At 37.2% G+C, this 144,179-nt stretch overlaps 8 protein-coding genes, 2 long non-coding RNA genes and 1 pseudogene across 23 annotated transcripts; 4 read left to right on the plus strand and 7 right to left on the minus strand.

Annotated features, from left to right (window-relative positions):
- Positions 1–502: 502 nt before the first annotated feature.
- LOC128026434 (creatine kinase B-type) lies at positions 503–6,033 on the plus strand. Of its 2 annotated transcripts, XM_052613588.1 has the most exons (8): positions 503–664; positions 1,979–2,183; positions 2,912–3,066; positions 3,297–3,429; positions 3,970–4,141; positions 4,608–4,731; positions 5,376–5,565; positions 5,670–6,033. In XM_052613588.1, exons 2-8 carry the CDS (start codon positions 1,991–1,993, stop codon positions 5,846–5,848), a joined length of 1,146 nt encoding a protein of 381 aa, XP_052469548.1. In that variant the 5' UTR covers positions 503–664; positions 1,979–1,990; the 3' UTR covers positions 5,849–6,033. The 2 variants fall into 2 exon arrangements, with proteins under 2 accessions (XP_052469548.1, XP_052469549.1); XM_052613589.1 differs by lacking the exons at positions 503–664; positions 1,979–2,183 and adding an exon at positions 2,281–2,768.
- A 112-nt stretch (positions 6,034–6,145) lies between these two features.
- On the minus strand, positions 6,146–31,485 carry LOC128026430 (MAP/microtubule affinity-regulating kinase 3). Of its 10 annotated transcripts, none has more exons than XM_052613577.1 (19): positions 30,740–31,485; positions 28,639–28,830; positions 27,753–27,806; positions 22,237–22,285; positions 20,238–20,303; positions 20,079–20,149; positions 18,981–19,037; positions 18,599–18,835; positions 18,403–18,522; positions 17,526–17,625; positions 13,514–13,626; positions 13,284–13,434; positions 12,906–13,108; positions 12,712–12,815; positions 12,212–12,451; positions 11,991–12,017; positions 10,014–10,123; positions 8,828–8,872; positions 7,069–7,297 (listed from the first exon to the last, which is right to left on the minus strand). In XM_052613577.1, the coding sequence occupies exons 1-19, from the start codon at positions 30,791–30,793 to the stop codon at positions 7,209–7,211; spliced, it is 2,082 nt and encodes a 693-aa protein (XP_052469537.1). In that variant the 5' UTR covers positions 30,794–31,485; the 3' UTR covers positions 7,069–7,208. The 10 variants fall into 10 exon arrangements, 8 of the variants coding, with proteins under 8 accessions (XP_052469543.1, XP_052469534.1, XP_052469535.1 ...); XR_008186421.1 differs by having other exon boundaries at positions 7,194–7,297; positions 8,828–9,482; positions 30,740–31,484; XM_052613583.1 differs by lacking the exon at positions 10,014–10,123 and having other exon boundaries at positions 6,146–7,297; positions 30,740–31,482.
- Positions 31,486–33,111: 1,626 nt separating this feature from the next.
- On the minus strand, positions 33,112–40,086 carry LOC128026433 (eukaryotic translation initiation factor 5-like). 2 transcript variants are annotated; one of them, XM_052613586.1, is made up of 12 exons: positions 40,002–40,086; positions 39,619–39,786; positions 37,659–37,938; positions 37,444–37,525; positions 37,169–37,341; positions 36,228–36,339; positions 35,916–36,043; positions 35,675–35,836; positions 34,972–35,133; positions 34,230–34,394; positions 34,004–34,147; positions 33,112–33,637 (listed from the first exon to the last, which is right to left on the minus strand). In XM_052613586.1, the coding sequence occupies exons 3-12, from the start codon at positions 37,728–37,730 to the stop codon at positions 33,542–33,544; spliced, it is 1,296 nt and encodes a 431-aa protein (XP_052469546.1). In that variant the 5' UTR covers positions 37,731–37,938; positions 39,619–39,786; positions 40,002–40,086; the 3' UTR covers positions 33,112–33,541. The 2 variants fall into 2 exon arrangements, with proteins under 2 accessions (XP_052469546.1, XP_052469547.1); XM_052613587.1 differs by having other exon boundaries at positions 39,911–40,040.
- A 6,208-nt stretch (positions 40,087–46,294) lies between these two features.
- On the plus strand, positions 46,295–52,506 carry LOC128026432 (uncharacterized). Its single transcript, XM_052613585.1, has 11 exons — positions 46,295–46,708; positions 47,266–47,767; positions 48,422–48,515; positions 48,619–48,732; positions 49,212–49,312; positions 49,428–49,526; positions 49,700–49,832; positions 50,235–50,351; positions 50,456–50,608; positions 51,103–51,224; positions 51,350–52,506. Exons 1-11 carry the CDS (start codon positions 46,630–46,632, stop codon positions 51,480–51,482), a joined length of 1,647 nt encoding a protein of 548 aa, XP_052469545.1. The 5' UTR covers positions 46,295–46,629; the 3' UTR covers positions 51,483–52,506.
- An 85-nt stretch (positions 52,507–52,591) lies between these two features.
- Positions 52,592–58,403, minus strand: LOC128026431 (tumor necrosis factor alpha-induced protein 2). Its single transcript, XM_052613584.1, has 11 exons — positions 58,230–58,403; positions 56,959–57,610; positions 56,397–56,508; positions 55,711–55,833; positions 55,519–55,613; positions 55,289–55,381; positions 55,073–55,199; positions 53,589–53,714; positions 53,349–53,504; positions 53,063–53,184; positions 52,592–52,973 (listed from the first exon to the last, which is right to left on the minus strand). Exons 1-11 carry the CDS (start codon positions 58,285–58,287, stop codon positions 52,811–52,813), a joined length of 1,827 nt encoding a protein of 608 aa, XP_052469544.1. The 5' UTR covers positions 58,288–58,403; the 3' UTR covers positions 52,592–52,810.
- LOC128026437 (uncharacterized) lies at positions 57,573–63,682 on the plus strand. The gene is made up of 3 exons (XR_008186423.1): positions 57,573–57,717; positions 60,840–60,974; positions 61,487–63,682. It is a non-coding gene; the product is annotated as an uncharacterized LOC128026437 (long non-coding RNA).
- Positions 63,683–73,662: 9,980 nt separating this feature from the next.
- Positions 73,663–76,479, minus strand: LOC128026792 (uncharacterized). 2 transcript variants are annotated; one of them, XR_008186524.1, is made up of 6 exons: positions 76,372–76,479; positions 76,046–76,206; positions 75,257–75,372; positions 75,054–75,138; positions 74,418–74,544; positions 73,663–74,297 (listed from the first exon to the last, which is right to left on the minus strand). It is a non-coding gene; the product is annotated as an uncharacterized LOC128026792 (long non-coding RNA). The 2 variants fall into 2 exon arrangements; XR_008186523.1 differs by lacking the exons at positions 76,046–76,206; positions 76,372–76,479 and having other exon boundaries at positions 75,257–76,037.
- Positions 76,480–83,141: 6,662 nt separating this feature from the next.
- On the minus strand, positions 83,142–98,829 carry LOC128026438 (exocyst complex component 3-like protein 4). 2 transcript variants are annotated; one of them, XM_052613596.1, is made up of 14 exons: positions 98,524–98,777; positions 96,827–97,120; positions 96,522–96,602; positions 95,733–95,945; positions 94,136–94,754; positions 92,796–92,913; positions 92,552–92,677; positions 88,230–88,330; positions 87,779–87,877; positions 86,238–86,361; positions 84,861–84,983; positions 84,576–84,728; positions 84,371–84,489; positions 83,142–84,280 (listed from the first exon to the last, which is right to left on the minus strand). In XM_052613596.1, the coding sequence occupies exons 2-14, from the start codon at positions 97,104–97,106 to the stop codon at positions 84,064–84,066; spliced, it is 2,373 nt and encodes a 790-aa protein (XP_052469556.1). In that variant the 5' UTR covers positions 97,107–97,120; positions 98,524–98,777; the 3' UTR covers positions 83,142–84,063. The 2 variants fall into 2 exon arrangements, with proteins under 2 accessions (XP_052469556.1, XP_052469555.1); XM_052613595.1 differs by having other exon boundaries at positions 83,143–84,280; positions 98,709–98,829.
- A 17,898-nt stretch (positions 98,830–116,727) lies between these two features.
- Positions 116,728–123,106, minus strand: LOC128026439 (protein LBH). Its single transcript, XM_052613597.1, has 4 exons — positions 122,938–123,106; positions 119,389–119,473; positions 118,630–118,825; positions 116,728–118,440 (listed from the first exon to the last, which is right to left on the minus strand). The coding sequence occupies exons 2-4, from the start codon at positions 119,470–119,472 to the stop codon at positions 118,388–118,390; spliced, it is 333 nt and encodes a 110-aa protein (XP_052469557.1). The 5' UTR covers position 119,473; positions 122,938–123,106; the 3' UTR covers positions 116,728–118,387.
- Positions 123,107–123,886: 780 nt separating this feature from the next.
- On the plus strand, positions 123,887–126,783 carry LOC128026613 (uncharacterized; annotated as a pseudogene).
- A 1,238-nt stretch (positions 126,784–128,021) lies between these two features.
- On the minus strand, positions 128,022–139,130 carry LOC128026472 (protein AHNAK2-like). The gene is made up of 3 exons (XM_052613649.1): positions 139,064–139,130; positions 138,341–138,946; positions 128,022–138,221 (listed from the first exon to the last, which is right to left on the minus strand). Exons 2-3 carry the CDS (start codon positions 138,525–138,527, stop codon positions 128,707–128,709), a joined length of 9,702 nt encoding a protein of 3,233 aa, XP_052469609.1. The 5' UTR covers positions 138,528–138,946; positions 139,064–139,130; the 3' UTR covers positions 128,022–128,706.
- Between the last annotated feature and the right edge of the window lie 5,049 nt (positions 139,131–144,179).

The raw sequence follows: 144,179 nt of genomic DNA on the forward strand, positions 1-144,179 counted from the left end.
GGTGCATACTGGATGTTTTTCCCTTTTCACACCATTCTTTGTAAACCCTAGAAATGGTTGTGCGTGAAAATCCCAGTAACTGGGCAGATTGTGAAATACTCAGACCGGCCCGTCTGACATTCAGTTTATATAATAATTATTATTAAAGATACCTTTAGGCAAAAACAATCAATAGTGTGGGTGACAAGCAGCAACACATGGACATCCACATGTATGTAACGTATAAAAATGTTGTTTGTTTTCTTTGTTTTTTATAAAAGGTAAATTATTACATCTTAATCTATTGAAAGTCCAATATAAGTCGTCATTTATTTATTTATTTTATTTTATTTTTTTACAGGTCAAAAACTTTTCCAAGTCAAGTGCACGAGAATTACTTGACTAGGATATAAACTTGATTCAATTAAATTTATATTTCATCTCTATTCTATGTCATCGTTATATATTTACATACATTATTATATATGCTACATATTTGTTGTGAGCAGTCAAAATGATTCCAATATCAAGCTCTTCCAATGGGATGAATGGACTGCAAATAGCAGCCGATGGGAGGTGCTTTCCTGTACTATAAAACATCACGATCTAGTGCTGGAGAGCCATCAGACGCCACACAGATATCTTTGTCTCAGCTCAGTCTAACTCTAGCAGCCCATAACCCACGGTAAGTCTTCATCGGGAAGTTTTCTTCTCTCATTAAACCCGGAGCTTAAGCGAGATTGGCATTTAAAATGCATTAAGTAAAAGAAGATCCTTTATAAACGGCGCTGAATGATTCTGGATAAGTTTTTGATCGGTAAGTATTGGCTTTCAGCGCATCTCCGTGTGAAGGACATTAGACGAATGGAGAGGGTTCGATCGGCTCTGTGTTAGAGATGAATATGTCAAAAACGATCTCTAATAATTTGAGGTATTAAACTGTATCATGCAGTTTCTGAACATTTCTAGGGCTTTGTGAAAGAAAGCGTCCCATATTTAAGTCGTGGTGTATAATCTCCGTGAACGCCCAGTTTTAAGTCATCGATAGCATCTATCGTACGAAACCGAAATAGCTTCGATAGCATACGAAAGTTTGAGCATTTCAGTGTACAGCACAAGGATGGGTGTTGAAACAGATCTGCACCATCTGGCGAGCTAAGTTTGAGCATTTCAGTGTAGGCTACAGCACAAGGATGGGTGTTGAAACAGATCTGCACCAACTGGCGAGCTTTCCCTACTGCACCCTTCAAGAAGGAATGGGAAATGTAACTTAACTTTTTTTTTTTCTTCGATGGAGATTCCTCTTAACGATGTTCATTTAACGTTAGTAGTTTTAAGTATTAAACATTTGGGGAGGATTTATTTGTTTTTTATATTCCATTTACTGCCATCATCCGTTTGCTACCAACTGATGACATCGTTTCAGATTTTAACCGATATAGCAAAAACCATTTTTGACAATGATTTCAAGTACGTATTTTGAAACAAAAACTTTTCACAACATGTAAAGTCAGAGTTCTTGGTTCATTTTCCAGTTAGAAATAACGAAAGTAATAACTTTCGGTTCATGCATAAGTCGGATTGATTCTATAAACTCAGACTAATGCCTCTTTGATTCATGACAAAGAATCGGCTCATAGAGTCACTCATTTGTTCATTGTATGTGTTTGATTCTATAAAAGAATCAGTTAATAGGATTCATTCGTCACAATCTAGATTCAGTCCTTTAATGATGCCTTCTATGTACTGTAAATATATTCCCAACCCTGTGACTACTTACTTGAACCCTAGCACAAATTCGTCATATATATCGTTTGACCTTTTTAGTTGTATAGAAATGTAGGAATATATATATATATGTATATATATATATATATATATATATATATATATATATATATATATATATATATATATATATTAGTGTGGAACCTCTTGCCATTCTTTCACATTCAGTGTAACCACCATTATTTTTCAATCCCAATCCCACCACACTCAGGGAACAGCAACCATGCCTTTCGGGAACAGTCACAACCAGCTGAAGACGAAGTACTCCTCTGAGCAGGAATATCCCGACCTCAGCAAGCACAACAACTATATGGCCAAGGTTCTCACACCGGCGCTATATGAGAAGCTGCGCTCCAAACAGACCCCCAGCGGGTTTACACTGGATGATGTAATCCAGACCGGGGTAGATAACCCAGGTAAAGACCCTAAAATAACTCTAAGTCCTCCAAAAGACCCCTTCTCGTGTCATTTTAGAACACATAGGTGCATCGCGAACAAAAAGTAGTATGATTTTCATTGGGCGTTGAACGGTGACCTTGCTGACTCAATGTTTTAGTGCAGAGATCACTGAATAAAAACAGTTTAAGACCAACCTGTCTGTGCAAAATGCAGAGGCATGTACAATCCAATTCTAGCATAGCCACATGAAAGATTTGGCCTGAAAAATATCATGAACTTGATCTTTTCTTTTGGACCAATTTAACCGCGTAAATGGTGCTTACCCATTCAAACCAAATCAGAACAGGTGACTACATCCTTCGACAGCAGTGCGTGGTATTTTACACCCCATATGTTGTTGTTGTTTTTATTTAGCAATGCTAAACTAGCCAGGTTGACCATCAAGCAGCGGCCAGCTGAGGAAGAGTATCCAGACATCACACAGCACAATAATTATATGGCCAAGTACCTCACTCTGGACATGTACAAGCGCCTCCGTCAGCGCTGCACACCCAACGGCTTCACCATAGATAACGTCATTCAGACTGGAGTAGATAATCCTGGTAAAAGAACACGCATAGTCAGTCAGGGCCAGGGTTAGAGAGTCCTAAGGGAAGTCAGATGATATTAAACATGTTTTTATATTTTTTGGCATCTGATGTGCATTGCTACTAATTTGTGTACATGGACTTGTTTTCCACCTCAGGCCACCCCTTCATTAAGACTGTGGGTTGTGTGGCTGGGGATGAGGAGACCTATGAGGTGTTCAAGGATCTGCTGGACCCTGTTATTCAGGACAGACATGGAGGATACAAACCCACAGACAAACACAAGACCGACCTCAACCCCAGTAACCTCAAGGTATGAAGTTAAAGGGACAGATGACCCAAAAAGTATTCTATCATTTGCTCACCCTCATGTCATTCCAAAAGTGTTAGACTTTTTCTTCTGCAGAACATTACCAAAGATATTTTAAAGAATGTTTTTGTCCATATATTTAAAGTCAGCGTGGTCCAAAACAACTCACTGGTCACTAAAATTTGGTACAGTGGTATTGCTTGTTTAAAGACTAAAACTTTCCGTTTCTGTAGGGCGGTGATGATCTGGATGCCAATTACGTGCTGAGCTCTCGCGTCAGAACAGGCAGGAGCATCCGTGGATTCTGCCTGCCGCCCCACTGCAGTCGTGGAGAGAGAAGAGCTGTTGAGAACCTCTCTGTGGATGGTATGTCTCCGTAGCGCCGCAGTAAACATTGGTTTATTGGAAACAGGATGAAACGTCTGCTGCAATACTATACTGATTTAATACTGCTGCTAAAAATATCACTGCTACACACACAAAAAGTGTTTAAAAACCACAAATATGTGCGAGACTAATGATTAAGTTTAGATAAAGGGTGTGATTAATAATCAATATCTAATCTGATGAAAAATATTGATTTAATCTGCAACTACATTGTGAACGTTTAAAAAGATTCATTTGGCCATTTATATTTAAATGCATTATGATGCCCTTTTTTCCTTCATAAACCAAGGGCGCAGTATAGGTTGGCAAATGAAGTAGGGATGCAGTATTTATGTTCCTGAATCGTAGGCTCCCTCTTGTGGTGATGAGCATTGTCAGCTTTGACTGGACCAACATAAATATTCCTTTTTAGACCTTTGTAATCCGTTTTCGATGATATTTCTTAAGAAATAATTTATCTGAAATCAAACAAACCAAAAAAAGATCTAGGATTTACAGATCGGTTTACTCTGTCTGTAGCTCTAGGTGCTCTGACTGGGGATCTCAAAGGAAAATACTACGCCCTGAAAAACATGTCAGAGGCTGAACAGCAGCAGCTCATCGATGACCATTTCCTGTTTGACAAGCCTGTGTCTCCCCTGCTGCTGGCCTCAGGGATGGCTCGTGATTGGCCTGACGCCAGGGGCATCTGGTCAGTGTTCAGGATTAATGCACTGCTTGAGCTGCTTTTAAAGTGTTTTTTTGTTTGTTTGTTTTTTTAATAGAGAAGTAACCTATTTCCTGTCAGTTTGTTTCATATTCTTCAAAGACAGGCAGCACCAGCAGAAAATTCTTAACCGTTTGGTGTTTAGTATTGGCTTGACATTAATAGAATTTTGGGTGAAACTTAATTTTTGATCTGACATTTTATTCTAGCTTCACATCTTATTTAAAGGTGTCCTTCTTACTGTGTAATTATATATGAATTGACATGTACTTAGGTTTAAGATTAAGATTTGGCTTAGGGCTAGTTACATGTAATTACAGTATGCATAATTTACTGTTACTGTAATAAGTAAATGCAATGTGTAACAAAGATCCTGTAAGTGTAGTTAAGTATTGCATTTCTGTGCATGTTATATATAATATTCCCTCACTCATTTTCTCCTCCTCTCCAGGCACAATGATAACAAGACATTCCTTGTGTGGGTGAATGAGGAGGACCACCTGCGTGTCATCTCCATGCAGAAAGGTGGCAACATGAAGGAGGTCTTCACTCGTTTCTGCACAGGTCTCTCTAAGGTATTCCATCACTGAGATACTAAAGGTCCATCCACGAATGATAACCATATTAACGCCCACACTAATGCACTCTAATGTTCTGATGCAGTTATGCAGCTTTAATATCTCAAACTTTTTAATATCTCAAGTGGATTCTGATTAGCGGTCAAAGTTTTTATCATTCATGAGTGAAAAGTGAAAGTACCTAGTTGAACAAAGTCTGAGTTTCAAAGTTGGTTTGGAGCTGAAGAAACTTAACAAATCTGGTTTAGATCAGTTTCAGCAGGTTCACAACACCCGCTATAAACCTTTTAAAAGCTTTATTTGCATGAACTTATCATAAAATTTAAAGATCAATATTGTCAAAATGTAACACAGTAAAAGTATCCAAAAAGCACTCTTGACCACTGTAGATATATCACTTTGCTCAAATCTAATTGGTCCAAATGTGAGCAAATCCATCTTCCTGAACCTAAAAGTCTGGAGATTGCAAACATTAAGCTGCTGAAACTGGCTTAGTGAAATAGGCCACATATCATTCCTGTGACCTTATCATTGTTATTCTGTCATAAACGTGCTTGATCTTATTTCTGGTGTGTGCAAAAGACTAGATAGCTAAGGGTTTGAACAGAGCTGCAAGAAACACTAACTGCTTGTTCCTTCAGATCGAGGAGTTGTTCAAAAACAAGGGACACGCGTTCATGTGGAACGAGCATCTTGGCTACGTCCTCACCTGCCCATCTAACCTGGGCACAGGCCTGCGCGCAGGAGTGCACGTCAAACTCCCTAATCTCAGCAAATACCGCCAGTTTGAGGAGATCCTCAAGAGACTGAGACTGCAGAAACGTGGAACAGGTAGGAACCGAGACAGTAGATCTAAACCACACAATACTGATTGCCATGAACCGAAATCTAGTGTAAACCGATGTCAATAAGTAAGTGGTGTCTTTGTTCATTAGGTGGTGTAGACACTGCGGCTGTGGGTGGTGTTTTTGACATCTCCAACGCTGACCGCCTGGGCTTCTCTGAGGTGGAGCTGATGCAGATGGTGGTGGATGGAGTCAAACTCCTGATAGAGATGGAGAAACGGCTAGAGAAAGGCCAGGCCATTGAGGACCTCATGCCTGCCCAAAAGTAGACTCTCTTCAACACCTCACTTCCCTCTCCTGTTCCCCTCACCTTTGTTTACTGACTGTTTTTGACTTGTTCTTAGAAGACATGATTTATTTAAGGGTCCATTGTCTCTGTTTTTGTTACACTTACAGATGTCACAGGGCAACATATGGATGAGAATGTCTGAGAATAAAATTTGGTCCATGTTGACCTGCTTTTTGTCTTTCTTCCCTGTTCTATCATCTTTATATAAAGCTCTCAAAGTTGTTGAGTCGGAAAAAAAAAAAAAAACAGGCGAGATGAAAAAGAGGCAATACAAATGTTGAGATCATTTTGTAGCTGTATTCGATCTCTGCAATCAACACTGTGACAAGTTACAGATAGTTTAATGGAATCTGTGGTGAGTCTTATAAGTGAAAGATAACAAGAACTCCAACAAATCAGTATGAAAATGTGAACTTGCCACATAAAGTACATTATTTACAAAAAAAATACATTTGAGTGGGCAAAAGTGAAATAAATTATAAAACATCGAGATGTTGCTCTAAATAACATTCAAACAGTGAAACTGAGCTCAAATCAGGTTTACTGCAGCCGCTTTCACAGACGAGCATCCTCGATACATAAGAGGTGCAGAGCAAATTTTCAAAAAGCATCCGAGCGAAAAACCCTTTACGCAAGAGCCGTAAAGGGTAACACACAATACCTAAAACCACCACAGAATAGTGCCTGTTAAAAGCGAAAACAAGGTGTAGTGTCTAGTTTCCATTTCCTGAACGATCAGCCTCGACTCATCCGTCTGAAATGATGGTGATGGCAACGAGTTCCTCTGAACACTCTCAGAGCATCATACAATCGTAACACTGAAAGGTTCTCTGTACAGCATTTACCGACTTGCACGATAATACGATAACGGTGACCCATGTTAAGAAATTATTGCTTTAAGCAATGTTAAAATATATACATTTTTCAAATCCATGTAAGTAAGTGGTTAATTGAAAAAAAGAAAAAAACCTTCGGACACTGCTACTTTATGATTGTACAGCTTAATTTGTTTGTTTATATTGAAATGAACCATTTCATAAATTCCTCTATGTAGTTAGATTAAAGATATATTCATAGTTTGAGTTCACCAGCAACTTTGGAAGCAATGTTTTTAAAAGCGATGGAGTTGCCAGATATCCTCTTAAAACGGACACCATTAAGTGAGAGCCGGGGCAGTTTGCAAACCTCCATCTCCCACTGGACGAGGCTGTCGCTGCGGCTGTCCCCGTGGGCACAGAGAAGCAGAAAGCATTCGCGCTGCTGGTGACTGCAGCTGTTGGCGTCCAGGACTTTGCGGATCTCATTTATGATGTCGGCTGGCTCCATGGTGCTGGTGGTGTTCATACTCCAGGTGAAACGGAGAGAGCGGGGTTTCCCGTCTTTTCCATCTTTCCCTTCATCTTTCTGCTGATCCCCAGATACATGGCGACTGGGAGACGGAGCGGGATGGGAATGGAAGAGAGAAAGGCAAGGTTAAGGCAACAGATGCAGAAGAATGTTTCTATTATTGAGGTTATTTATTCACTAAGACTAGATCACAAAGGTAGTGAAGAATCATTGCAGCAGCTGCATGCATGGGTTATCATCACACATGGGAATTAATGCCAATCAATGCATAGCAGACTAGGGGCATGCACACAAGCAACTCACTTCTAATGCCATAAAATATGAAATAGGGCTTGGTGAGAAGAGTAAGAAAAAAAAAATAGGCCCGTTATTATTTTCAATATACACTAAAAATCTATTATTAAAAGTATTTAATAATATTTAATAATAATTTCTTTTCAGTTGTAATTTATTCCTGTGATGCAAAGCTGAGTTTTCAGTAGCATTACTCAAAAGTAGTTTTTTTGATGATGAAAAAGTTCAAAAGAACAGTATTATTTGCAATAGAAATCTTTGGTAACATTTTAAATGTCTTTGCCACTTAATCAATTTAATGCATCCTTGCTAACAAAATTATATATATTAAAACTAACTAAATTTACAAATAAATAAACCACTTAATGAGCCATTGGTTTCTATAAGACATAAAAATAGGTACCAAAATGTTTATTTTTATTTAACTTATTTTTTTTAATTTTTTTTTTACAGCTGAACATTTCAGTCATACTGTCCACATTTTAATTCATCTTTTGCAGACATAATGGGAACTAAGTTTCACTTAAAGTGTAAATTAAACAGCTTTTCCCACTATGAAAACTATATACACAGTCACAAATAATTATTTAATACACTGATTCTGGGACAATCTGACGGTCCATAAACATTTCAGCATCACTTGCCCCTTGAGTTTAGTTTGGGCTCCTCTTCAATACATCCTATAAATGCAGGCATGTTTTGCACACATCCAGTCTGCTTTTCTACATTAGTAGCATGCAATTATATAGGATCCTTGCATTCTTTCCTATGTAGACAACAGGTTGAGTAAAAATATTAGTATGCATTATAGTGCATATATGCAGCAAAATGCTCCTCTTTCAAGTTATTTTTTCTAGCTGACTGATGAACTTATGGACACGCAATGGTTATTTTAAAAGTAAATGTATTTTTATGTGCCATTGTTTAAAATGTTTACACGTTTTCCAGTTTGAAAGACTAAAAAAAGAATTTACTACAATCCGCAAAACTAGTCTTATGACGCTCTCTGGTCAAATAAAGTGCATTAAAATAATTTTGCTACTCCTAGTGTTACATAATTTCAAATAACCAGCTAAATCAGCATGAACATACTGAAAATCATTTTGAACATCACCCAGCCCTAATGTAAATGGAAGAGGAAAAGCACATCACTCAAACACTGAACATGAATATAGCAGACTAACGGCCCTTGAGCTGTACACACTAACACACACTCTTATCTCTCATACAGTGTGCAAGACGGAAAAAATGTCCACAACACACGAAAATAATCAACCAGGAGAGGAAGTAAGGGTTTCCACAGTCACGGACACCTCACCTTGAGCCCTCAAATCTCCCGCTTCTCTCAAACTCGGTTGAGACTCTTTTATTGTTTATTTGTTGGAAGGTTATAGATCACGATGGAGCGAAAAGGCAATGGACAGAGACAGAAAAGGAGGAAAAAGGAAATAATTTTTAGTCATTTTAGAGCAAATCACTCACTACACACACAATGAGATCGAGAAAAAGAGACTGAATGAGAAAGCACAAAAAGACAGGGAAGCAAAAAGGAAACCCTGACAAAGACAAAAACAACTTATACGAGACTCTTACGATCAACTTGGACGCCTGAATGTGTACGGTAGTTTGTCACCATGCACTCATTTGAACTGTCATGCTGCTTCCTTTAAAGAACAATATACATCTAGAAGTTCACTGAAAGAGTGCATCATGGGAAAAAGCCTATTCTGAGCACTGGATGCTGACATCAGACACATATACAGATATAGAGGATGTGTCTATACATAGAGTTTATACTGTGCTCTTCACATGCGAGAGGGTGCATGTCCTAGTGTGATAATGGAGAAGCCTTTTGCTTTCCATTAAACACAATGTGAAGTTGGAGCTGTTGTTTGTGGGTTTAAACGAGCCCTTACTCTAGACACTCTTCAGCTGCGAATTCCTACAACTGCCTATAGCCAGAGCTGCTGAATCTGGAAGAAAAGAGCAGTTCAAAGCCGACACAAACTGGAGGACGCAGATAAAACGAATAGCCATTACAGAGCCACATGTTTGGAGACAGGGTTCCCACGCTTTCTGACCGATGCATTTACAGGAATCATTCAAATTCACTAATGATGACCGATTCAGACAGCTGGACGGATTTACGGGCAAGAAGAGATTCAGATGTGTTCACATCAATTCAATATGGCATAAAATATGTTTTTGCATAAAATCTCAATCATTAATGTTAGTTCATCAGAATATCTAAACAGCTTAATGGGTCAAATAAATAATATAACAGATCTGATTTTAACTAACTTTTAAAACACTTTCAAATGAACTTTAACTATGACTAATAAATAAAACTAATGCAAAGTGGAACCTTATTACCTTACATACATGTATAATAATGTTTTCCATGGCCGTGGGAACCCCGTGGTGTGGTGGAAAGGGGAGAGGCTGGAGGAGAGGGGGATGATAAAGAAAGAGGAAGACTGTAAACGAGTGGAGCGCAGACTTACTAAGAGTCTTTGCCGCAGGGTTGGAGGGGACTGTGAGGGTGGGGGGCACAGAGGGGGCAGCCGGCCCTGATTTGACGGCAGACTGCCGTTTGCTCGGGTCAAGAGTGACCCTGAGGGAGGAACAGACAGAGAAAGAGATAAAAAGAGGGAGGGAGGAAGAGAAGGAAACACAGGGAAAGAGAGGGACAGATTGAGAAAGTTTCAACATTAACAGAGCATTTCGTACTGTCAGAGGTTTATTGAGCGGTTCACAAATCTGAAGACATGAAGGTGAGTCCTGAAGCTTCGTCAACACGTCGTCTGCTGTAGCTTCAAACCCTCCTACGAGCCACAACAGACTCCTCCCACCAAAAACCCTTCTTTAGGACGTGCCCATATCCTCTGATAGACTCAGGATAGCTGCGACACGGACCTCCAGAGTGCATCAACTATATTGATATTTTATATTACAATACACTTCAAAGGTTTAGGATTGCATTCAATTGATAAAAATGACAGTAAAGACTTTTACAATGTTACCAAAGATCTCCATTTCAATTAAACACTGTTCTTTCGAACCTCCTATTTAAGAATTTGAAATATTATATATAAATATATATAGCAGCACTATCGTTTTTAATTTATTTGTGTCACTGAAGACTGAAGTAATGAGGCTGAAAATTGAGGAATAAATAACATTTAAAAAATGTATTAATGTGAAAAGTAAAAAGTTATTTTAAATTGTAATAATATTTCAAAATATGACATTTTTTTACTGTATTTTTGATCAAATAAATGCAGACTTGGTGAACGATTAAGAATTATTTCAAAAACATTTAAAAAATCTTAATTATTCCAAACTTTTAACATTGCCGTGTACCGTATTTTTCGGACTATAAGTCGCACATGAGTATAAGTCGCATCAGTCCAAAATTACGTCATGATGAGGAAAAAAACATAAGTCGCACTGGACTATAAGTTGAATTTAACCAAGAACCAAGAGAAAACATTACCGTCTCCAGCCGCGAGAGGGCGCTCTAAGTTTTCAGTGTAGGCTACAGGAGCACAGAGCAGCATAGAGCGCCCTCTGGCGGCTGGAGACTAATGTTTTCACTTGATTCATGTCAAATTAATTTTGATAAGTCGCAGGACCAGCCTTATAGTTCGGAAAATACGGCATATAAATCTGGTAAAGACAACACTACCCATAAACCTGAAGAGAGATCCTCCATTTAGAGATTAAACAAATCACTTTTGCCAGAGAAGAACTAAATCGGAGCTCAATAGTAGCCACTTGCTTATGATGCATTAAGTGACTTATTGAAGTCTCCCTATAGTATCAAACTAAGTAAACATTGGTAAATATCTTGCTACAACCTGAGTTCTGATTTGAGTTCTGCATTTATTTTAGATTTGATCTATTATTTCATAAACTAAGTACATACACAGTCTTGTACCTTTCGTCACTGACTCCTAGAACCAGAAGACCTTAATATTTTTTAACCACCAGATGGCAGTGTGGGTCCATTATGTCGAAACCATTACTAACAGGAGAAATCTTCAACATTGTAGAATTTTCTATTTTTAAATAATTTCATAACATCATTTTATAATTTCAAATGATATAAAGCTATTGCAGATCACAGCTAAACTGACCTCTCTACACACTGTTCAGTTGTGAAAATACCGAAGCCCTTGTGGAATCAGTTGAATGATCCAAACAAATGTTTTTGCAATGCCAGATTAAGTCATACACATTGTTTTGCACAATCAGCTTGTGTCATGCAAACATTTTGATTAGTAGCAATCAGTTAAAGAACGGTAGACTGATTCGATCTGATCACACTAGGATGCATTTTAAAGCATGCTGTAATCAATCACTGAGAGAGCATTAAACTCCAAATCACTGCAATCAAATCACTGTGTTAGTGCGTCAGCCCCTAGGCTCCTCTCATTACATTAAAGACAGATTTACACCCCATGAACTCAATGGCCTACCTTTTGGAAAACCTGAATGACATATTTCTAAAACACAAGAATGAAAAAAAGGATAGACATTACAAAGATGGACAAAATAAACAATTTTTAACGAACCCTTAAGAAAAAATACAAATAAATGGAGGAGGAGGTCAGGAAACAGGAAGGAAGAGTCATGTCTGAATCGTATGGCAGTGGCACTGTAGATAACGCTGTGTTTATGCGTGTGAATGTGCGTTCACCTGCGCGTGAGTTTGGAGGTCAGCTTGGTGAGCAGGTTGTTGGCATTACCGCGGCTGCGCGGCTGCGTGGGCGAGGCGGGTGGGCCGTTGTAGGTGGCCATGCGACGATCTTTCAGCTGTCCGTGGAAGGTGCTGCGGCTCGCAGAGCCTCGTGGGAAACGTGTTTTATCAGGAGTGGCAGCGGTGCTGATGCTGTGAGTGGAGGCACCCGGGTCCCGAGAGCCAGGAGACAACGTCACACTACAGACAGAGACAACATCAGGCTGGGTTTCACTAACAAACTCAACCGGTACAGCAAGGTGCTAGGAACAGCTTCAACACACACAAATAAAACACACCCTTAAATGTCATGCAAGTGGCATAAACACAGTTAAATATTAGGGTACAAAGTTTCAAAAAAGACCTGCACACTATAAAGAAGAAAAAGAGACATTAAGCAGCCTACATATCAAGGCAAATATTTAGCACATCAATCAAGACACAGGAAGGGCAACCTGTACCTGTTCTCTTTCCCATTAGGAATGACAGAAAGGCGGTCTGTGTTGTTTCTCTCAGTGCACACGTACGTGTTTCTCCTCGAGATGCCTCCCGATTCAGAGTTATTCTGTGTGACAAGAGGAAATCTCCATCATCATGGGAACTAGTGTTCAAAAGTTTGTGTAGTGTATGATTGGAACAGCGATGGTGAACTCACATTAGGTGTGATGGAGTTTCCTCTCTTCCGGTCAAGTATTTCTGTGTTGTTGGGGTTGTTGGCGTTACCCAGGAGAGGGCTGGGGGGGCTGTGAGTGGGCGGCTTACGTGCTGTGACCCCTCCTTCCTGCTTGACGTCACCATCGGCTGTGACAGGAGCCGTCTTCTTGGAGTTACTCAACACTGAGTTAGCGACCACACCAACTGTGAAAGAAGACAGTTGGGAGATTTTCTCAGCCAATATTCATATCTCTGATTAATTTCACTAGTTAATAGGCATATCATGTAATTATGTAGAGGAGAAGTTTTAGTCAGTTGATGGGCTCTGCACATTTTGGATCCAAAAACCTAATGTTTGACTCTGTAAAGAGAAAGTCACCTTGTTCACTATGGCGTCTGGATTTTTTGGATTCGCTGGAGGAGACGCTTCTCTGGACCTTCAGGTGCGATGGTGACTGGCCGTTCATCTCACTGGTCGGTCTGGTCTTCGCCACGGAGAGATTACTGTTGGAGCTGGATTCACTGACATCCTACAAACACGCAAAATCAGCAAGTCACATTTGTAGCATAATATCAGTTGTAAGTAACCACTTTTCATTCGCAGCTCACCTCATTGGTCTTCCTTCCCAGCAGCAGGTATACGGCTGTGATCTCGTCATAGTTCATTTTGGACAAAGACTCCTGGATCTTCTCTCTGGAGAAGCCCATTCCTACGATCACATCTGACACACACAACAAATTCAGATCAGTTTTAGAGTCTCCTTCTAGATTAGGTCTTTACACCGTACGTTTTTTGTTGAGAGCTATGGTTCGGTACAGTACAGTATGCCATTCCGTTGGGGTACCTAGCACAGCGAAGGCTACCGAAAGGGCGGAGCTAAACTCAACGCAGAACGTTGATTGGTTGACTGCAATCATCACTTTTGTGTGATAGAAGGGGATATAAATCTTCTCCCTCACTCGTTCCGCTCTGTTGCGGTTATTGGGTTTATTTACATCAGAGTGCGCAAACAAAAAATATACCCATGTATTTTATCATTTTATATTCACACACAGACAATAGCCGTTTCTCAATAAGCGTTCTTGTCTGTTCTTGTGGACTTGTGAAACGTCATTGCCCGAACACCCGTGTAATTTTCTAAATATTACTATTAATGTGTCATGAAATGTAGTGTTAAGAGCTTTTCAGGCAAGAATGTCATTGTTTAAAACTCAAATCTGTGATTTATTAAAAAAAAGCGCTTATTAGTGTTGGGCGATTTGGTCATTTTTCAGATCGTCATATCGTCATGTATCAATATCATGATACATGATATTACCGTGCATGGGTGGAGAAAGAGAGAGACTCTTTGTTCTTGTCATAGAATAACTATTTGGTGTTTTAAACTGCAGGTGCCCCAGAGAGAGCCAACTAATCACCAATAATCGGAAAAACATACTTTCAAACATACTGATAAACTAGCGTTAAATATACTGTATTTAAAACAGCTAGTTAATATGGTCGGACGCAACTGTCATATCACGTGTCCTGTGACAGATTTGCCGCATCTGCACACGGAAGTTATCCATCTTAATGTTCTGTAAAATCTGTCAACGGTGAAAATCAATAGTAGATCTCATTTAAAGTCCAGCAGTTTAACACTAATATTGGACATAAACGAACATGTAGATATAAAGTATTCAAAACGGGTAAGTTCATATATTTGTGGTAAAGTAGAATTTAACTGATGCATCAAGTCATACAGCGCTCCGGACCGCATGCCTCATGACGAGACCGACGCACTGACACAGAAACAAGAAGGAGATGCTTTCTAACCATTAAACTTCGTGATGGCTCGTTCAGATTACTTGTTATAGTGCAATGAAATACCTTATATCTGCAGACGATGTACGTCTGTTTGTGGATGAGACTCATTCACCGGCTACAGGCGTGTTTGTGTGTGAAATGCGGTGCTGAAGTGAAATAGCTGGGCAGTTTGATACCCGAAATATAATAGGCCATCTAATTAAAATACTAATAATTCTTTTTATAATTTAATACATTAATAGGAGAATGAGCCTAATATCGTCTTGACTATCACAGAGAAATCTGCTATCGTCGATACACAATACTATTTATCGTGTCTATCGGCACAACCCTAGCGCCTATTTGAAAAATGTGCAATGGCGATTTGGGAGCTCCAGGCGATCACCGGACACTCAGTGCTCATTCTCAAGGTTAAAACATTGGTGTGATGCAAGCAACAGCTACAATAAATAAAACCGATAATGGGTGGGTTAGATTTATAGTGTGTAAATAATCAAGCATTTATAATAATAATAATAATCAGTCATACTGGCGACACAGAGGGCCCCCCACCAAATTAAATTTTGCTTAGAGCCCCATAAATGCTTTGGGGCTACTGAATCGTACTGAACTGTACCGCTCTGTGGAAACGAGCCTTATACTATTATTATTGCTCATACTTAGGTTTAGTGTTTATGAGAGCACACAAGTAAACAAGTACCAAGAACATGAATGATATCTACAATAAGGACTGCTGTCTACCAAATCAGACACTAACAGAAGACTACAGCAAGTCTTTAAGAGATTCAGGATAATTAAACATGTAACATGTTAGCATAATCGTAGCACACATCACCCCCTCAGTTGCTATGCAGACACTATAAACCAGTAGGTCGATACCCAGAGATAAATCCAGTTTATTTGTAAGAATGTTTCTGAGTCATCTGTACCTCCTACACATGCTAACAATACACAGATCCATCCTGTAGCCACCCATTCCCTGTTACTTAAAAGAGAAAGCACTGTACCTTCCGTTTTCAACTGAAATAACATTTGTTATGTAACACTTTACAACAAGGGTCTGTACATTAAGATTAGTTACTGCAATGGCTAGCATGCACACGATTCGATAGCATTTACTAATACTAGATAACGGTGATTTTACACACACTACCATTAAAACATTTTTTATTTTTCGAAATCCTGTTCGGCAAGGATGCTTTAAATTAATCAGAAGTGACAGTCAAGACATTTAACAGACTTCTAAAGAGTATTACATTGAGAATAATAAGAAATGTTTCTTAAACACCAACTCAGCGTATAAGAATGACAGAAAGACTATCTTTCTGATAAGAGTAATGAATGCTGAAAATTCAGCTTTGAGTCACAAAACCATTAATTACATTTGAAAATATATTCAAACCAAAATTTCAATATCTTTTGAACTACTAAGATATTTTTAACATTAAGAAAAAAAAAGTAAATTAGTAAATAGAAAACAAACAAATATAATTAAATAATAATAGTATATTCATGAATTCACATTAACCTTAATTCATAAATGCTGTAAAATTAATATTAAAAATGGTGTTTGTTAGTTCATGATAGCATAGTAGCACTTGACTGGCCTGTTCTGCATATACATGAGCATATAGTACATAAAATAAATGGGAAATAACTAGAAACTAATCGTGACCCTAACATTAACCCATGTTATGTCCATTTAGTTACCTTAAATTACTCCGCACAGTAATTAAATTACACAGTACACATATTGTAAAATAAAGTGCAACCACTAATGTTAATAAACTGAATCTCACTGTAAAGTGTCAATTATTTAATTATTTTTTCAATGATCATTTACTGCTCGATATTGCAAATTGGTATTTCTTACCATATTGTTTTAATGCGTTATCTTAATTATGAACACACTGGTTTGTAGTGCAAACAGTTTTATCGTTTTGCTGCACTTATTCTTCACATTATTTCTCTACAGCGTCATGTTGAGGCAATGGATGTAGTCAAGAAGTGCCAGTCGGAGGTTGTGTGATGGAAAGCTCACTCTCTATTAATGCACGTTCCAGAGTGAAACAAGATGGAAAGATATATTTCATGAGCCTGAATTAAGCCTTCTCCTTTCACTCAGATCTGACTCTAATGGGCTCAAGGGAATCCACATGTTGGTTGACTTGAGTGCTTTCCTTCAAAGAGCTAAAGCTCCCTGTTTGCCCTCCTCTCCATACACACATACACAAGGGCCTCCGTGGGCTGCCAGGCTCCAGCATGCTCCTCTCAACGTGATGCTTCTCTCAAAGTGGGGGCGGGAGGCTAGACGAGCTCAGTCACCATGGATTAAAGTGTTCTTGTTCCTGCAGTATCCTCAATAAGTAACCAGGTGTGTGTTCATGTGTATGTGTGGTTATGCTGGCAGGCGTATGTACGCAGCTGCGGATCGTTTGCAGATAAGCATGCAAAGCTGGGGTGCACCGCATTGCCTCGTGCGCCTGCGAGCTACTGTACTGGGACTCATGTGAACATATCACATTGCTACACGGGAGATCCTCGCTGAGAGATAGCGAGAGAGAGAGACGGAGGGGGAGACATCTGAGAAGCCAGCTGCTGGGTATTACGCAATAACACACACTAACAAGTGTGCCCCCTATGCCCTCATTTCATTGTCTCTGGATGCTTTCTCTCAGGGTTGTGATAAGAGTGCAGATATAAATATAAATTTCCCTCAGCATGCTCTAATAGAAGTTGATAATGCTACAGTTGCATGGGAATGAACATTGATATGGCGGCAAATGAACTAACTGCAGAGTAGTTTCGTCTTACCTATTCTCTTCTGGTCAGAGATGTCGGCCTCTGGCTCAAGAAAAGGTTTGAGTTCATCATCATCAAAGCCAGCATTGATCCAGCGTTCCTTCATGATTTGCTGATGGAGAAAGATCAGAAACCATCAGCTCCAGCCTGAGATCATTTCTACGGCTGGGCAATACAGCTAGAAATTTCTCAATATTTTGATCTTAAAAAAAAAAAAACACTAAGTACATATTTTATTAAGTTTATTTACACTACCATTCAAATATTATGCTTTTTAAAGTCTCTTATGCTTTTCAAGGTTGCATTTATTTGATCAAAGTAAGTACTATTGGGAAATATTATTAGAATATATATATATTTTTAAATGAGATTTATTCCTGTGATGGCAAAGCTGAACCCTCATTATAAATGACTGATATTTGAAATATCATTATATTTGGCTTTACTGTAACCTTTTATCAATTAAAAGCATCTAAGCTGAATAAAGTCTTAATTTCCTCAAAATAAATTACGGACCCCAAACTTTTGAATGCTAGTGCTCAGAAACAGCTTAAAATGGTCATTTTTAACAGAGAATCATTGTAACCAAAAAAAAAAAAAAAAAAGAAAGAAAAAAACAGAAAGAAAAGAAAACGAAAAAGAAAAGATGCTGATATTTGAAAAATGCCAAATATCGGCCGATATATCGGCTTTGGAATATTTCTGAGCAATGACTGCTCAATTTTATTTTGGTATAAATATTGAATTTAATCACTCAAAAGTAAGTACAAAACATGTGCTATGAAAAACATCTGACACGCTCTATTAAAAGATAAAAAAGGCAAGGTACAATAAACCAGAAGAGAGGTGAAGACAGACAGACAGAAGATGGATCGAGACAGAGACTAACCTCTAACGTTCCTCTTTTGGCTGGGTTCAGTACCAGGAATCTCTTGAGAAGATTCTCACAATCAGTGGACATGTAAAAAGGGATCCTATATTTACCACGTAACACACGTTCACGCAGTTCCTGTGGAAAACACACAGCAGTAAGCACACAGCGACGCAAACAAACACATGTAAACATGGAGAAAGTGAAGATGAACCTTGAGATTCTGTCCATCGAAGGGCAGGGAGCCGCTGACCAGCGTATAGAGTATGACGCCCAAACTCCACACGTCCACCTCCGGCCCGTCGTACTTCTTACCCTGAAAGAGCTCGGGGGCAGCGTAAGGGGGGCTGCCGCAGAACGTGTCCAACTTATTTCCCACCATGAACTCGTTACTGAAGCCGAAGTCAGCGATCTTAATGTTCATATCAGCATCTAGCAGCAGGTTTTCAGCCTGGAGGAACACACAGATCACTTTTATCTTCTTTTCATCTTGTTGGTGTTTTCCATACATGTGCACTTTAATATAATAACACACGTCATATCCCTGTTGTAAGAGTTTTTGCAAAAAAAGAGAAAACAAAGCTATAACTTCTTACCTTCAAGTCTCGGTGGACTATGTGTTTTTGGTGACAATACTGCACAGCTGACACGATCTGTACAAAACAAGCACAAATGGATTGAGATCATTCAATATATCAATTTAATCAGCTGCTTTACCTTTAAATGTTATTTAAACAACTAAATGTGCAGAGAAGACCTGATTTGTAGGTCGATTTTGACGGTGAAAAACTTTTACAATTTAATTTTTTGGGTTAAGTAAGAATTTTTAAATAAGTTACTTTTATTCAGCGAGGACGTATCTAATTGATGTTAAAGAATTTACAGTAAAAAAAAAAAAATAAATAATGGACTGACAGAATGATTTCTGAAGGATCATGTGACACCGGGGACTCGGTATGATGCACATCTCATAAAAAATATTTTACAATGTTAATGTTTTTATTGTATTTTTGATCAAATAAATGCAGCCTTGGTGAGCAGACGATTTTAATTTACTGCTTCATATTTTTACTGCTGCTATATTTTTTACATATCATGTGTTCCCGGGGAATCGAACCCACAACCTTGCGCTTGATAGTGCAGTGCTCTACCAATTGAGCTACAGGAACACTAAATACATTACTTAATAAAATTCAGAAAAAGGACATTGGTCCAGGGCAAGCTTGTCATGGGGTGTCGACTCATTAATAGCTTTTTCCCTAAATTCAATGGTTTGTATTGATTGGCTCTTCTGTTCCACAGAATTGGCCGGACTCAACCCTGCTGATAATGACTAAACGCTCTATCCCCCGCTAAATTATGACACAACACTAAGAGCAACAAACACGCTCGAAGTGCAGAGAATACAGCACAGATGAACACAACATTACTTTTACCGCATTCCCACTTAATGTGAGTTTCTTCGGTTGTTCGGTTCTTCAGTGACATTATTGAGTAACCTCACATCACCTACTTGTGTCAAAGGGCTCTTGTCAGATTTAATGCAGTAACAGCCAAGATATGCAAGTTCAGTGGTCTGGGGTCATTACTGGACACAACATGATGCTGATGAACTCATTTAAACTCACAGCGAGTAGAAAACTAATCACGGTGTGTGTCTAACATGTCGACAGAAAACTGTAAGATAACTGCACCTGTCTAAATTTAGCTCTGGCCTCTTTCTCCTTCATCCTCCCATGAGCCACTAGATAGTCAAACACCTCACCTGCAGGAGACACCGAGCACAGAGAACACAGAGGTCAGAGATAAACACTCAGGAAAGACAAGAAGCTCATACACACACACACACTTACCTCCGCTAGCGTATTCCATCACGAGAAACAGTGTTTTCTCAGTCTCTATCACCTCAAACAGTTTGACTATAAAAGACAGAGACACGCAATGATAGAGAAGAGAGAAATAATAAACAAAGGCAAAGAAAAAAAGTTTCAGGTACAGATCTTGTGATATTGATATTGAAGTCTAATGATTGGTGCTTAAAGAAATTTATATATATATATATATATATATATATATATATATATATATATATATATATATACTCAATATTATAAATAGACAGATAGCATACAATTTTATTTCATCTACATTTGGACTGGTGATTTAGGTTTGATTGATGATTTTGATTATGATTATGATTTAAACACTGATGTTATTGTTATCTAAACTAGACTAAAGGTAAACAGTAACAACTACAACTATAAAGTAGACTAAAAATATGATCTCTTTTTTCAATAATACAACTAAAAAGTATATGTATATAAGAAAAAAAATTATAAAAACACTAAGTTAAAGTACTATAATTACTCAAACTGAAAAAAAAGTAAGCTAAAAAGATATTGAAAATCTGATAAATTACTAAAACTACAATTAAAATTAGAATAGTATTTAAATAATACTAAAACACTGTGATTTAAATAAACAAAAAAATATGGCAATCATTCAGTACCATAGTATACATCAAAACAGTTACATCACTGTTAAAAACAGCAATGATTTTGTAAGAGATGTTTCATCACCAGCCTCTTTCTCATGAGCTTTATGTTTTCAACTCTTTGGAAATGATTTCTTATTTATAAACCTGTTCATTTAAAAGCATGTTCCACATCTTCCTGTTCAGTTTAATGTCTTTCTGTGGTGCTCTCTCTCTCTCACTTTCTCTCTCATGTTCTAGCACCAACAGTGTGTCTAAATATAGGCTAGTGATACATAAAGCCCCTCTGTGTGAAGACTTGACGACGTGTCTACCTCTGATAATCACAGTTCTGTTTGCAAAACAGGAACTGACAACAAATGTGGAAGAATCAATTAAACTAAAAAGAGGAACATTATCTAGGCCACTACGTATGGGCTGTTGTTCCGGTTCAAAAAGGGGGAAGTAGAAACAAGTGTGTGTTTCAGTGTTATTTTGGTATCATATTACATATTATCATGAAAACTTAAAAACAAAAACAAATTCAATACATTATTATTATTATTATTATTATTATTATAGTTATTGTGTTAAATATTATTAATAATAATAATAATAATAAGACTACATTGAATTCGTTTTATTTCATTCTGTTATGTTTTTGTAATTTTTATAGCTTTATTTCTATTTAGTTTGAATTTATTTTGTCAGTTTTAGTAATTTAAGTACTTCAACTTAAACAAGGGGCTGCACGATTAAATTCATAATTGTCGATTATTCCCATTAAATTGTAACTGTGATTATTAATTACCACAACTAACTTTGAATTATCACAATTAACTCTGAATGATGTTTATACCATTGTTCGATGCAACTGCATGCCGTGTTTTTATATGTAACAAACTGAAAACACTAACTGAAAAACCTTTAGTTTTTTTTTAATTGTTTTAAGCCTCATGTGTCAACTATACATCGGATTGGTTTCTTCTTTAATTTATATTAAAAAATAAAAAATATGAATGGTTTCATAATTTTATACTTTAAACGATGGAAAACCCCTTAAGATAACATGTATAAAGAAAAAAACGCATCTTAAGCACACAGAATAACATAAGTGGTTTAACCGATTAATTGCCGCTTTAAACGATTACATGAGGCATCCATAATTGTTATCAGGATTAGATTAGATCCTGAATTAATTCGATTAGAAATTTGATTAATTGTGCAGTCCTAACTTAAAACATTTTACTTTTTTTGAAAAGTAAAAAAAGTAAATTTAGTTACTTTCACCTAATATTCATATTTTGTTTCATTAATATTATTATTATTATATTTTTTTAAATGCATTTAGTTAACAACACTGGTGTGTGCATGCTTACCAATATTTGGGTGGTTTAAATTCTTCATGATTGTGACTTCTCTGGAAAGCTGTTGAAGAGAAGATCATAATTAATTGTAATCAACATGTCACAATGAACTGTGAAACAAAACCTTAGCACCATCTTTCAGCATTAATATGAAACAGGAAGCTAAATACAGCTGGACTGTGTCATTGTCATAGTGAACAGAGTGCTTCCTTTTCAGTGCAAACTAGTGTTAAGTGCTATTCATTATTGATCTCTAAAAATAAAAGGCTGAATCCTCCCCTCTCAGTGGAATGGAAGAGTCATGCATCTTTAATAGCACTATAGTAAGCAGACCGTGTTCCTGAGCTGTTAGCACGTACTGCTCTCCACGTCGCACTCTCACAAGTGTAGCTGTAGCGTCGGAGACGGTGAGAAAGACGCGCTGCGATTTTGAACCGCAGGGAAACACTTTCAGTACATCATAAACCCAATCCAATTCTCACCACACTACATTCTGTGTTTGAACCTTTCAAACACTGAGGCCAAACCAGAACTCAGATATTCAAGCACAACATGTACATTTCCATTCAAACGCAGAGGGGATCTTAGATGTCTCTTTTTATCATTGTAGAAATAAGAAAGTACTGTCAACAGACAGAAAAAACTATGTTTTGAGAAATAAAATGTTAGGCAAATTATATATGAACAGACTCTTTACAAATCTTCAGAATAAAAACTGTAAAGTTTGCTGAATGCAAGTGTGGATTTCTGGCTCAGTGCATGAAGAAAAACTCATTTTGAGAAAACAGCCTTTAAAGGCATGGATTCTAACTGAAATACACAGATGCAAATAGATAAAGTGTAATGAAATATACACTTAAAAGTGTATGTTGTATGTTTTATAGTCTAAAACATGACTCATAAATTCACCAGTGCATTAAAAAAAATTGTTCAATACAAGGTTAGCTTTAAAATCGGGGAAAATAATCCTTAAACGTCCATTCATTTCTTAAAAAAAAAAAAAAAGTCATTATTACAGTAACATTTTCAATAGATGTCTATAGGTGAAGATGGAGTTCTCAAGCAGAAATAAGCCCATGTTTCTATACAAGGATTTAGACTCCCAGTTGAGTTCAGTAAGTAAAATATTATTATTATTCCAAAGAAATACACATTTTTATTCAGCAAGGATCCATTAAATTGATTACAAGTGACCGTAAAGATATTTATAATGTTACAAAAGATATGTATTTCAAATAAATGCTGTTCCAAAGAAAATTCAGCTTGGCCAACACAGCAAGAAATTACATTTCAAAATATACAACAATTATTGTAATAAATCGTAACACTTCACAATGTTAAAGTTTTTCTGATCAAATATATTAAATTCTTTCAAAATCTTACCGACCCCTAACTTTTGAAAGATGTATATGTACAAAGCCACGTAGGGTTTAAATGAACATTTTTTGCTCAGTACAGGTATATTGCCAGAAAAATGATTGTGAAAATGTCATAAATATTCAATAGAAGCCCTAATACTCACTATATGCAAGTCATATTTTCAAAGTCCCATGATCACTGCTGTCTGAATACAGCAAACTGCCCATGATAAGAGACGTAAAGACAAGGGGGAGAGAGAAAGACAGGGAAACACTTTCCAAGATGCAGATCAATAGTGAATGGTCTCTGCACTATCATCGCAAACATTAATTTTACATGATAAGCTTACTTTCATGTAATTTTTAACAATTCAAGTTCCAAATTAATTTCTGATTTATATTTTCACACAATTGTTTGCTTTTCAAAAGATTTTCATCTTTCTCTCTCAGCTCTCACACTCTCTCTCTTTGGCGCACCATCTTAACGCTTCTGTGATGACTAAAAAACACCAGTCCACAGCAGAACATCTCACTTCAGCCGAGGGACCAGACCTAGTGTGGAGCTCAGACGCCCGCGCACAATTACACAACAACACACATGCACAGCACACTCATGCTAGAGTCACACAACCTGGAAATTACTCCAAACATCTTTGCTTTACTGTTGAAGCAGTGGAGCTGCATGCCGTGAAGATAGAAACAGACTGAAATACCCAAGAAGGTGAAATGATTTCCACTCACCTTCACACTATACAGAAACAGTGTTGTTATTAACTAACTGTGACGAGTAGGGCGGGGCCGAGAGCCATGGGAATGGAGCGAGGCTGCCGGAGTGATTGGAAATGAGCAACAAAAAGGATATAAAAGAGGAGCGACGACAGTGAAGGACGAGAGAGGACTGGACTTTGTTTTGTGTTTGGTTGTTGTTTGTGAGGGGTGAGGGGTTGTTGCGCTGTTTTGTGTTTATTTTATTATTAAAGAGTTGTTTGATTGTCCGCCAGTTCCCGCCTCCTCCTTCCCGTGATGAAGTTTGTATATTGTTACACTAACTCTATTGTTTTCGTTAATCTGAAAATAATGCTGAAATTAAAATCGAAATAAAAACGTTTTAGTAGTAAAATTACCAAAACAAATTGAAATAAGTATAAAAGCTAAATAATAATAAAAAGGAATACAAAAATAAAAACAACAAAAGCATAACAAAATTACTAAAACTTCAGCTAAAATAAAAATGAAAACTGAAAAGATTAAAAAATAATAAATACTACACTGTATGTAAATAATGATAAAATATTTGTTTTTCCCCTCTCACATATTTTTTTTTTTACTTACTGCAAATCTATAAAAGTCTGTAGGTGGCTATGTATGAAATGACGTCAATTATATTACTAAATATTTATTTATTTATTTATTTGGAGTGTTTACAGTAATATTATTGTGTTTATTCAAAAATACCAGTATTATACTTTCACATTTATGTTTTTTAACCCACTGTTGATTAAGATGAAACTGACTGGACTGGAATTAAATAACTTCAACTGTGACTCTTCTGAGTTTTGGAGTCTCCATCTGTATAGGTGTTATTTACAGCCATCATGACCAGGGTTGCCAGGTTTTGACAAGAAAACCTGCCCAATCTCTACTCAAATCTAGCCCGGGGTTCACCCAATAAAATTCGCATTACAGGGGACAAAAATCATGTTATTGGAGACGCTTCAACCCACAGACATGAAAGACAAACCGCAGACTTGGCAACATTGATCATGACTGTTGTTGTCACATGACTTTTAGTTTTAAAACAACTTGGAAGCAAAACCGAGACCTCCTTGTCTCAAGTCAGTAATGTAAGCTGTTGTGTGAGCAGGACACACTTTCTAGTAAACGCAGTAGTCAATCTCAAACACCGCGTGAAAGTAGCCAATGGGCTTATTTTAAAGAGTCAATTTAAAAGAAGAACAACCTTCCTTTCCCAAATACTTTGAATGAAGTGTCAAAACATGTAAAGTAAAAAAATTACTTCATCATTAGTACAAAATACACACCATAAACAGAAAATGAATGCAATGCTGATACTTAAAACAAAACACAGAAAGCCCAAAGAGGCCTGATTGGGCCGGTCTCTCATTACTGCGGTGCGTGAGCCACAGCCGTGTGTTGGCTGACGACCAGCAGGCCACAGAGAGAGGATCTACTCTGAATCCCAATCAATGGAGCTGTGGAAAAACTAATGGTGGCTGCGGCGAGCAATTTACAGCTAAAATTAGAGACACATCCTAGGTTTGTATATCTCTGAGCGAGCACTGATTAGCATTATCATTTGAATTGGTCTGATCATCCCATGCCCACATCTCTCCCGGCCTTTCATTTCACATTTATCACTCATGTGTAAACCTTCTACTCCACTCCTTCAGACTGTCATCAGGATGCTTGTGTCTTTGCCTGTTCTGCTCTTTAGCTCCCATCTTGGACCATTTTGAGGCCCAACTAAATGTCCATCTGTCGTTCCCCCTCATATCCTCCTCCTCTCTCTCCATCTTGGCTGTTGTGAAGACTGACTGTGAACTCCAAACTGTTCACCATAACAGTCAGAAACAGGTGCAATGTCGCGAAAAGCAACAAATGATGGGATGTAATGCTGACTGGGTTTTTATTTCTCTGTGATTGCACTGGGTAAACAAATTCATACTACTATCCCAGAATTCCTACTAAAGGAGCATCATTATCTACCATTGCTCAGCAAAACCGAGCGACTGGGAATTTCACGTGATGCCAAAAGTTCTCCCAGGCAGATTTAGCTTATGATTCAGTGGGAAATTGAAATTACCGCACTGATCAACAGAAAGCTGCTTGGTTTAACTTCTGTGTGTGCTTTGATTATTACGTCGCTGCACTATTGACAGAAAATTTAGCTTTTTTGCTCATAATTTTGCTAATGTGATTGCACCTTTATAGTGACATTAGAAACGGGAATCATTACCAGCTCCTTAATGAATAATAATATTTTACTTAAAGGGTTAGTTCACCCAAAAGTCTAAATTATGTCATTAATAACTCACCCTTATTGAAACTGTGTGTACGGTATACTGTCCATGTCCAGAAAGGTAAGAAAAACATCATCAAAGTAGTCCATGTGACATCAGAGGGGCAGTTAGAATATTTTGAAGCATTGAAAATACATTTTGGTCCAAAAATAGCAAAAACTACGACTTTATTCAGCATTGTCTTCTCTTCCGGGTCTGTTGTGAGCGCGTTCACTGCAGTGTATGATATCCGGTTCGCGAACGACGTTTGATGATGTTTTTCTTACCTTTCCGGACATGGACAGTATACCGTACACACAGCTTCAATGGAGGCACTGAGAGCTCTCAGACTAAATCTAAAATATCTTAAACTGTGTCCCGTAGATAAACAGAGGTCTTACTGGTTTGGAACAACATGAGGGTAAGTTATTAATAACATAATTATGATTTTTGGGTGAACTAACCCTTTAAAGGTGTATAAGGATGAGCAAATGATGACAGACTTATACATTTTTTTGGTGGACCAGATCTTTAAGTGAACAAAATGTTATGAGAGAACACATACAGATTGCAAGTTGTCTGTGCTGTATTAACTGCAATAAACTCTCAAATTCCCACAGAGTTTTGTACACATTTGGATAGAAACCCGTCCCAACAAAAGGTTTCAGGTGTGCAGGCTGTTCTCAGTGGAGAGCGTCTTGAGTGGCGGCGCTGCCTGCAGTAGATGGACAGAGTAATGCAGCACAGCTGGAGTACTTCAGTGTTTGAGCTCCGAGTGTGAAGGTTACTGCTGGAGGACTTCTCATAATGAGAGGTGACTGAGAACACCAGCTGAAAGGTTACTCCATACTACACAAACCCTTGAAAAACGCTCTGGATAGCACAGAAGATCAGCTTTATAAACCTGAGCCGACTGCCAGCATTACCCATGAATCAGTATGGAGCTGCACCACTGCCAAACACAAAATTAAGCAAGTAGCCAATATGCAATAGCACACAGACAACAACAATTCCCCCAAAGTCAGGAGCAAACAGAGAATGTGATCGTCCTGTAGTTAAATGACAACACTAAGAGCTCTGAATCGTGACACAGTTTTGAGATTTAATACACATAACTCATGCACATTTTAGTATTAAATGTTAACCTCACCTTTTGAAGGCTTGTTGGGTTTAGTTGGGTTTTATCAATAATTTTTATTGCCACCTGAGAAAGAAAAAAAAGAACTTTTAGTTACATTTTACATCATTTGAGGAAAGCTGGCAACCTAAAATATTATTCAATTATATACACAACTGTTCAAAAGTTTGGGGTTGGTAAGAATTTTATTTGATAAAAAACACATACAGTAAAAACAGAAATACTGTAAAATATTACAATTTAAAATTGCCGTTTTTTAATTTGATATATTTTTAAATGTAATTTATTCATGTGATTGTAAAGCTGTATTTTCAGCATCATTATTGTAGTCTTCAGTATCACATGATCATTCAGAAACCATTGTAATATGATGATTTGCTGCTCTGTCATCAAATATTATTGGTGCTCAGTTAAAAATAATGGTTTGTATTATTAGAAACACTGAAAACAGTTGTGCTGCTTAATACTTGTATTCAAAACTGTAACTTTTTCAGGATTCGTCAAAGAATAGATCAAAAGAACAAATTTTATTTAAAACAGAAATCTTTTGTAGCATTATAAAATATCACTTTCGATTATTTTAATGCATTCCTGCAGTGAAACAAATTATCTTGCAGGCCCCAAACTTTGGAATGATTGTCCATGTAAAAAAAAATAACAAGAACAACAACATTAATCTAACATGCATGTGTGGGTAAAAAATAATAAATAGCTTGTGATTTTTCCAAATTGCATACACGTATCATTTAAATTGATCACACTGCTCAAAGGAGTTTTAAAAAGTGTTGCAATTCCAAAAATTCCCAAAAAGACAGATGAAAGCAATAAAGCTAACGTGTCTGACTCTGGAAAAACCCCACGGCTCACTGTCGGTCAGGATATACTCCTGACTCCTCACCTCGCTTCCTGTGAGGATGTGGCGAGCCAGTTTGACCTTGGCAAAGTTGCCCTTTCCAATGGTTTTTAGAAGCCGGTAATTCCCGATGAGAGGGTGCACATCATCTAATCCCGAGCCAGAATTCCGGTTTCGACCACTCGACCGCACAGATCGAGAGGTCACCTCCCCTCGACCATGGCCATTCGTTGTATGCTGTCAGGAAAAAACAAACAAACATGCAAATTACAAACAGTAACAACAAAAACTGTACATGTTGCATATTGGAAAAAGCTGTCATTATCTACAGATGGAAACTTTCCAAATAAATGCAGCCTTGCTCACTTTATCCCAGATTTGGCCCTCCAGGAATTTACACAATTTCCGCCCAGTCATGTGAAGACCAGACCACTAGAAATCACTAATATTGACTATACCCATGTCACATCAGTGAGGTCCATTAGCACAGCCACATACATCAACAGCCCTACAACATATCTATATTACTGAACCATCGTAACAAATGATATTACATCATGAGTCATATGCATTTACATTCACAATTTCTTCAAAAATGATTAAAAGTTAAGCAAAACAAGCCAGAAAAAAAAAATACTTTAGATAGTCATATATTGTGACGTTATTTTATTTTAATATGTTCATTCCATTATGCTAACATTTCTCAAGGTCTCTTGTAACCTTGTGAGAGGACCTTTGTGCAACACCAGGTTGCAAATTACACTGAGACTAACAAAGTTGTTCAATTCAGAGGTCATGAGTGCAACTGGATGATGTTTAGTAAGGTGGTGAGTCTCATGTGGTATGTAAGGCTATGCTGACACTGCGCTATACAATGCTCCCACTAAATCCTGCATATTGTCCCTGACACCCCGACTTCACTGTTTTCCACAAAGCTCTACCGAATCGATTTATAAATCCACCAACAGCCTCAGGCTTGATACAAAATGTACAAAATGCAATAAAACGCAAACAACAGTCTTGATCAAAGGTCACTTACGCTTATTGTTGCACGATGCTTCATTTTAGATTGCGATCCTCTCATTTTTGTGTTGGCAAGCTGAATGGGCACTGAACCAAACAGCCCTGTCTTTTCTGTGACAAGAACTCATCAATACTCTCCCATCCACCAACACCGATCCTGACGAGCTGCATCACTACTGGAGCCTTTTTGACACCCAGTGCATGCGTGTGTGTGCGCATGTGTTTGAGTGTGTGAGAGAGATTTTGGGGCGGGTGGGGAGAAATAGATGGGTGATTGATACCTCATTTTACTTGCTTTTTTTTTTCAAAGGGGAGCAAGAACTGTGCACTAAAGTGTGTGGATTCTTGTAAGGCATTTTAAATATTAATACTATTAAATGTCAATAAATAATCCATATAGAATAACTTTCATGCACAGAAGCCTTTAACTAAATATATTAAGAATTTCAGTAAGCCACAATGTTCTCTTTTAATTCAGTATAAAATATGAGCAATTCATACACATTTGGATTGAATGGTAGATATGCAGTGAACAAGTCAAAGACTGACCTAATGCCACATTATTCACAGGCACCTTTAAGGGGTACCTGCATCAGCGCGCGTGCTCATCTCACCTAGTCTCACTGCTGACGTATGAACAGTAACCTATAGGACAGACTGACGCCAATGCGCAATATCTGCATCCTATCGGCGATTAAAACATGCAAACCCACGCACGGTCACGCACCAGCGTGCAGGACTTTAACTAATCAAGCATATGTTGCACCCATAAGCAGAAAAGCAGCCAAATTACTGATGCACTGGACCCCTGCGTCACTTCAGCCTGGTGCCCCATCTGTCCAAAGACTGGCACAGTACTGTTAATCCACTTACAGCACCCGGTCAGGCCAAAAAAAAAAAAAGATACGGGATGCGACACTGCCCTTAATTCTGGAGGAAAATCAGATGAATGATTTAAGAAGGTAGCATAGTATTGACCATAATCGCTGTCTAGGCAGGTTTGAGACACGGCCGTAAATTGCGAAGCGAAAAGATCCAAATAACACACTCACAAGCGATAAATCATCACAGGATTGAGTTAATAACTACTAACCAGACACTAGAGCATTAATAGGCTACTTACATGTTCCGCCTTGCGCTCGCTGACGGTGGGCAGCAGGGCTCGTGTTGTTGACATACTGCTGATGACAAGCCGCTTTCCCGGGATCACGGTTTAAGGAGCAGGATTTGCGGTGCAACGAAGGGGAAAATATATATTTCACAGATTGCACACTTGGTCAGTAGCATTGATTAGCATCTAAAGCTGGTAACGAACTTGTTAAAAGTTTGGGAGAAATAGTCCGGACGCTCGCTAACGCTACTGCGTTTAATTACCGATTGCCAGCCATCTGATAGATCCCAAAATAGCGAATGAGTCCGGCTAACTTGTGCACTGTTAAAAACATAACACTTCCAGGCCTGGTGTCGCTGTCTGCTTCATATTTCATATATCCAGTTCAAGTAAGAATAGAGAAAATTGCACTTCACGGGGCCTCCGCGGCTATCTCCCCCAAGGATAATCTGCTCATCGAACGATCCTTCAGTTTGACGGTCCGGTACATTCAGAGGTAACGGCAGAGAGCGGGTGATCACAGGCGTCGGGGCCACGGGGAGGACGCGCTTCTTGACGGATCCATTCCACCCGAACAGCCGCGTCTGTAGCCTCTCGTTCAAAGCGAGATCCAAGATGGCTGCCGAACAGCGCAGGAGTTTCGAACCGAGCCCTGAGAGAGACACAGGAAGTGAGGAAACAGACGGATCCCTGTGTTCATTGGCGAGCGCCGCATCCCTCAGACAGCTGTAGGTGTTCATATGGAAAAAAGGCAAAACTTCGTCATACCATAACAACTGAGACACACCCTGTTCAATTGAAGTGCAGTTTTACCATCTATGGTTTGACTGTTATGTCAAGGAAGACCGTGAGCTTTATTTAAATGTGCACCTTTGAGAAATATCATTAAAAATATTGTACACTAACTGACCTGAGAAACAAGCTTTAGTTTTGTTGTACATGGAGCGGGTCGCCCCCTGTGGGCGTCACCATGTTTCGATCTCAGGACACAAAAAGCCACAACCCAAAAGTCAATCTGAACAAAACAAGCAAACCTAGCGAACAATACAGTAAATTACCATATTACACTGAACTAAATTATAAGTGCAACACTTTTGTTTTTGCCCCCATTTTTCATGAGCTGAACTCAAAGATCGAAAACTTGACTTTTACTATGTCCACAAAAGGCCTATTTCTCTTAAAGAAATCTGCCACACCTGTGAGGTGCATGAATTATCTCAGTAAAGGAGAATTGCTCACTAACACAGGTTTAGACAGATTTGTGAACAGTATTTGTGTACATAGAAAAAGTCAAGTTTTCGATCTTTGATTTCAGCTCATGAAAAATGGGGGCAAAAACAAAAGTGCTGGGTTAATGATTTTGTTCAGTGTAATATCAAAGAATAGATTCCTCGTAGAATCAGAATTGGCTTTCAATGCCAAGAGTGCTCACACACACAATGGATTTGTAAAAAATAAAATATGTATAATATCAAGTAAATAGATATAAATGCCTAAAACACAGATAAAAATGTTTATACAGATTTTATCTACAGATATGTGCATGGTGAAATGCAGTGTTCAGATATTTCAAATTTAAATTTTGCACATGAAATATTGAGTAGTACTACTATTGCACATAATATCATGCATATTGGTAAAATAATATTAAAATACTCAAACTTAATAACGCTGAAAAAAGTTATGCAAAATTAAATTGCCATCATATTTCTTTTATTCTGGGTAATGGTCCACTTGCTTGTCTCTTTGACAAATATATATTTATGTTTTTCACTGCAGCACAAGTCTTTGCCGACTGATGCTTAGCCTGTTCTTTCTTATTTTAGGTCCCATTACTGGAATACCACATTTAATTATCCCCCATTCCTTTCCTATGTAATACCAAAAGTCTATAGTCATCCTTTAGTGTAATGTTCACTGTTTAAAAATGTATTCCCTGGGTCCATTTGACATTATATTTAAATGGAAAATGTCATGATCATCAAAGATAGAGGGTCTCATACAATGGTAGGTTAGTAAAATATAGCCATATGCCAGTTGAATCATCAGTTAGATGTACTTGTGTATATGTGCCATCTAGAGGCCATTTTAGGCTTGATGTTCAAACAAAAGTATTTTTCACAATTGTACTACTACAAGACATAAATGAAAAATCTCTAACAAAAATCCACCTAGACAACTCTAGCCAGTGTGACTGGGGAGCAGCTTGTGTTTTAAGCCAACCAGAAATGCTCTTTGCACATTTGGGGAATGCATATTGATTTGAAAGCAGGGTTTTGGCGAGAAGGCACGTCATTGAAGCAACACAGGTCTTCTATATTAGCTGCCAACCCCTGAAGTAAAGAGAGTGGTGAAATCAAAAGAAGCCAAAATGGACAGATCTGTATTGTAGTTAACTGTTATTCCTGTTTATTTAATGTATTCCATTGTACAGACTCAAGTTACAACCTTAGTAAGTTAAGAAAACAAAATCATCCATATAATGTACAGCAAAAACTTTTTTTTATGATTTCAAAAAAAAAGAAAAGAAAAAAAGAATCAGATATGCAGCATAAACAACCCCATGAATCAAAGTCAAGCTCACAATACAACAACATTGCTCAATAAAGACAATAAAGCTCAAAAGTTCTTATTACCTCAGCACAAGCCAATGAAAGAGCTATATTAAAACCATTCTCGTAAATCAGATATAAAGAGAAAGTGGGACAAAACAAGACCGGGGCTAAACAGGAGGCCACTGTGATCCACTTCATCAAGAGGAACAGGAAGTAGCCCGGTTCCAAGATGGCAGCTGCTGTTTCACTAGTCATTTCTTTAAATGGCATCTATATCAAGGTCGTCATCCTCTTCTGCTTTCTCAGGCTTAACGGTCTCCACCTTCAGCTCTCGGGCAGAGGAAGAGTACACAACCTTAAGACCAAAAACAGTTCAAATGAGAAAGATGGAGAATCTGAATATCACACAAGCCAGCACAACACTCTCTCTAAAACAAACTTTAATTCTTGCCCAAAGAAGACAAATGGAATAACTCTAATTACTCTCCCATGACTCCTAAAGCGGTTTCTCTTAATAACGACTACATAACCCTGTGTTTGGCATGTGTAAGATCTATAGTTTGTCAATTTAAAAAGGGGGGTAATTATACCACCCTAGGTTCAATTGTTGATACAACAGTCCTTCCTGAGATAAATCATGCAGCTATAGCTGGATAAAGGGACGTATGAATGAATTGAGCTAATCCAAAAGTTTCCAACTGTAAAACGTCTAAGAAATTACCTCAACGTTTTCATCATCTTCCTCCTCCTCCTCTGCCTCACTCCCCTCACTCTCCTCCTCTGCCTCCTTCAGCCATTTGACAAAGGGAGCTGCCTTGGCATGGATCTCCTTGGCCAGCTCCTTGGAAACATACTTCTTGGAAACCTTAGAACAAAAATTCAAGATGAACAGTTCATGACCCTGATGTTATAAGATGCTCTTAATCCAAATGAAGAGTAGGTTGCACCTTCTCTGCCCATGTGAGGATGACATCCTCCTCCAGCAGGTCGGCATCATAGAGGTCCTTGAGAATGACGGGCACTCGTGGCAGCAGCTGACTTTGATAGAGCTTCACCAGACACTCGAAGCCTCCCAGAAGATACTTCTGAGCTTTCTTATCATTGTGGCAGAACTACAGGAAAAGGAGGATTTTGCACTTTCAGTAGTGATCATGTGGTAAAACTATGTACATTTATGATTCACTTTATTTGTTATCTTTTCACAGAACTAGCAGATCATTTAAATGGCTTCATTTATCCAAGCAGTGGGGGGAAAAGTGGTAGATATCAAATCTGCTTGTTTACAGTCTAGACTATATTAAGCATGGCCTAACACTAGAATCACAGCATGTCAGCAGGTCTCGGTGTCCTGCTATAAATACTCGTCTATCACTAGGCTCAGATGGAAACTTTTATTTGTATTCTCAATACTGATTTGGGGGGAGGGGGGGGAGGTGCGGGGAATCAACCAAATTCTGTGTGTAAAACATTAAATTGCGCTTGAATTTACTAAACTTGGCTCAAGGCACATTTAAATTAGCAAAAAAAAATAAATAAATAAAAGTGACAGGGCTGTTCCAATTCTGTGGAAATCAGCAGAGAAGAGAGACAAGAGAAGAGGTCTGTACATGCAAATCCTGTGTGGCCCAGTCTATTACATTTAAAATTAAAACTGGTGATTTTTTCCTTTTTTTTTTTAAAGACCCATACCCGCAGGAAGTGACGTTTGTATTTCTTGATCTGGTCTCTGATGTTCTCGTTAAAAAGCAGTTCGCTCAAGATAAGTGGCCCCATGGCTCTCACATCCAGCCTTTCTGCTTCAGCCAGAATCTCCTTATCAGCAGAGACTATTGCTCCACTCTCTTTCTTTTGCTGAGCAGAAAAGAGAGAGAGATGCTTGTCAGTAGTTATTTAACACTATATGTTAATTTAAATCTAATACACTGTTACAAAGGTAAACTACCATAGAATTTGGGGGTCAGCCATTGTTTTAAGACTAAAACTGACCAAAGGACACAGTACAGGCACAATTTAAAAAAAAGTTGTAAGTCAAATAAATGCTGTCCTTTTGAAACTTCCTATTGATCAAAAATTTGAGGGGAAAAGTAACAGTTTCATCAGTTTTCACCATTGATCTATATTTCTTAGGCAGCAAATCATCATATTAGAATGATCATGTGATTAACGACTGCTGAAAATTCAACTTGCATCACAAGAATAAATTACATGTTAAGAGTGATTTAAAATTGGAATAATATTTCACATCGCTACTGGTTTCACTGTATTTTTGACCAAATAAATGCAGCCTTGGGAAGCATAGACCATTCTCTGGCAACCCCAAACTTGTGTAGCTTAACCAGATGTGTCATTAGAAAATGTTTTTACATAAGAAACAGACAGTGTTGCGATTTACTTTCACAAAGTTGTAGAAGATGTTGACCCTCTCCTCCAGGGTTTTCTCCAGGTCCTCACTGAGGGTCAGGTTCTTCGCATGGTCACTGATCTCCTCCATACGCCGACGCTGGGCCTCTTCTGTGGTTTCCTCTGCCCAGTCATCATCATCTTCCTCACCATCCTACACATCAGCGTACACTTTAATGTACTGATTACAAACAACAAGATATATGTCTAGCTTATTCACAGGTATCTCTTACAACAGCATCTGGTGCATCGATGTCATTATGGTTCCCAGCATCACCACTTCCAGAGCCATTCTCCTTATCCTTCTTTTTGTTTTTCTTCTCCTTCTCTTTCTTCTCTCTAACACAACTGCTATCACTCTCTGCATTTCAAATCAGTTTACAATTAATGGGGTTTCTAAAGCTTATATGCACTACTAACATCAGAAATGTAAAAAGCAAGCTGTACTAAACACATTTCCAACAAACAAGAGGCATAAATCTGATGCTAAATGTCATGAATAAAATTAGTAGATGCATTTGAACAACACACAGCGTACAACTCACCAGGTGGGTTTTTGAGGATGAATGTGCAGAGTTTGTGCCGAGTGTCCAGCATTCCTCGATTACCACAAGCCTTGCAAGAGCTTCCGATGGTCTGCTTCTTTGGGTTAACATGCTGAGACCAAAAAAGAAAAAACTGAATTACACAATAGATACTATGAGGAACATTTCTGTAAAAATTGCTGTGCAAACAAATGTTTTAACTTCCACTTAAAAAAAAAAACATTGAGGATTAATTTGCACTGTAAATATCAGCTAAAACGTGGAACTATGACAAGCTTGCTATTACAAGAAATTGCAATGATTTATTCAAAATGGAAAAGTGTTCACTTTTGTAAATCACAAGTATTTTTTTCCTTCAAAGTTTCCTCACAAAAATACATAAACATAGCTTTAACGCACATAAATGTAAATTAATCTACAATGAGTGCTAACTAAGCTAAATGCACCAGGATCAATAAAAAAAAAACTCCTATATACAGCAAACATTTACAGACTCTAGAACCAGTGTAAGTATTTTTATAATACAATGAATAAAGAATATTCTTTGTGAAATTAGAACAAATAAATAAAATACTAGTTTTAGTACTTTGGCACTGAATGACAAAATATGTTTAAGTACTAACATAACTTTTAAAATCAAAACTGAAAATATAAAAATGAAAGCTAATAAATACTATAATAATAATAATAATAATAATACAAATATTAAAATAAAATTCTTTCATAACAGGAATATGTTGTTATCACTTTTGTAGTAAACAAAAGGACAAAAAAATCAGCTGTACTAAACATCACATGCCAGCTGGCCTTCTACTTGCACCAAAAAAATAAAATAATTCTAAATGATTTAAACATTACCTGACTGACAGCAAAAAGTTAAACGGAAACATACATTTGTAACTGCAAGTTTATTCAGTAAGCAACCCTGATTGTCTACTTACCAGGTCAGTTTCAGGGTTGTCACACTCGGAGCACAGCACAAACTTGCGGATGAATCCGTCCAGCATGTCCTGCAGTTTGTTGGCTTCATGGGATCCGTTTACGATGTAGCGGTCATTCTTAGCATCAAACTGAGTCTGTGCCCCCAACTCACAGCCAAAAAACTTAGTTGGATCTGAGGAAGCAGAAAAGAGTGGAATATATACATCATTGTCCTTTGATAAAACACTTCTGAAAAAATAATGGCTATAATAACTAATTTGAAACACAAACTTACAGGTCGGAGGCCTATTCAGTGCCTTTGCAACATCAACCATGTTGACAATGACCGTCTTGATTCCATTACCTTTGCCTTCCACCTGTAATTGCCAGTGCAATTTTTTTATCTTCTCTAGCATCATATTGTTACTACACACAACATTAAGGGAATATTTCCACTGTGTATTTTATATTACAATAATAATTTATATATTTTTTCTTATTTAGGGGTACCTTGGCAATCAAGCGGGGCATCTTGTAGCGGTAGAACTGGTCTGACACATTGCGGTTGACGTTGACAGACATTTTGAGTGATCTGAGGCACTATCAGCAAGATAAAAAGATCCTGAATGGGATTTTTTGGGTATCTTCTGTCTGGAGAAGAGGGGATGACATAAACAACTGCAAGTGTGCTCGGTCTCTGACATGAAAAAGATCTTGCCACAGTGGCTGCAAACTCCTCGCTCGTGGACTAGGTTTCCCCCGCTCGCGTTCCAACAGCTGCGCAACAGCTCTAAAAAGCAAAATTAAATACAATGTATTAAACAACAGTTTCTTACAGTCCTTTTAATTTGATACTTTTTTTTGGTTTTATACTTGGTGACATGCATGGATTCTTTCTGAACTATTTTTGCTGGCAGAGAACTAACTGGTACATTTATTTCTAAGGCCAAATCACAGCGGGTCTGTGGAATTCTTAATTCTGATTGGTCAGTGGCGACATTCCGAGGTATGTTATCCCTAGTTATTACACGGCTCTGTGGAATACTTGATTCTGATTGGTCAGTGGCAACATTCCGATGTATGTTATTCCTAGTTATAACACGGCTCTGTGGAATACTTGATTCTAATTGGTCAGTCGCGACATTCCGAGGTATGTCATCCCTGGATAACAACCGGGGAAAGCCGATAACACAGGCTCATCCGGGTAACTCAAGTCGGCGCTGTACTCTTTCTTGAACTATTTTTTCTTGGTGAAAGCTTTGCGTTTATTTAGCTTATAAAATATTAAAACATTATTCAAAATGGTGTACAAATATTTAATTATTTCATCCCGGTATAGAGGACTCGCTCTCGTTTCATTCAAATATAGCTGCTGCCATTTTGCTACTATTGTTTTGTACACTTTAATGGATTATAAGAGAGATAAACTGGTAAGGTTTTGATTCGATTTGATTCCCAGGGAACACGCATACCGGTAAAAAAAAAAAAGCCGGAATGCACTGTAAGTCGCTTTGGATAAAAGCTTCTGCTAAATGCATAAATCTAAATGTAATTATTTACTTATGTGGCAAGTAGCCGTGTAATAACTAGGAAAATGTACATCCAGATGGTTGTCAAACTGGCATAATTAATATATTTTTATCTTATCACATTGAATAATTATTTACATGAAACACACAAATGATAGCTTATACTATTGATATAAAGTTTTTGTGTTTATATTAAATGTTTCTTTAATCATGTCTTTGATTTGAATGTCCATTTTAATCATTTTGAAATTGAAGAGCACTTATTTATGTTACTGAGGCAGACCAGCCAAAACGTTTAAGTTTGTCATTCTATCAACAAACAAGGCAGCTCATAATGGAGTGCAGCATCAAGAATATTACATTTAGGGGTCAATTTAACCATATCTGATTGCTGGGGAATAGTTCCTCTCAATATCTATGACAGGGAACTAGCTCCTATAACTTACTTAAAGGGATAATTCACCTTCAGTTGCTGGTTCCAACTGACTTGCATGCTGTTGTTTTCCACGCTATGGATCTGTGAGTTACGTGACAGAGCAAGCTTTCAGAAATCAATCATGTAGGATTACGATCACGCGCGTGTCCAACGTTTGGTCGAACTGACAGTAAACCAATCGAGATTTTAACAGAAACCGTTAAGAGAACTTAAAATGTCCAGAAAACACGTAAGCGTATTTTAAACGTGTTTCATTATATAAGTATATTTGTTTTAACAGACCTCAGTCTCGTAAAGTTGTTTGATCGTCGCGGTGCTGCAGAGTGCGTCACGGTTAGCGCGCGCGCCATTTTGTTCCCCTCCGTCAAGCTAGTTCACACCCATTAGCTAGTTATAAAAGGCTCCCGAACACTCATTTCCAAGACTCAGGTATCCAAAACACATTCACAGGTGTCTAATAGATATTGACAAATCGGTTTATACAAATGACCGTTCAGATACTCACCGTTTTCGTAAAATAAAGACATAAACACAACGCTAGTCGTCCACCGACGCAGTGAAGGATTGACAGCGAAGAGCCTGGAGCTGTTGATGATCCAAAGATTGTAAAAACAGATTAGACCTGGGAACTGATGAGCGATCAGTCGAGGGTTGTCAGATCTCCGCGGAGAAGCTGGGATAGAAAAACAGGGTTAGATTCGGCAACACTCTTGCTGTGGCACGTAACATATCAAGCTAAGCAGCTCTCCGATTCGCTATGAAAAGAAAAAAAAATGTTTTTCAAACGACTGCTTTACCATTTGGTAAACTCAAATACTACAGATGTGTCTGAAACGTGTTAATTGATCAGCATGTAGTGTTGTAATATTGGTTTAGGTCACGTCTTACCTTCCCAGAACCGTCGGTGTTCCACGCGATGGCAGAATGAGCTGATGATGATGGGCGTGGACTTGGCGTGGAATCCGCATAGCCCCGCCCACCGCTGTTATTCATTGGCTACAATTACGTCCTGTTTTCAATTTCATAACGCTGAGTGGCTCCTTTTAACGTCAATCATAACTTTACCACATAATCACTATTTCGGTTTACGTTCTTCTGATGCAACTCATACTGCGCAATGGAGAGCTATAGGTTATGAAAATTAGCCTAGTTTAGGCTTTTTGCATTAAAGAAAATCCAATATCCTTTTAAAGAGAATTTTGAATAAAGGTAGTACAGTGGGTTAAGTCAAGTCTGCTTTGTTGTCAATTCTTCCACATGTACAGTACATACATGCAGAGAATCGAAACTGCGTTACTCTCAGCCTCAGACCCTCGGTGCATACAGATAGCAATAACAGTAGAGTTTAAAAAAAGCTCATAACATGTAGTCTATTGTGACCCAAATAGTAATTAAAATAAACATTTTTAATTTCTATTTAGACGTAGAATTAGAATTAATGTTGTCTGAAGATAATGCCACCAGCACACCAGCCATATAAATATATATATATATATATATATATATATATATATATATATATATATATATATATATATATATATATATATATATATATATATATATATATGGCTGGTGTGCTTTAGACATATTTTTCATTGTTAGTTCATGTTATATAATGTATTTAACTAATGTTAACAAATGAAACCTAATTTTAAAGTGTTACCAATATGTCTTTTGAACACTTATCAACTTTTTTGAATCCACCACAGCCCCCAAACCAATTCCCTTCATCCTTATATACAAGAAGACAATCCAGTCATATAAGGCCATGCTAATTTTTAGCATTTTAATTAAGATTTTATTTACATAACAAAAAAATAATAATTTTAAGACCTATTGGACCCACCCTGGAAGTTTGCTGAGACCCCCAGCACCCTGATTGAAAGGGTTTGTAATAATATGTGTGTTTGTATGTATATATAGCCTATATTTATATATATATATATCCAAATCCCTCTCTTGCTTTTGTATAAGTTTTAGTTCAGGCTCTGCTATTTGTATTATATGTTTTGCAATTTTTTTTAATTTATTTTTTAATAATTATTAAGCATTTATGTGCTCACATTAATTGAGACTACAGTTAACTAGAGACTACAGTGAACACTTGGATTATTATAAAAAACACACAAACTTGTAAATCAAAACTTGGTAATGTAATATTAAAAGAAAATGATGATGATAAAAGCTCTGCATGTGTCCCTTATTTAACACACCTGATCATCGGCTCATTAGGAGAGAGCTCACTGAACTGAACAGAGTGTGTCAGATAAGATCCATCTATCGTATCTCTGTTATATATTACCTCTCCTGCAATTATAAGCCTTTTATTATTAACTAGGGATTGTCTGTCATGTTTATCTTTAACATTTTTGTAATACCTGTATTGGATATGGTATTTTGTAACTGATTCTATTATATTCTTCACAGATTACATTTTCATGTTAACTTTTTTTTTTGATTGTTTCTTAGCAAATCAAGCTATAGTAGTGCTAAAAAATAATAACAATAATAATTTGCTCCCATCCTCCCGCAGCCTTACAGTGGATAAGCAGAGGATAAGTTATAGAGAATGGATGCTAAATAATAATAGTGATTGGTCAAAATAGAGAATAATTTCTGATTTACTGTACATGTTGTATTTATCATTTAATATAGAACAGTTCTTTACCTTTCTTCTCAAACTTTCTGCAACTATTTTCGATACTTCAAATTGACCACAATCATATCCTGTGCGTAAGAGAAGAACAAAAACATCATGGTTTTTCCATTTATTGCACCTTTACAACCTCACATTTACATAGATCTAAATCAAACAGACTTCAGACTCTAAAAGCCCTTATTATAAATTGATATTACTCTTGCAAAAATGCCAAAGTTTTGGAGGAAAATAAAAACAGCCAGGAATAAAGATGAGTGGTATCATAGTGAAAGACATGCAAACACAGAGACCACCAATAAGACAGTATTTTATTTTAAGAAAGTTATTTTAGTAACACTCTAGAAATATTTGTTTATGTTAATGCATTAACTACCAATGAGCAATACATTTTCAAAGTGTTTATAATCTTTGTTAGTAAGTTAATAACAATACAACTGTTTTTTTGTTAGTTACTGTTAGCTCTGTTCCAAGAAAAAAAAAAGTCATTGTTCATGATAACTAATGCAGATAACATATTAACACAGATAACCTTACTGGAAAGTGGTACCATTATGTAAATTGAGTAACTGAGTTAAAAGGGTAATTTTGAGTTTAACATTTCAAATGAATCCATGCACAGAAATGCATTCAGCAGGAGAACAGGAAAGCACAGTCGACTCTTCGATGTCATCTGGTTCATGTGTTGAACTGAGTGGCGAAACAGGGCTTAATATTCTCAGAACAATTCTGAGTAAACAATCAAACCTGGAGGACGCAGACACTGCAGCTGCAATGCCGAAAATCAGCTTCTCTCAAGAACTGCACCAAAAGTACTTTCAAGAAATAGATCAGTTTGTGGAGAGCCACTTTCCCACGCTGCCAGCACAGGTATCTCAAGTAAAGCAGATGCAGGCCTTTCTAAAGAGCGCACAGAGTAATATATGCAATGAGGTTAGTAGATTAACTTTACTGAAAGATGCTGGACTGCTAGTTCATCTGATGGACGGTTCCAGCCGTCACCTCTTTACCAACCTGGACCTGCTCCTAAACAGAGATCTGTCTGGGAAAGAGATCTTCTGCCTTATTATGTGGGAAAAAGATGTTTTCTTCAGGTATGTACTCCAAATTTGTTGTAAATGTAATAAACACATATAGCAATCAAGTTAATTTTAAAGTGTTGAAATGAACACAGCTTATTAAAATTATAAGTCCTGAAGATTCAGCTAAATAAAATAAATGCATTTTTTATGAGCATAAGAGACTCCCTTCAAAAAGGACTTTATGGTATACACCTTATTTTTAACAGCATGGCCATTTGTAACTTAAATGTGCGAGACTTCCGGTGTCATCCACGTCTGGTTATTCTAGCTGTACAAAATCAGTCTGTTCTGCTGCTTGATATTGCCAACTGCTATTCCTTATAGTGTTATTTTAATGTATTATTGTAGTAATAAATAATGGGTTGTAGTGCAAATAGTTTTATAATTACTTTATTATAATTACAGTTTTATATACAATAGCGATTGAATACAATAGGGTATGAATTTCAGTTATTTGAATTCTTTGACTCTCATTAATGACTCATGTAGCAGTATTGCATGAAAGGACCCAAAACATGAAGTAAAACACATTTGTTTCTCTGTCCCACTTTAACTGCCACAGAATGACATCTCCACGACTCTACAGAACATCCTGCACTATGATGAGAAACATGGACATGGAGAGAGAGAGTGAAGCAAGACTTCAAGGTGTTATTTTTAATGGTTACTTATTTCATGTTTTTGCCTTCACAGTGCCTGAATTATGCTATTTTTGATGGTCTGACTTTGATTCACGCTATACAGATACTCTGTAGTGGAGAGCTGCATGGATATAGTGACTAATATTTGGCTGTCATATTTGACTGTTTCAGTGGTTCCCAGACCTTTTTTTCTGGGAAGGAAACAGGAGAGTACAGAAGTGAGATATTTTAATTAAACGTACACAGAGGTAAACACAGCTAAATGACATTTGACAAATGAACGGACATACAACAGTGTACGGAGAACTGGGAACAGAGGACACTATTTAAAGAAAAACACAGATGGGTCCCAATTGGAATCAAATAGAAACTAATAGAAATGAAGACAGGAACATGACCAAATAAGGAATAACAGGAAGGGGTAAAACAAGGAAAATCAAGTTCACAACACTGACACCTATTTTAACACTCAACATTTTTAAGGACCCCATAAGAAAAAAAAGTAATCTTATTTTTTTTTTTTTTTACATTTTCAATAAATGCATCAGGAGCAGAAACATTGAATCAAGGACATTAACAATGATAGCAGATGTTTAAGTGAAAAAAAAAAGGTTGATTTATATACCTAAATGTACTTTTTTTCTGCTTTTTTAAAACATAAACTCAGTGTTAATAATTTGCCTATCGATTAGTGCGACACAAATCATTCCAAATACAAACAATGTTAGTGATGATGACTCAAGCACTATAGGCATGCTAACTGGAAGACAATGCTTCATCCATTGTATGAAAGCTCATGACATGCTTAGCACAGGTAGGCTATGTTTTGATTTCTTCAGCATCTATGTTTATGATAATGTGTTTAGAGGACAAGACCACAGCTGTGCAAGTGAAATTAAGTATTCAAGTCCACAGAATTGTGAAATCCATAAAATCTTATTAGGATTATTTTGGCTGCATCCATTCAGACTATCTCTCTGGGCTACTGATCTAAACAACAAGGATCCTGAAACCTTTCCACACACATTTAATATTTAATATAACAAACTTACACTCCTTTTTCTCTTTAAATGTTCATTTGTAGGCCAATTTAGAAGGTTATTTTGAGAAAAGAGATGGGCATATTGATATCCAGATGGAGGCAATCCAAGTACTGTGCATCTTTGCCTGAGATTGCTTCAGTAATCAAAACGGTTTGCTCAGTATGACCTAAAAAAAAAAAAAAAAAAAAAAAAAAGATTCTGATTCTCAGCGTAATTGTTCCACATACAGTACAGAACGGATTGGGTGGTAATATTAGTCTACAGCTATACTCTTAAATCTTTTGTCCCTCTTAATATCTGGTGGTGGTTATGACGAGTTTTAATCCTTGACATTTGACATAAGAGAACAGTATGTTCTTTCATTCATTACACAAATGAAAAGCTAATGGTTTGAGTAAAGTGATTTTTACCTGCAGGATGGCATTGCTGCCCCGGAGAACCAGCTCCTTCAGAAATGAGTGTTTTGCTTTACAGTGATGTAAACACAAAGGAAATTACCAATGCTTTGTTCAAAAGATTTCCCTCGGGAGAGGTAAACCCAGATCAACAATTAACACTTCACTACAAATGCAGACATGTATGTGATTAAATGTAGCTGCTTTCATTGTGTGAGTATTCAAACAGAGAATGAGGGATTTTGTTTTCATCAGATGAAAGTTTGGTCTTCTTCTGATTGTTTTACAGTGAGCAGTATGTACCTGGTCTGCTGTGCTGGAAGGGTGTGTTATCAGAGCGAAAGGTGAGGGAATGGCTGGATGAGATCCGGGAACCCTGCCAAAATCCAGATCCACACGTCACCGGTTTTCCTCTGAAGGGGACTTTTTAGTTGTCAATAGCTTGAGGTCAGAGGTCAGTAAAAGTAAGCTATGGAGAATGTTCTCTGAACATTGTGCTATTTATATCTTCAAGCATTCAAATCTGATTTTTCAAATATGTTTTTGTTTGTTTTTTTCACACCTGTCTACAACAAACTGTTGGTGATCCGATCAAAGTGAAAATGCAGTTGAATTGGAAACAATTACCCATGTAAAGACATGTCAGAATGTTTTTTATTTTTTTATTAAATGGAACAATTTATTAAAAATGTACTAAAATAAAACATTTAAATATTAGTAGCCACTCTCTGTATCTTCTAATAGTATGTTTAAGTAAAATTATATTTAAATGCTTAGTTTTTTTATCAAAGCTCTGTAGTTTTATTTTTGGGGCAAAACATATAATGCAATGCAATGCAATAGAATAATTATTGAGAAATTAACTAATAAATATTTATCAAAAGACTTATGTGTAATATTTGATATGCATTTTAACTTTTTCAAAAAACAAAACAAAACAAAAAACTCAAAATATAAGTGCACCATGACCTGAAGGTGGTAGCTTTTATGATTATACTAAAAGGCCTGTAAAGTATCAATCAGATGATAGAAGGCATGTAATAGATTGTGTACAACCGGTTTTTAAGCAAGGTTTTGTTTAAGTTCATTTGAAATTTGTGTATCAATTATGATACAGTATGCTTTAGGGTTTAAGCTGCATTAATGCACTGAAATTAAATCAGAGTTGTCAGCATGCCAGTAATAGGGAATAGATGGGTTCTGTCTTTACCACATTACTGCTACATGATCTTTAATGTTTGTGTGATGGTTCAATATAAGCACAGGGCTCTGCCCTGGCACTTCAAGGGGGCTGTTTTTCAGTTTCATTTTCCCTTTCCCTGTTATAAGATGTAACTTCTTGTCAGTATACTTGGTCGTATGTATGATATGATGATACTAGTTTGTAACACACTGTAGTGAATATTTGTATGGCACACCCAAGGTCTAGGTTTCACTTTTGTTTTCACTTACACAAAGTCACATGTCATAGCCTTCAAATAGCCTTTGTGATCCAAGACCATGGATTCAGTGAGGTATGAGGAAAGTACCACGCAACCTAAGCTGCATCCTCATTGGCTGGGATGTTCATTTATGAGGGAAACTCCCATGGATGTACCTGCTTTGAGCACTGCAATCTCACCATTCACTCTGATGTATTCTGCGACACAAGCAAGCTTTTTTGAGTCAGGCGAGTGTGACGTTCAAACAAACAAAAATGTTAAACGTGTTGAGGAGGAAAAAAAAGAGTGGGAATGAAGAGACCCCTTTAATGAAGAACATAGAGCAGACAGATGGTAAGACGCTCTCTTGTTATTGATCTATAATAGGCATTGATCTCACACATTTATGAAGCCAACATCTTTCCATCTGTATAAAATGCAAGCATATTGTTTTAAAGTTTGTGTAAGGCCATGGTTTGATTTGGTTTTAGTGGTTAAACTTTCAAATCATGTTATACTTTTTTTTGTCCATTTATTTATTGAAGAATGCATTAAAATTCAGTTTTCACATACAATGTCCTGAATACACATGTTATATATACATGTTATTTTCAGTTATATTATCAGAGAATTTCACTTTTTATGAGAAAAATTGGTTTGATTTGTAAAGATTTCCCAAAACATGATATTTCTGAATGAATAATTAATGTTTTTTAAAATATGTTCAAGATGTGTGCATTAAAATGTAAGGAAGATGCTACTTTTTATTTGATGGTTTCACCGCATGACATTGAATTTACACTTCACTTGAAACTTTGAACTTTCAAGTTGAAAGTGTTTTCAAAACATGTAACTAAAATAAATTACATTTAAATTAACATAGCATTAAATTTTCTATTCCTTTTAAAAAGGGGAACAGACATCTGAATACAGTTCACAGCAACCTGGAGTTCCTGATCTCATTGCTCTAGATGTTGAAGCGAGTAACAAGAGAGTGCTTAATACTCTCCGAATGATTCTGAGTGACCAGTCAGCCCCTGAGGACTTTGACACTGCAGCTGAGGTGTTGAAAACATGGAGCAAACTGAACAACAGCTACTCTCAAGACTGGCTTTCTGAGTACCTTCAAGAAATAGATCAGTTTGTGGAGAACCACTTTCCCACGCTGCCAGCAGAGGGACCACAAGGATCTCCGTTAGAGCAGATGCAAGATTTTCTAAAGAGTGCACAGAGTACTATAAATGATGAGGTTTGCCGATTAACACCTTTACTGACAGATGCTGGACTGCTAGTTCATCTGAAGGACGGTTACAGCCGTCACCTCTTTACCAACCTGGACCTGCTCCTAAACAGAGATCTTTCAGCCAATGAAATCTTCTGCCTTATTATGTGGGGAAAAAAGGTTTTCTTCAGGTATGACGCTGATTGTTGTTTACTTTTCTTCATTTAATGTACAGACCAAAAGTTTGGACGCACCTTCTCATTCAAAGAGTTTTCTTTATTTTCATGACTATGAAACTTGTAGATACACACTGAAGGCATCAAAACTATGAATTAACACATGTGGAATTATATACATAACAAAAAAGTGTGAAACAACTGAAAATATGTCATATTCTAGGTTCTTCAAAGTAGCCACCTTTTGCTTTGATTACTGCTTTGCACACTCTTGGCTTTCTCTTGATGAGCTTCAAGAGGTAGTCACCTGAAATGGTCTTCCAACAGTCTTGAAGGAGTTCCCCGAGAGATGCTTAGCACTTGTTGAACCTTTTGCCTTCTGTCTGTGGTCCAGCTCACCCCTAAACCATCTGGATTGGGTTCAGGTCTGGTGACTGTGGAGGCCAGGTCATCTGGAGCAGCACCCCATCACTCTATCACTCTCCTTCTTGGTCAAATAGCCCTTGATGCCTTCAGTGTGACTCTACAAGTTTCATAGTCATGAAAATAAAGAAAACTCTTTGAATGAGAAGATGTGTCCAAACTTTTGATCTGTACTGTATGTGTAATAAACAAATGAACCATGATCTGTTGACAAATATATATATATATGTTGCTAATCTGTTCCAGTCCAGGCTCACAGCATTTCTTCAGAGTGTATGACCCTCTGCTGGTGACAGGTTGGTTTGAGAGAGCAACGAGGAAGCTGCTGCCAAAACTGCAGGTCTTGCTATACTCCATCTTTGTTATAAATGTTAGCAGTGTAATAGGCTAAAAAGGAGATGTAAGATCTAAAACGTGACTCTGTCCCACTTTAACTGCCACAGAATGACATCTCCACGACCCTACAGAACATCCTACATTATGATAAGAAACACGGACATCATGAGGACTCAATGGATGAAGAAACCTTCATCAGAGTTCACTTAGATGTCACTCAGGTAAGCAAAACAGTGTGCAATGCTCTTTTTTCTTCTCAGTGAGATCTGTGTACTACAAAACCAGTCTTAAGTTTATTAAGGACATTATTTGGCAGAGACACAACTATTTGAAAATCTGGAATCTGAAGGTGCAAAAAAAATTAAATACTGAGAAAATCGGCTTTGAAGTTGTCCAAATGAATTCTTGGCAAAGCATATTACTAATCAAAAATTAGGTTTTGATACATTTATGGTAGGAAATTTTTATATAAAAAAAATATCTTCATGGAACATGATCTTTACTTAATTGATTTTTGGCATAAAATAAAAATATATAATTTTGACCCATGCAATGTTTTTTTTATTTTATTATTATTGCTGAAAATATACCCCAGTGACTTAAGACTGGTTTTGTACTCCAGGGTCACATACGGGGTTATTTTTTTTATGGTTTTTAAATATGATGTATTGCACACTTATTGTATGTTATTTCTTTACAGTGTCTGAATGCTGTTATTAACAATTCTAAAGAATTTAGTCACACCCTGATGTGTACAGTACAGGCGCTCTGCCTTAAAGAGCTTCATCATTTTGTTCAGGAGTAAGTGTCTAAATGTCTTCATATCATCAAACTATTTGTTGATATACATATATGTGTTTTATTTTATTTTAACATTAATTTGAAATGTAACTTCATTTCCCATGTGTTTTTCTAGGTATGTGCATGCAGAGAAAAAATGTCTGGGAAAACAGAAACCCCTGAACTCAAAATATGTGCATCTGTTTCGGCTCATCAGCACCAGTAGGCAACTCAGGTAACTGCCATTGTTTCATGGTTAATATATTTATACATTTATAATTGACTCAAAACCTCCCAGTGTATAATTAAATGGCATTTCCCTATGGATAATGTTCTGATTCATCCTGCTTCAGGTATATAGTTCTGCCATAAAAACGGTTTTATGCATATATTTATTTTGCTGTATAGATTTTTTGCTGATCGACTCAACAATCCGGATATAAACAACAGTAACGACATCTCAAACATCATTCACATGTTAGAGGAGCTGGAGGATCACGTTCTGTCAGTTGTACAGAAGATGATGAAACGCTTAGCAAAGGTAACATCATTACATCATCAACAGTGTATGTACAGAAGAAAAGTTAAGGGATTTCCCAAATTCCTAAAAAGGGAATGTCCCAGACATTAATACTTGTTGGTTTGCATACCTGTCAGGTTTTTATCAACAATGTGCCGTTTGTTTACTTAGTTAATGGATTAGGATTTATGAACTAACAATGAAAAATACTTTTGAAACCTAGAGTGTTCATTATGGATTTTTTTTTTTTTTTATTGTTCATGATAACTAAGCATAAACTAATAAGAGCCACTATGACATAATCAATAAAGACATGTTGTTTTTACTCACTCTAGAGGGCAGGATTTTTTAGTTGTGTTCTGTTTCCCAGTAGACTAGGAAAAACTTGAAATTAAATAGATCTTTGTAAACGCTCATTTCTAGGACTATTTAAGACATTATTTCAAAAAAGATGGTGAGCAAATTCAAATGCTGACAGAAGCGGTTCAGAAGCAGTGTGCATCGCTGCCTCAGACTGATGTGGGAAAAGAGATTCAGGAGGTTGGTTCTGTGCTCAAATTACCAGTCAAAATCAATTCTTCAAGAACAGAGTTATAACTTTACATGAGCTTTTACACTTATTTCTCTGCTCCTCTACACCACAGATCTTTGTGAATGTAGCCTATGACTGCATTTCACACGTATATCTGGATTGCCTGATGAAGAGCAAGTTCAGGCGGCTAGAGAGGAGATGGGGAAATGTTGGAGAGAGGATGAGAGAGGACGCTCTCAGTTTTCACAACACATTTACTGAACTGGTGAAAAATAACTCTATAATATTCAATTAAATTACACTCATAAACAAGTTGACGCCATAGAAGAAACATTTTTGGCTCCCCAAAGAACCTTTCAATGTGCAGTTGTAAAGAAATGTTTAATGATCTAAATAATATTTTTACACTTTAAAGAACCTCGAAAGGTTCCAAGGATGTTAAAGGTTTGTCATAGAATCATAAAAAAACTTTATAAAACTGTACTGAATTTTGGTCTCCTGTTTAAGTTAGAGAATAGTTTCTATTGATAACTGTTACATAGATGAAAAAAACATACCGTAGGTTGAGGGAACTGATTTCTGCTATTGCTTTTTAAAGCAAGTGATTCAATGCCAACTAAAATTTCCATGAAATGTTTTCAGATTTAATCGGTCAGTGTCAGTTTGTCAGTGACAATGAATACGAGTACTACTCATTTAACATTAGCCACAGCATCAGTGCAATGCAGTATTTTCATAAGCAATGAATCTGTTTTACAGAGCGGCAGTGATGACCACAGGAACCATCTCCTTCAGAGAATGAGTGAAGTTCTGCTCTGCAGTGATGTAGATGCACTGAAGATTACCTGTTGTGATTTATTCAGGGATTTCCCTCAGGACAGGTAAACTTAACCAGTAATATTTAACTTAGTAGATACTTATGATTACAGGTCTGGAAATATATGTTTTCTTGTTTTGTTTTCATCAGACTGCAGTGCAGTGAAGTCTTCTTCTGCTTGTTTTGCAGTGAGCAGTATGTACCTGGTCTGCTGCGCTGGAAGTGTGTGTTATCAGAGCGACAGGTGAAGGAAGTGCTGGATGTGAGCCGGGATCTGGGTTTAGATCTGAAGCCTATGAAGGGACTTTGCTGTTGTCTTTGATGTGAATAACTCCCTCAGCCAGATTTGTGAAACCTTTGTTTACAAGTTTAAATAGATGACTTTTGTGAACATTAGTGAACATTAGTTGTTTATACGGGTATATTTATATTTTAATCAGATAAAATATCTTTTGATTTTACTTGAAAATAGGATATAATTTTACTATTTGACCACATGGAAAAATGTTTTATGACCCTGTTTGGTATGTCTTTTCTATGATAGTGTAATATATTTTGACTGCTATAAAGTAAAATTTAATTATGGAATTAAGCGAAATCGACTTTACTAAGTTATGTCATTTCTTCTTAATTATTGCAAGTACTCAAGTACTTTCATTAAGTCGTAACTTTATTAAAACAATATAGCACTGAAAAAAAACTATGCTATTACGTATAGCATGTGGATACTAATATAGAATTTCCTTTTTTTTGTCTGATCCAAATTAATGTAGAAATTACATTTGTTTTTCCGTAGTATTTACTTGTCCACAAAATAATTTTCATCAGTGAGGATTGTAAAAACATGTCCAGTTATTTCTTAAATTGTTGTATTATTTAATATTTATATTGGTTGTGTTTTTGTTTTTTATTCTTATTTGAAAATAGGAGGAGTGTTTCTTTTATGTAAGATAATTTTATCATACAAGAGTCAGTGGTACTATATGAAGTAACTTTAAGTGTATGACAAGTGACTTTGGTACCTCAATAAAGACATAAATGAACTTTTTAACAAGATTCATGCTTGCTTCTCTCGATCTGCTGGAATGCATTGCATTTGAAATGCATATACATTGTGTGTCTGTATGGCTGATTGAGTTATTTTTCAAACATAGGAAGCAGGAGGTAAAATAATGTACTCTACCACTACATCCTGTGTTCCTGTAGAGGATGCAACTCGTTGGGAAATCTTAATTAACAGATTCTTTCAGGAACTACACATGCATTGTGACCACAGGTGTGTTTCCGAGCTGTAACTTCCAGCCTACTTGAGCCTATCACACCATATCCTGTTTGCAGACATCTGTTACAGGCCTTCCCTTCCCTCCAGTAATCACCACAAAATGCGGCAAAGAGTGTTAAGATGTGTGTGCTGGAATTAGTTGATGCTGATAACAAGACACATTTATTTTTCATAATCCACATTACATTGGTAAACCGTAGAGTAAAAAACAAAGACAAAGAAATAACACAAAATGTAGAAATGGTGATTTTTTTACGCAATTTTATCACAAAGAATTTGAGTATGTACAAAATGATTGCAAAATGATCAAGCACAAGCAGTTCTACAAAAGCAAGCAAATATGCACAAGCAATGTTACGACCCAAAATTCATTTGATCATCACTATAGAAAAAAAGCTCTTGCCAAACTGGAGTGAGTCCTGCGTTTCCCTGAGCTGATCCTTGCTGAAAGTGATGCTCTCCCGGATCTCCTTGAGGTCCGATGGAGAAAGATTTCCCTTGAGTCTCAGCCAAGCAGAAATATGACACTCACTGTAACAAGAACACAGACATCAGACATGAGGGCATATATATATATTTTTTTTTTTGCATTAATAATTGCACAGCAGAAACCACCATACCTGAGATCAGGGTAAAGCGTCACCAGACTTGCCAGCTCTAACTTTATAGTGTCAGGATCCTGTAGCTTCAGCAGGCCCGCTAAATTGGGAAGGATGTCTTTCAACCAATCCATGTTTGATCCCTGTAGTCATGAATGAATGAGGATTTAACAATTAGACAATGCCTTTAAAATAATCATTAAATTTGTTTACTAAGCAATTATTTGTGCATTTTTGCATATTAAACTGGGATAAAAACAAAACAGTTGAACAAAAGAATGAGCTTTGAGTGAATGAGTGTACTTACAGCTGCAGTGAAGTATGTATGAATACGTTCACTGTTTATGCAGAGTGATGATGCTGCCATCTGTTGCTGTGTTTTATCTGAAAGTTTGATTTTTTGCTTCATCATTTTCCGGACAAATTCAGCTAGAAATGCCTTATGCATTCCCCCAAGCAGCTCCTAGTCATCATATCAATCAATGAAATCAATCAGTCAATCAATCATTCTGAAACGGACCGAAATCAGTCTTTTATTTGTTTATACCTGGCAACAGATTCTGTCCAAATTGTTGAATTTCTGAATATGTCTGTCCAGCTCTGCAAGCAGCTCTTCACATACACCCTCGCTGTCGTTGAGCCACTCGCTGGAACCCACCTTCCTGTACAAGTCCTGCAGAAACACATACATTGACACATGGTTATTTTAATGCATATGAATTCAGATGCAGGATCTGGTCATGATGTGCACATGCTCAAGCCAGCATTTATGTACAAACCCAATTCCAAAAATGTTGAGACACTGTACAAATTGTGAGTAAAAAAGGAATGGAATAATTTACAAATCTCATAAACGTATATTTTAGATACAACATTCCTATTCCTAAACTTGAGCAACTTGTCTCCTCAGTCCCCAGATGTTTGCAGACTGTTATAAAAAGAAGAGGGAATGCCACACAGTAGTAAACATGGCCTTGTCCCAACTTTTTTGAGATGTGTTGATGCCATGAAATTTTAAATCAACTTATTTTTCCCTTAAAATGATACATTTTCTCAGTTTAAACATTTGATATGTCATCTATGTTGCATTCAGAACAAAATATTGGAATTTTCACAATTTGTACACTGTCCCAACTTTTTTGGAATCGGGTTTGTAGTCCTGTCATATGAACTAGACGAGCAGTTAATAAAAGGTAATAGTTTGGCTTTTTAAATACAATGGAAGAATCAGGACGCGGCAGCCAGCTGCTCACATGAGTGTGTTCACTGCCAAGACAAATCACCTTAATGACGGCTTTTGAAAACGAGGAAATAGATTTGTTTGGTCTAGATTAGGGTCTAGTTTATTTATAGCTATGATTAAATAGGATTGTTTTGATAAAGCTAGCGGAAATCTCTGTTATCTGTTTGAATTGCATGTATTAAATATATAAATATTAAAAATACATATACATACCTGGGGCCAGAGATGTTAAAATATGATGATTTCTTAAACGTTCAGTAATAATTACTTCTTCAAATAAAATATATACATAAAATTTTAATTAAAAAAATAATAATAATTTTTTATTCAGCAACGATGAACAAAATTGATCAAAATTGAAGGTAAAAGACATATTTAAATTTACAAAATATTTATATTTTTAAAAATGCGGTTCTTTTGAACTTCCCATTCATGAAAGAATCCTGAAAACACAACTGTATCACCCCCAAAAATTTTTAACAGAAGTGTATGAATGGTTATACATTATACAAATACTAGTGATAAAATAATAATAAATAATAATAATAATAATTTTCGAGTAAAAAATTCCACCATTTCCCCAAATTGGCCCAGAAGCTATTTCTATATAACATTGTCCTTTAAAATGAATTTCATGAATTTTTATTACTTTTACTTTTCACATGCCCAAATGTTGTAAGATATACTACATCCTAAAATTGAACATCAACATTCCCAACTCATATGCTAAAAGTTTTTTTTACATTTTTTATTACATAACAGTGAAAGAAACTACATTTAGTTTTTACCTTGAGATTCTTAAGCATATTAGAAGTGAAATGTTGGTGGCTGCCTTTTATCATGGTCGCCAATAAAGAGAGACAATCAGTTTTCACATCTTCAGGGAACAGATGTGCTTTGCTTGTAATGTAGTCTCTGTAGGGAGAGAGAGAGAGAATTCAACTTTTCAACATGAATTCAAAAGATTTATAATGATGTTTCAGCTGAATAAAAGTGCCACTAACCTGCACTGTATGAGGCATGAGAGGTTGACCATCAAGACAGCCTCAGTGTTGGTCTGCTTGCTCTTCATGGCCTTCGCATGAAATGCTTTGTAACTGTAAGGATGGAGATTGAATCAATTTAATTTATTTGTGTAAAATATTTAGTATACAGACAAGCAGGAATGATCACAAAGGATGTTATTGATATTCTGAGAAATGAATAGAAAACGAATAAGTTAAAAAAAACTTACTCTGTCAGAAAATGTCTCATCTGACATGTGATCCTCTGTGCTTTTGTCTCATCGCCTAACACTTTTTGAGCACACTCTACATGTTTATGTAAGCACTAGGAAATGGGGGAAACAAACAAACAAAACATTTCATTCAGAAATCAGTTATTTGCTGAAGGGAGAGAATGGTTGCTTTTTCCTCTTTTTCATTACCTGGATGACATCAATGGCCTGATCACAGCAGAACACCTGGTCTCTCAGCTGTGGAAGTTCTCCCTCCTTCCAGGCTGATTCCTCTCGGTCCAAAATTTTGTGAAGGCACTTCCTCACCTCTCTCTAGTGAACAATAATACGAGAATATTCAAACTGAAGCTTTTTGCTGGAAGCGCAACTATGGCATGATTCAACAAGCAAAATATGTTTTTTATGTCATGCATTGGTCAATTCTGCTTCCATAAAATTAAGATTTTTTTTTTCAGACTAAGGAAAAAAGATTTTATTACAGAAGGATTTTTCATCTAATTTGCCTGATTTATATAATATGTTACTCTGAGAAAAAAAAGGCTTGTGACAGATTTTGTCAGATTTTCTACTCTAGAATGACAAAAAAATTAAAAAAAAAAAAAAAAAAAAAAAAAAAAAAAAAGAATTCTTGAACCTGGCTTCATCCAGTGTTAATATTTCTGTTGTGCAGATGTATGCATGTTTTAATTAAAAATGCCTAATTTGCATATATAAGCATAACATTACAGAAAACTTTAAAACAAAATGTAATGTTGTAATGCAATTAATTAACTGGAGAAGTATCTATTATTAAAAACTCACATTACCCTGTTCACCTTTGGTGTATTAAAGTAACGTGTTTTGTAATATTTAAAGGAATCATAAAGCAACAAAACCTCTTCTATGGTCAAAAACTGCTGTTCCAGTGGTGCAATCTTGTCTTCAGGAAGCAGCGGATCAAGCTTTGAGTGATCAATCACTTCTTTTATTATCCTGCCATTTAGAATACTGTAAACAAAGAAAGACAAAATACAACTCTGAAAATGTTGCATCGCTCATATACTCTGTCGTTCCAAACCTGCATTGACTGACTTTCTTCTGTGAGGTGCAAAAGAAGATATTTCGAAGAATGTTTCGACTGTTTTTGTCCCTACACTGAGAGTCAATGGAGTCCACAAATCTTCATCTGTGTACTCAGAATAAAAACAAATACAGGTTTGGCACAACATGATGGTGAGAAAATGATGACAGAATATTCATTTTTGGGGGCGAACTATCACTATATATTACCAATATATAGACCAAATTATAATCAAGTAACCAAGAGAACCATCTGATGTAATGATAATAATAAATGCATATAACTTGCTCCTGGCTCCTGAGCTTAAGTTAATTGTGCATGTTGTTTGTAAAGTCAAGATAAAACTAAAACAGTGTAGTGTCACTTGCTTCTCTTACTTGGGGTAATCCTGGTTCACCAACTGCAATAAAAGTATGCAGTCCTCATCACACAATGTGTACTCTGTGACTTCACTCAGACTTGCACTGAAGGTCTTATGGTACAGTGTGGCATAAAACTGGCACACATTCATCTGTTCTGGGTAGCAGCCGCTCACCCAAGTTGCAATTTTCAGCAAGTCTTCTTTCAGACGTTTCACTTTGCAAATGATGGATTGCTGCAAGCAGGAACGTATCTCAGTTCTTGAGTCTAACTGTGTTTCTTCCATCCTCCTCTGAACGAGTCTCTCCAGCAGAGCATCGTGGCTCTGTTTAGACCTCCTCGGTCTCCATGGTGGGCGTTCCTTGTCTTGAAACCCTTCCCAGCGCATGTCCTGCTCCTCCTCCTGCAGTATGGCTTGGACTGCTTCTTTCAGCACCTCAGGACTCTGGAGGTCGAGGGAGTTTTCCAGCGTCTGCATCACCGACTCCAGCCAGTCCTCGTAGTCTTTTGCTAGTCTAGCCCCTGAATCTTCCTCTTCCTCCACCAGCTTCATTTTGGATCCAATCCCATCCTTCTTCAACTCAAACAGACGGTGTTCTCGGGTGATCAGTTGTTTCCCTGCGTCCACAAAGCGGCATGCTTGTAGATTCTCCTCAAAAGTGGGGACCGCTGAAGAAATCAGAAAAAAAAGATGCTTTTTTTATGTGCGCAAACAACGTTGGATTGTATCATTATAAAAATCGTTGATATAAACAGTATGATGTATAATGAAAGAGGTAAGATTTCCATGGAGTTTACACAAATAAAATAAGTTAGGATATGAGATATTGATATTTGTAATGCACCTCAATTACTGTAAAAACATTTTGTCATTGTCAGTAATTATATTCAAATAAGTTATCAGTAAAAATAACTGATTTAAGTGGGTTGAAATATACAGTGAAATGATTTACTGCTGACAAAACACTGGACAAAAATTCTAAAAAATTATTATTTTATTTTACTCAGCGCATGTAGGCTATGTCTACAAAATAAGGTTACGTTTTTGCGTTTCCATACAAAACATTTATCAGTACACAAATACAATCGACTGTTGAAGATTTCTGAAAGCATTTAATAGATTATGGAACACATATTCACTATTCTTATAGTTTTCCTTTAATAAACTCCTAATTTGCTGCTTATTGATAGAAAGGTAGTTGTTGTAATGCATGCTAGTTAATAGTGAATAGCGTTCCATAATCTGAAATGGTAATGAGGAGATCTAACAAGCATTAACTCTTCCTACCTGGATTTTTGTTCTTTTTGTGATGCCATTTAAAAATCTTTTTGAGCTTTTTCCTCATTTCTTCTGAAGGAAGAAAAACAAATCTGAAATCGGCACATGCAAAAAAGAAAAAAATGAATTTCAATTCAATCTTCTTTCATTCACCTACCGGACCCAAATAACAGAGCCAGTTTTTATATGCTTGATGAGCGCGCGGGTGTTGGGTGGAGCTTCTCTGGCAACATCACAGTAAATCCCACTCTACAGCTGTGCCCTGTTATCGTACTTTACTGCGATTTGTCGAGGGGATTTATATAGCAAAAAGAAACAAAAACAGACATGAGAAAAGAAACACAGACATTAGGGAGCTCTAAATGATAAGGTGGGAAAAAATCTTAAAGCAGACTAGTGGATTTATAAGTGTCTTCTGTTTTTCTACTTGATTTAGGTTCTTGGTTGTTTGCAATAGTTTAATTGATAGTTGATACTATTAAAACGGAAGACAATTTACTGCAAAAAAAGGAAAATAATAATAAAATAAATAAAAATATTGGAGCTGTGGTTGTCAGAAATTCACTGTAAAAATAAATAAATTCATAAAAGGTGACATTGGTTTTATGGGATGGCATATTGGTGCCTGATTTTTATTTTACAGCTTATAACCTCATTTTATTTAGTTATATAATGTCAACACTTAAGCTACTTGGAATAACAAAATCTGATTGATTTTTACTGTAACATCTGGTGTAGGCATTAATGTTTTTTATTTTTTTTAATCAGTACCTGCTGGTAAATTTTGCAGTCAATTACAAACAGACAGCAAGTACCACACTGAATTAAACTTGAGATTTTGAAGAAAAACTGAAATAGCATTTTCTTGTAAAATATACTCTAGTTATCTTTGCTTTATAAATATTAATTCAAATATAATTTTATAAATCAAATATACATTTTTTTTCCTAGTGGTTCAGCCAGATGAAATTTCATTCCTAATGATCGGTCAGTGAAAACAGGCAATACACACACATATACATATATATATATTAGAGGTGCTCCGATCACGATCGGCCGATCGTTATGCGTATCTCCTCAGTAAAGCCGGTTTTCTAATCAGCGGTTAATTCCATCAGGTGCGTGATTTCACATAGAGCAGCTGTTACTACACAGAGCCGTTGTTAATAGAGAAGATGCGCAAATCACGTTAATTTTCAGCGTTTATTGGCCCATCTTCTCAGTTAACAACGGCTCTGTGTAGTAACAGCTGCTCTATGTGAAATCACACACCTGATGGAATTAACCGCTGATTAGAAAACCGGCTTTACTGACGAAATGCGCATTAACGATCGGCCGATCGTGATCGGAGCACCCCTAATATATATATACACACACACACCTGTGTAATGATAAAAATCTCCATTCTCATCGGGGAGGAGGAGGCGGGAACCGGCGCACAATCAAAAATCACTTTAATTATTCAAAATAAACACAAAACGGCGCACCAGCCCCTCACGGACGACTCTCGGCCCCGCCCCACTCGCCACATACCCCCATTGCCCCTCGCAGGCCGGGGGGGTACTCCCGAGACGATGGACGGCGACTGCTCCTCCGATTTTGGGCAGCGGCAGGAGTCCCCCGTTCCCTGCCCCTCCGGATTCCATCGCGGAGGCAGCAGGCTCCGGCCCCCTGGCGAACGGCGACTACTCCTCCTCTCCCTCACGGACCGCAGCCGCCCCTCCATATCGTGGGCGGTCGGCAGCGAGCTCGCCCGTCCCCGAGCTCCAGCCCACCGCCTCGAGCGTCCCTGGCGGCACATACTTCGCCAGCTCGAGGGCACCGCGGATTCACCACAGCGGCGAGGGATCTTCAGCAGCGCGTCCCTCCTTCTCCCGGGCTTCGGCACCACTGTAATGATATAACCTTCGTAATCATCGGGAAGAAGGAGGCAGGAACCGGCGCACAATCAAAAATCACTTTAATATTCAAAAATAAACAAAACAGCGCGTCAGCCCCTCACAGCGACTGACGCGCACAAATAAGAGCCAAAACATAAAATATTGCCCAGGCCTGGTCCTCTCTCGTCCTTCACGGTCGTCACTCCAGTTTTATATCCTTCCATCTCCTACATGGGACTCGATACTGGCGGTGGCGCGCAGGTGCAGCTCATCTTCAATCACTACACCTGGCCTCACTCCTCGTTCCCACGCCTCTCGGCCCCGCCCCACTCGCCACAATCTGATTGTCTCATGCAGAGACTTCTGGGAACCTACAACCACATTTCCAATAAATATATTATATTATAAAACGTATCCTATCTATCATTTTTTTCCGTTTTACTTTTATTCTAGTTTACTTCTGAAACATGGCATTTGCAGTACTGAAAGCCGATTATGATTAATTGCTTGTGATGTTTCTTAATTGTAAGGATTGATAAGCACCTGCTAAATGTAAATGTACAACTACTTCTTATAATGTCAATCCAAAAGAGATTTGACGGAGCAGGTTCCCTGTCAGCTCTGTTCTCATGTAGCTCTAAAACATTGTACTATGGTATGCTTAACCAAGACTTTATAGCTAGCCTAATTACTCTAAACATATCTAAACATTCCCTCTCTGCATCTTTGAAATCCACAGGATGTCCTGATCCTGGCTTTTCCCGATTGGGAATATCTTGAGTGGTACTGGGAATCCGGAGCCCTGCTTTGATGGAAAATCCCAGTGAAGGGAAAGTACAACTTTATTTTACCCCAATGGCTTGCCTTGAAAAAAGTGAGTACTTTGGGACTGGAAAACTGTTAATTACATTCTTGACCTAGCTTTATCTCATACTGCATTTGACCTGGCTCAGCAGAAAAACACTCAACTGATAACAATGAATTATTGGGAAACAGTGTCAGGGAGTTGTGGGGTAAATGCAGTGATACTGAACAGGAGGATTTACCATTATGTTTTATATCAAAAGTCCAGAGGTCTGTTCATCGTTGATGTTTTTGTGCCGAGTGTATCTGAACGATTAATTCTCACATGCATCAGACAATGTTGCAAAACCTTTTTGTATGATGGAGCAACAACTTTCATGCATTGCATGAACTTGTCTGTAACCATTTCTGAAACTGATTTTCCTGAATGTGTTTGTGAATGTTAAGCATATTTACATTTATTTATTTGCAAATTCAAAAAATATGTTCTCCAAAACTAAAAAAAATCTAATTGTGATTTTATTTCTAAATAACACTCAAGCAAATTCTAAAGGTTATATTTTATGATTTTGTATTTTACAGTACATAGCAACTTTCCTTAGCTGGAGTGTTACTGGATGGCGCCAGTCCAAGATAATGTCACAAGTTTACAGGTCTGTCCAAAATGATAAAATTAGTTTAACAAAACAAATACTAAAAATCAGGTTACAAAAATTAATTAATATTAGATGTGTAGCAACTCAGTCAGGAGTGGGAAAAGGCCCCAGCTTTACAAGACGATCTAACCGCAATGATGAAGATCAAGTTAAAAATACACAGACACACGTCTTGAAGACAGGTGTTATAGCCTCAGCATGTACTATGCAAACTCAGTGGTCAGAGCTGAGAATCTCTTACCATGTTTCACACGCAAGCAAAATATACCAACTGATCTACACAACTGTGTTATTTTACAATTATTCATATATAATTTTAAGGTTTTTATTAATGTTTTAAAATTTTTATATTTGCACTTTTCATTTTCATTTTAGTTCATCTGCTTTTTTTCCCTTTTTTTCTAAATATTACAATTTAGGTTAAATTGTTTTCTTATTTTAGTTTCTCTTTTAGATTTCTAATTAGTAATGTGATTTAATTCAAACTTGTTTCAGTTTTTAATCTGTTTCAAATTTTTATTAAACTTTTGTTTTTCATCTGATACTTAGATTTTATTTCAACGTTTTTAACAGTTTTAGTTTTTGCTCACCCTGCTAGACACACAATGCCAATATTAAACTGATTATAGGTGGACCTTATTGTATAGACTACTGTGAATGGCACAGTTGATGGGCATGAGTGAACTTGCAATGCATGGTTCCTGCTACACTTTGACAATTTTAGCATAAAATGATGCATTCTTTGCAGAACTTCTCTCGTGTTTTGAACCAGATATTGATGAGCATACAAAAAGCACACATTATGACTCATGAATCATACAAAAAGTAAATCATAATAAAAACACTGGGGCAGTGATATATGCAAATACTTTATTTTAAGAAATGTAATTAAATGTTATAAAAGTTTTAGTCAATAACAGTGTTATACATTTTAGAAATATAAAGCATTTGACCTTTTCATGCATTCAATGTTGCAAAACTGCAAATGTTAAAGTAAAAGGGAAGCAAAATAAGGAACATGATTTCTCAAAATTTAGTAAAGCCACAATATTTTTATTTGAGCATGTCTTGTGAGAGCATTAGAATTACTGACTTTATCTGTTGCTATGTACACAAATCTGACAAACCAGCAAACACTATTGGTATTACGCAAAAGAAGTATTCACTCAAAAAAAAGGTATTTCAATATTTTATTTTATTATTTTTTCAACTTCATATCCTTCCAAGCCTATATGAATTGGAAAGTGAAAGTTGATGTGGACCCGGAACAGCTATTGGCATCCACTTTACTGTTGTGTTGAAAAGATATATATGTTCTGCTATATAATTTATGGAAGCTTTGAAGAACAGTTAAAAACACCCTCTCCTTTTCCACGGGGGTGGAAAATCATTATGATTCGAAACCTGATGGTTGTGTAACAGCTTGAAAACAAAAATAAACCGTTTCACAAGACTGGTCAAGCACAATGTCGGTGGGTGTTCATGTGTGTGTGTTTTACGGTACATCTCAAATGTTTCATATAACATTTCAGTGATTATAAATTAGAGTTAAATCAAAGAAGACTTGAAGTAGGCATGGTGACAGACTAATGCACTCAATAATGGGATATAAAACTAATAGAACATATCTGTTATATTTACGAAAAAAAAAAAACCTAAATATGTTTTAATTATGTTATAGATAGGCTAAACTGCCTCTAACCATACATATAAATCATGTTAAAATATTGTTGTTTTTCTTTCAATTTTCTTCAATTACTGTGTCCCCAAAGTCATTTTCCACCCTTTTAGTACATAATCTCTTGCCTTCCAAAACCGACTGCGATTTCATTGAGACGATTTTATAGAAATTACATAATTTATTTTTCCCACTGGAATTCATCTGTACATACTGAGGTAAGCTTTTTTAATTTTTGAAATGTTACCCTGCTTGTCCCACCTTTAAAGTTCCACCCTGTTAGGCTATATTATGGAGAATGTTTGTCCCATCAATTTTTTTTTAAAACAAATCTGACATAGTCATAAAAGTTCTGTTAATCTGTAGAAGGTTAGCTAAATGTTGATCACTCAATGAGCTATGGCTAACTTAGCTCAACATTTTCCACCCTGTTAGGTTTATAAACTCTAAAAGAATTTAGTGTATATAGCAAATACATTTCTCTCTCTCTCTCTCTCTCTCTCTCTCTCTCTCTCTCTCTCTCTCTCTCTCTCTCTCTCTCTCTATATATATATATATATATATATATATATATATATATATAAGATACTGTGCAAGACCCCTTAAGCTCCCAGGTCACTGGAACAGAACTCGATCTTGGAGGTAAAAAACAAAAGACCACCCACTAGGCTGAGCATAGAAATATGACAATATTTAATACAATTAACACAGCATCCATTTTCCCCCATCATTATTATCATCATGATAAAAAAACACAAAAAATGGTATCACTATCCTTTACATTGAATTACCAGGCTTTAGATCAAGTCACAGTACTATAACTGCAGCCATGCTGGTTACTAATGATATTATTAAATGTTTGGATAGTAAACAGCACTGTGGAGCTTTATTTGTAGATCTCTCTAAAGTATTTGATTCTGTAGATCATAAACAACTGTTGCAGAGCCTTAGTTGTGTGGGTTTTAGTGAAACAGCTCTAAATTGGTTTAATAATTACTTATTTGAAAGAACTCAATGTGTCTCAGTTGAAAATGTTATATCTGCAGAACAAAAAATTAAAAAAGGTGTCCCACAGGGTTCTGTTTTAGCACCAATTTTATTTTCTATTTATATAAATGACATAGGTTGTGGGATAACCCCAGCTAGAATTAATCTATATGCTGATGACACAATCACAGTAGCACATTCTTTGAACCAAGCCATGGAGTTTCTGCAAGATTCTTTTCGGTCTTTGCAACTGTCATTGTCAAATTTGAAACTGGTTTTAAACACACACACACACACAAAAATCAAATTATATGCTTTTCACCCGTGGTTCCATTAAGACAGATTGCCCGATCTTAACTTTAGAAGGGGACTGTATAGAAAGAGTAAATTGTTATAAATACTTAGGCATATGGATAGATGAAAAATTAGGTTTAAATGTACATATTCAAAATATCTTGAAAAACTGGGTGTCATCTTTTGTTTAAAGAAATGTTTTCCTTTAGAAGCAAGAAAGAGAATTATTCAAAGTTGTTTCCTCTCCGTATTAGATTACGGTGATGTGATTTATATGCATGCAAGTTCATCTTCTCTAAAAAAGTTAGATTGTGTATACCATGCTGCCTTGCGCTTTGTGATGAGTGCCTCTTCACGCACTCATCATTGTACCTTGTACGAATTGGTGGGTTGGACTTCTTTGTTTCAAAGGAGAAAAAATACACATGCTGATGTTTATTGCTAAGGCATTGTTAGGAAAACTACCAATTTATATTTGTCGTCTTTTATCGTATTACACCTGTACTTATAACACTAGATCTAGAGTTAAATTGCTTTTAAATGTTCCTAGAGTACGTTCAGAGCTTGTAAAACTGCCTTCTCTTCCTATGCTCCTTGGTTATGGAATAAGATGCAGAGTATAATAGTGATAGAAGCACTCCCCTCTTTAAAAGTTTAAAAAATGTCTTATTGACCAATTTAAGGGAAATGTGTGTATGTTTGGTTAAGTAGTTTTTGTTGTTATTTTGAATGCTGGACAAAATTTTATGAAAGATTCTGAGTTTTATGTTTGTATGTTGTTTATGTGAAACTTTCTGTGCTGCCATCTTGGCCAGGACTCCCTGGAAGAAGAGATTTTATATCTCAATGGGACTATCCTGGTAAAATAAAGGATAAATTACTGTTCATTGTTGTGATGGTTTATTGGTTGTTTGTTAATCTAGTTAATCCAAATGAATTATAACATCTTTATTTTTAATCAAATATTGTCACAGATCGCAAGAGGCGAAGACTCAAATGCAGGCAGATGGGAAGACTTTATTTATGTTTCCAAAAATAAACAAAAACACAACTGAAACCACCCCGAAGGGGGAAAAACCAAAAGTTACAAAACATAGACGGAACACAGAGTAGACGGGCATCGAAGGCATTAACTGGTATCTATTATGTGAGACAAACAAGCCCAGAACAGAAAACACAGGAAGCTTATAAAGAAGGGCCATTAGATAAGCAGCTGGGACAAATTAAATCAAGGAATGAGCTAACAAGAGAACAGGTGAGTGGAGTTAGGGGAATGGAGTCCAGAGGAAAGGGAGAAACACAGGTTGAGCAACTAAAACAATGATGAGATAACAAGATGGGCGGGGTTAGAAAATAGACAGGAGAGAGCACATGGCACCAAACAAACACAACACAAGCCATGTGCTCACAGAAAGACAAAGACAGAAGACTGTGACAAATATAAATAAAAATAATTTATTATGTCTGTCCTCTCTAATTTGTAATTATTTCTTAAGCCATCTGCACAGATAATGGTTTTGCCACCATTTATTGTGATAAGGAACCACATCAGTATTTTTTGTTTATAACTATTTATTTATTTTTTGGTATTGTTTTGAAACAATATTATATGCAGTTCCACATGTTATAGATGGGAAACCAATGACAGAAAGCTTATCCACTGTTAGAACCTGTTAAAACTGGTGTTCCACCCTCTTAGACAGGCATATATATATATATGTGTGTGTGTTTTTGAGCAATTTTTGTTATTATTATTTACAACCCTGTTGGCAAAAATTGGCCAAAAACCTGTTCTTAATAATTAAGACATATTCTTTTCTTCATCAATAATAGTTTTTTTCATTGTTTTCACAATAAAATAAAATAGAAATAATAAGATGCCATAAGGGACATATACTATCCAAGAAGCTCATTATTGTTTAACATTTACATTATTAACAAGTAGTGATAACTATCTATATGTCCCTAACAGGGTGGAATATTTTCATGGCCAATGTCTGAACAATCTACCCATAATTATTATTTTTAAAAATATTATTATTTAATTAAGAATCCCCGAGCTTGTCCAATATCCATTCCTAATAGTTAAATATGTCACTATTTTGGTAGAATTCAAAAAAACATAAAAATCATGTTACTTTTTTTCCAACACTTATGAAGGCAAAATGTTACCGCATACCAGGAATGACCCGCCCCCTCAAATGTTTTTCATATACAAGATGCTCATTAAGCGCGGACAAATATGTCAAATATAACAATGGAACGTTTTTAGAATGTAGCTGCATTAAAATAGGCTACAGTGTGTGCCACAGAGAGGCAAACAAATGTAATAATAAATGTACATTTTGCAGAAGTGAGCTGCCCTGTCGTGCGAAATTGGAAATGGGTTTGTGCAGTAAATTGCTCAGTGAAAAAAAGAGAAGTAACAGGAACCTATTATTTTTATGTTTTTCCATGGGTCTAATAGACATGATCAAGTTCTCTGGAAAACATCTATTACGTATGGAACATGTTTACTCTTCATGGTCTGTTCACTATGATTTCACCAATAATAAACATATTACATAAAGCATCCATATTTCTCCAGATATTTCCAGTGGAGACAGCTCAGACATGTATTGCAGTCTGGGACTAGCTTAAGCCTTAACATGTGGGAAATATTTATTTATTAAGGTACATTTAGAACAGATAAAAATGTGCAATTAAGGTGCAATTATTCACGAGTTAACTCATGAAAATCATCCGATTAATTGTGATTATATTTTTTCATTGATTGGCAGTTTTAAGTTAAAATTACTCAAATAAAATGAAGGCTTACGCAGTTAAGTCTTAATTGTACTTTCCTTGTGAATATTGGTTATATTTTTTCTCACTTTTCTCATTCTCACTAATTCAAGTTTTTGTATGAATGAACCTCTGAAGGGAACTGATCGTCTTCAGAAAAGTTTTGATCACATTTTCATTTTACCCAATAAAGTATCATTTATGAGCTGAGCTGCTTTGTTTACAGCCGTTACTGGAGAACCACTATATTTCTGATTTTCCAAAAGCACCTCCTACTGGCAGAGAATGAATGTGCATTTTCAATAATCCAGTCTGAAGTTTTTTTTTCAGACCAATGCGAAAAATCACCTGCATAAATCGGTTTTAAATAATATAACAATTTATACTTCTGACTCATCCCTTCTCTCAATTGTGAGGTTTATCATTTTATAATTTGTTCAGTTTTTTTTTTTTGTTAAAACCTGTATCTCAACAGTAAATCAATTGCTATTTTGTGCTCTACAACATGAAATAATAAAGGTGTCTTCTAAATTAATGTAAATGTAAATGAAAGAATCCCATTATAACATGTACATAACAAATGTAGAAACACAACAATGTGGCACCATTGTGCAGCAGCAAGATCACAACACAAAAGTAACCTCAAGGTTGATCTAGGTACATGTGTAAATGTATAGGGGCCCCTATTCCCTAAATCCACCCCTGACCTGAATTATTGATTTTTTGTGTGTCAAAACTAGTCAGATCTGTGGCCCACATATTACCCCTGAAATGACCACATTTATTAATTTATCCTCCTTCTTCCTTTTTTTTTTGTATACTCCCACAAGAAGAAGTGCAAGAGATCTGTTGTTAAAGTAAGGCCTGTACTACATCACATGTCTTACTGAAGGAAAAACAGACCGTGGATGATATCTAACATGTTGGCAGGATTCCTTCAAATGGAATTTGCAACACTGGGGAAAGAACAATCTGCAGTATTTTTGCCTCTGCTTATAAAAAAACATTTTGTTGACCTTTTTATGTTTGTATTTGTTTATGTTATTTTAAACCATTTTTAATATACTGACATGTAATTTAAATTTCCCGGAGATATCTTAGCCAGTAATTTACTCTGAAGACCAACACATTTAAAACATGTGAAAAACTTATGCACTGCTCTGTTGCGTGTGTTTAGGTTTTTGTGATTTAGATTCCTCTCATGTGACCTGGATTCAGGGGCTTTCCCTGTCAGTTGTGGGCCTTCCCTGTAGTGCTTATGTAATTCCTTTGAATCACATGATTTTTATGTTGTAGTGTGTATATAGTGACATTCCACAAGCTGATACAATAAAACTTTTAAATAACCTTAAAATGTATTTTGTCCATGTAAATAATGTGTACTGTTTTGTCTGAAATGAACAAACATGCCCTATATCGCTATCTGCTGTTATCGCCTCTTTTCCCTGTAATTACTGTAATCTTACACTGCTTATTTTTATGTAGTGCACTTGAGCTGACTGTAAATTATTTTACTTATTCCAAATTCATGTGTCATGAAAATAGCACTAACATAAAAATGGCATGACTCCATGGCTGGTGTTTTATGTTCATGGGTTTGGTTAACTACAGAGCATAGTCAAAAACAGAGAAGAGAAAGTTAAAAATAAATAATTTCTCAATACAACTTCTGTTGGGTATGTTTTGGTTTGGTTTCTTGGTTTGTCTTGGCATTTAAAGGCCACTTTATTCATTAACCATGCTTTTGCTTTTAGTCAGGTTTTGGCAAGGGCAACTGAAGTTTAAATAAGGGTTCAAAACAGATATTTTGCTTTTAAATGTTTATGAAACATCTTGACAGAATGTTAGGAACAGAAAGATAAACTGATTTAAGTATTTGCTAAAACTAGAACTACACTGAACTGTTGAATTATCTTCTGTCCACTACTTTTATGGACTCACCTGGAAGACAGAAGTAATTAGAGATCAGTATGAGAAAGGTGATGAAGGGGCTTTCTTTTTCAGTTTAAAAGAGGTGTTTATTGATTTCTCCATTCAGCAGTCCATATTGACGTGTGAGCTGTAGAGTCCCTCACTTTCTCGTTTTCTCCTTTTTTATCCCACATACTGTATCCTCATTTTTCAAACCAATAAAAGCAAAAAACTTTGTTTCATGTCTGTTTTCTGCAGTAATTAAGAAACTCTAAACAGTCATGTGGTAAGTGCATGTGCTTCAGCTCCTTATCTGGATGTTGCAGTTTCTATATATATATATAATGACTTCAAAACATTTTTACCTTAGTGACTGATTTTTAAATGAATAATACATTTTGACATTTACATCACATAACCAGCTCCATTTGTATAGCTTTTCTTATGTAGCCTCGTATGCAGAGGGTTGGAGTCCTGGAAATACAAGCCATAACACAAAAAAATAAAAAAAATAAAATAAAAACATTCTTTTTTTGAAAAGAAAAGAAAAAAGACTCATAGAGGCCAGCTAAAATATCATGGTGGCTTTAGAAAATGTGGTTTTTAACTTATGTTTGCATTTGCACACTATCGCTTAGGCTTAGGGTTGGATTTCATGTACTGTACTGTAGGAATGACCCTTACAAAAATCTGCAATGTTTTTTCATAGTAAAAGTGTAGTAACCAAGGTTTTTTTTTCTGTATTGATTATTATTATTACTGCAAATACCATGGTTCAATTATGGTTACCATTGTTTAACTATTTAGTTGTATTTGTAGTAAAATCATGGTAATCACGACACAATAGTAATAAATGAAATGTGAAGTTAAAACACAGTAAATGGGACATTAGTAACTGTAACTGTAGTTTTACTATGATATATTAATAATCAATACAACAATACAATAATCACCAAACCAGCTATGTTTGTATCACTGTAATGTTAGTGTTTTTATGTGCTTTTATATGACAGATATCACAGTAATCATGTGTTCTGTACCATGCTTTTAATACCTTTTAATGTGAATCCAAAAAAAAAAAAAATCAAATTAAAAATAAATAATAAAACATGTATTTTTCCATCTTGCAGTTCATTCATATCAGTTTATATATATATATATATATATATATATATATATATATATATATATATATATATATATATTGCTCACAGATCATTATTAACATTCTGTATATAATTCAATTTTATTTTCTCTCCCCTTTTTTATTATTTTTATTTTTAGCTGAAAAGACGTAAAGGCAGTCAGCCCAGTGGTGTTTCTGGAGAGGGATTCCTTCAGAAATGGAGAAGACAGAAAGCTGCGGAGGCAGATATTTGCAGCAGTAAGTCTGTGATAGTTTGTTTCTTTTATCAAAAATTCCTGCTGTTATAATTTGTACAGCATTTGTTGTTTCTTAAACTGTTGCACTGTCCAAATACCCACACTTGCCATCTTTTCACTTGACCACTTGATTACTTATTTGAAGTCTTTCCTGTATTTGGCCTAGTGTTCGAGTGAGCATGATGACCACGAGTGTGTGTCGAACTTTTCATGACCTGATGACTGTGTTTCCCAATCCTGATCCTGGAGAACCCCAGCACTGCGTGGTTTTGGCGTCTCTCTTATCTGCCTTGGAGTCTTCACTGATGAGCTGATGAGTTGAATCAGGTGTGTTTGATCAGGGAGACATCTCAAATGTGCAGTGTTGGGGTTCTCCAGGACCAGGATTGGGAGCCACTGCCTTATGGGACACTTATGTGTTTAAAGAGATTTTTAATATCTAATTATCAATATTTCACATACTGTACTAAACACATCACAGTCTTAATAATCCAGTTTAACACTTGTATGATATTGTACAAGCCCCAGGACGGTCTCATCTGACACTATCAAAAGAATTCATATGACTATAGCTTGTTATTAATTACTTGCTTTCAATAATGGATTCATTTAACATTTAATTTTACAGCATCTTTACAGAGGCTGCTTTTATGGTCTAAACAAAACACAGTGTAATGTATAAGTTGAATGTAATGTAATATTTCTGTTTTACAGGATTGTTTGAGGATAACACTGCAGTTCTCCATCATGCACAAGGACTCACCTCGTTAACTCTTTATCCCCCACACACACAGATATGGTCCCTGGATCAGTGATTAGACTTTGCAGTGGTTTGATTTTTACAGAAGATGTAACTTTGTTTTATTTATAAGCTCATAATGAATACATTACAGAACCAGTGATGAAAACAATAGTTAAAAATAGTATTTTTCGTATTGATAAAGCATTTTGTTCTCTTTTTCAAGCTTCATACAGTGAACTTTTTAGACTTTAATTAAGAGTTTTAGTAAAGGAGATATTCATACACAGTCATCCCCTAGCTCCAGTCATGAAGTGAATTCATGATGTTATTGTCAAAGCTAGCAGGTGTTTGTTTTCCTGAACACTTTCTCTGTCTTCCATTGTTCAGACAATCAGTGTTTATTTGATGCTGTGCTGATTGAGTTTTATAGATGATATTGCACACTTGACATGCATGTCTTCATGGTGTTTTTTTGTGAGTTTGAAACATTTACATTGTGTTGTATAACATTTTGGTCAATTTAATTTTTTTAATAAAATCGATCTTTTTCCAGTGTTCTCTGAAAGACATACTGTATTTACTGTTTTGTTTTTTAATAAAAGCATTTTCATTTGCATACTGAAAATAGTTAATGTTTACAACATAACTGCCTTTTTATTCTTTATGGTGGCAAAAACGAGCTTGGTGACAGAGGATGCAGTGTAGTAATTTGGGCATGTTAAATCACAGAAACACAAATGTGAACAATTTTAACTTTAAAACACAATGTAATATACAATGTAAATTTTAGAAGCACGTCATTTGATTAGTAAATATATTTGTCTTTGGTCAAAAAAAAAAATACAAATCTTAAAAATGTGTCTTATATTTAATGAGAGGAATCTATCTGTTGGATACAACTGCGACTGCTGGGCATGTGCACATCAATATTGCCCAATTTTTGTCAAGCTGAACAACGGAGGAAGGTGAAGACGTTAATAAAACAGAATCTAATAAGTAGCAAGCTTAATCTATTGTTAACCGAATCTATCCCTTCAGCCGAAAAACGAAAGACATCTGTCATACATGGATAAGGAAGTGTGACGCTGCTGCTCAGCTTAGATGCCATTGGCTATGACTTTTCAGGACAGTCTGTGGTTGGACTATCTTTTAACCCATATTAAACAGCGCATCATGTTAAAAAGTATGTTTTGCTCCTATCATCACATTAGTAATATATTAAGTCAACAATGAAGTGTTGCTATCTTGAGAAAAATGACATCTTTAGCGAGATCCTAATCCTAACCCTAAGCATAACTTCAATGAACTACAAAAACAGCCCCCTAGTGTTGCCTTTCTATAGATAGAACGACGGAGGCTTGTGGGTAATGTAGTTTAAAACTTTTTATTAACGAAACTAAATAAATTATTTATTTTAAGGTAAACTGGATATCTAAATATGTTTATTGTGCAAACCTCTATGATATATTTGAGAGGCAGGCTGAAATGTGGTATTTTACAGTGAGCAATATTTAAAATGCTTTTATGCCAGCTTTCCACTTATTTCTGAAAACTGAGCTCAACATTATTTTATCAGCATAGCATAAGTAATAATCCTGCCCATTTTCTCTTTGATATGTTAATTGGACTCTGATTTACAGCCATTTGAAATGTACAGTTTTGGGCTCTTCCGGGGGTTGCTACTGGGCCCCTGGGAGTAGCAGGGCAGTAAAACCTACATATATGTATTCTCCTCATCATGAACAACAAACTGAGCTGAGTCACATTTATATCTGACAGTTTTCACAGTCCTCTGTTTTCTATTCTATTCATCATGGCTATTATACCTTTTGACAGGACATTGTGAGGCCATCTGATGAAACATGGAAAAATTATAAAGAAATGATTTAATAATGAAAATAATAGATTATTTCTTTGATTTTTGAAGTAAATGGCAAGAAATATAATGGATGAACCTGCAACAACTTGCCTTTATCTATTCCCCACTGTAAAGCAGTAATCAAGGACAATGTATACACATTGTGATACTTCACTATTACACAAGGACAAATTCATGCAGTGCTAATAATATTAATTTATATATATATATATATATATATATATATATATATATATATATATATATATATTAGCATTATATATAACTAATTAGCCGAAATCAGTGTAAAAATGTCCTCCTCACCCCCGTATCTTGCTCCTCATGTGCTGGACATCAGTAATGTGCCTGCTCATGGTTATAATGCAGTACAAGATCCCATTGATCATTCCTGCTACATTCTCAGTTATCCGTCAAGTGCTTGTAACAATAAAGCCCATGGCACCATCTTGTAATGCAGAATAATTAATCTTGTAACTCCCTGTATTTCACAAAAAATTTGCATATTTGTTACTAAAATATAAAAAAATTACTTTCTGGTGTACTGATGTCCCAGATGTTATTAATCCGATCAAAAATGTTCATGTCTTAAATAAAAAAATAATCCCAATAATTAATATGTCGTTTTTCCAAGTCTAAAATAAACACATATGAGCCTACCTAGTAAAATTATGTATTTACCAAGAATCTTCAGAACACAATATTCACCATTTTCATTTTATTGAAGCATAGACTATAAAGTTGATAAAGTAGCATCAAGACAAATAAGATTCAATGAAAATAATTATCATCAAAGATACATTAACCTCATATATAAATCAGTTCACACAGATGAGTGATGAAATGTCCTTAAAAGTCACAGTCCCATCCAGTCAACTGTGATACAGATCATGTGATACATATAAGACATGTGATACTGTTTCAGAAAATAATGATTCCTTATTATCACATCTAAACTGGTTTCATCTCCCCATCGTGATCTTCTTCTCTCGTGTCTGGAAACAGTTTGTGGTTGATGTCCAGCACTGATGAGGTGTAGCTTGTTCTCAGCCAGATGATCTCTCAGTCCTAACATCCCAGACCTGGTCAAAGTGAAACACACAATGCAGAAGAAGTTGTTTAATGGACAGAGAGCGCAGCTTATGTTCTGTGTGGTTTTAGCAGGGTGAGTAACTATGACCCTTGTAGTACTGTACACTTACCATTCTTCAAGCTGTTTTAAGATCTTTTGAGAAGCTTTTCTCTGAAGACAATTTACCACATCCTCTTCTTTCACTCCTTTCAAGAGCATCACTTGGTCAAAACCCCTCATTTGGCTGATGAGATCATCTGTACAAATAAAAATACTGCAATAAATATGTCATTCTGCAAGAATTAAGAAAAAGTTACAGAAGCAAAGGTCTTGCTCATGAGACATTAGCATGTGTAGTTCTCAGAGACTCTAGAATTCATCTATTGTTGCAGTAAATGTGTTTTTTCCTCTAGAATCTTTCTCCAAAGTTCCTGACTTCTCTCACAATTGTGTTTTAGTCTGTGCAGTGTAATGCCTGGCTTCAAACCAATCAACTATCAATTCACAATTAATAACATAACATTTACAAAAAAATGAAATAATGTCAATTGGTGTTTATATCAACTAAACCAATTTCATGACACTTGTCTACTCTTAAAACAGGTGGTGTGTTTTTAAAAACATAATATTAAAAATGTCCAGTCACACTTTGCTAACATGCTGTAATTGTAATAGTATAAAACGAAATCAAGGCTGACATGACCAGTTCTGTGAGAGATCATCATAAAATGTTGTATAACACAGCATTGCTTCAACACACACATACCAGAGGACTTCTGTTTGTTTGAGCTCAAGATGGCCATCTTCATTCCTCATCCTGAGCAAATCATTTCCTTGGTCTTCCTTCTCTTCTGTGAAACAAGATAATCTCTACTTACTCTCTGTGCAATTAATATTGCTCATTAAACATAATTAAGTTAATTTAAAGTAAGATTCAGACCAGAGCATTTTTGGAGTAAACAAATGTACCTGGGAAGAGCTGATCATGGCAAGATTCGCTGAGACTCAGTAATAGCTCTTTTAGGTTTTAGGAAGGTTTGTGAGGGTTGGCTCTTAAAATAGCTGTTGAGCTCGATATTTTAGACCTGAAAAAGAAGAACAGCATTATCTGGAAAAAATCCTGTAAGACAGAAGGAAGGACATATTATTAATTACGTGCAGCTTGTACATTACACCTCTGTAAAGATGCTGTATAATTAAATGTTAAATGAATCCATTATTGAAAGCAAGTAATTAATAACAAGCTATAGTCATATGAATTCTTTGATAGTGTCAGATGAGACAGTCCTGGGGCTTGTACAATATCATACAAGTGTTAAACTGGATTATTAAGACTGTGATGTGTTTAGGGATCATTTTTAAGACTTTGACCCTGTCCAGATACCCACACTTGCAGTCTTGGCCACTTGAGAGTGTGTGTACGTGACAGTGTGTGCACAAGACTGTCCCCGGTCTTAATAATGCCAAAGCACAGCGTCCTTAACACACACTAAACCTCTCCAATACTGCTCTGGAGCGCTTTACAAAGCTTAGTGTATCCCATCATGCATCATGTTTTGGAATAAATCGTCAGACTTTTTGCCGAGATCTCACAAGAGGTCATGGAAAGCTGTCCAATGTACAGTATGTGAAATATTGATAATTAGATATTAAAAATCTCTTTAAACACATAAGTGTCCCATAAGGCAGTGGCTCCCAATCCTGGTCCTGGAGAACCCCAACACTGCACATTTGAGATGTCTCCCTGATCAAACACACCTGATTCAACTCATCAGCTCATCAGTGAAGACTCCAAGGCAGATAAGAGAGACGCCAAAACCGTGCAGTGCTGGGGTTCTCCAGGATCAGGATTGGGAAACACAGTCATCAGGTCATGAAAAGTTCGACACACACTCGTGGTCATCATGCTCACTCGAACACTAGGCCAAATACAGGAAAGACTTCAAATAAGTAATCAAGTGGTCAAGTGAAAAGATGGCAAGTGTGGGTATTTGGACAGTGCAACAGTTTAAGAAACAACAAATGCTGTACAAATTATAACAGCAGGAATTTTTGATAAAAGAAACAAACTATCACAGACTTACTGCTGCAAATATCTGCCTCCGCAGCTTTCTGTCTTCTCCATTTCTGAAGGAATCCCTCTCCAGAAACACCACTGGGCTGACTGCCTTTACGTCTTTTCAGCTAAAAATAAAAATAATAAAAAAGGGGAGAGAAAATAAAATTGAATTATATACAGAATGTTAATAATGATCTGTGAGCAATATATATATATATATATATATATATATATATATATATATATATATATATATATATATAAACTGATATGAATGAACTGCAAGATGGAAAAATACATGTTTTATTATTTATTTTTAATTTGATTTTTTTTTTTTTTTTGGATTCACATTAAAAGGTATTAAAAGCATGGTACAGAACACATGATTACTGTGATATCTGTCATATAAAAGCACATAAAAACACTAACATTACAGTGATACAAACATAGCTGGTTTGGTGATTATTGTATTGTTGTATTGATTATTAATATATCATAGTAAAACTACAGTTACAGTTACTAATGTCCCATTTACTGTGTTTTAACTTCACATTTCATTTATTACTATTGTGTCGTGATTACCATGATTTTACTACAAATACAACTTACATCATTGATCCTGAAATTAATAATAATATAAAACGGATCGAAGGTCTATGGCACGTCACGTGACAGATAGAGTTTAATCAGACTAATTAGCAGCTGTGTTCATTTATTTAAACGCAATGAAACTCAAAGACAGCCGCGGATGACCGATATAATACAGCGATTAAACATATGGCACTAATCTGATTAATAAAGAAGACAGAATACATTTGATAAAAGGCATTAAAAGAGCGTATATACGACTACTCACCCAAACTGTGGAACTGATAGCAAGTATCGCGCGATGTGTGCTGAATGAGACTTCTTGAACGTGATTTCATAGCGATAAACATCTCATGTCCTCGTGTCGAATTCTGACGCCAAAAGTTTCCCACTGAAAGCAATGAAGGTCGTAGTGCTTCGATAGTCGACGCCGAGAGGCACATTTGGCGTCATAAAAGTGACGCTAGGGGCGCTTGACCATGCTTCGGTTTTTGACGCCTTTGGAGTGAGAATGGGTTGATGATAACTGTGGAGATGCATGTGTGTGTGATTAGTATACAGGTGAGGGAGTGCGCTGGGCTTGGCTGGTGTGGAGACCTGGCTGTTCTGTGACAGTCGTCAGCACAGGTACCGAGTTCACAGGTAACAACTTGTTCACGCAAAGAAACAACGTATTGTATAACTGTCTCGTGAGGAGCCTGTCAACGTTTACGGAAGGCGTGACGTTCAGCTACTAAAGAAAAAACGCAATCCTTGTTGCCAATTTGTAGTATCTAGCAGTATAATTTAAGAGTAAAGCAGACGAGACAGGAGTAGCGAAACACTTAGCATGTTTACTCAACTTACAACCTATGCTCATGTCCTTACATCATGTCCATATAGATACAACAGTTCAGAATTTACTCTTTCAAAATAGAAGTCAGAATGCAATGTTACTCATGAACACAACAAAACCATGGTTAATTTGCATAAGGGGTTCATTTTAAACGAGATAAAGCAGTATTTTAGCACTACCCAGCGGACATTTAATTTTCGTACTGCCATGTACAACAACTAACATGATGAAACATTGCCACAGTCCCATTTAACAGTTAGTGAGAAAAATGAACATGCTATTTCACCAGTCACTGCACATTTCACTCTGAAATGAAAGGTAATACAAGAAAGGAAATATAATTTTCACTTTTTTGCTTTATTTTATTTTTTTACAGATTATATCGCTTTATATCGCTATTCTCTAAATTAATTAATTCTCTAAAGTAATGTGTGTGTTTTGGATGTAACCTGCAATAAACCAATCAGAATCCAATCAGAAGCAGAACCAATCAGAAACCATCTCCCGTGTGTGTGTGTGTGTGTGTGTGTGTGTGTGTGTGTGTGTGTACTCACGTATGCTGTCGTTTCTCAGGGACGCTGCACATCGGAGACGAGAAAGCCAGTTGCATTGCGCCCTGGTGGAGTCACTATTTGCATGGTGGAATTTGCGAGGGCAGAGACTGAACGCTTGCTTCTCTCTTGCACGAGATTGAAGTGATTATAGATTATATATATATATATGTTATTTACAGTGGCACAGTCTATTTCAGTTGTCTCAAAACAGCAACGTGCAAAAGATTTGCTTGAACAGATCTCATTTTCAGACCAACATGCCCATGGGCGCACAAATGGGCGCAAATGTTTTTACTATTTAAACAACATGGCACTTTATCCTTCAGCATTGATAAATTAAAGTGTAATTATGAAAAATCACATTTTGTTCAATATAACTATTGAAATAAATTCTTGTGTAGTCTATATAGCACCACAATATATATATAAAAACATTGTTTTAATCCCTCATAAGAACGAGTATTGATGCAGGTGAATCTGGGAAAGGTTTTTAAGGCATTTCCAAACAGTTTACAAAATATCACTTGAAATTTGAGACAGTTTCAAAACACTTGCAATCGATCCAGGCCAGATATGCACAGATCCAGTCGTACATTACCAGAAGCATTCTAGAAAAACATCAGTGGATTACAGGAAATCCCTGCCTCATTCAGTAACAATGAGTTATGAGTCAGTCGTCCTGGGAAAAAAAGGCAATGGGTTGAGAAGAAAGATCAGGATTGATACTTGTGTTGTTCACAAGCTTCTGGGGAAACTCTGCTCTGTGTTCTTCTGCCTGTAAGTGACTATGGGATCTGCTCTTAGGAAATTCGTCCTCCAGACTTCATCTTTTCAGTTATTTTCCTACTACACAACAAATTGTTTAAAAGTAATAATAACCCGAATGTCTACAATAACTACAGCCATAAAAAAATAATATGTGATTTGTCATCTTCTGCTGTTGCCAACTTGAATACTGTTACACGATCATCATCTATAAAAATATTACAAAATTATTCATCACAATATTTTAAATAACGCTTTCATTTGTTTAATAATAATGCTTTTTACATTTTCTTAGTAAACAAAACTGCAGCGGACATCACATAGGAATAAATGGAGGACGGAAATGATGTTTGAACAGTAATGCCTGCATTATGGTACCTGATTTTTTTCAAGTGCATTTAGTTCAGTGTTCATTTTAAAACTCAAAATCATATGATATATTATGAAATCAATAACCCAAGTAAAACCAGCAATTTTGAAAGCAGAAGTTCTTTCTACAAATGTTTAGAAAGTTGTAGATAATGAAAGAGAATGCAGTTTTCTCTATGCAAGATACAACACACGCACGCACATGCACACGCACACGCACATGCAAGCACACGCAAATACCCACTCACCCCCCCCCCCCCCACACACACACACACGCACACACACACACAATCCTCCAATCAGATTATTTAAATTTTAATACATTCATGGAAATGTTTGCGAAAGTGAAATAAGGAAGTAAAGAATAGTTCATAATTCTTTTTTTCTCAAATTTATGCTTGATTTTTTACATGGGAAAATACCCACAATGTGGTCATATTTATGGTTTTTACAGACGTCATGACTGAGATTTCTCATTACTGTGATTTACCTTTTAAAAAATACCTATCATTTAATAAAATTCACTGAATGATCCCTGACGTAAGTCACTTTGGATAAAACATCTGATAAGATATCACATGCACCTGTCATTCAGTGACATGAATTTGAATCTGGTCAGATTGTCTTTACTTTTGACTGCTTTTGAAAGGAGATGTTTTTTTAGAATCAAAGTGTGTAGGCACCACATCTGCAAGCAAGGGGAAACCATGCTAACCAGCAACACTGACTGCTTGGTGTTTTTCTATATTTCATCATCTGGTTAGTTCTGTTGTTTCAGGATAGCAGAATGAAAGTGAAAAGTGAACATGTGGCCAAGTATGGTATCCCAGACTCTGAATTTGTGCTCTGGATTTAACCCATCCATGTGCACACACAGCAGTATATGGTATGCTGTGTTACGTTATTGGGGTCACTTTATGGCTCTGTGGAGTTAAAACATTATTTATATTATTTTAACTTTATTTCTTTGCCAATGTGACATCAGACATTGTTTATCTCTTATTGGGTCTGTTTGTTGCGAACTGTGTTGGTTTATTTTTAGGAGTGCAGAGATTTTATTTATCTAATGTTTGTGAGACTGTGGGTAGCAGTTGAAAAGACTGGAACTAAACTATTATCATGCCCTGCTAGATTTCAGACAGGGTGTGGACAACAAATCAAAAGCAACATTATTTATTTTAACATCAAGAGCATCTGATAAACAACATTCAGTCTGCCAGCCCTGAGCCTATCATACTAAGGAGGAATCTTTGCTTGACTAGTAAAAATCACTAATGATAGAAAAGAGGAAGTGAGGAGAATAGATATCACTTGACTAAACATATGATGGAAATTCCTGACCTCAGAATTAAAGTGAACTGATTCACATTTACGTCTGATTTTCCAGAGTTGAGTCAGGTTCCGGTTGACCCTCCAGAGTCGAGTCGGGTGCTCGTGGACCCTCCAGAGTCAGGGTTGCTCCGCCCTGGTGGCTTTCTGCATCGACCACAAGGATGTGGTGGTTTTCTGCTCCGCCCTGGGGGGCGTCTGGTTCATCCACACGGAGGTGGTGGTCTTCTGCTCCGCCCTGGGGGGCTTCCGCTCTGACCACAAGGTTGTGGTGGTCTTCTGCTCCGCCCTGGGGGGCTTCCGCCCTGACCACATGGTTGTGGTGGTCTTCTGCTCCGCCCTAGTGGGCGTCACGTGATGTCCTTCGTGGACTTATGTTTTTTTTTTTTTTCTGTCTGTTTCCCTCTAATGACCTGGCCCTCCGTCCCTCCCCCTAGTCCTCCGCCGCTCCACCACCCTCCTGGTCTCTTTGTCTGTTTGGTTTTCCCTTGGGTTCGGGTGGAGCATCTGGCAGCTGCTCCGTGGAGGAGGGGGTAATGTCACGCTGTCTAGTCTCTGTTTCCCTGGGTGTCCACTAGTGGGCTCACTTCCCCTTAGGCACTTCACATAGGCACTAGAATTCCTTTAGTCTGGTCCTGTCTGCACAGTAATTGCACTCCAGTTAATTGCACCAGGTGCAGAAAACCTATTGTTCAGACACACTCTCTCTGTTTAAATCTAGATTAAAAACACATCTCTTTCGCAAAGCATTCAAATAATGCATCTCATAATTTGTGACTGCAGTTGTATCTGATCAAATGCTCATTATCATTCTTTAGCTTGGGTTAAACTAATTAATTTTACTTGGGCAGAACAGCAGCTAGAGCAAATGTGATAGATTGTCATAACACTTTTATTCGCATTCCTATAGGTACAGAAGCCACTTTTAAGAGAGATCCCCCTTCTAGTCTCCCTGTATAGTAATCAAAGCCTAGCTTTGGAGATGACCAGCACAGAGACATATTTTAGGTCTACAGCGAAGAGACAATCCTGCCATTATTCACAAATAACCATTTCTTTCTACAACTATCCAACTTTTGTTTTTGTTTTTTTTTATCAGTGAGCGGAAGCATTTTGACAGGAGGACTGAACAACAATTAAAAGAGAGTCATCAACAGGAGTTAATAATGGTGTTAATAAATAAATTGTCATACACAAAATTTGTCTTCTTCTTCTCAAATGGCCCTTGGAGATTTAGAAAAAGTTAAATTTTCATTTGTAAGGACACTGTTCTGTAGCTGTATGACAAGCAGTAGTGAATATCAAAGCATAAATAAATATTAAATATTTCATTGATGGTCCATATGATTACACTTGATTGACACTTTAGAAATTTAATAAAGTGTGAAGTTGCATTTTAAGGTTAGCAGTACCTTTATTTGATCTTATTTAAAGGTTTAAAATATTTGAACTAATTTCGGTTTATTTGTTTTTATTTTTTATTTGTTTCATAGGAACATCTAGCAATTTTCTGTCAGAAATGTTATAAATGCTATTACAAGCAGCAGCTTATAAAACTAATAGTCAGATAGCGAACAAGCACAGAAGGAAATGAAATAGGCCTATGCAAACACTTGCCATGAAGAAGTCTATTTTATGCAGTATAGTAGTTATATATTGTTGCATGAATAGGAAACTGGTAAAATGATCCACCCCAACCTATATATTAAAGTATTAACAAATTTTGATACAATAAATATGGTATACAGTGGGTAAGGAAAGTATTCAGACCCCCTTAAATTTTTCACTCTTTGTTGTATTGCAGCGATTTGCAAAAATCATTTAAGTTCATTTTATTTCCTCATTAATGTACACACAGCACCCCATATTGACAGAAAAACACAAAATTGTTGACATTTTTGCAGATTTATTAAAAAAGAAAAACTGAAATATCACATGGTCCTAAGTATTCAGACCCTTTGCTGTGACACTCATATATTTAACTCATATATTTGCTGTACATTTCTTCTGATCATCCTTGAGATAGTTCTACACCTTTATTTGAGTCCAGATGTGTTTGGTTATACTGATTGGACTTGATTAGAAAGCTCAGAGCCAGAACTGTGGCAAGGCACAGATCTGACCAAGGTTACAAAACTATTTCTGCTGCACTTAAGGTTCCTAAGAGCACAGTGGCCTCCATAATCCTTAAATGGAAGACGTTTGGGACGACCAGAACCCTTCCTAGAGCTGGCCGTCAAAAGGGTGCTTCTACTAAATACTGAGCAAAGGGTCTGAATACTTAGGACCATGTGATATTTCAGTTCTTCTTTTTTAATAAATGTACAAAAATATCAACAATTCTGTGCGTTTATGCCAATATGGGGTGCTGTGTGTACATTAATGAGGAAAAAAAAAATAACTTAAATGATTGTAGCAAACTGCTGCAATATAACAGAGGGAAATATTTAAGGGGGTCTGAATACTTTCCATACCCACTGTAATTTAAAAGTGTTCATCACTCCAAACTCCAAAAACTTATTTTATTTGGGAAGTGAAACATGTTCCATCTTCAAAAAGATCAGGGGCTTTTGAAACACAACATCAGCCCAGTAAAAATAAAAATAAAATTTTTTAATAAAGGCAAAATTTTGAATCCAGAAAATTTAACCCAAATGTTTATTATTTTTCTATAATTATTGTTATGAATGGAGATTCATATTTAGAGAATAAAAAAAAAATACAAATCTGATCAGTCGTTTAAGAGAATGATGGAAAGTGCAACACAGTGTTATAGAGACCTCTGGTGGTGTACAGAAGATGTTTTGATAAGGTTCTCAACTTTTACAACTTATTTTTATTTCTGTAAGAAGTCATTTCTGAGTGAAACCAATCAAGAAGACCAATTGAACATGACCTGAATGTGATCTCATAGCTGTTCATAGTGGATTACTGAAACCAGCATGCATTTTTGAGAAAGCTTCTTGACTAGAATGTGGCATTTAGAAATATCACACTATCAAGGCCTGGTAGTATTTTATCATTATTTACTAACAACATTAACAAATAGCATAAGTATGATCACAACATACTAAGACCATTTTAGCCCATTCTTTGCCTCGTCTATTTTATCCGAAAAAGCAACAATGTTTCAAGACCATGAAGGATTGACAAGAGGCATGAGAGCATTCCTTATTGCTCATGATATATTAGTATTGCTCATACTCTGAATTAGACTTATGGTCGCTTTCAAACAGTGCAATGATTTTGTCGTCCACTTCAAATCAAATGAAGTGCATTAGCTGTCTGGTACAATGAAGGACAGACAGGAGAAGGGTGTACCAGCCAGGCAGTCTGTGTTGACTGCTGCTTGAATCTCACTAAAGAGAGCCTGCTCTTTATTCCCAGTATTCCCTGTTCTCTGCTTCAGCTCTGCCAGCCGCTGTAGTATAGTATGCTTTTCCCTGCCTCTTATAATTCCCCGGAAGTACAGCACAGCTGAGACATGGCTCTTCCTGAAAGGGGTAAAACTTTAAATTAGAGTAAAATGAACAATGTTGAATTAACAGACCTTGTAAATTTACAGCAAGCACTATGACTCTCACCTGATGTCTGGATAGTTATTAACTAATGGTTGTAAATTGTGTTTTACGTCACTTTTTTTGCACCCAATGATCATGCTCAGCTGGTTCCCGACTGGATGAAGCCAATCTAAGGTTGAGTTCTATAGAAAATAATATGATAAGAAATATATAAGGATGTTTCGATGAAAAAGCACAGCTGTGCAGAGTTGCGTTATGGAGTTCGTACCATATCTTGGAAAATCTCCTTCAGTTCCTCCCACTGATTTGTTATCTTAGTGGCAGCTGTCTCATTCTTCCTGTTTTTGCATGAGTAGTTATTCTTCATCAGCTGAGATACATATTCCTTCACCACAAAAAAGTGAGCTTCGTTCACAAAAGCCTAAAGAGACAAACAGTGGAAAAACAGAAAAAATATGGCTACAGCAGAGAACATTAGCCAGAGACGGCAGTAATGAGATGCACATTAATTTATGTGTGTAAATTAATGAAGCAAACTGGTTGGCATTCTCACCTGTTTATGTTTTGGGGTCATGAACTTGCTCTGATCAGAAAGAGTCTTAGTTCTGCTGATCAGCTGTGAAAAGTCTTCATCAAATGAAAACCATTTTCCTGTCATTTGTCTCCTGAGGAAAGGCTACAAACAGAAGCTCTTTACTACTCAATATTAACTCAATCCACTATCAAACATATACATTTAGTTAATTATCAATTTCCTGTTGTATAATCACAGACATTATTGTTTATTTTTATACTTCAGTGATTTATATACTTCTAGAATCCTGCACATGTATGGTATTGGGCCCGGTTCCCCAAAACGTTCTTATCGCTAAGTAGTTCTTACCCTATTCCTTAACCTCTCTCTTAACCTTGTGGCACGATTCCCGACACGTTCGTACGCTAAGTATATCTTCTGTAAGTCATACTTTCGTAAGGTTGGTCTGGACCATTCGTAAGCTCTCTCTTAGCGTTGTTTGAGCTCAAGCGAATTGGCAATCAATTTTTTTATAATTAAAATCTGGCAAACATTTTGGCTCTAAATGGCTAAGATCTATAAATGGGTAAGCATGGTTGTGTCCAGTAAGCGACCATAGCAGCGATCCAAGGTGTCCTTGAATCAAAGACGGAGCCGGACGCGGAGACGTTTAGTCCATGTAAATTTTTTTATTCGGCAAAACTTAAGCCCTCCTGACATTTTGCCTGATGTGGCTATATTAAAATAAAAATTTGCCTCCCAAGACAACTCATTATGGAGCTACTGGACCTTCTCAGACCTGCGCTTGCCAGGCAAACGCGGCGGGATTTTGCTTTAAGCCCTGAAGCCCAGCGCTACATTATTTTTTTTAAATTTTTTTTATTATTATTTTTGCTACAGAGAGATTTTTATTTAAAACATAAACCAATTGCAATCAATACCGCATTAAACAGAAGTAACTGCAGCTGTTTGCCAATCAATTCTGATTGTAAAGTACCTTACTTAGAATACCATTCCTAGAATGTGTTGTCTTTCTTAAAGCTGCATTGCACCTTCGCGTGAAGTCGAAAATCAATTCATGAGCAATCGATACCAACTAATTCAGCACCATTACTTTGGACAGCGCTCTTGTTACGTCGGACGTAAGAGGCAGCGTGCTAAGAAGCTTCCTAAGGGACACTACGGGGAACACACTTAGAAACATAAACACCTTTGGTAAGATATATCTTTCGAGGTCTTCTTAGCATGCTAAGAGTGAGCGTTATCGGGAAACCAGGCCCAAATTTGTATTAAAATAAATGCTTCATCAAGGTTGTTCGTCAGTTACAATCTGCCTGACACTGAGAGTCTGGTGTGACTCTCAAACTAATGCCGTTGTTTAACAATGAGAAAAGTGTGCATTTCAGAATCTCACACCTTGACATTTGTTTTGAAGTCCTCCATCACAGCTTGACTCAATCTGGTGGTCAGTCCATCGATTTCATTGTGAACCAGCCCTAGCTGGATTGGGCAGGTGTCTTGATAGCTCTTCATGTGCTCTCTGGAGAAAAAAAAAATATCGGAATTATATTGCATTATAGTACTGTAGTGTCATCTGTCCAACACAGAAAATAGAGCTGGGCGATATAACTAAATAATTATCACGATATAATGTTTCATATATCATTTGGAATCAATAATTATTTAATTTTTATAACCTTTCTTAAAAAAAGAGCATTAAAAAAAGTTTAAATTTAACCACTGTATTTTTAATTTAACCAATTTATTAAGACAAACAACAATTATCTGTTAACTCATTTTAGTTTTAACAAACACAAAATAAATATCTCCATTCTTATATTTTGTATGCAGAACATATAAGTGCTAAGGAGTCCACCAAAGGGCACATGAGCAAAATAATGCTCCTCATTCAATTTTTTTATTCAATGCAAAAAAAATATGACTGACTATAAAAAAGTGCATACCATCTGAACTAATATTTATAAATTGAATATGATTTTGTAAATTTCAGAAAAGATTATGAACAAAGCAGCATCATTGTATTTAAGTAGCTTTATACAAATTGCCAAAGCGCCGATCACACAATTGCTTTTAATAACAAATGAGAGGCAGTGGAATGGAATAAAACCCCCAAAATATCTCAAAACATGTTTTCTAAAAGTTCTTTTAACTTTGCATGGCTTTCTATTCATCTCTTGTATGAGACATAAGAGCAACAGTCATAGTTGTGTTTCAAAAACATGCCGAATCGCTTTAACCTAACCAGTATCTTCTCCACATTGAGCTTCTATATTTCTCTTATATTTTGAATAAAAAACGTAGCCATGGTGCATCTTGTGGGTTCAGCCGGATAGACTAATTAAAATGCAACAACCGTTAAAATGCAACAACGACACTTACATCATCAACACCGCATCTCGTGCGTCACTGAGTCTCCTTGACACACACCTAAAATTAAAATAGGCCTACACCGTTTTTGCACTTGTATGCTATTTTATTTTTATTTTTTTATCCAAATAATATTATTTCCGAGTCTCATTGCAGGCAGGCACAGCACTCATTTTAGCATGTTTGCGTGTTCTGTTTGTTCAGTTGGCTGTCTGCTTGTCACTCATAAAACGTGGAGACACATCCAATGGTTTCCATCATTCCGGCATTCCCCACTGTCAAGGACTTCCCCTGCCAAATGCCTGACTGCCTCTATACAGCACAAATTCCGAGTATTCACATGACTGATTGTTATTTTCGAGATTAGAAGAAAAGAAGAAAAGAAGAAGAAAAGATTATAAGATTAAATGAAAATTCTTCCATTGATATAAATGCGAATGGTAACGAATAGCTTTTCTCTGTCTATTAAAGACCTCCTGGCTTTGTAAACACAAAATCTTTCTGAATGGGTGAAAGATCCCCATTGATCCCCATTGAACACTTGAAAAAAATAAATGTAAATGACTTACTTCAGGGCACTGAAGCTGTTGATGTAACTGATGTGATACTCTGCCCAGAGAGAGGAGTTTGACAGAGAACTGCTCCACTCAACAAACGCTGACTCAAACCTACAAATAACCACAATCAGTCATACAGAAAAATAAAATAAAACAAACGAGAATAATTAAATACTGCCAAAATAAAAACAACGACTTAATGGGATGTGGTTTTGATCAAGTCTGCGGGAAAGGTGTGTTATATGTATAGATTGGCAAAAAATACAAATAAAAACCTTACAAATTATATGCCAATCTGTTTTAATATATAAAATTAGCACAGAAATGTATAACAGCTGTTAAGTGAAGGAAACTTGAATAGTTGTCTTCTGTATATAAAATATAGATTACAGAAGCTTTAAGAGCTGTAGATTTACAAAACTGACTTCCACTTAGCATGTTACTGTAGTTATTTATCACAAACCGTTTTGGAAAGGTCTTCAGTTCCTCCAAACAGGAACGCACAACCTTCTGCTCAAGGTTCACATCAAGTGTCCTGGATCCTTGTACATTCCCTTTAATATTCTGGGAAAGAAAACAACATACAGTAAATGTGTTTTGTCCCATTTTTTTATTACATTGTCCTCGAAAAGATTTGGGCACTCAAACCACTTACAAATGTCTAAATGTCTTAAAATTACATATTAAAACCAAGCAGCATCTGCCCACAAATGATGCATTTGTAATGTACTGATCTTACATATCCCAGCACATTACCTATGAACATATTACACTAATATTTGACAAATGTCTAAATACTTTTTGTATTAATTATTATACATATTTTTGTCATACTTTGTGTGAAATCACAGCATTACAGCTTAATGCTGCGTCCTTGTGAGAATGATTGTAAATATGAGTTTCCCATAGTCACGTCAGGACACCCACTTCCACCGAAGAGCAAGGAGAGCACACGGGAAGCACTGGCCACCAGAAAGCGGAGCAGCACATTTCACCAGGCACCCCAATATTCAATAAATCCACCCTCCGGGGCTTTTGATTTCACGTACCCCTTGTCGAGTGATTCTTCACCCCATGACAGTGGTGGAGAATGTGGGCAGAACAGTGAGGAATCACCGACAAGATCACCACCCCAACTCCTATTTTTTTCCCTCTTTCCCTGTTTGTGTCACCAGCACCACGGAAGGCGGCGCGCGCTGAAGTGAGCCTCCGCCAGCAGCAAATACCGGAACACCTCGCCACTCGCCTGGGCAGGATGGAGGATGAACTCGCTGCCGTCTGGGCGGCCGCAGCCCAGCGCGTTCCGCTACCCGAGCCTCGGGCACAAGCCACCCGCCTGTTACCTAAGATGACAGCCGATGTGATGTGGAAGCCTTCCTTCAGGTCTTCGAAAACACCGCCCACTGAGAGGGATGGCCCGAGGACGAGTGGGCACGTGCGCTGGCACCCCTCCTCACCGGTGAAGCACAGAGGGCTTACTTCTCACTCCCTTTGACGAGTGCCGACAGTTATGCCGAAGTTAAGCGAGAGATCCTGGCTAGACTGGGCCTTTCCCCTGTGAGCGCTGCCCAAAAGTTCCACGAGTGGGAATACAAGCCCCGGGTGCCAGCCCGTGTCCAGGCAGCCGAACTCAGCTGCATCACCCAGCACTGGTTGTTGGAAGGAGACCCCACCCCAACACGGGTAGCGGAACGAGTGGTTGTCGATCGCCTCCTGCGCGCACTAACTCGCGCCCACCGACAGGCCGTCGGCATGAGGAACCCACGTGACGTCCGGGAACTAGTGGAGGCGATCGAGCTGGTGGATGCTGTCCATCACAGCGGGGCAGGGGACCGGCTGCCGCCATTCCCACGGAGGGTGGTCCAGGAGCGATGCCCGCTCGAAGGCACCACGCGACCAATCAGCAGGACGATGGTTCCTCCACCGTGAGATGAGCAAATGCTCAGACGCGTAGCAGCAGAGGACAAGTGGGATTCGGACATCATGATCCCCTACGTGCTCTTTGGGATCCACGAAGTTCCCCAGCCCTCAACTGGCTTCACCCCCTTCGAGCTCCTGTTTGGCCGTCAACCTCGGGGCCTCCTGGACGTGGCCCGGGAAGCGTGGGAAAAGCAGCTGGCCCCTCATCGTACCATCATCGTACATGTCCGGCAGATGAGGGAACGGATCGACCGGGTGATGCCGTTAGTCCGGGAACACCTCACCAGGGCCCAGCAGGCGCAGCAACATCATTGTGACCGGGCAGCCCAACCACGGGAGTTCCAACCAGGAGACCGCGTCATGGTCCTGGTCCCCAGCTCCGCTTGCAAATTCCTGGCCTCCTGGAAAGGACCCTACTCGGTGGTGGAGAGGATTGGGCCGGTCACGTACCACCTGAGACAGCCGGGACGACGGCAGGCGGAGCAACTCTACCACATCAACCTCCTGAAGAAATGGGTGGGGACCCGGGACCGAGTAGCTGCCCTGAGCCTCACCGAGCCCGTGGTTGTGGATGTCAACCCCCACCTTTCGGCTGCCCAGAAGACGGAGCTGCAGCACCTGGTCAGTCAGTTCCAGGATGTGTTCTCCTCTCAGCCCGGGCAGACCAACGTGCTTCAGCACCACATCTGGACGCCCCCAGGAGTCGTCGTTAGGCAACGGCCCTACCGAGTCCCAGAGGCTCGTCGGCAGGCTATTGAGGAAGAGGTCCAACAAAAAGTTGGGGGTAATAGAACCATCCCGGAATCCATGGTCCAGCCCCATCGTGATGGTCCCAAAGCCGGATAGCACCCTCAGCTTTTGTAACGACTTCCGCCGCCTGAACAAAGTCTCCGAATTCGACGGGTACCCCATGCCTCGGGTTGATGAACTGCTGGACCTCCTAGGAAGGGCCCGGTACATCAATACCCTGGACCTCACCAAGAGCTATTGGCAGATACCGCTCTCCGAGGCCGCCAAGCCGAAGACCACCTTCTCAACCCCCAGTGGCCATTGGCAGTACCGGACCCTTCCCTTCGGCCTACACGGGGCCCCCGCAACTTTCCAGTGGATGATGGACATCCTCCTGCGGCCCCACCCGGCCGCCTACCTGGATGACGTCGTGGTCCACTCCAAGGCATGGGAAGAACATCTGGATCGTCAAGACAAGAAAGTTGAGGCCATCCACGCTGCCCCAAGACAGCAGACAAAGACCCAGGTACAAGCCTTCTTGGTGTTAGCGGGTTATTACCGATGTTTTATCCCCAACTTCTCCTCTTTAGCCACCCCCCTGACAGACCTGACCAGGAAGGGGCAGCCGGAGAAAATATGTTGGACCCCGTCGGCGGAAGAGGCCTTAACCCAGGTTAAAGCAGCACTCACGTCCTCGCCGGTACTCCGCGCCCCGGACTTTAGCTGCCCCTTCCTGCTGCACATGGATGCCTCCGACACGGGACTGGGAGCGGTCCTCTCCCAGATTCAAGAAGGTGAGGAGCATCCAATCATTTACATCAGCAGGAAGCTGTCCCCTGCCGAGAGGAAGTACGCCGCCGTGGAGAAGAAAGCCCTGGGCATCAGGTGGGCAGTCCTGGAGCTCTGGTACTACCTCCTGGGCTGCAAGTTCACCCTGGTAACCGACCACGCGCCCCTACAGTGGAAGGCCCGCGCCAAGGACACCAACGCCAGGGTGACTCGCTGGTTCCTAGCACTCCAGCACTTCCACTTTGAAGTTCGCCATTGAGCTGGGGCCGCCAACATGAACGCCGATGGCCTCTCCCGGATCTGGACAGCTTACACAGGTCTGTCAGGGGTCATTCCCCACCCTCCCCTAATTTCACCCCTACTCTCTACATGTCTTCAGAGGACCAGAACGACGCTTGGGGGGGGGGGGGGGGGGGGGTGATGAGCACTCCCAGAGGAATCAGCATCACCCTGGAAACCAACGGAAAACACCTGCACGTCCTCGTCACCGGCTGATCGGTCACAGCTGCTCCCCATCAGCCAGCACACACTTAAGGAGCACACGCTGCACTCAAACGACTGTCTCGAAACCGAATGCAACGCTGGTCTAACCCCTGCCTTATCTCTTCACAGAAAGCAGCGAGTGACCGACAGCCCACTCACTTTGGAGCACGTCAGGACACCCACTTCCACCGAAGAGCACGGAGAGCACACGGGAAGCACCGGCCACCAGAAAGCGGAGCAGCACATTTCAACAGGGACCCCAATATTCAATAAATACACCCTCTGGGGCTTTTGATTTCACGTACCTCTTGTCAAGTGATTCTTCACCCCGTGACAGTATATGTACATAAATAATCATTTGATGAATATTCTATGTATTGTACTCAGTAAAAAACATTTATTTGACTTCAGAACCGTCAGCAAATATCGTGGTAAAAATAAATATGGAATGTTTATATGGTTGTCAATGAATGAGACACTACATTTTATTCAAAATCCATTGAAAATCTTCAACACATGTAGGCTTTAATAAGAATTCCCCAAGAAGTAGGCAAGAATGAACCTGGTTTCCTGCATGATTCCTATTTATTCTGACAGCAAAGCACTTGAACATGACAAAATCATAATGACTTCGTAAACGTGAAGCAGAAAATTTCTAATAGCATGCAAAGACAATATACGTTTCGTGATCACTATTAGTAAGTTAAAATACATGTCCAATACTGCCCTCTATTGGTAAACAAATGCCCTCGTGAGTTTGTAGCAGTATTGAATAGGAAATCAAAGGACTTTGCTTTAATGCTCATTTTACTTCCATATAAAACTGAGTGAAGGTGAGATAATTAAGAAAGTCTGCAGTCTTACCGTCCAGATGTCCATGTCAATGTGTGAGCTGTAGATTCCCTCATCAATCTCTGGTTTTCTCTTTTCTTTCCACATTTCCTCATTCTCCAACTCAATAATTCTGTTGAGTGATGTTTTCATGTCAGCCTGTCAAGAGCACAGATTACATTGAATTCAAAAACTAGCAGTTATCATCTGACATCATACTGTCAGTACGATCACGCTATTAGTGTTATCTCAGATGATAAATATGCTTTTATGCTACCTGTAAGCGACCACAGTATTTGTCTTTTATCTTATTCAGGAAATTTTTGTCCAGTGTCAGTACTCTCTGATCTTCCTTCAACTCAGGCTGCAGAGAGCTGCTCCCCATTACCTTCTCACTATGGAAACAACAATTAAATTCATAATTAAAGCCATAATCATAACCTTTAAAATAATAGTACAGACACATCTATTAGCATAAATCTCATAATCAGTCATAAAACACGTCTCTCAACTCTCAAGGGATATCTATTGAATATTTGGTTCTGTGCATTATTGTGAAACCAAGTTCTTCTAAATGAATCTCATCAACTGGATCTAAAATGAGTATTCATAAGGATTGAAGGCAGCTGGAATAAATCAAGATGAGCTAGTCATCATACTGAACCAAAACTGTGTTTGGGTCATTTAAAAACACTAGACCTTTCATGATTTGAGAAGTGGATGTTTGGAGCTCTGGACATTCACCTGATTGGCACAGTACATCAGTCTTTTGATTAGCTTATGTGAATGAGAATTTGCATCATCCAGGTATGATCAATGACATCAAACGCCATTCATTCTCGGATCAAATGTTACTGTTATGAAAATGGTGTGGTGTATATGTGAAGAATAACTGTAAAATTGTCATGCAAAGCTATTGTATAATTTCAGAAGATCTCAAATATATATTTTTTTGTTCAACAGTTTGGCAGATATAAATTATTTAATTAATGCAGATATTAATGCAGTTTGAAAGATATTAATGCTTTAATTAAGCAAAGATGCATTTAATTGAATGTTACAAAAGGTTTTTATTTCGATCCTTTTGTTTAGAACTCAAAAACTGTTTTCAACATGATCATAATATGCAATGCTTCTAGAGCATCAAATCAGCATATTAAAATGATTTCTGAAGGATCATGTGACACTCAAGACTGGAGGAATGATGCAGAAAATTCAGCTTTGCATTACATGACTAAACTACATTTTAAAATATTGAAAACAATTAGGCCTATTTTAAATTGTAACAATATTTCACAATATTACGGTATTTTGATGCAATATTTGAAATATAAAAAAATTCAGTCATACCAACCCCAAACTTTTGAATGATACTGTAAATTAAATAATGAAATATGTATTTCATGATACTTTCATGGTATTTTTTATCATTTCCAAACTTGCCATTCTTTTTTTATTATGTGGAACAAACAGCCAGGATATTCTTCCAAAATTCACCTTTTAAAAATATAGTTCATACAGGTTTGAATCAGCATGCTTTCAATATAAAAAAGGGTTTTAAGTTATATTGGCCTTCTGTATTTACAAAAACTTAATCTAAACTGAGGAAAACCTCACCTGGGGTAGCGATGAATAATGAACTCTAGAAGAGCATAGTAATCTTTCAGCTCTATCACCTTTTCCAGAAGTCTCTTTAGATGCTCTCCTACAGCCTCGTGATAGCAGGACACATAGGTTTGAAACACATTAAAGTCTTCTGGATATGGGCTCTGAAGCTCATTCTTCACTCTCTCCAAATCCTCCACCACAGCTTTACCCAGACGCCCTAGATGCACTGCCAGCCAGGGTGCGTTCTGCTCTGGGCTGTCCAGATGAACTTTCTTCAGTGTATCTCGAACCCCGTTTAGCACTGCATCCCTCCATGCTTCCCTCCATCCCTGCATCGCTCCTGGTTCCCCCTGCCTCTTCTCTTCCTCCAGGATAATCTGTGCTACATACACCAGGAGCTCTTTATTGCGTGAGGGAAGAGCACTGGAGTTGCGTACGATGTCAAACATTTTGCTCCTTAATGTGCCATAGAGCAGACTGAGATCTTTCTCTTTATTGACTAGTTCGATGGGATAGTCTTCTTGATCCAGAGCTTGATGCTCCTTCTGAAACTCCAGGCGTAGAGACAGTAGATTCACATAGGCCTCCTCTAGAACTTCCCTCTCTATCAGTTTGTTAATCTCCATTACTGCAGAAAATAACAGAAAAAAGGATAACAAAAAGCAAAATATTAGAGTTGTGTCCTGTTACTGACCATAACACAACTGTGTCAACAACTATCATATTTCTGTCATGAATGTTACACAAAGTGCCTAAATACTTTTTGTATTCATTATTATATTAAAATGCTTCTGTCTAGATCTCTGCCACATGAGCTCATGTTTTCCAAAGAAATGTTTTGTAATATGCTCTGTTAACCACTGAATAGCATCGAAGTGTTTCTGATGTGTTCTGGGTAATGTCAGCATATGTAATGTGCTTTACAGATAAACGCTAAACAAAACATACTGAACAAAATGTAACTTTGATTGTATGTCCTCTTAATAACAGGTGTGCTAAAAAAGCTCCAGTCTTCAGTATCACATGATCCTTCAGAAATCATTCTAGTATGATGATTTGCCTCTCAAAAACATGACTTATTATTATAACTGAAAAGAAATACGCTTTAATATATATATTTTTTTTTTGCAGAAATTATTATACTTTTTTTTCCAGTATGAATAGAAAGTTCAAAAGAACATGTATTTAGACTTTTTTTTAAAACATTATAAATGTCACTTTTGTTTACTTAATGCTGAATAAAAGTTGGGTTACACAACCCAAACTTGAAAGGTAGTGTATATGTGGATTGTTGTTCAGCATGACATATGGTTATACACCATAAAAACCCATTTTAAACCACATTTAAAAAATAATAATTTTGCATTCCTTTTAATGACCTAATTTTAATTCAAAGAATGTAAAGACCTTTGCTAAGAGCAAACTTTTTTAAGGTGATATTAAGGAAAGTAAAAATAAACGTGAGTACCGCAAATGACCCAAAAGTTATTGGTGTAACACAAATATTAACCAGTCTAAATATCTAAAACATTCATTTAATTTTTTATCTGAAACCATGATGTTTATAAATGCTTTGTCAACTGCAGAGGGACATGCACACACTCACCTGACAAAGGCATAGGTGGTATCTCTGGCAGGGTATATGTTTTTCTGAGCTCCAACACTGTATCTATGACCTCTGTCTGCTCTTCAGAGGGAGTCTTCGCCTCTGTGACAGGTTCAAGTGGTTCTTGTTTTTTTTGTTTAGTACCCAGACCCAAACTCTGCCTGATCGAGGCCCCTCTCTTCGCCAATGAACCTGTTATTTCAACTGCAGAATCTGAGAATAAAACAAACAGTTACTGGAGATGATTTATGTATTATGTATAACATTCAACTGAGCATATGATAGTAAAAAAAAACATCAACAGGACCATGTAATATGAAAACTCTTTTTTCTTAACCAGTTACTTATATAGTAAGGTATTTTACTCTAAATCTGTCCCTTTTAGTGAATAAACATTCATAGTTTAATAAGAAAATCTAACATCTTTTACTGTACACTAATGCAGTGGATTTGTGAACACTCATATATATTCCTTACACCTGATATAATAAACATGATATAAAGGACAAGAGGACACAATCTTTGTTCATGCAACTGTTCTATTAATTCTAGAAGTAAACATTGTAAGGTGTGTTGTTTGTTTTTAAATATGTATAAATATGAAAAAAAGTTGTGGTGTGAATTATGAACTAAAGCTTAAACTCCCCAAAAAAGTAGCTACAAAACATTTCAGCAGCAAAACGTTCTGTATTGTTTGCAACATTTACTATCAACACTTCCTGTCATGATAGCACACATTGTTTTTCGCTTGTCTAGAGGTGAATCTAGTGACATGCAAAGACCAGTCACCTGACATAGTTCTGGCAAGAGAAGCCTTTCCTGCCTTTGGACTCTGAAATGAAGATTGCGAGGGAGATCCTTTGCTCAAACCTGAAGAGAGAAACATGCAAGGAGCTTCAGCTAATTAAAAGTTTCTTAAACTGTTTCTTGTCTAACAGTTCACTTGATTGTTTATGATAAGGGTTAAACTAGCACTGTTGTACACTCACACACTTTATAAGTACCGTAACCTCTGCTTTATAAATTACTGAACTTGAGAAGCCATTGTCACAAAAAGCAACACTTTTCACCACGTCTAGTGGTTAAACACTTACTTGGAGAGTGCGGTGGTCGTAATGGAGAATTTGAGCTTTGGTCATCACTGTTCTCTGACCTTTTGTTTTTAAATACAATAGGGCTCTTTTTACTGACCGCTTTCAAACTTTCTCTGAACGACATCCTGAACCCAAGACTCTTCTCTTTGAGTGGACTTTCCATCTGTTTTTCACCATTTTTCGAACCCTTGGTTGCATCCTCAGCCCATTCTGATGGGTCATTCACCTCATTTCCAGCATCTACTTCTTCTTTTGTAGTTTCTGCCATTTGACCATGCATTAGTCAGATAAAGCCTGCAGAAAACACATCAAGAACTTTAAGAAATCACGAATTATTGCACTAAAAATACAGCGGAAGGTTTGACCGTGTTGACCATTAGACCCGTGTGTGTTAGAATGCAACTGTTGAATCTATCAGCAAGTTCATCATGATGTCGGGAGTGTTTTGTTTACTGACAACATGGCATTTTTTTTTTCACAGGGGTGTAGATGGCATACGTTGTCATAACAACAAAAAGACGTGAACTCATATTAACACACTGAACAGCCAAAAAAAGTGAATGAGTCATGGTGTGTAGTGCCGTTCTACTACAGATCTTTAAACAATTAGGCTACACACACCTCACATATTCCATAAATACCATTATACCATGTACAATTTTTTAATGTGAGGTCTCAAAAAGCTCAAATTCTTCAATCACAAACGAGAACGATAACAATGTTAACTTTCTTAATCTGCCTGGAAGTTTCAATTTAAAGTGTTCAATTTAAAATGTAAAGTCATTTCACAATATGGGTCGCAAACTTAATAGATTTTAACCTCACTTATGGTGAATACTGATAAAGTAGGACACTTCAGGAAATGTTACTTCTACCGCAATTTAACCTGAAATTACACTTTTATGGAAAGCTTAGGATGTCTTCCGTCCAAACCCCATATTTCTTTTAGGCAATACAAGTCAAGTGGTCAAGCACATTTCCTTGTGCTTGTTCATTTTGAGTGTTTTTGTTCTACGAGATTAAAGTGTCCACTTATTTAAACCTAATAACTCTAATTTTGCCATTCCATTCTGAAGTAGCCAACATGTCATTACACTGAACTTACACATCTGTTAATACACCCTACACTGCAGTTCACAGCCAAACAAGAGGATTGCTGTATAAGTTAATCATAAACGTATAAGACATGGTGTCCCACTTTAGATTATTAAATATAACCTCGGTTTTTAAGATGAAAGGTTGGAACAAGTTTCTGATTTATGGAAATATCTCCTATATTACACCGAAAACAACAGCATTTGTGTTCAACTATGGCATTTTGAGGAAATTACACCATGATACATGTTTGTAAAGGACTGAAATGGACAACACATGGCAGCGTTTTCTCTCTGAACTAGATTACACTACACCAACAGCTCAAATAAATTCGTTACAATGACACATTACAGTAATGTGACTTCAGTTTTCAGCGTTATAGCCTAACACTAAACTCTCTGAAGCTGTCTGTTATTAGCACTTCCACGGAAACCCGGTTTAAAGGTAGCGGAGTAGCTTGAAGGTCAGACACCTTTAACGTGTTCAAAGGTCAGTCAATTCACCTATAACACGTTTACAAACAAACGTAGCTATTATTACTTTAAAATTAGTTTATAAATATGTTTGTAATCATCGCACGGTAAATCGATGCCCGCACTCACCTGAGATCCGATTTCCTTGTCAAAGTCAGCCCCTCGCAATTATCGGACACTTTTCACATAAGATATTGCATTAAAAAAAGCTGGCAAACGCGCCGCACCGACAGGTTCAACCTCAAAATCAAACTAATCAATGTCCCGTAAACACAGAGCTGCGAAAACCACACAACAGAGCCTCTGGTATTCACCTTGAAACGTCACTGAGAAGGTGCACTGGGGCGCTCTGGTGACTACAGAGACGACAGTAGCTTCAGATTTTAGTTTCAGATTCTCTACAGTTCTAGACAGAGTTGATTACACATCACTTTCTGATTCCCATATTCTATGGAAATACAATTGTGCCTACTACTGAGAAAAAAAAAGTGGTTATGCAAAGCATAGTTTCCTTTATGAGCAAAGTAGCTGATTCACAAAACAGCCATTCCAGTGCCTTCTTGGGTTTATTTATTTATTTATACAAATGGTTAGTACATAAAAATTCGGAGTATTTATTATTATTATTTTTTTTATTAAAATACAATGTTATTATGCAACTAATTAGTGACATCTACTAAGTTGTTAAAATACATTTTCAAAAGTGTCACAAACGTCCACGTGTCATGAGGACTAAGTTAATGGCACTTTCTGTTAATCTGTAACTAAATGTAAACGTTAATCTTGGTTTTTGTCAGATATTAGCTCAATGACAGGAACAAGAGAAAATAATGCAGCAAAAAGCTTATTACTCTTGCAAGTGCACAGTGTGTGTGTCCTTGTGTGTGTGTGTGTGTGTGTGTGTGTGTTGATTCTGGGAAATGTAGTTCTTGAGTGACAGTGTTATAGTTTTCCTTTGGATGCATTTTTTTTGTTTGGCATCTGAAGTAGAGCAAATGCAGTTGTTCATGTTGTTGGAGACTTGTATCATTATTCCCTATTCTTCCATTGATAAAAGCACTGGTTTTCATACCTAAATGCTGCATACATGTCTTTCAAAGTGTAGATGAAAGTGAAAGTAATTTTCCTGGCTTTTATATACAGCTGCTCTCAGAAGACAAGGCATTCCCTACTACTACATTCTACTACTACTATTGCTATAATTAATTTATAAAACTAGAGCAAAAAACTATGAAGAACCCTTGTTTTTAGTGTAAATGTTATACCCCCGGAAAAAAGGGAAAGAAATGAATCACATTCCATGATGCATCTCCAATGCGAACTTTATGCATGATGGAGAAACAACCCAAGTTCTCCTTTTAGTGTTCGACAAGGCTCCACTAATAGACTGCACAATTTATTGGACTAAATTAGTTTATCACAGATTAATCAACACAATCAAAGAACATAGTTGCATTTGATGAACCTTTTTAAATGGATTCAGAATAGTCTAAATATTGTATACCTTTAATGTTTTACAGATTTATACATTTTTCAGTATAATTATACAAACATATATTTCAATCTGTCACACACTCCCCCACAAAAACAATATCAGAATAATCTTTTTTTAACACAAAAGTATTTCTATACATTCTCCTTTTTATATCGAAGCAACAGTTTATGAAAATTATTTTAAAAAAGTGCAAAAATTTGTGTATGAAACAACCAGTCCATATTTTATTTGGATTTCAAGAGTCCAATAGCTTCTTAAGATGACAATCCATAAGGCATACAGTCCATTTGTGGCGAGTGGGGCGGGGCCGAGAGGCGTGGGAACGAGGAGTGAGGCCAGGTGTAGTGATTGGAGATGAGCTGCACCTGCGCCCCACCGCCGGTCTTGAGTCCCACGTATGAGACGGAAGGATATAAAACTGGAGCGACTATAGTGAAGGACGAGAGAGGACCAGGCCTGGGACATTATTTTATGTTTTGGTTTTTATTTTGAGCGCACCAGTCGTCCGTGAGGGGCTGGTGTGCTTTTTTGTATTTATTTTGTGATTAGATTAGTTTTTTTTTTTTCTCTCTCCCCTCTCTCGTCTCTGTCGCTCCTCCTTCCATCTCCTTTTCTCTCGCCTCGTCTGTCCTACCCCCAGATTCCTGCAGGTCCCCGTGAGCGGTCCCCCCGGGAGGGAAGGGGGGGGGGGGGGTGGGTATGTGGCGAGTGGGGCGGGGCCGAGAGGCGTGGGAACGAGGGGTTCTCTCTGCCCCGCCCCACTCGCCACACCATTACATTCCCAAAATGTAAACAAAGTTTTAAAGGAAATATTCCTCGGACAAAACAGTCTATGTACTGTATGTATTTATGTATATATATATATATATATATATATATATATTTTTTTTTCATTTAATAGTTCAAGGAATGTCCAAGGCAATATTCTAAAAACAAAACAGTCCATCAGTTTCCTATCAGTATTTTACTCGCCACTTATGGTTGACCCCCACTGGCCTGTTTGGACCTGCAGTCGAAAGCTTTGCTGAACACTTCAACGCTGCACATTAGTCATCCCAGGCAATGCTGCACTTTCTGCCAAATCCCTCTAGCTTTGCTGCTGCTTCTAGTTGCTCCAAGCCTGCCCAGACTCAGCAGCCTGTGAATCCTGCACCTCCTACGGCGCATACTGCACCCAAGCCCGAGCCTCGACAGCACTCCCGCTTAGCGAAAAGCTACCTGTTTCCTAAGAGTCAGGGCCCCTGGCCCAATATAGCACTGGATCCTGTGCCTCAGGCATCATCCTGATCTAAAGGATGGGAAGCAGAAGGGACAAAGTATTTTGCTGCATTCCTCCAAGCACCCTGTTAAGTTCCAGGTGCCGAGATCCATGTGTCTGTTGTGAATGCAGTGCCCGTTTATGGATCCACACACCTATCCGCTGTGATAGCAGGCAAAATAAAATACTAGCATACTCAAAAAAGAGAGCAAACTTCCATCTCCAGCTTATTACAAGTGGCAGGTCCCCTCAGAGCGACTTACTACTCAAATCAGTCCAACCCCTTATCACGTGGACCGAGGTCTGGTTGGCCATCCCCGGAGTGTCAGACTGGGTCTTGGGGATAATAAAACAGGGTTACTCACTTAAATTTGCTTGAAGACCCAGCAATTGAGCCCAAAGTGAGTCAGGTCTTCCCCAAAAAGGATGGCAGCCTACGGACCATCCTCGATCTCAGGCACCTGAACAGCACCCTCATGAAATGGCCATTCAGCATGACTACATTGAAACAGATCCTCTCGTTGAGATTTACCTTCAAGCTATGTCATATCAATACATGGTCCTTCCCTTCGGACTAAACTACCTCAATGACTGGCTTGTCTTAGCCCAGTCAGAGACCGAGCAACCCTCTCACAGTTTCCTCCCCCTCAGTCACTTTGAATGCCTGGGACTCAGGGTCAACTTTGCCACTCTCTAGCTGGCCAATCAGTGGGCAGGAACAACTTAGCTATCTGCTTTTTAAAAGGGTCCATGAGGTTGAACCTGCCTTTCCCCTTTACCATCCCTGGGAGCTCTAAAAAGCCATCCCTTTGAGCTGCTACAGTCAACCGACCCAGTTGTCGCTGAAAACTGCTCTGCTACTGGCTTTAGCATTGGTCAAGTGAATGGAAGAATTGCAGGAACTCTCTGTGAGTCCTACTTACCTTGAGGTCGGGCCCAGCGATTCCAAGGTAGTCCTGAAGCCAAGGCATGATTATGTACCTAAACTGCTCTCCACTCTGTTCAGAGCACGGGTCATTACACTCTCTCTCTCTCTCGGAGGAGGACCAGGAGTTTTTCTTGGAATAATTGTCCAGGCCAGGCGTGTCCTCTGTGAGTCTCCGTGTTTCCTTGTATCCCGGTCATGACAGAAGGACTCCGTCTTCTCTGAGATCCAGCGGTATGTCTGTTTATGTTTCCTCCCCAGCCACCGAGCGGGATAGGAATAGTTTTGAGGGAACCCGCCTGGTGGTTTTCCGGGGGACCAGGGGAGGTTTTCCGGGGGACCAAGATGGCTGCTTGCCCAGCGCCTCTACACAGGATGACAACCACAGCTGACCTTCCAGAGTTGAGTCAGGTTCCCGTGAACCCTCCAGAGTCGAGTCAGGTTCCAGTTGACCCTCCAGAGTCGAGTCAGGTTCCAGTTGACCCTCCAGAGTCGAGTCAGGTTCCAGTTGACCCCCCAGAGTCGAGTCAGATTCCTGTTGACCCTCCAGAGTCGAGTCAGGTTCCCGTTGACCCTCCAGAGACGAGCCAGGTTCCAGTTGACCCTCCAGAGTCGAGTCAGGTTCCAGTTGACCCTCCAGAGTCGAGTCAGGTTCTCGTTGACCCTCCAGAGTCGAGTCATACTCCAGTTGACCCTCCAGAGTCGAGGCAGGTTCCCGTGGACCCTCCAGAGTCAAGTCAGATTCCTGTTGACCTTCCAGAGATGAGGCAGGTGCCCGTTGACTTTCCAGAGTTGAGTCAGGTTCCGGTTGACCTTCCAGAGTCGTGTCAGGTGCTCATGGACCCTCCAAAGTCAGGGTTAGTCACCGTTGACCTTCCAGAGTCAGGGCTAGTCACAGTTGACCCTCCAGAGTCAGGGCTAGCTACCGTTGACCCTCCAGAGTCAGGACTAGTCACCGTTGACCTTCCAGAGTCAAGTCAAGTCACTGGTGATCTTCAAGGACAGAATCAAGTCACTGGTGATCTTCAAGGACAGAGTCAAGTCATGGGTGATCTTCAAGGACAGAGTCAAGTCACGGGTGATCTTCAAGGACAGAGTCAAGTCACCGAGGTTCTTCATGGGAGAATTCAAGTCACCAGTGATCTTCATGAACAAATGCAAGTCACCAATGATCTTCATGAACAAATGCAAGTCACCAATGACCTCCATGAACAAGTGCAAGTCACAAATGATCTTAATGAGCAGAGTCAGGCCACCAATGATCTTCAGGAGAAGAGTCAAGTCAGCATTGATCTTCTGGAATCCAGTCTAAACTCCATGGGATTACCAGAGCCTCTCCATGTCTCTGCTGAACTACTGGAGCCTCTCCTCGTCTCGGCTGGATTACCGGAGTCTCTCCACGCCTCTGCGGAACTTCTAGAGCCTCGTCACATCTCAGTCGAACTCTCTGAGCGCCCGACTGATCCTGTCGTTGCCACGGAGGCTACCCTTAACTTGCTCACGTTCTTTGTTTCAGACTTGCCCAACCAGACTTGCTCTCCTGCCAGTCCGATCCCACTGTGGTGGTCTTCGGTGCCGCCCTGGTGAGCTTCAGTTTCGACCACACGGTTGTGGTGGTCTTCTGCTCCGCCCTGGGGGGCTTCCATCCCGACCAGACGGTTGTGGTGGTCTTCTGCTCTGCCCTGGGGGGCTTCCATCCCGACCACACGGTGGTGGTGGTCTTCTGCTCTGCCCTGGGGTCCTGCCTGGTCGGTGCTATCCTGGGTTCCCGAACGCCCTGATCCACCCTGATCTCCTGTTGTGTTGTTGTTTTTTGTTTTTTTTTGTGTTCACTTCCTGTCCCTGTTCCCTCTGTGAGCCTGGCCCTCCGTCCCTCCCCCTGATCCTCCGCCGGTCCACCTTCCTCCTGTTCTCCCTGTTTTGTGTTGCACTTCTTGTCTCTGTTCCCCGCCTTACATGTTCCTCTTGTCTCTGGGTTCCCCATATTTTTTTTTTACCTGGCCCTCCGTCCCTCCCCCTGAGCCTCCACCTGTCCACCTCCCTCCTGGTCTTGTTTGTCAGTCTGTCTTGGAGCGTCTGGTAGCTGCTCCGTAGTGAGGGGGTATTGTCACAGTGTCTGGTTTGTGTTCCCTGGGTATCCACTAGATGTCCTCCTTCCCCACGGTGTCTGTCACTTCATGAACCACATTCCCCACGTTCTCTGTCTAATCATTGCACTCAGCTGTCACTGGTCATTAATCATTGCACTCTGTCAATTCCCCATTAGCGTTTGTCTCTCCTTGTGTATTTATACCCGGTCTGTCTTAGTATGTGGCACGGAGTCCTTGTTTAATTCACGTCCGTCTTAAGTCTTGCTCTCACCTTGTGTCCTTGTCTGTTTATGTTGGATTGATGTTTGGTATTGACCCCTGCAATGGACTGTTTACTCTTTGGATTACCCTTAATAAAAGACATACTCGCATTTGGATCTCTCACCCGTGTTTCTTTGTATCCCGGTCGTGACACTGATAGACTTCATCCGGCGCTGAGAAACTCTCACAGTGTGTTTTTTTTCTTTCTTTTTCTTTTTGCAAAGTTACAAAATGTCAGTTCGCACATCATTAAACAACAGTAAGGATATTAGTACACAATTAATATTTCACACAATATTGCTTGTTTACTTCTTTTGATATTAGCCACGAGTTGTAATAAAACATAACAGTTGGCATTGTGATTATAAAACCTTTTTTCCATTTCTCCTTAAATAGCCTGTCTGCCCTTCCAGGTCAAATGTCTTCTCTTGGACATTTTTAAAATCACCAGAAAATTGCCACACAAGCATCAGTTACAACACAGCTATTATCTTATATAGTGCTTACACTGCAGTAAATTTTCCTATTATAATGAGTCAAAATATCATGTTTTCAAATTCAATAAATTAATAAAATAAATGTAAAATAAACAAGTGACATGAATCTGATCATATCAATGCACAGCCTTACTTAAGGATACTTTATGAATGCATATATATACAGTATATATATATATATACATGTATTCTAAGTATATAAGTATCCCACTAGTATGTTTACAGTGAGATTTCTCTTGGCCTTTCGAATGCTTCGGGAACCATCAGGAACTCTCATGGGAAATAAACGATTGCATCATTTTATGAGGCTACTTGTGCTATTTGTCTCTAACCTTCCATTATTTTTTGAGCAACTATTTAACTATTTAACTATTTATTGTGCAGCCTTAATTTGGTGCATGTTTTGGTTGTTTGTACATTTACTTGCCAACAGAGGGAGACATTAAACAATAGATACAAACTTTGCATTTCCTCCATATTGCCTAATCATGCATAAAGATACTTGGTGTATTCAGTCTGTTTATCTACTGTGATATCAATCATGTAAATGAGAATTATAAAATATGATGCTGGACAAAACTGAGTGTGCAATATTAACTCCAGGTCGACTCAGCTCTTGAACAAAACCTATTGGTTGGTTATTCATATTTTTTCACTTCCTCTTCTCTTGTTTAATGCAAATTTAAAAACAGTTTTTTTTTTGCCTAAACCTAATATACCTTCTGATTTTTATCAATGAACAAAACATGTAGATAAAAATCATTTTCACCTCTACAGTGTGCTATTGAACAGGTATTTCCTTTTACATACTTTTGCAATGTTTTTTAGGACATTTATAGATTTATAGATTCTGATGTGAGATGCCATTTTCGTTTACATATTCATGTTTGATTTTGTTTTCATGTCTTAACTATATGAGGTGATGAATTTATTAATCACATAATTATTAAAAATGTTCTATGTTTCCACATGCAAATAGAGTGTATTTGTTTATCTGCTTTAGAGTGTGTTATTTCAGGACAGGCTGGCTTGTGTCCAGATGTCCTGAGGATTACAATCTTATCCACAGTCTCTAGAATTAGATGTCATGAAATGGGTAGGAGGGGATTTTAAAGATATTTGTAGTTCAGAGATTGAATGCCATAGGTCTCTGGCTCGCCCACAAGTCCTTCAGTTAAAAATGACACATTGCTCACTTCCTCTCACCACCACATAAGCATCTCTATCACTTTTGCTTCCTACAAATTCATAATCCCTCTTTTTCTCCAACTTGCCCTACTTAATGTGATCACAAGTCTATTTGCCTTTTTCCTCCTCTCCTGTCTTTCAACAGGATGCAGCTTATTCAAATATCTTCTAGCTGATTTGTATACAGATACTGGAGGCAGCTGATGACTTCCTGGGTGTCATGTCATTGTGAAGATGTGTGTGTTTGTGTGTGTATGAAAATGCATGTCAGGGTTTATGTCTCTGCTGCTCAGTATTATATTTAGCTCATCATAGCATACTTGATGTCAGAGGCGTTCTAGCACTTCTCTGTCTCTCACCCTGCCTTACCTTCTCATGCGGAGCAGGAGTCAAACTCACCAGTCAAATACTATCAGGTTTAATGAAAGTCTCACCAGGTCCACCAGGTCCACTTTACATCACTTCTTTCAATATGGGCTAATGAAGCTAACATCACTTTCAGGATTTAACACTCACATTGTGCTAAGGGAAAAAATGGAAGTTGAAAAGACACATACAAACCCAAAACCAGACATATACAGTAGAATGTAAAGATATCTTTCCTTCTCTCAGTCAGTTTTTATATACATTTCATGTTCTTTTTTTTTTTTTTTTGGAGGTTTGGTTTCTTCTCAGACAAAGAGCTTTGATTATTATTACTATTGCACAGAATGTGTGTGTGTTTTAAAAAAAACCCCATCCCTATATGCTTAGATGATGAACTTGCACCATGCATTCACATTCACACTAACAACCATCCTGAACACACTTGCAAAAACCTAGCAATGCCAAAGTAACTATATAGAATACCCCAGCAACCACTATTTCACAGGCAAACTCCTCTTTTTCAAACACATAAAAATCCATCTTGCTTTGAAGTCTTACATTTTTAAAACCTTCGTTCAGTGGCTGGTGAAGGCTGAGTACTGGTTCAAATGCTGATTATTGCTTCACTAAAAATAAGAGAAGACTGCCCTAGTTTTCTACTTTCATTTTTAGAAACAGCAACATTACTCTTCAAAAGAAGCCTGTATTCAGCCATTCATCTGTTTCTTTAGTTCTTAGTTTCGGAAACTCCTTGTGACTAAAGTAAAAAAAAAAATTAAGGGTACATAAAGGCATTTTAAGATGCGTTTTAATAAAAAATGACTGACAAATCATAAATACAATATGATTTAATTGTTTATCACTCATACTCAATAGCTGTTACCAAACTGATATGATGTCGAGGGTGAGGTGACAATATATCAAAATTGGCCTCAGATGCAGTTTGGCATTATGCCATCAAATATGTTAATGCAGTAAATGAAAACTGTTTTGTCTACTGACACAAAATCCATATTCTTTTTTTTTTTTTTTGCTGGCATGGTGTGAAGAATTACTGGAGTAAATTGGAGAAAATTGTCTTAGGTTATGTATATAAATAGTCAACTATTTGTAGTATATGTATAGTTAGACTACCGCTTCAGAAATTTAGCTATGTAGGTCTAAAAATTGTTCGTACATCTAGCATTTTATGTATATATTTATGTTTATGTTAACCTGCGAGACATAACATTTAGTTCCAGTGTATGTCTACACATGTAGCGGAATGACAATAAAGCTGGACTTGACTTGAGTTTGAAAAAGAAGGTTTTCAACATAAATCTAAATGGTCGACATAATTGGCATAATTGGTATTGATGTTCTCTGCATTATCCAGGGAATCTACAAGATCAGTCTCATGTCAATAGACAAAAATAATCCAAAGTTATTAGCATGTTTTGGATTTTTGACCACAAGTGGGCGCTGCCCTGAAACTTTTTGTCTTATTTGTTTGTGTTATCTGAGAACTGTTTGACTAATCATCTTTATTGTCTGTATGGTCTGAAAATGATTTGGTTTTATTTTCATGAAAATAAGAGCAACAGCATAGAAAGAGTTGTAAAAGGTTTTTATTTTAATTTTTTATTATAGCATTCTAAAATCTATTTATCCATTTTATCCTGCCTGATTACGCTTCTGCAGTAAAACAGATAACTTACTGTTTCAACCTGTTTACCCTTTGCACAATATTGCATAGACACTAATTGAGTCTGTATTTATAGTTCCCTGTGAAGTGTTGTATGTAGCCTGTGTCTGTCTACTGGTTATGTGTGTTAATTATTGGTCTTGTAAAGACCTGTCATGCTTTAAACATCATCTGCATTGTGGCTCCAGAGACTGTATTTAGCTTTTTTTCTCTGCCACACAGACGAGAAATGACATGACTAACTTAACTGACAAACATCTGTTGCAAACACACTCAGGGGAACTTTTTGCTTGCAAGCAGCTAATTTTGTTGATGCAAATGTAAAGCTTTGCATACATAATGGTCAACAGCCAGAAGCAAAAACAAAGGACTGAAGTGAAATGAGCACAACTTTGCAAACCACCATGGCTGACATGAACAGGGATGAATGAAATTGTTTTCTTACATGTAATCCACAATTTGTTGACCCTGAAACAACCTTTCTCTTTTTTGTTCTCCCTCCATCAGAGATGTTCTCTCATCCTCAAATGTGCTTGTGTCTGGGGATGAAATCAAAGCCGAGCTTGTGTCGCTCCCTGTGCTGTCAGAGAGAAAGATCGTGATTGAGAGTCACCATTGAGAGCTGAACTGCATTATGGGTAAGAACAAACAGAATTGGCAACAAAGTATAGCCCTCAATTCCCAATGTGTCTCATATGATTCAGTTTTATCTTGATGGTGTAGTTTTAAAAATCAATAATAACACGAGAAGATGAATTGACCTAGATTGATCCAAAGCAGGCAGATTCACACTTCGTGACTTACTTTTCATTCAGTTATCCAGAGGCAGTATCTTTTAAGTTGAGTATTTATATGTAGTCTGACTGGGTCCCTTTCATGTAAAAGTATAAATGTTGTTTGACTGTTGAATATGCCACTATGCTCCCTAAATGATTATAAATTAACAAGACCTAAGCCTCACCCTCAGTTCACTGAATGGCTTATAAAAGAGTTATCATGAATGCAGTCTTCACAAACAAGCACTGACAGACAAGTGACAAGCTCTTCATGATCCATCTGTCACCTGAGCCAAACATGCCTGAGTAGGTGGAACAGACTACACACACAAAAAATAATATGCGTAGGCATATACAACCAGTAACACAGTGAGAGAAAACAAAGAGGTGTGAAATTAATCAGTGTGCGTTGAGGTCCCGGGATCATCAAAAGGATGACATTTAGGAAACTGTCTATTCAGTGTCATGTCACTGATCCAATTCAAGTCAAGTCGAGTCACCTTTGTTTATATAGCGCTTTATACAAACCAGATTGTGTCAAAGCACCTCTACATTAAAATAGTGTGTTGATAATGTAGGAGGACAACAGTAAACACAACAAGTCAGTTCACTTTGATTCAGTGATGTCACCATTCAACTCAGTTCTTTCCAAACAGAGTCTGTACAATCAATCTGAAAATAAGTTGATGAGGTCTAGTTGACGAGGTCTTCACAGAGGATCTGTCTCTAGGGCTCATTTAATTGAGATGGTCTATGCTGACATTCAGGGTGGTAGAAGTCGTCTCAAGGGGCTGATCCACCATCTGGTCTGGATACGGACTGTTTCTGGGTGACAGCTGAGACCATCTGATCTTGATACAGTCTGGATCTGGGTGGCTACAGTGACCTCGGAACAAGAATGAAACAGACTAATATTAGTGTAGATGCAATTCTTCTTATGATGTAACAAGTAGACCGGGTGTTATGGGAAGTGTTCTCGGTTCCAGTTTACCTAATTAATGCAGCCTAACAATCCTTTAACAGATTCGAATTAGAAAAAATGTGAGAGTGTGTTATGGTGTGCCTGGTTAAAGAGATGGGTCTTTCTTTAATCTAGATTTAAACTGACAGAGTGTATCTGTCTCCCAAACAATTACAGGTAGAATGTTCCAGAGTTCAAAAGGAAAATGATCTGCCGCCCGCAGTTGATTTTGATATTTTGATATTTGAAGGACTATAATATGATAAGAGCTCACTCAAGTCCTGAGGAGCCATTCAGGGCTTTATAAGTAATTAGCAAGATAAAATATATAGAATGTTTAATATGGAGCCAGTGCAGTGATGACAGAACCAGAGTAATATGGCCATACTTCCGGGTTCTACTTTTGCTGGTGCATTTTGAACAAGCTGGATTTGCTTATTAAGAGTGCAGAGCAAACATCCAATAAAGCATTACAATAACCTTACCTTGAGGTCATAAACACATTAATTAATGTTTCTGCATTTGACACTGAAATCATAGGTCATAATTAAGATACATTTTAAGATGGAAAAATGTAGTTTTAAAAGAAAGATAGATTTCAAATAGCACACCCAGATTCCTAACTGGTGATGAAAAATTGACAGAGCCATCAAATGTTAGACAGCTTATTACATGCAGAAGTTTCTGGTCCAATAATTCCCTATTAAATAAATAAATAAATGAATCATTTTTCAGAATTTAGCAGAAGGAAATTACTGGTTATTCAGTTCTTTATATCAACTATGCATTCCATTAGTTTTGCTAATTAGTTTTGGTATGTTTTGTCAGGCCGAAAAGAAATACAGAAGTATCATCAGCATGACAGTGAAAGCTAGCACCAGGTCTCCTGATGATATCTCCCAAGGGTAACATGTGAAGCGTGAAAACCAATGGCCCTAGTACTGAGCCTTGTGGTATCCCATACTGCACTTGTGATTGATATGATACTTCTTTATTCACTGCTACAAATTGATGACGATCAGATCAGAAGGCCATCATAATTGTCCAGTCTATTCAAAAGAATGTTGTGGATGATAGTGTCAAGCGCAGCACTAAGATCCAGTACCAATATTAGATACAACAATGATCAGATGATAAGAGCAGGACATTTGTAACTCTAATGAAAGCAGTTTTAGTATTGACTGAAAATCCTCACCGATACCATTTTTTCTCTCTAGGAAGGAACAATATTGTGAGTATACTGCCTTTTCAAGTATCTTTGACAGAAAATGGAGATTTGAGATCGGTCTATAATTTACTAATTCTCTACGAATGAGTTGTGTTTTTTTTTTTTTATGAGAGGCTTAATATCAGCCAGTTTAAATGTTTTTGAGACATATCCTAATGATTATGATGAGGTAATAAAATTCAGAAGAGTTTCTATGACTTCTGGAAGTACTCATTTTATTAGCTTAGATGGTATAGGGCAGGGATCCTCAAATCTGGACCTCGAGATCCACTATCCTGTGGAGTTTATCTCTAACCCTAATTAAACACACCTGAGCCAATCAGTGTCTTTGGGATCATTAAAAAATCACAAGCAGGTGTCTTTGATCAGGGGTGAAGCTAAACTCTGCAGCGCATTGGATCTCCAGGGTAAGATTTGAGGAAGGGGGGTATAGGGGGTATAGGTAAGTTTATAACATTCTTCCTCTCCTATAGCAGAGAATGAGTGGTTGTACCTCAGGGGATTTATTGTGCGCTATCTGATGCGATACTATAGCTGACGGCTGCATTGTATTTATTTTATCTCTAATAGTATTGATTTTGGAAGTGAAGAATTTCATAAAGTCACTACTACTGTGCTGTTGGGAAATCTGTTGATGCTTTATTTTTCATAAATTTTGCCACTGTATTGAACTAATACCGGGATTGTGTTTATTTTTCTAAAAAAGAAAGAAAATTAAGCAGATCTAGCAGTTTTTTTATGCTTTTTTATGCTTTTCTGTAGGAGGAAATACATTCCATCAGTGCAATATGAAATACCTCTAGTTTTGTTTTCTTTAAGCGGTGATCCATTTTCCGGGCTGCTCTCTTTAGGTGCTGAGTGTGTTCATTATACCTTGGTGTCTGACTGTTGATCCACATATGAACCCTATTTTTATTTTCAAAAGATACAGAACCGAAACAAGGTTCTTGTTTTGTTCACACAGTTTTGTTAAATAAATATAGAGGAAGGAAAATGTGCTATTTTCTGATTCTAAATTTAAGATGGTCAAATATATATAGCAATATCACAAGAGCATGAGTACTGAAAATCTAGATACATAGACTGACATGTCCTTTACATGCAATCTGCTAGCAGTCACATTATTTACTACGTGATGATTCTGCAGTCAAGGGCTTGCCTGCTCAACATTTAAATAGTCTGGTCCTGTGTATGTGGTAAGCTGGTTTTGTAGCGTGCTATCAGAGCTCCTCTGAAACCCTCCACCTCCCCCACCTATACCTGTCTAGATTTGCTAGGGGATTTATGTATGCCTTTTTGTGTAGCAGCAGTTACATTTATACTAAAACAAATAAAACAAGAATTCTCCCTAATTTATATAGGCTAACTGAGACATAGTAATTCAGAAAAGACATTAAATACCACATACATGGACTCAAAACTTGTTTGAAATCAGTTCCTTCACAATAAAAACAAAAACAAAAAACAAATCGCTAAAATTAATCACACTTTCCAATGTAAATCATGTCATGAGCGATAGATTGCTGAACCATTTCCACATCATTGCTATATTCTGGTAGCTTTAGACTGTCATCTGTCTTCAATGTGGACCAGTGCCACCTTGGTCTTTATGAATCAACAGTAATACAGAGTCACAGAATATTTTAAGTTACTGTCTGTTTCTGCCCCAAACAAATTCAAAGCAGAACATAGTAGTAGTTTTTTGTTTTGTTTTTGATTAACCAGTGTTTTTCAGCTAATTACTGAATGAACGATTCAATGATTCACTCATAAACCAGTCATGAATCAGAGGATTTGAACAAATCATTTAAATGTAGAATTCACTCCTAAAGCTAATTATTTTCACCACCTGATGGTGAAATGATGTAACCTGCAGAAAGAATGACTAAAAAATCCCTACCATTAATAATGTTTTTATGCAATACAAACCAACAGACAAACATGCTCAAATGGAGTATTCATTTAAAAATAAAAATGATTTGAAATATACATGTATGTGGTCATTTAAGTTTTTCTTTTCTTTAATATATATATAAATGTTATAAATATTAATATTATAAATTAATATATTATTATTATTATTATTAATAAGATACTGTACATTAATATTAAGATACTAGATGTTATACTTTTAGGTCACATACACTGTATATAATACATGTCTATTGGTATCAGGAAACTAGGTCAAACTAAAGACAGAAACAAGGATGCTCAAACTAAATGAAAACAGAACATAATCCTGACAGTATGTTGTTCAACTGTATTTAGCTTTATTTTCTGTCCAAACGACTTCAGCCTATATTCTCATAATGCACCAGTATGATTTCCTGAAATGTTCAAACACACACACTTACATGCAGATACATGCCTGCAAATGGAGAGCTTCCCATAACGGGATTGTGTAGGTATCATTCTTTCTTAAGAATCAATTTATCTTCTTTTGTGTTTCTTCATCTCCCAAATGATTGAAAATATTTAGTAAATATTTCCTCTTTTAAAAGGTGAACAATGTTTTATCAGGAAAAGCCTTTCCTATTCAAATCTTGAATAAACCTTTTCTGTGCTATGAATGTAATAAAGTACATTCAGACTTATTAAAACATACTACAGTACACACACATGCATGCATACTTGATTTAAAAAACTGTTCATGCTAGCACAAAAAGGAAATATGTACACACACACACACACACACACAACCATCTTTAACAGCATGTGTCAACAATTAATGGATGGCATTAGTGTATTTGATTGAAATGACATTTAGCAGGTCTGCCAAGAGGTTAATGGAGAAGAAAAAAAACTTTAGTAGAAAGAAAGATGGAGGGAGAACATAACAAGTGCGAGGGAGAACATTAAAGAAAAACATAACTATTTTCTGTGGTTTAAAACACAGACTGCTTTGGCACATTATGCAACACTCATATGAGGGAGTTAAATAAAAACTCTCATTTGTAAAGCATACAATTGGCCAGTATTCATAGACAAAGTCATACACAAAAAGACAAAACACCTTCAATAACTTGACACTAAAATAATGCAATAAACATGAACTAAATAACAAAATGTAACACAGAACACTCCAATGTACATTCCAAATAACAAAAATACATATAAATGTGATGTGTCATCTGGGGACTTTTGGTAATTATTATTATTTATTTGTTTATTTTTACTTGAAAGATGCAGAAATGATTTTATACTTTTTAACACAGTATTTCACCATATATGGTAAGATAAATCAAAATCGACAAGGTTCTTACTACATAATTTTTACAGCTTCTTCTGTGAAAATTACAAACACTTTGATAGTGTTGAACAAACTAAGTGTTTTTAATTTTGGGTGTCTTGCTCCTTTAATTTCTGCTGACTGCAAGATGGGAGGATATTAAATATGTGTATGTTTGCACACGTTTGTGCATATGTGTAGATGGAAGTGTTTCCTCTTTATCATCTCACCTGGCTGTATTTGGGGAAATGAGGGGAAGATAAACCTGAATCTCTCCCTTTAACTACAGAGAGAAACTTCACTAGAGTACCGTTTTATACCCTTAATAGAATATAAAAAAGTGAAATAGATCTCACTAAAAGGCATGAACAAACAATAGTGTAAGCTTGAGACTGCAGCTCTGAGGATAATGATGATGAGGAGCATGCAGCTGATAGCTGTGTTGCTAATCAGGCTCCAGCTGAACTAGGTTAAGTGCCACTATCTGTGTCTGATGTAACCAAACCCCTACATTGAACCATCTCCATAGTTACCGAGCATAAGCACAGAGCGGTTTTGACTGAAGTGGAAAAGAGATAAAAAGGAAAACAATGACATTAACTGAGGGCAGGCAATGCAAATCTGGAAATGGCCTACTGGTAGTAGAGTCCCTTTATTCAGCGTTTAAATTCATAAAATAACCAGGCTGAGTTTTGTGTTTTAATACTTAGCACGGTGAATGGGATGCTTTATATGGAATGATATTCCGGACTTTATTCAAAAGGAATTTCAAATTGTATTTGCAATTGCGTTTTCAATTTTTGGACGCATAAAATGTGACATAATCCAAACGCAAATGCAAATCACGCATTACCGTTTTCAATTTGCAATTCCTTTTGAATAAAGTCCGGAATATCATTCCATACATTTTAGTATGATCGAAGATACAAAAATTCTACTAGAACAGACTAGAACATATGTGCATTCCCAGAAGAGATGAGAAATGGATTCGTGCTCAGCACCACAAAAAGAACATAAAGTGTCAATATCAGGAAACATCTTTTTTAAGTAAAGCTTCACAGGATATAAAAGATGAAGTAATTTGTAAGCCACATCCTTAACCTTATTGATTATTAAGTATTTAGATGACAAAGTGCACACTAATTAATTAATATTATTTATTATTATTTAATATTATTATTTATTACCGTCGACTGTGACGTCACTTCCCAATGCAAACACGCCCAATAAAATGGCCCCACCCCTGTCACTTGATTGACAGGTTTCCGTGTAGACGTTGGACATTCAAATGCAAAAGGAATTGCGATTCCATTTGAGTTTTGGCAGTTTACATGCACAGTGCAGAGAGAGTGAAAAGCAAATGTGGTAATTAATATTGCTATTTAAATATGACAGGCTCATATCTTGTAAGATATGGGAAACACAATTGCAAACGGACTTTGCATTTCCATTTTGAATTTGGCAGACACTGTGCGTTCGCTTAAACGAAAATTAAAACAGTCATGCATGATTTGCATTTGAAAACGCAAATACAATTGCAATTCCTTTTGAATAAAGTCCGGAATATCATTCCATACCATAACAATGTAATACTAAATCTGTTCTGATGAACACATTTTTTTGCAAGTAAGTTTCAGCATCAACTGTAACCAAACGTAACTTTTTGAGTAATGTGTTCCTTTATTATTGAAGTGCTAGATGAAATCAGTGCAAGTGGAGTGCATATCATGTTGGCATGGGATTTCTGGATCAGTGGGCAGACAGTGGCCGTCCCATGCTGTGGACTGAACTCGATTCATCAGGGTCATGTTAATCACAGGGAGGTCATCATGCTCCATGGGCAACTTAATCTCTTCATACCCCTTTATCTTTAGGACTCAATGCTCTTATACACAAGGACACTGTGGTCAGCCTCATACTGAACTCAATGGTTCGTAATCATCTTATTTCTGGAATGATTGTGATTTCACTTAAAATACCAACCTTCCCCCTCATGCCTTGTTTGTGTGTTGTTTTTTACACTGGACTCAGAAATTGCTAGTACATTTCAAAATGATTACAAAGAAATAGCAACACATTGCATTTAACATGACATTTTAAAATAGATAGGCCAGCATAAGACCAGCATTTCTAGTAATAAAATCCTCCAATAATGCTGTGATTGACAGGATCAAATGAATATGCTCCTCCAATACAAAATTCCCATTATTCCCTGTCATTTTGGGAATAATAGGGATATTGAGCAGAGAAGAGAACTTGTTGTGAAGTACACAAAACAATGCAATAATAGTTTCTAAGAAAGCATTTTTCCGAGCTGAATGGTGCTAATAGAATAGATTACGAATAGATTAAACAAAGGAGAACACAAACTCAGCAGCTATCTAATATTAATCTTTATTTAAACTTACCAAATAAATGAATTAAAAAAAGAAAAAAAGGTATACATATTAAGACCAAGTTTAATATCAAAATATCAATTCATTTTTACAATGATGAAATTGAAACTCCTAGTTATTTCCAGATTTCCAATTATTCATTTAAAAAGGACTAGAAGTCACAACTGTCAATGCATGCCATGAAAAAAATAAAATAAAATTATGATAGCGATGGGAAGTGGTGAACACAATGCTTTAGTTACAGGATTACGTAAATATTACAGTAGACAAAATGTGATTTTTAAAATATATACTATAAACATTGATACACATCAAAGCAGTTTCACTATGGGGTTTAGATATTAAGAAAATATCATGAGTGCAATGTATATTGTGAAGTGGTTTAAGAATCAGTATTACTACAACATCTTAACTATTACTGTTAAAATAGAGATTATGTTAATTGAAGTGACTTATGCCTGTACAGTATGTGCAATACTCGCAGTCACAAAATCAAAGTTGGCCTCCCCAGTGTTTCCCAGCATTATTTGGCTTATCTTCCATGCCTGTTGTACGGTTCAAACTAGTTTTATAATACTCAAGGACAGGTGTCTGTTTGAATTCCTAACCCTAAGACAGAAAATAGTAATAGTACAGAAGGCTGGTCTTAGAAGAAATGACTAATTATAACCAGAGGTTGAATTAAGCTGTCTAAAAAGCAGTCTCTGTTTGTAATCCAGTGTGGGACTCTTGCAGTTGACTGACAGACAGACATGTTTAAAGTTCAGCAGAAGTTATTCCTCACAAGCCTCAGCCAGATTGTGTGAAGAGAGGATGGCGTCTCCTCGCATAAAGTTTTCAGCCACAAAGCATGTAATGAATCATTTTCACATAAGTGCAAGATTCACAGTGGTCACTGCAATCTTTTTAGACTATGTATTCACAGGCTTCTGTGATATATCAAAGAGCAGGGCATAATAACAAATCAATACATCTATCACTAGATTGGACTGGATATGCAAAGTGTCTAAATACTATTTTGTATCACTTTGTGATCTTAGACTTCTCACATGTTAAATTAATTTAATTAATTCAGTATTTTACATCCATTTATTTGATAAGTAGCCATGTATTAAGTGAACTAATATAATCAGCGGGTCAAATAATAAGGTAATACTGGCTATCTGACCGTACATTTATTACTTGACATCCAGGAACTGTGTTTTTTGCACACTCATATTTTTCAACTGCTCATACATTTTTTTTTTTGATGTGTCATCCATATTCTACACATTTTCAGTATATTCTCAGACATAAATGTAGAGGATACTGTACATGGATGCAGGAGTTTTATAACCAGGATTTCTGCATCAGGAAAAACAAACTAAGCCTTCAAGTCTGAAGGGAATGTAAGAATGTTAAAGCCACTTGCCACAGATAAAATGTATCACAAGTTTAATCTTAAAAAGTACAAAAGACTTTCAAGTGTCTTTTTAAAGCCATGAATGTGTTATGAAGAGTGCTCAGATGTAGCACTGTGAGCTCTTTTCTTATTCACACCTGTCTGCCAGATTGGCTGCTTGTGTTGCTTTTTGAGAAAATGTTGTGAGAACCAAGACTTGTGATAATGATAGACTTGTGACAACGTATTTATTAGATTTCAGTTATGCTCAGCTGCCCCTGATGTTTCCAGGCTGCTGCACTTGACTTCATCTGAGGGGAGAAAATGCATGCAATTCATTTATAAATGAACTTCTCTGAACTGAAACACATATAGGCAGACTTCAGGAAGTGTATATTTATTTGTTCCTCTTTAGACCATTGCACACTGTAGTGTGGGTTAATGTTAATACCAATAATGAGAGAATACACACCTTTTTCCTGAATTATTGTCTTACACACCTGTACTCTGGCTGTGTGATATCTGGGTTTGTGATGACATGGGTGTGTGTGTTTGGCCGGAAGGGTCTGTGCTTCTCAGGTCATCTGGGGGCCAACGTAACTCTCCGCTCTCCACCTCTCCCTCTGTGGGCTCCACTACGATGGAGGGCAAGCGCTTGAACACCTTGGGGTGGCGCTCCTGTGTGTCTGGGAAAATCTGAAAATGGAGGATGATAGATTTTATCTGTAAGAGAGATGCTGAATGTTCCACTTACAGCAAGTTTATTGGCTTAAAGGAATAGTTCATCTCAATACTGTAAATCTGTTATTACACTTAACACGCATTTTGGTGTAAACTTGTATGACTTTCATTTTTCAGTGGAATAAAAGAGGGAGTTTTTGAAGAATAACTTGGCTGTTTTTGATATGTTGAAAGGTAAAGTAGACCAGGGCTGTCAAGCAAAAAATGGCTGACAAAACATCAAAAAAGTGCCCATACACTAGCTTTGAATGCTAAACATGCAGCCAATAATATCTTGAATTACAGTCAATTATTCACACAAAGCTATTGCATGACATCAGAAGACTTGGAATATAGCAAAAGAGTCATATAGACATATTTTATGTTTGTGTGTGTGTGTGTGTGCTTTGAAGCTGATAGTTCTCACTCAGTTTCATTATAAGAAAAAGATGTTCTTTGAAAATGCGAGAAAGTTCTGTGGGGTTGAACGACATGAGAGTGTTGTGGTGAAATGACTAATGAAAAGATTAGATACCAACCTGAAATGAAACGCCTTGCTCTGCGGTGTCACTCACAGTGAAGTCTTCCCGACTGTGTTCTGGGTTGTTCATTATATCTGTCATTCTAATAGGAAAATAAAACATAAATCAGCATGAAATTCATCTAAACTACACAGCAATCCATATATATATATATATATATATATATATATATATATATATATATATATATATATATATATATATATATATATATATATATATATATATATATATATATATATATATTAATTTTGATACATTTCACTTCTGTACTATAAAAATAAATGGGCTGTTGATTAATGAAATGCAAGTATCTTTGGCAATCGAAAATGATATGGATACTGTAATTAAAAGAGAGCCTAAACTTCAGTTTAAAAGTTAGGGGTTGTTAAAAATGTGTTTGAGGTCTCTAAGGCTAAACTTGATTCTACTTGAGCGTATTTTAAAAAGTCATTTATTCCTGTTATGCAAAACTGATTACTCCAGCTTTCAGTGTCACATGATCCTTCATCATTCTAATATGTCACTTTTGATCAATTTAATGCAACCTTCCAGAATAAAAATAAAATCTTACTGACCCCACTACTTGAACGGTAGTATATATGTTCTTCGAAACTTTGTATCATAATGAGAACATTCGGATCATAACACTAGCACACAAATACATAAGCTTGAGCAATACTTAAGGAATAGTTCGCCTCAATAATAACATTTCAATCCAGTCTAATTTTCTTCCATGAAACACAAAAGCTAATTTTGTATTGATTATCATGATTAAAACATTAATGGAATTTGGCATTAATGGAGGGGAGTATTATCAATGAATAATTTATAAAAACAACCAAAAAATTTTTTATCCATATGACTATTTGTCATATGGTACTACTTTTATGGTGCTTTTTCGTCCTAGTTACAGCTTGCCAGTATACTGTAAACCCTCCACCGTTTCTTTTATGGAAAATAGCCACCCAGATATTCTACCAAACATCTAATTTTGGGTTTAACAGTAAAAGAAAAACACAGGGTGGAAGCAGGTGAGTAAATAATCACACAATTTAATTGTGCCTAAACTATTCCTTTTACAAAAAAAAAAAACACTTTGATCTAAATCTGTGCTCCAACAAGTCAGTTGCAGCATTTGCGTGTTTGTTCAGTTCGTGATCCCTAAAAAAAAATCCCTTCCTGTCTTCCTTTCAGACTGTCATTGTTTTAACAACATGCACACAACCAAACAAGCCACCTAAACTTTGCTCCAGGCTGCAGTGTGACAGGGACAACACCGGTGTCTGCAGGTGGGTATTCAAATACGAAGCATTGTAAAATAATGAAGAAGGTCTTCATCAAACTCATTCAGCTGATGGTGGTCTGAAGGAACTGACCCTTTTTGTAGTCTATTGGAAAGACAGAAATCATATTGGAATGCTTAAGGATAATAAAACTGTGAACAGATAAGCCAACCCACTAGTGCACCCACGCTCACGCTCACGCACATGCACACTCACAAATTATGTTCAATTATTCAACAGTTAAAGGCTGGATAGTACAAAGACCTGAAAAAATAAAAAATAATAATATTCATGTTATTTTGACAATGAGACCCAAATTGATCAGATTGCTCTGTCTAAAGACAAACAAAAAAATAGTTTTCATTAACTCAAATAAATCTGAAATAAATATTAGGTTATTAGGTGAAAAACTTCATTGTTTAGAACTAAAACTTGAAATGTTGCAGCGAACTGAAATAAAATCAGCTGAAGGAAAAGTAATAAAATTACTAAAACTGAAATCAAATAAAATAAAATCTAAATTGAATTTTAGAGCAAAACAAAATCATAAAAATGACAAAAGCACAAAATTACAAACAAAATTACTAAAACAAACTAAAATTAAGATGAAAACTAAAAACATAAAAATAGAAATATTAATAAATATTACAGTAGTAATACAAATCCTAAATAATGCTAAAATAACACTAACAAAGGCATGCTAAAAAAAAAACAAGTGCAGAAATAATTGATAGAAGTCATTTACTTTAGAAAGAAGTGGAACATGTTGCAATGATGGGGAGTTCTGGGTGAACTGTCAAGATGCCCTTCCTGAAGTTTATTACAGGCTATACAACTCAATTTTTTATAACTGTATTGTAAGTTTTTAGATGAGAGGAAAAGTAAATGAAAAGGAGAGTGTGAAAGAGAATATTAAACAGATTTCTGTGGAGAAAAGATATTAGGAGCATGCTGACTCAAATTGTTTGTGTGGTATTTTACAAAGAATGGTGAGGCTGTTGAATACAGTGTGTTTTATGTCTATATTATGGTGTCATTAGAAGAACAATACTGACAGATCCTCTTACTTAGCGCTGTCCTTTAATTATGGCTTTGCTTAGGGTGAATATTGAGGCAGCTTAACTCACGCCCTTTAAAACAGACAAACATGCCATCTAGTATATTACACTGTCCCTTGATCAGTTCACCAGTAGGACATTTTTAAAATCCTGAAAACCTCTTTTATCATTCTTAACTGTAACCTGTCAAGAATAATAATCACAAAATAACTGCTCTCAGTGAACTCACAAAAGGGCTACTAGGCATGATTTGGCATGTATGGTGACGTCTGTGCTGGCAATCCGAAAATCATCTTGCAACGAGAGGCCTTTGGCACTGTGTTTAGTTATTTCAAAGTAATTTTTGTCAGTTTCACCCCTTGCTTATGGGCGCTGATACAAGCACACACACATTTATGTGTGTACACAAATATACTCTAGACCTCATGCATCAAGGTAAGTTAGACTAGACCTAACATACAACAGCCAAGTTTGAAGAATGTTGTGGGAATTATGACATCATATTTAGATTGTATGGTCATTCCAATAAAAAAAAAAAAGTCATTATGTCAGTTATATATTTATTTATTCATTTTTGTGAAACTGGACATCATTGTGATAATTATTAGACGTTGGTTAGAGTGAGTTAGGTATTTTGCTAAAACCTCAAATCTAACAAATTTATGATTACCACACATAAGCTTTTATTTTCAGAACCACTGTGCATATTTGATATTACAAAAAGGGGGAAACACAGGGCAGTGGACAGATCAAAAGAGTTTCATGAAGCAAATCAACAGGAAAAAGAATAAAGTTAAAGGATTTTACTAATGTGCTTGGTGAACATGTCTAACACATTGTTAAAAGTTAAATCGTGTTTTCATTGTTACAGTAGCTATAATGTAATATATATAAGAGACACAAAAAGCTTTCGTATAGTGGAATGACTAATATGCAACTCCATCAGGGCAAATCCAAGACAATAACATAGCCTACAAAATAAAATAAAAAAGGGACCAAATTTACAATACAATAAATAAATGAATAAATAAATAAATAAATGCAATTTAAGAGACGAGGCTAATTATTTGCTCCGCTACTACTACTACTCTGTAGAAATATATCGCATAGCTTGGTTTCCTTGCTTTCTTTTTCACACTTTATTTTCCAACTGTAATAGACCACAATGTTATACTGTAATAGGCTAAATACATGTAACATACCTTTGTTTCTCCCCTTCTCTTCTTGAAGCGACAGGAATGTTACTTTATTGAGTATATCCTCCCGTCAAACTCACGCAGCTTCCGTTTGGAAGAGTCCGTCTCGAGCTCGAGCGCGCATCTGACCTGCAGCGGAACTGTTGAATGCTCTCTTAGCGCCTCTGTGTGCTCATCCTGCCAACGTCATTCATTTACATCTTGAGAGCTGCATGGATGCAACATAAATCGCATAGCGATTGGTTATGAGAAGCACGCATCCACATCGTCATCACAGCTTGTTTGTTCATGTAATTTCGGGATCTCTGATTCCAGATGATGATTATTACGCAAGTGTTTGGGTGAGTTTAGAGACCTGGATCACCGAAGCTGATTATTAGAAGAGACAGGGTACAGAAAAAAGCTTAAACTTCCTCAGAAATTTGCGTACACTTCATATTACTGGTTAATGATTACCTAGTAAAGCTATAGCGTGTTTTAATGAGTACTAGAGTTTGTCTGGATGAATGCTGTTAAAACTCAGCTCTCACATTGTTTGTTATGGATCGCTGATGCCCTCTGCTGCTGAAAGAAATGATCAACCATCTATATATTTTTTCGAGTTTAGCTCGAACCCTAATCCCTGATATAGGCATTTTGTTTGTTTGCGCAATTTTTTCCTGGTCATTTATTTACCCTCTATTTGACCCTCGACGATTTTTTTGCTCAACTATTGGAATGGTGACTTTGTTCAGATTTGGTTCAGATCACTTTAAAGAAATAGTTTTGTTAGTTTTAGTGAAATTCAATGAAAATGCACTCAGGCCATCCGAGATATAGATGAGTTTGTTTCTTCAATGGAACAGATTTGGAGATATTTAGCACATCACTGGCTCATCAATGGATCCTTTGCAGTGAATGGGTGCCGTCAGAATGAGAGTCTAAACAGCTCATAAAAAACATCACAATAATCCACATGACTCTGGTACATTAATTACCGTAATGTGAAGTGAAAAGCTCTGTGTTTGCAATAAACAAAACCGTTGTTTCCTCTATCAATAATATTGCATTCACTGTAGAGGATCCATTGGCGAGCAAGTGATGTAATACTAAATTTGGGATTCATTTTCTCCATAGCTATTTGAAAAATGGAGTTACTGTATTATTGTTGCTTTGACTGGACCACATTGTTTTACAGTCTACATACAAACTTCATATGTTGTTTTTATTTATTATTGTTTTTATGTTGTTTTCTACATTTTGCACACTTCATTTTACTCAATTACCACAGATTATTGTACTGAAATCCTAATGAATGACATTTTTGATTAGCCTTTTTTTTCAATGCACTAAATATTAGTGTGTAATGTGTCCTTAGTTTTTTAATCTCCACCACATGCTGTAACTATTTGTCAAAAATATATAATCAAATTTCCAATATACAATTAATTTACTCCTTGAATAATAAAAAAAAAAATTCAAGTTTGTTTTTTAAATGCTGTATTAAGTGCTGTCTAGTTTATTTTGTATTTTTTTTAATGAAAACGTGTGTATTATAAAATATTTTCATAATTATTTAACTTGTATTTAGCAGTGTGATATGTGTCACATTGATAAAACTTTACAATAAAGATCATTTGTTAACATTAGTTAACTACTTTAGTTAAAATGACCTGATAACGAACAACACTTCTACAGCATTTATTAATCTTAGTTAACGTTAACTATAACATTTACTAATGCATTATTAAAATCTAATGTTGTGCTTGTTAACATTAGTTAATGTGCTGTGAATTAACATGAACTAACAATGTAATGTTATTAATTACCAAAGATTAATAAAACTGTAATAAATTGTTCATTGTGTTCATTATCTAACATTAACTAATGGAACCTTATTGTATAGTTTTACCATCACATTTGGTCATTTTTATCTTAAATACCAAAAGCAAAAAAAAGGATATAATAATGTTACACTAAGACGTAATTAATGTGATTTGTAAATTTTTAAATCCCTTGCAAATTATTCTAACAAACAAAACACTTAGTAGCTTCTGCTAGCACAGAAGCGTAGCGGCAAGCTGGTCTGCTCTCAGGAGGAGATTGATCACCACCTGAAGGAAACATACAGCGACCCAGTAAGAGAGCCAGAGTTGGGGGAGTGCAGCACTCTGATAGACCCTCCTGGGCCAAGTGTGCAATTCAACATATCAGAGCTGCAGCTGAAGGAGGTTCGAGAAGTTGTCGGGAAAGCGCGAGCTAGTTCCGCTCCAGGACCAAGCGGCACTTCGTACAAAGTGTACAAGAACTGTCCAAAACTCCTGCTGCACCTGTGGAAAATCCTGCGTGTTATCTGGAGGAGGGGCAGGATCCCTGAACAGTGGAGAGTTGCGGAAGGGGTCTGGATTCTGAAGGAGGAGAACTCCAAGAAGATAGACCAGTTCCGCATTATCTCCCTGTTGTGTATTGAAGCTAAGATCTTCTTCAGTTCAGTCTCCAACAGACTGAGCACCTTCCTATCAAAGAATAAGTTTATCGACACATCTGTCCAGAAGGGTGGAATTGCATGATTGTCTGGGTGTTTGGAACACACAGGAGTGGTAACACAGCTCATCAGAGAGGCTAGAGAGAACAAGGGCAATATCACAGTGCTATGGCTCGATCTTGCTAATGCATATGGCTCAATACCACACAAGCTAGTTCAGCTCACCCTCAGAAAACATCATGTCCAGTGCAGAGTCAGAGACCTCATCAATGATTACTACAACAATTTCAGGATGAGAACTTATTCAGAAGCAGTGACATCAGGCTGGCACAAAGTCGAGATCGGAATCATCACAGAATGCACCATCTCTGTAGTTCTGTTCTCCCTGGCCATGAATATGCTCATAAAGTCTGCTGAACCAGAGTGCAGAGTGTCCAAGAAAGAGTCAACTCTACGCCAGCCACAGATCAGAGCATTTATGGATGACCTCACGGTCACCACAGAATCAGTCCCAGGCTGCCGGTGGATTGTTAAGGGTCTTGAAAAACTAATGGAGTGGACACAGATGCATTTTAAACCAGCCAAGTCAAGATCAATGGTGCTGACATGCCAACATGGCATTCTTCCCAGAATCCTGTGGCCATTACTCGTCTATGATGTGCCAATCTCGATCGTGGAAACCTTAGAGAGGAAGGTCAGTAGCCACCTCAAAAGATGGCTGGGGCTTCCAAAAAGTCTAATATGCATCGCACTCTATGGGCACCGCAACAAACTGCAACTGCCGCTTAAAACATTGAAAACATCTCCAGGTATCTTGGCCACTGCGAGGGACTGGCAACTGTTGGTGGACTTGGAGCAGCAACTCATGATCCCCAACCATGTTGTGATAACCACCTTAAGACCCGACATTTTACTCTTGTCAGAGTCCACTAAACAAGTCGTTCTGTTGGAGCTTACAGTCCCCTGGGAAGACCGCTTGGAAGAGGCCTTTGAGAGGAAGCTCGCCAAGTACGAAGGACTGGTCAGTGAGTGCAGACAAGCCAGATGGAGAGCTAGGTGTCTCCCTATAGAGGTAGGATGCAGGGGCTTTATAGCCCGATCCCTGGCCAGAGCCTTCAGCTTGTTAGGTATAGATGTGGTGAGGAGGAGAAGAGCCACCCGCAACACCAGTGAAGCAGCAGAGAAAGCCTCAAGATTGTTATGGCTAAAGAGAGGAGATCCATGGAGGAAGGCTAGCTAGATTTGCCAACTGGACACAAGCTGTGGTCTGATCAACCACAGCTGGGTCGCCTGGATGAGGGTGTATGATGTTGAAAGACCCGAAACACTCAATGAGTCCAGGAACATCACTCAAGATGTGTCCAGTAGCATCAGTAGATGTATTTGCACAGTACATCTTTTAATTAATACTAAGAAGCGGACTAAATAACTACTGTAGCACAGAATATGCTTGTGTAAATCCAGTATCTGAGCAAAATCAAGAATGCACCTGTCAGACTTGGTGTTCCTGTTCTCAGTTCTAGGTGTTCCCCGCTTAGTTAATTTTGTTCCAGGTGTGTCCCATCAGTGTCTGTGTATTTAAAGTGTTCTCAGTTCCTAGTTCTCTGTTGGCTGTCTTCAGTGAGTTCGTGTGTTTTCCACATCTTTGAATTAAAATTCCATGTTGAAGAAATCTCCAGCGTCTCTTTGCTCCTCGCTCCCCATGAAACGTGACAGCACACAGATTAAATTTAAGGGCATTGCCTCTCCAGGAGAACATACTGTATATCACTATATTGCGAAGGACACAGTGTTTCCTTTTTTAACAATAAAGTACTAGTTTCTACTGTACCTGAAGTTGAAGTCAAGGCAGACAAACACTAAACATATTTTATATATATATATATATATATATATATATTTTTTTTTTTTACAATATCACAACTGTATAATATGGCTTTAAAGTTTCCAGACTTCCTGAACTAGATTAACAAAAACAACTACAGAAATATACACAGGCTTAATAAATGAGCTTGTGGTGACAATTATGGATTTCACTTAGTTTGTAAAAAAAATTTAACAACTAATGCACATTTGTACACACAAATCATCAAATAGGGATGATATTGCAATGAAAGTGCACGCAATGGGTTCATAAGCAGGCACAGGCTAACCATAAACAGAAATATAGTTACAAATTACTAGCGCACAGACCACATTAAGCAAAAAAAGTGTACCATATGTAGGACTACACCGTTTTATCTGTTTCACAAATTCTGTCACAACATTGAATTCGTTAATCACTGGCAGACACTCAGGTACATAAAAAGAACAAAAGTACATGACCTCCTATTTCAGTGCTCATTTCGTTCAGTGTTCTTATGTAAATTATTTAGGTTACTGTTTCACTGAGTCAGAACCCACCCCGAACAATTCAGATTCATTGAAAATAACAAACTCAAACAAGTCATTCACTCATCATGCATCTGTTCAGATTAACAAGTAACATTTTCAAAATTTACAAAATAACAAATTAGAATTTGTAAAGGTCATATTGTCAATCTCTAAACCTGCTCAAATGTTGTACTTATTTATTTATTTTGTGTACACATTTATGTTCACACAAGAAAATCAGAGACACAGAGTATAATTTCACTTATTTCTTTATTTTGCAGAAACCAATAAAAGTATTTATCTTACAACATCAAAATGTATTATTTTGACTATGTATGTTAAAAGAAAAGTCATTGCTTATTAAGAAAATGATTTGTATTTGAAAATATGCATTGGGTATTTTGCAAGTCCATTGATTCCATCATACCATACCATAGGTGCCAAAGCTTTGTGGTGAATAAAACACATTTACACAATGTTTTTATTCTTTCTCAAGGCTGCAGAAACAAAGAATTATAATTGCAATTACACAGTTTTCCCGAAATAACTTTAAAGAAACAAATGCCACAAAATGTGATACTGCCACATCAACTTTGAAATTAATTTTATATGAATATATCTGTTTAATTGGTGATTGGGTGATCTCCAAGACCCATGATGACAGATTTACAATAAAGCACACTGACAACCCGCACATAAATTATAATATATTTGTTTTTCTATTATTCCATGTTCATATATAATTTTTACAGTGAATATAGTTTTTTAAAGGCTATTAAGCATAACATTTCTGTTAGCTAAACAATACTCATAAGTATATATTTATAAGTATCAGCGTTGTTGCATAATAGTGTTACATTTCAGCTGGCTTACATGACAATAAAGAACACTGAAACATACATTCAAAAGCATAAAATCAACCCAGCCATATCTCATGTTCATTTCCCCCCATTATCATCGGTAGAGGATTCCATATGTCTTAGAGATGTTTCAGAGCTCACTATTGCGACCTCTTCAATTGTTGCTGCACTGTCAAAAAAACAAATTTTTTCGGTGTGTACCGTGTCTCTAAGCCTGCAAATTGAAGAAGCCGTCTCATCAGAAATGGGTTCTGCAGAGTCTCCTTCAAATACACATGTTCTCTGTGTCACAAGTTTTGTCTCTTTGTCATCATGTAGAGTCTCTTTCACAACATGCATTTCTACCAATGTGGGCGTCCCACTTTGTTCTCTGGTTTCCACCACTGTCAAAACTGAATCTGAGCCTACTGTTACTTGTAAAGGGGAGGTGTGAATTCCACAGGCATCTAAATTAGTAAGGATTGAGGCTTGCTGTGTTTCTGGTATAGCTTGTATGTTCGATGTGATGACATGAATTTCCCCTGACATCTGTTTCAGGGTGTCGGCTGAGGCTGAGCACATATCCGATAAGAAAGGGATGTTGACTTTCTCTGGCTGGTGAGGCTCCATTGATATCAGTTTACACCTGGCTGTGGAAGTCACAACATCATTTTGTACATCATTGACCCCAACAGTGACAGTGGGTTCAGCATATCTCACTTTAACCTTTGTAGGTGAGGTCTGTGACATGCCAATCTGCTCAGTGGTTACTGTAGAACTTATATCTGCAAAAGCTTCAGATGACTTCGGTGACAGTGGTGGGCTGAGGCTTTCCTCCACAGCCTCACTGAGTGAAATCTTCTCAGGTTCCTTGTGTGCCTTGCTTAATTCTTTCTCAACATCATCAAGCTTCTCAGCCTCTTCAGGCGGTTGGATTATTTCTTTCACATCGTTTTTTGATGTTTTGGTTGGAGAAGAAAATGAGAACTTGAACCAGCCCCATTTCTCTGTTTTTATTTGTTCTTTGCTTGCAGTTGCTTTCTGATCTGCTGAAGCCTCCAAATGCTTTTCACTTTCTTCAATCTTAACATCAACCAATTTATCGCTTTCATCTGAAGACTGGCTGAATCCTAATTTTGGAAATTTAAATGTAAACTTTGATTTCTCCTGAGCTCCTTTGTCTTTATATTCTGCAGTTTCCTCAGCTTTGGCTTCAGCCTCCTGATCTTGCTTAACAGATAAATCATCCTTTTGTGCTTCCATTTCCTCTATTGTTGGAACATTAAATTCAACCTCAAAGCCCCTGAGGACATCCTCAAGTGTAGGCATTGTAAATTTGGGTGATTTTCCAGGTTGTGTATCATCTTTGGTTTCTGTTTTAGCATCTGGAGCATTCGCTTTGGTAGTTGTGTCATCTTCTCCTTCCTGAGATTTTGTTCTTGAAATGCTGATCTTTGGCGTATTTATTGTAGGAAGATTGAATTTACTTGTGGAGCCTTTGTCCCCATCCAGTTTTTTAGAAGCAGTGTCTGGAAGCTGTTCAGTGGTTTCTTTAATTTCACTCTCTCTTTGTAATTCTTTAGACACTTGTACACTCTTGTCTTCAATATTTAATTCAGTGTTACTATCTGGTTCATCTACTTCTGCTTCTTTTAATTTTCCATCAGATGCTTTTTGAGTTGAAATTCCAAATTTTGGCATTTTAAAAGTAGGAAATTTGAATTTACTTGGAGAACCTGAAACAACTGTATCATCTTTCAACTCAGTCTCTACCTCTTTTTTTTCAAGACTGGAACTTTCTTCTAGAGCCATGTCTACTTTTGGGAGAATTGCATCTTCTGCTTGCATCTTGATTTCTGGTTCAGTCATCCCAATTTCAGGTGTTTCTGTCTTTACCTCTTTTGCAGTTACTGTCATCTCAGGAACTTTTACTTTTGGCAACGAAATCCCAAATTTTGGACGTTTAAATATAATTTCCTGTCCCTCTTGATAAACCTCTTTTTCTTTTATATTAATATCAATAGATGGGGTTTCAGTCTCTACAGTTTTGCCTTTGATGTGACCTGAAAGATCCACCTTTGAAGTCTCTATCTCATAATCCACAGAACTAACTTTCATTTCCTTGGTTTCAGAATCAGCCTTTGTTGCATTACTAGGGACCTTTGGAGTGGAGAGTCCAAATTTGGGTAATTTCATTGTTGGGAGTTTAAATTTAGTTGGCGAGCCAAATTTGGGATCTGTTATTTCGGTTTTGCCTTCTTTTTCACTTTCTCCTATTTCTGTATTGCCCCCTGGCAAAGATATATTTGGTGTCATTTCACTGGCTTGAATATCTTGGGCCTTGCCATCAGATTTTGAAAATCCAAAATTTGGAAATCCAAAGCTTGGTTTCTTCATTTTTACACTAAGTCCCTTAGAACTCATTTCAGTTAAATCTGCTGGTTCCTCAACCACAACATCTTTTTCTGTACCAGCTTCTCTTACCTCATATTTAGAAACCTCTGCTTTTGAAACACTAATATCAAATTCTGGACTTTCTGATGCTTGTAGAGAAATTTCAAACTGTGGTAGTTTGGTTTGACTTTCTTCTACTTCAAGTTCAGCTCCTTTAGCCTCCACATCCACTTCCACTGATCCTTTGGGTAACATTAGCTCTTCCTTGTCTATAGATAGTACATCCCCTGACATTTTCAATTTGGTTTCAGTCAGAGCTTTCTTAGGCCCTTGGTCACTGTCTTGATCTTTAATTGCTGGAAGAGCAATCCCAAATTTTGGAAGCTTAAATTTGCCCTCTTGTTGCTTTTTATCATCCCCCTTAATGTTTATGTCAATGAATGGATCATCTGTTGTTGGCCCTTTCATTTCAACACTTGACACTTCTCCTGACATGTTAAACTTCTTATCTGGAAGGCTTACTTCAGGAACTTTGATGTCCACATGTGCCGTAGGTGTATCCTTTGATGCTTTGGTTCCAAATTTTGGGAAACTGAATGTTGGAAGTTTAAATCTGGTTGGAGAGGCAAAAGTGTCCTCCTTCAAATAAGGACCGTGTTCTGGTACTTTAATGTCTGCAAATTGCTTTGAAACATCAACATTTCCCACTGATGTGCCCATGTCAGCTTTGGGTGAACTCACATCAACTTCAGAAGCCTTAAGGTCTGGTTTTGAAAATCCCATTTCTGGAAGTTTCACTTTGTAGTCAGCATCAACTTTATCTGTTTTCCTCTCAATGGTCAAATTTTGAATTTCAACACCAGGCTGTTGTACAATTACATTTTCTTCACGTAGCAGGCCAGTCTCTATGTTTATTTCTTTACCCTCCATATCTATTTCCTTTACTTTTGGCATGCCAATTCCAAATTTTGGCAATTTGAACTTACTCCCCATTCCATCATCATCAGTCTCACTGACATTAATGTCCACATCAACAGAAGGCCCTTTAATATCTGTGGTTGTTTCTGTGTCAGTGGTTTGCACCTCTCCTTTTCCTGGGAAACTGATTTCAGGTTCTTTGATATCTACTTCAGCTGATGGAATATCAGGTGTAGCTTTTGGATATTTGAGTCCAAACTTTGGAAAGTTGATTGTAGGCAGCTTAAATTTTGTCTGAGTTGTTGTATCTCCTTGTAATTTCACTTCTTCTTTGATGGTGATTTCTGCATCTTTGTCTACAACAGGTATGATATGCTCTTGCATATATATATCTGCCTTTAGTTGACTGGCATCAACATCTTTCTCCTTAATTTCTGTCTTTGAAAAACCTAATTTTGGTAGTGAAAAGCCTGGCTTCTTCAGTTTCACATCATGCCCTTTCAAGTCAACTTCAGGCATATCTGCTTTACCTTCAATGGATATGTCTTGAACGTCAGCATCAGGTTTAGGTAGTATTACTTTTTCTTCTGCTAGATGAACATCAGTTTCTCCTTTTGTGGCATGTATATCGGTCTCTATTTCTTTTACATCTAAGTCAGCTTTTTGAATTTGACATGACACCTTGATGTCCTCATCTGCTGATGGTAAATTTACTGTACCTTTTGAAGTTTTGACTCCAAATATTGGCAGGTCAACTTCTGTCAGTTTAGATTTGGTTGGGGAACTAACAATAATTGCATCTTTATGTTCAGCCTCTCCTCCTGGAAGTGTTTGTTCTTTAACAGGTACATTGACCTCTGGTATGGATACTTCAGCCTTTGGTATACTGATATTAACTTCTGGATTTGCTGTGTCTGGTTTAGAAAACCCAAACTTGGGGAATGAAAAGCTTGGTCTCTTCACTTTTACTTGCATTCCTTTGGAATCATCCTCAGGCATATCTGCACTCCCTTCAACTTTAGGTTCAGTTTTGGGTGGCTGTACTTCTGATTTCACATCAGGTTTAGAAATATCTGTTTTCATATATGTTCCCTCTAGCTCTGAATCTGCCACATTAATGTCTAATGCTACTTTTTGTGATTTAACACCAAATTTCGGGAGGCTCATTGATGGGAGTTTAAACTTTGTTGGAGATCCAAAAATTGTTGAACCCTTTTGGTCAGATTCCATCTTTGACACTTTAATATCCACGTTTGCTTCATCTAGGTCCATACTGCCTTCTGTGGGGATATCTGTTTTTTGAATACTTATATCAACTTCAGGGGCTTTTACTTCTGGTTTTGAAAACCCAAATTCAGGTGATGTCTTCATCTGCACATCTAGACATTCTGATTCTGGTAACTGAACCATCCCCTTAGATGTTATCTCTGGCTTTTCTATAAGAATTTCTTTCTTGGATGTATTTAAATCAAACCCTTTTACTTTAGGAAGGCCAACACCGAACTTTGGCAACTTAAACTTTCCCCCCTGTTTTCCAAGTTCAGCATCTTCAACATTTAAATCAACACTTACAGATTGACCCTCTGTGGCTAGATGGGGTCTCTTAATATCTACTGATGGGGATTCACTTGATATTTTTATTTGTGTACCTGTACCAGTCACTTCAGGTCCTTTAATAGCTATATCTACAATTGGAATAGTTTTCTCTTCCTTTATAGTTTGTCCTCCAATCTTTGGGATGTTAATTGAGGGGAGTTGAAATTTTGCTGTGGCACCGAGCGCTGTTGTATCTTTTTGATCATCCTCAACATTTGACACTGTGGTATTCATAATTTGTTCTTCGATTTTCAGGTCACTTTCTGGTTTGGAGATATCAACTGGTGCAAGACTGACATCAATCTCTGGGGACTTGATATCTGGTTTAGAAAATCCAAATTTAGGAAGTGAAAAGCCTGGCTTTTTCATTTTCATACCTGTGTTTTTTAAATCAACTTCTTGATCCATTTTGCTTTCTAGAGTGGCTTGTGATACTTCTGCTTTAGTTGACGGTTCCCCAAGTTTTGCCTGTGGTGAAGAAATATAGACTTTTGCCTTTGATACACTGGCCTCTGTAATTGACAGGGTATATTGATCTCCACTATCTACCTTTGTCTGATCAGCACTGATTGAGAGTTTCTTCAGCTCTTGACTGGGCACATTAGAGTCAATTTTGACATCTGATGGTTCTACTGATGTGATTAAATCTTCAGTCTCCAAAGTAATTTCCTCACCCCTCAAATCCATTATTTCAGCTTTTTCTTTGGTAGATGAACTTCTGAATTTGGGTAATTTGAAAGTAGGAAGTTTGAATTTGATCTGTGACCCTCCCAAGGTTGGATCATCTTTTAACATATCTGTTGTCTGAATGGACTCAAGATTTACATCCACTTCACCTACTTCCACAGATGTATCACCCCTCTCAATATTAATCTCTGGAGATTTAATGACTTGTTCATAAAATTCATGCTCTGACCTTGGCATTTTAAGCATATTAACCTCCATTTCCACAGATGCTTCAGGTATGTCTGCTTTTCCTTCAGCACTCTCCTTGTCATGTTTCAGTAGAACCTCTGATATTTTTGCATCTTTTCTTGATGCACCCTTTTTAAATTCTGATCCCTTTACCTTTGAAAATAAGAATTCAAATTTGGGCATCATAAATCGACTCCCTTGACTAGGATCAGTGTCTTTAGTTTTCATTTCAGCATCCACCGGTAGGGTTTCTAAAGTTAACTTAGACGGTTCTGTATCTTGTGATCCTGTATCTTTATCCTGTGATGCTACTGCTGATACTGCCTTTATTTCTGACTGTGCATCATCCTCATCTTTTGCAACAGATTCTTCCCCAGTCTTTGAAATGGAAATATCAGATTTAGGGAGATGCTTTGTTGGCATCTTGAATTTAGATGTAGAACCAGAAGTACTTTTGTTTTTCAACTGGACTTCAACCTCTGGAGCAGGAGAAGTCATTTCAGTCTCTTCGATCACAGTGTCAGGCACTGGAAGACTAACATCAACACCTGCAGCTTTGATGTCTTGTTTTGAAAATGCAACAGCTGGAATTTCTTCAGTATCATGACCAGTCAGGCTAGCATCAATATCTGGTTTAGTTAATGACATTTCTTCAGATGATTTTATTTCTTTTTTCTGAACATTTTTGATATCTGCCTTTGCCTCAGGAAGAGACAAGTCAACTTCAGGTTTGGATACCTCATCTTTTGCAACAGATTCTTCCCCAGTCATGGAAATGGAAATATCAGATTTAGGGAGATGCATTGTTGGAATCTTCAATTTAGATGTAGAACCAGAAGTACTTTTGTTTTTCAACTGGACTTTAACCTCTGGAGCAGGAGAAGTCATTTCAGTGCCAGAAAGTGCTTTTGCTTCTACAGGTAGTTTAGCTTCATCTGTGCTGACAGTGGGCATTTGAATATCACCATCAGCATCAGTTGTCTTGGGAAATGAGACTCCAAATCTTGGAAATTTAATTATAGGAAGTTTAAATTTTGTTGGAGAATCTGTCGAATCCTTGAATTCAGCCTCTACATCTGTGGTCTTACTTTCAACATGTAATTCTGTCCCATCTGCATCATGTAAAGAGCCCTGTTTGGCTGGGAGAGTTATGTTAGCATCAGATACTTCTGATTTAGAGAATCCAAATTTGGGGAAAGATATTTTCCTTTTCTTCATTTTAGACTCTGCTTCTTTTATTTCAGCTTGTGGAAGTTCAGATGGCTCCACTTCAGTTTTTCCACTAACCTTGATGATGGATTTTTCAGATTCATCTGGTAACAGGCCACCTTCTTCTGTCTTTTTGATATTGTCTTCATCAAGAGATATTTTTGCCTCAGTTGTCCTCTCCTTGATTGTGCCACTATCACTTTTAGGTGACGTGGCCTTTATTGGTAATTCAATCGCAATACCTGGCAAGTGAATGTCAGGTGTCATGATTTCAGAACTTGGCATTGATAACTTTGATTTCTTTTCATGCACAATTTTGTCAGCTTTGATATTTGCATCAGTATAGTCTTTCAAAGCCTCATCTTGGATGTTTATATCTTTGGCTATTATGATTTTTGTTGGTTGAACTGATTGTTCAATGGCTTCCATTCCTGGTATTTCAATGTCTTCACGCTTTGGAAGTTTGAATTTTACACCTGGAGATGTACTTGGCTTATCATCCCTTGCTAACATTTTGCCAGTTTTGGGTTGGTGGTCAGCAAGTTTCATTTTTGATAGGTCTGTTTTGCTCTCGATTTTAACCGTTTCTTCAAAATGCAATTGTTCAATTTTTGGTAATACGAAGGCTTGATCTTTTGTAGCAACAGGAGAAAGTCTCTGTTTTTCTTTATCCATTGTGTCAGGTAACTTAATGTTTATTTCTGTGCTCATGCTCGGAATTTTAGGTGACATGCCAGTCTTGTCTGACTTAATTTCCATGATTGTTACCTCTCTCTGTACAAGGACTCCAGTGATGTCTCTCTCAGGTAATTTAAAGGCAGGGAATTTTGATACTGCATCCTTTACATCCTCAACATTAAACTCTTCTGCTTCCACCTGAGCTTGCTTTTCTCCTGCTTTTGAGATTTTGATTATATTCTCAACTTTTTGTTCTTTAATTCTAGGAGACTTAACCTTAGCTTTTGATCCTATGCCCTCCATGCCAGGAATTTCAATTTCCTCTCGTTTCAGAAGAGACACTTTGGTTGAGTCTTTCTGTCTTACAGTTATTGATTCTTGGTGGTCTAGTTCAGAGACATCCACTTTAGGCAGTTTAAAATTTGATTCAGTGTCTGTGCTACCTCCAGTGCTCTTCGTGCTTTTGTCCACAACCAGAACATGTGATTTTGGCTGGGATATAACAGGAGTTGGAGTGATTGGTTTCTTTGTGTCTGCTGAGGGCCTATCCTCTCTCGTTTGAATCTCAAAAGTTAAAGTGTCTGATGTAAAATCTATTTTGTTTACTGCATTTGAAAAATTACTCTTTGATGTGGCTATGTCTGCCAATGGTCCTCTGGTTCGAATCCCATAACTTTCTGTTTCTAGAATGTTTCTTTCTTTTTTTTCCTTGTCACTGCCAGTTATTGGTGTTTTGCTTATTGGTCCTACCTCTGGCATGTCAAGAGAAACATCAACTTTAGGAATAGTCGTGTCTGTTTTTCCTGACTCTTGGGTCTTTTCTAATATGTCTTGATTTATTGGTTTGCTATCGGAATCCACTTGATGTCCAACTGGTTCCGTGTGTGATATTACATTAGGACTGTCCAAAATATTGTCAAATGTTGATGGATCCAAAGTTCTCATTCCACTTGTGGAGGATTTTAATTGGCTTTCTGTTTCTATTTCATATTTATCCTTTCCTGGAATGCTATCCCTCATTTCTGATTTCTCTCTCCTTTCTTTGCCATCATCTCCAAGAGCGACTGTAATATCAGTAGTCTTTAATGTGGTGTCCACACTGATGAGCTCAACCTTATGCAGTGATTCAGTCGCTGGCAAAGTCAGGAATGTATATTTATTTCCTGTTTTATTTGAGTCTGTATTTTCAGCTACATTCAATATTTTAGGACTCTCTATCACCTTAGTCATTGGCACTTTCTCTTCGACTATATTCATAATAATTTCATTGTCCAAGACCTCCATATTGTCTGTTGCAAGTGCCTCTTCGTTTTCTTGGGTTTCTTCGACAGATTTGCTCCTGCGGCCTGCCATACGCTTCTTAGGTTTCATTTTATGCTTCTTTTTCTTGTCTTTTCCATCTGGGGATTTTAATGGAGACTTAAGAGGAGACTCTGTGTCACTTGTTGGTGGACTTATCTCTAATTTTCTCTGTTCCTCTGCTTCTGACGTGCTGTGAGATCTTTTAAAATTCCCCCTGCGACCTCTGCTAAAGGTAGGGAATTTGGGCCAAGAGATGCGATCATGTTGTTTTTTTGTCTTTCTTCGACCTCTCATCTCTGTTCTGCTACCTTCCTCTATTTGCTCAGCCTCCTCGCCCTGCAAACATTGATGAAGCAGATGTAAGGTCAATGAAACTTCAGAAGAAGCTTTGCAGTATTCTGTAATTAAGAATGTAATTAACAGTATTATAATTACAATGGTTGTATCTGGCCTCTCTGCCTCAGCATCTTCCTGGGTTCTTGGAGGTGGTTTGCGTTTTAAACAGAATGCCATTTTATACGGTTGAGCATGCTCAAGAATCTGGAGGGCGTCTTCATATGACACATTATCAAAGTATACTGTAGCACTGAGTATTTGATCACCTGAAAGGCCAGATGGAAGGGCACAAATAAGGACGCAAGGGAAAAGATGGAAGAATAACCAATTTAGCTGTATTCTAGCTTCAGAAATGTTCTGTAATGTGCTATAATAAAAACCCCACCTTCTTTCACACTTAGCTTTGAAGCAGGTGACTCTGGTTTTACTTCCTTGATGAAGATGCCATCCTTTCCTCCACTCACAACCAAACCCTCAGCACAGACTTCTTTTACAGTTTTCACTATTATTTCTGACTGATCACTTTGTGTATCCTGAAACAGAATCCAAAGTAATTTAGAAGTTGGGATCATGTTTTCCCAGTATTTACATTCCTAATCATCTGTATTCTTCATTAGAGAGAACTTTTGGTGTTTCAGACCTCTGTTTGATTCATCTTGGCAGAGGAACGCTTGTCAAACAGTGAGCCGAAACCAATCCTTTTGCTTTTCTTGGAACTCTTGGTGGGTGAGTCATAGAAATCACCTTCAGCCTGGCAAAATAGCATGTGGTATATTTTATAGATAATAGTTAGATGATCAAATACAACATTATGCAGTTATAAATTTGGTTTATTGTACTGTGCATTGCGTTATATAGTTAACATAAGAGTCTTTTCTAATGTAAGGCTCACCTGTTTTGCGTATTTCTCTGTGGTGGGGAATTCCTCAACAGGAGAGGAACCTTGTGGACGAGGTCTTTCCTCCTCTAAAACTTCAGGGTCCTCACATACCTAGTGTATTAAATACCAATTAGTTTGTTTAAACCATTGATCAGTTTAAAACAGAGAGACCTATAGCACATGTATATTTTATATTTGCTGAATGTGCTCTACTGGATTGATACTCACTAAATCATCATCTGTGTCTTCTGGTCCCTTCAGCCTTCGCCTTCCTCCTGTTGTGATAAAAAGAAAAAAAAAATATGTGGATTAAGGTCTCCCATCTGAGTGGTAAGCAAAAAGCTCATATGGGACTTGAATTTGTATAAGGTGCATTATGTTGTCTGCACAACCATCCTGAAGACCTAAGCCTGTTAGTTATGCATGAAATCTATACTTTAGATATTTGCTGTTTTGTAGTTTACACTAATTGGAGAGTCAGTGAGGGATCTATTTTGCCAGACCAAAAGTATTTTATTTGCAAAAGTTGACATAATCTAAGGCAATATTTCTGTGTGAAAGATTTCCTAGCAAATATTCCCACAGGATCCACACAGTCTACCTTCTTCTGTTGTTTCCTGTAAAGTGAGACACTCTATTGATCTGAAGGGGTTGGCTTACACTGCATGCAATAAGACCAACATGGAAACATTTGATCCGAAACATTAGGCTTCAATAGACCCGAAAAAGAACAGTGAAAAAATGGTTACAAATATCTGAAATAACTGTGATTTGATTTAAAAAATACAAATAATATATATTTCAATTTGACGCAATGAAGAAATGATTCCGTTGCACATTTTTTAATACTTTAATGGCCCTCTTTTCTTCTTAGAAAGGAATGCATTTCCAATTTACCCAAAACAGAATGCACTTTAAATATAAGGATTGTTTACGTACATAAACATTTTTTATAAGCCTCACTCCTGGCCATTGACCTGCACTTTCCTTAAAGCACTTATCCAGGCATCAGGTCTAGATGCCATTGAAGCACACTGGAGATTTATGTGTGTGCACTGTATGTCATGTCGCACATAAACAGTATTAAACCAGCACCATCTTTTCACAGTTTCTAATGATCTGACACTAAACTTGCGAATGCACCAATGTATAGACATTTGGGGAAAAGCAATGCTAAATGTGCATTATCCACAGTTAAGACAATAAGCAAAGTAAACAAACTTGTTACAGGGTGTAGAAAACTCTTTGTTGATGTCAAAGGCTTTGAGAACAATGCAGCTCAATGGTATTCTGGTGATTAATATGTCATTTATCTATCATTCTGTCATTATCATTGATGTTTTCCATGACACACCTCCAATTTATAGAATTAAAAACTAAATTACGCAAGTTTTATGATGACCTCAGTTAGGCTGTTTAATATCTGCTTTTAACCACAGGTAATGCAATATTGAACTTGAAAGGGGCTTGGAAACCACTTTTGCTGATTGAACGTGAAACTCAGCACCTGGATAACAACTGGATGTTCAGTGAGAAATAAATAAGGTCAAATGATAAGCAAGAGCAAGAAAAGCTGTCATTTAAACAGATCATGTACTGTGTTCCTTCACTCAGTGATGCTGACAAAACCAATGGTTTGAATAACCTGATGTAAACTGATGTGCATAGGAGAGATCAGAGATGACACTTTGTTTCTGACTAAGATTAACTGAGGCTTTTGGTTTTAACATATACCGTACATGTATGATGAACAAGCAGAAGAATGACATTGCTGTGGTATTGATGTTTGAGGTTGTGTTGCAAATCAACAAGTTTCAACAAGGTGTATTTTCTGGCTGGTATTGTAGCTAAACAGGCTTAAGTAGTTGTTTTTTTAATAATATCTGTCAAAAACCAACACAGTGAATTGAACAAGCCTAAACAACATGCCATGCTTTCTTAATTTTTTTTTTATGCTTTCAGGCACCCCACCCCTGTCAGGTATAATGAGGTTGATTGTTTGTCAGTATATGTAATAATTACTGAATAAAATACATTAAATTCTTTAAAAGACCATTGTCCATCATAAGTTATTTAAAATAAGATCAATAAACCAATTTGCAGTCATATCTGAGCTCATATACTTCATATATCTCTATTAGGATTACAAATTATATATGTGAGCTCTGTAAAAACTGAAGTTTTTTACAAAACGTTTTTCAAAACGTTTTGACTGAATATTCAGGAAACATACTATGCTATGCACAACATATTGCTTTTAAAACATGCTGTATACTTCAGTATACTACTTAAATATCTTGAAGTACAAACAAAGTATCTAATATTTACCTAATACTAGGTAAATATGAAAATAGCCTAGTTTAGCTGAATTGTAACAAAATAATAAGAATAAAAAGAATAATTGTTTGTATGTCCAACATGTTGCTGCATTTAAATTACAATGATGCAAGTTCTTCGCCAGCTGAACATTAAAGGTTAACAATGATAGGTTTGCACTTACCTGATCTGTGGTTTACTTGCAGAAATATACGTTTCACTGTTTTCCAGACAGTAATTTACCAAGTGCACAGCATGCAATGACAAAACTGTTTGTGGGTAGTTGTTAGTTTTTGTGGAGAAGATGAAGGGACCTGCCCTTTCTTCTAACGTTATGGCACAACCCTGTTTCAGGGCTGTGGTTCAAGCTCCTGCTAATGCTATTGTTCTGAAGAACAAACATCTGAATGTGTTACATCGCTTACATTCGCAAATGAATATATCGTTCGATTTTTAAGCTAATGAATCGCCAAGTATTTTGTTGCAAAGGTCTTTATGTCCTTCTGTTCTCCAGTGAATGTTGCCTGTGTTTGTTTAGTTTAAATTCGAGTTCTAATTAGTGAGACTAATTAGTGTACAGTGGGAAATAAATGCAGAAAGAAGACAAGATCTCATGCAGTTCAGAGTTTTTCATTGTGCTTTTTTGCCAAAGTTAATAAACAATAAGACTTTGAAGAATAGATCAGTTTACTCAATACAAAGCAAGCTGTCAATCACATGATGTTTGTGCAGTATGTGTGTGTGTGTGCACATGGCTGACTGTGTTTAAATATCATTTCAAAGTCCAAGAACTCCCTTTATCCACACATAATTTTAATTTGGCTTTATATTTGTTATAAAATCACCATGCAACTGATTTAGCAAGCAACAAACCACTAATAGAAAGAAACCTGAACTATATAAAAAAGCCTATTTTATTTTTAAGCACAATCATTGATCCTTAACTTGAATTGTCTGAGAAAGTGTCACTTTTTTGCTTTCAGGGTGTCGGTCGAAAAGTGATAAAGTATTTAATGAATTTGACTATACTTTAACGTAGTTTTACAGTATATAATGTATGAGAAAGATTTAAAAAAAAATTTAATACTACTTATAAAGTACAGAAAGTGCATACAACCATGGATTCTCTATGTATATTTATAAAGTTATGAAAGATAACAATAAAACTGACCTTATATATATGGGGTGGGAGAGGAGGAGTGGGACCACAACTTTTACAAGGAAGCTCTTCAAAGTATGAATATGAAGATGTATACGTTGTTCATTTCAGTTTATTCCTATTCTTGTGGATGTGGACGTGTTGATTAAACAATTACATCATCAGATTTGAACAATGAGCTGTTAGATGTCGTTTAGGGGTGTGGACACTCACAGCACTGTGACTAGCTGTTGACAATTCATAGTTTTCCTGAACATAGAACATATACACCAGAACATAGTTTTCAATGGGGGGCAAAGGTCATTTCATCTGCTGACTTGGTTTGCTGCACTGAATATGTGACATCAGCAAACTGAACTAAATTTTATTGACATCATTTGTGAAGATTTAATGCTTGTGTGCCCAGATGTTTCAAACAAATATGTTGGAATTATGAGGAATTTATGCTTTTGTGTGCAAATGTTTCTTCTAATAATTTTAGCAAAAGCTCTGAAATCTCATTTAAAGTACATAGGTTGGAAGGAAAGTTATTTTGAACTTGAAAGGGATGGTCATTTTGAAATGTGTTTGTGGAAATGAGCTTGAAATTTCTTGAAATATTCTCCGGGAAAAATAACAGCATATGGGTTTGGAACAATATGAGGGTGAGTAACTAATGGATTTTCATTTTGGGGTGAAGTATTGAGCATTATTATTACATAGTATTAGCTATATGATTTTTTTAAATGCAGGATTACAGGCATTAGATGTTGTTATTTTGCTCCTGAGGCCCAGAGCTCTGCTCCTTCAATAAACTAATACGGTTAATTAGCTGCTCAGCCAGATATAGGGAGCAGGAACATCAACTCCTGCTCTCATAACATCATACACAAGCCTCTTTCAGAGTCAAGCGGGAAAGACTTGTTTGTATTCAAAATATAATTGAATTTCAGGGCTGGAGAGGGAAAATAAACTGAAAACAATTAAGAACATGGGACCAAGTTCCCTCATGTTTCCAATCAATCAGGAGCATTAATTGATGCATTTACTGTATGTGCCAAAGAGATTATGGCTTTGGAATTAGAGGATTAAACAGAGAGTTTGCACAAAAATACAACTTCTGTATTTATTTAATAACCTCATGTCATTCCTAACCTGTATAATAAGATATTTTCTTTGCCATAAAATGTTGTTTGGACCCCATTAACTTTAAAGATATATTCTTGTTCCGCAGACGAAAGAAAGTCGATTTGGAATGACAAGAGGGTAAGTAAATGATGACAGACTTACTTATGTATGTAGTTATTATTTTTTTTTTTTAACTATGCCTTTATTGCAAATATACTCACAAGTAAAAATAAAGTATGACATGTCAACACACACACACACACACACACAAACACACAAACACACACACAAAAGATACAGAATGAGATGTCAATGCATGACCTGTTCTCAGTTTTTAAGTAACTTCAGTCAATTCCGAGAAACCAAAGCATGAAAAATGCAAACACTCTCAAATTCATAATTTATTCATCAGCAGGAGGACATTAGTGAGATGCTAATAGTTATGACTATTTTTAAGAGTGGACTCTAAGTTGGCAAAATCAATGAGTATTTTATGGCCTACTGATGCACTAATATTTTAGGAGCTTCTTTGTAAATATGATTTTTAAAGTAAGATTATATATGATTATGTATGAAAGTATGCAAGTATGATTCTTTAGGGTCTTCATGTCTGCTACATACTTTAGTTAAAATTCCTCAATTGTGGTGAAAAACAACACATTTTTTATCTTGTCAAAAACCAGGGGCGTAGCTATATGGTGGCCATGGGTGTTCATTGTCACCCCTGATTGAAGCTTGGCCACCCCATATTTCTTTCATTTT

The sequence above is a fragment of the Carassius gibelio genome, chromosome A13, assembly GCF_023724105.1.
Source record: "Carassius gibelio isolate Cgi1373 ecotype wild population from Czech Republic chromosome A13, carGib1.2-hapl.c, whole genome shotgun sequence".
Taxonomy (NCBI): Eukaryota; Metazoa; Chordata; class Actinopteri; order Cypriniformes; family Cyprinidae; genus Carassius; species Carassius gibelio.

Bases quoted from the DNA above. Each gene is read 5' to 3' on its own strand.
- LOC128026434 (XM_052613589.1), top strand. From the start codon at position 2,558: ATGTTGTTGTTGTTTTTATTTAGCAATGCTAAACTAGCCAGGTTGACC. The intron at 2,769-2,911 runs GTAAAAGAACAC...TTTCCACCTCAG, and splicing joins GACTGGAGTAGATAATCCTG to GCCACCCCTTCATTAAGACT. The intron at 5,566-5,669 runs GTAGGAACCGAG...TTTGTTCATTAG, and splicing joins ACTGCAGAAACGTGGAACAG to GTGGTGTAGACACTGCGGCT.
- LOC128026430 (XM_052613583.1), bottom strand. From the start codon at position 30,793: ATGTCAACAACACGAGCCCTGCTGCCCACCGTCAGCGAGCGCAAGGCG. The intron at 18,836-18,980 runs GTAAGAAGTTAT...GTGTTCCTCCAG, and splicing joins TAGTCCACCGAGACTTGAAG to GCTGAAAACCTGCTGCTAGA. The intron at 17,626-18,402 runs GTTAGTCTCTGT...TTTCTCCATCAG, and splicing joins CCAAAAGAGGAACGTTAGAG to CAAATCATGAAGGAACGCTG.
- LOC128026433 (XM_052613586.1), bottom strand. From the start codon at position 37,730: ATGTCTGTCAACGTCAACCGCAATGTGTCAGACCAGTTCTACCGCTAC. The intron at 37,342-37,443 runs GTAAGTTTGTGT...CTGCTTCCTCAG, and splicing joins ACTGAATAGGCCTCCGACCT to ATCCAACTAAGTTTTTTGGC. The intron at 34,148-34,229 runs GTGCAACCTACT...TTTTGTTCTAAG, and splicing joins TCCTCACATGGGCAGAGAAG to GTTTCCAAGAAGTATGTTTC.
- LOC128026432 (XM_052613585.1), top strand. From the start codon at position 46,630: ATGTTAAACGTGTTGAGGAGGAAAAAAAAGAGTGGGAATGAAGAGACC. The intron at 48,516-48,618 runs GTCTTGCTATAC...TAACTGCCACAG, and splicing joins AGCTGCTGCCAAAACTGCAG to AATGACATCTCCACGACCCT. The intron at 49,527-49,699 runs GTAACTGCCATT...TTTGCTGTATAG, and splicing joins AGCACCAGTAGGCAACTCAG to ATTTTTTGCTGATCGACTCA.
- LOC128026431 (XM_052613584.1), bottom strand. From the start codon at position 58,287: ATGAGGAAAAAGCTCAAAAAGATTTTTAAATGGCATCACAAAAAGAAC. The intron at 53,505-53,588 runs GTATAAACAAAT...TATGATGACTAG, and splicing joins TGGACAGAATCTGTTGCCAG to GAGCTGCTTGGGGGAATGCA. The intron at 53,185-53,348 runs GTAAGTACACTC...TCATGACTACAG, and splicing joins ATACATACTTCACTGCAGCT to GGATCAAACATGGATTGGTT.
- LOC128026438 (XM_052613596.1), bottom strand. From the start codon at position 97,106: ATGCATGGTCAAATGGCAGAAACTACAAAAGAAGAAGTAGATGCTGGA. The intron at 94,755-95,732 runs GTGAGTGTGTGC...TATTTTCTGCAG, and splicing joins ACCACCTATGCCTTTGTCAG to TAATGGAGATTAACAAACTG. The intron at 87,878-88,229 runs GTTTGTGATAAA...GGTTATTTGTAG, and splicing joins CTGAAGACCTTTCCAAAACG to GTTTGAGTCAGCGTTTGTTG.
- LOC128026439 (XM_052613597.1), bottom strand. From the start codon at position 119,472: ATGACAGATATAATGAACAACCCAGAACACAGTCGGGAAGACTTCACT. The intron at 118,826-119,388 runs GTTGGTATCTAA...CTCCATTTTCAG, and splicing joins AGCAAGGCGTTTCATTTCAG to ATTTTCCCAGACACACAGGA. The intron at 118,441-118,629 runs GTGTGTAAGACA...TTCTCCCCTCAG, and splicing joins ATCACACAGCCAGAGTACAG to ATGAAGTCAAGTGCAGCAGC.
- LOC128026472 (XM_052613649.1), bottom strand. From the start codon at position 138,527: ATGATCCCAACTTCTAAATTACTTTGGATTCTGTTTCAGGATACACAA. The intron at 138,222-138,340 runs GTGGGGTTTTTA...CTGGCCTTTCAG, and splicing joins AAAGCTAAGTGTGAAAGAAG to GTGATCAAATACTCAGTGCT.